This window comes from Hypanus sabinus, unplaced genomic scaffold, assembly GCF_030144855.1.
Source record: "Hypanus sabinus isolate sHypSab1 unplaced genomic scaffold, sHypSab1.hap1 scaffold_558, whole genome shotgun sequence".
Lineage (NCBI taxonomy): Eukaryota > Metazoa > Chordata > Chondrichthyes > Myliobatiformes > Dasyatidae > Hypanus > Hypanus sabinus.
Genome location: NW_026781419.1, coordinates 127,616 through 271,794, shown reverse-complemented (window position 1 = coordinate 271,794; position 144,179 = coordinate 127,616). Strand labels below are relative to the sequence as shown.

The 144,179-nt window shown below is 43.8% G+C and overlaps 3 protein-coding genes and 1 non-coding gene across 9 annotated transcripts; 2 read left to right on the top strand and 2 right to left on the bottom strand.

Moving 5' to 3' along the window:
- Positions 1–23,078: 23,078 nt before the first annotated feature.
- LOC132389404 (zinc finger protein 850-like) lies at positions 23,079–37,461 on the bottom strand. 3 transcript variants are annotated; one of them, XM_059961927.1, is made up of 3 exons: positions 37,403–37,461; positions 36,227–36,394; positions 23,079–25,458 (listed from the first exon to the last, which is right to left on the bottom strand). In XM_059961927.1, exon 3 carries the CDS (start codon positions 25,062–25,064, stop codon positions 23,079–23,081), a length of 1,986 nt encoding a protein of 661 aa, XP_059817910.1. In that variant the 5' UTR covers positions 25,065–25,458; positions 36,227–36,394; positions 37,403–37,461. The 3 variants fall into 3 exon arrangements, with proteins under 3 accessions (XP_059817910.1, XP_059817908.1, XP_059817909.1); XM_059961925.1 differs by lacking the exon at positions 37,403–37,461 and adding an exon at positions 36,829–36,967; XM_059961926.1 differs by lacking the exon at positions 37,403–37,461 and adding an exon at positions 36,829–36,967 and having other exon boundaries at positions 36,227–36,390.
- Positions 37,462–43,916: 6,455 nt separating this feature from the next.
- Positions 43,917–57,387, top strand: LOC132389408 (gastrula zinc finger protein XlCGF26.1-like). Of its 3 annotated transcripts, none has more exons than XM_059961932.1 (2): positions 43,917–43,960; positions 54,536–57,387. In XM_059961932.1, exon 2 carries the CDS (start codon positions 54,948–54,950, stop codon positions 56,676–56,678), a length of 1,731 nt encoding a protein of 576 aa, XP_059817915.1. In that variant the 5' UTR covers positions 43,917–43,960; positions 54,536–54,947; the 3' UTR covers positions 56,679–57,387. The 3 variants fall into 3 exon arrangements, with proteins under 3 accessions (XP_059817915.1, XP_059817913.1, XP_059817916.1); XM_059961930.1 differs by lacking the exon at positions 43,917–43,960 and adding an exon at positions 45,126–45,234; XM_059961933.1 differs by lacking the exon at positions 43,917–43,960 and adding an exon at positions 49,193–49,938.
- LOC132389407 (oocyte zinc finger protein XlCOF6-like) lies at positions 43,931–92,463 on the top strand. Of its 2 annotated transcripts, none has more exons than XM_059961929.1 (5): positions 43,931–43,960; positions 45,129–45,234; positions 70,034–70,203; positions 83,628–88,219; positions 90,264–92,463. In XM_059961929.1, the coding sequence occupies exon 4, from the start codon at positions 84,079–84,081 to the stop codon at positions 86,674–86,676; it is 2,598 nt and encodes an 865-aa protein (XP_059817912.1). In that variant the 5' UTR covers positions 43,931–43,960; positions 45,129–45,234; positions 70,034–70,203; positions 83,628–84,078; the 3' UTR covers positions 86,677–88,219; positions 90,264–92,463. The 2 variants fall into 2 exon arrangements, with proteins under 2 accessions (XP_059817912.1, XP_059817911.1); XM_059961928.1 differs by lacking the exon at positions 43,931–43,960 and adding an exon at positions 82,415–82,569 and having other exon boundaries at positions 45,126–45,234.
- A 9,023-nt stretch (positions 92,464–101,486) lies between these two features.
- Positions 101,487–101,600, bottom strand: trnal-caa (transfer RNA leucine (anticodon CAA)). The gene is made up of 2 exons: positions 101,563–101,600; positions 101,487–101,521 (listed from the first exon to the last, which is right to left on the bottom strand). It is a non-coding gene; the product is annotated as a tRNA-Leu (tRNA).
- Between the last annotated feature and the right edge of the window lie 42,579 nt (positions 101,601–144,179).

Sequence of the window (144,179 nt, the reverse complement as noted above, 5' to 3'; positions counted from 1 at the left end):
TAAATGGAGCTTATTGGGTTTGTGGGAATAGGGCCTACCCCTGGCTGCCGGGAGAAAGAACAGGGCAGCGGCATGGAACCACACCCTACCAGACAGGTTCTCGAAGGGGGACGAGAGTTGGAGTGGTTGTTGCTACTTGGCCGACTTTGTGCCACACTTGAGGATCCTGGCTCAGCCTCAGGATCACCCCCATTGGAATAGGCAATGAAGGGTTGCCTGATAAATTTGGTGGAATGCTTTGAGAAATAATAAGCAGGGTGGCCAAAGGAGAATTGGTAGATATTGTGTACGTGGATTTTCAGACCTTTGACAAAGTGCCACATGAGGCTTCTTAACGAGCTCTGAGCCTGGTTGGGCGGCGATGAGGAAGGAGCTGATCTCGGGTTTGTGTAAATCGAAGGGCGGTTGCAGTGGGAAAGGGCCTGGACCGAGCCAGGCGGCTGCACCGTCTGGGCCGGGAATGTAGGATCAGTTCGTTGTGGTTCCCCAAGTTGTGAGAGTGGATGTTGGTGACGAGGATCTGTCTACATGGATGGGTGTGGGGTAAATGGTGGGAATGTTGTGGGGCTACTGACGGGGTGAGGGAGGTTGGGGACGTGGGTTATCGGACACAGTGTGACCCGGGAGGATGCGTTCTAGGGCAGATTTAGTTGTAAGCAAGGACGGATCTGGTCCATTGCATCAGACAACTTTCAGGAAACAACAAATCTCTCTTTATATTAATCACTGTCTAATTTTGCTGCTACCATTGTGTTTGTCACAGAGCCCAGAGTCTGGGAACAGCTCGATGGTAGGAAGCAGATGGTGATGATGGGAGCAAACACAAGGAAATCTGCAGTTGCTGGAAATTCAAACAACACACACAATATGCTGGTGGAACACAGCAGGCCAGGCAGCATCTATAAGGGGAAGCACTGTCGACGTTTTGGGCCGAGACCCTTCGTCAGGACTAACTGAAAGGAAAGATACTAAGAGATTTGAAAGTAGTAGGGAGAATGCGAAATGATAGGAGTAGACCAGAGGGGGTGGGATAAAGCTAAGAGCTGGAAACATTATTGGCGAAAGTGATACGGAGCTGGAGAAGGGAGAGGATAATGGGACGGGAGGCCGAGGGAGAAAGAAAGGGGGAGGGGGGAAGCACCAGTGGTCGACAGTGTTTCTCCTTATAGATGCTGTCTGGCCTGCTGTGCTGTGTTCCACCAGCATTTTGTGTGTGTTGGTGATGATGGGAGGCTGTTTATTGGAGTCAAGGCCCGTGCCTCCTGGAGCTCCCCAGGGTGACACCCATTGCTACTTGTCATCTATGTCAATAATCTGGTTGAGAATGTACAGGGTATGGGCAGTGAGTCTGCAGCAGGTAATTGCAAACAATTACCTCCTTTTGCAGGATAGTAAATATAAACACCCCTCTTTCCCTCTCCACACTCAGAACTGACCAAAAGCTACTTCAGAAGATACAAGTTCTTCAAATGAGCAAACACTGAGGGAATGTGAGTGACTTAAAAGAGCTCGGACACTGACAGTACATTATTGCAACTGGGTCTGAGAGACTTAACTGATACATTCATTCTCACCTCAACTATTCCCTACTTTATTTTGTACAGATACCATAAATTCCAGTGTATAAGCCGAGAATTAGGCCCCAAATTTTGGTCCTAAAATTAGGAGGTCGGCTGTTACAGAGGGTGCCAACTTTGGAAAAACGAATACAGGGAAGACAGGTCGGATTTATTGGTTGTTTTTGAGTCAAATTCATTCCACTCTCAACTTTGGTTTGTTTAAAATCACATCTAGTGGCTGGCGCACGGAGATCAAACCACTGGGGATGACTGCAATCTCTGTGTTTTCAGCTTTCAGTGCTGCTTTTGTCTCACCTGACAAGTGCGCTTTGAACACGTCCCAGACAAGTAGCGACTTTTCCTTCCCAAAACCTTCCGAATGTCAACGCCACACCTCTTTAACCCACTTTGTCCATCCAGCAGCGATTTTGAACGTAAACAACAACACCTCGCAGGAATTTTCTGAGTAATCTTTGTTTTTTGTCTCAAGATCGAGTCTATTCATAAATCGGGTGCACCAAATTCGCGTAGCTTTGAAATTTTCACTGACCTCATGGTGTTTTTCGTCCCATTGAACTCGTATCATTTCTCTGGTAACAATGTATCCGGATGATCGCTGGTGATTCACCCACTCTAAGACATTTTCTTCCAGTTCTGGCCACTGGCGTGTTTTCCCGTGGTTTGCACATTTCATCTTTGGCATTTCCCTCAGCGTGTCCTCTGCCTTTCTCCACTCTCTCACTCTCTCTCGTTTACACTAAACTTCTTAGCAGCTGCAGAATTATTTGTTCCTTTGGCAAAATCAACAACCTTCAGCTTGAAGCCAGCACCATATCGCACTCGTTTTAATCTTTTGTACATGGCGGTCGCAAACTCAATACTGAATACATGTACTGATCCCGCCACCCCGTGTTATGTTTTAACGAGATTACGATCGGTGCAAAATGGTTTTGTGGGGGTAATATTTCAGAGGCTTCTTCACCATTGGTGACCTAATCCAAAAGTTTCCTCCCTGATTTATTTATTAAGAATTTGCTGATAACGCTCTTCACTGTGTAAGCCTGTTTTCTTAGCAGGTACCGGTTCACAAAAATTTCAGGTTCCGGATCCTGCAAAGCTGAGTACAGGCATTGTTTCTGGTTAAATCAAAAACCTTTATAAAAGGGGACAGCTTATACAAAGGTAACATGAAAAAGTCCCTTTTTTAACCTTGAAAATGGGGGTCGGCTTATACTCCGGAATATACGGCATGTGACGTCTAAAGGACCAGTGTTTGAGTAAATGAGACTCACCAGACTTGTTCCCGACTGAATCAATGGAAACCCTGAGTCAAAAGGGTTTCTCTCTAGTCGGTGCTCTCAGTCCTCGTGCTGGTTCGCTTGCTGCTGCTCCCTCATCTTCATTCTTGGTTTGCTTCCAGTTGTGGGTATTTCTTCCAATAAATCTCTCACCGCAGGTCTAACTTTAACACGAACGATAATGAAGCATGTTAACAATACAAATGAGAACAAAATATTTCTGCTTGCTGAAATCTAAACATTGAAGACAAATATAACGGTCTCAGTGAACAAATCTGTAATTGTCCCTGACACGTCACCGAACCTGATATGGGATAGGAAGGAGTCATTGTTCAGTCATGGTAAGATATGAGATGTCGGGACAGAATTAGATGATTCGATCTATCGAGTCTGCTCCACCACTCAACCATGGCGGAGATTTATTCCAACACCATATTCCTGCCTTCCTTCTGTAACCCTGAACCTACTTAGCAATCATCAATATATTAATCTCTGTCATAAATATACCCAAATAGCAGCCTCAACCAACCTCTATGACAACAAATTCCACAGATCAGTCATCTTTTGGCTGAAATTGTTTTTCTCATCACAGTTTTGAAGGGAAGTATCTTTATTCTGAGCCTGTGCTGTCAGATCACAGACTCTCTGTCTAATGGAAACATCCTTTCCATGTCCACTGTATCCAGGCTTTCCAGCATTCGGTAGGTTTACTTAACCACACATCCCTCCGCAACTCCCACCGTTCCTCTGAACTCCATTGAGCACAGGCCCAGAACCATCAAATGCTCCTCATACATAAAGCCCATCATCCCTGAGATTATTCACGTGTACCTTGTTAGCAACAACTGCACTGAACACAATCCCAATCATAACAGACAATCAGGAGATTTAAACCATTCCAGAGTGAAAGCAATAAAAAGAAACTGGATTCACCAAAATCCCTCAAAAGTAAGGAACTGCTGTGGGGATAGCAACAAATTTAAAGATTCAGGTTCACAATCATTTGTCAGAATGGATTCAAAATTTATCATTTTTGTGCAGATCTCCAGTAACCTGAGTGTCTGTTTGATTTCCACTGTCTGACAGACAGGTGACAGCAAGGAGGAATTTGCAAACACAGTTCAAACACTGAACCCCCCCCCCCCAGATCTATTTCCACTTGTTCAAACACAGAACAGCCCATTTACTCACAGCCTGTCCTTGTGAGGGATGGAATACAAACTCATTTTCTCCTCAGATTAGCTGCATTGCGTCCAAAGAAACTCCAGAAAAAAAACACTAGATCCCAGACCAGAAACACTCGCTCAACACCTCATAAACCGGGGCAGCTTGATCCCCGGGTCCAGTTTACTTGGATCTAAACAGGGGTGCAGTGCACCTCCGGACCTCACCGGAGCAACACTCCAGCACCTCTGTAAAAAACACTAGATCCCAGACCAGAAATACTCGCTCAACACCTCATAAACCCGGGCAGCTTGATCCCCGGGGCCATGTTACTTGGATCTAAACAGGGGTGCAGAGCACCTCCGGACCTCACCGGAGCACCACTCCAGCACCTCTGTAAAAAAACACTAGATCCCAGACCAGAAATACTCGCTCAACACCTCATAAACCCGGGCAGCTTGATCCCCGGGGCCATGTTACTTGGATCGAAACAGGGGTGCAGTGCTGCCGGAGCTCACCGGAGCACCACTCCAGCACCTCTGTAAAAAAAAGTCAAATTAAACAAGCGGGGAATTTAACAGCGGCCGCATATTAAATAGAGGGCATTTTACAGAAGTGGGGGTTGGGGACAGGGGTTGGTGGATGGGGGGGTGGGGAATGCCACTAATAACATTAAGATAAGATGTTCGATAGTTTTTGGTGAAATCCTGGAGCCGTGACTGTGGTGGTCCGTGGATTACTCGCTAATACAAAAGTAATTTTTTCTCACTTATAACCCTATGGCTTCTAAGCAAACGACGTTACTCCACTTGCTTGGTAATTATATTTTATGATTATTAGTGAATGCAACTGTGCAATACTTTGTCATATTATTAAATTAAGTGTTATTTGTTTTATTGTACCAGTTATATACTGAAATGCAGTGATTGGCTATAATCTTGTTAATGTCTTAACTATCACCGTATTTCTGTGGAGCTCTGGAATTCATATATATTTCTTTGTTTAGAGTTTGATATTATAAAAAGCCCAATTTGTGTACGTGCTCATCACATGAATGGTGCAAGGAAGTTACCCAGTACATGAAAGGAGCAGGTACACAAATTAGGTGTGACATACAAGGGGTGATTGATAAATTCGTGGCCCAGGCGGAAGGTCGATTTCAGAAAAACTAGCAATTTTCCATTATCTGAAACAGAAATACAACAAAAGTTACTGACTTCAAACTTTCTGTATAATCACTCAAAGAGTTAAACTGCAAGTGCATGTACCATGAGCTGTATAACTTTAGCCGTTCTAACAGAGGCCACAAACTAATCAATCACCGCTCGTACAGCTAAAAGATTGGCATTGCACCCCTGCTGCAGCCGTCCGGCAGAGCTCGGGTCCGGCCCTTTCCCAAAGCAAGTGGCCCCCAATGTACAGAAATCCGCCGAGGTCAGACCCCATTCACCCCCGCTCTAGTCGGAGAACTCCCAACAGCCGGAGTCGGCACTGCGCATGCGTTTAACGAGAGGTTTTCCGCAGCACCACCGGTGGCCGGAGGTCTACACATCGTCGCCAGTGGCCGGAGGTCCCTACAGCGCCTCCTGTGATCGGAGGCGGGAGGGACAACGGAGAGGCCAAGTCTGCAGATAATACACACAAAATGCTGGTGGGACACAGCAGGCCAGACAGCATCTATATGGAGAAGCACGGTCGACATTTCGGGCCGGGACCCTCCCTCTGGACTGAGAGTGGACGGGAAATGGTCAGAGAAAAGAGGTGAGGGTTGGGGATGGGGCATGAGCTGGGGAGTGAGAGGTGGATCCAGGTGAGGGGGGAGGTGGGAAGGTGGAAACAGTGACAGGGGGGGAGGTGAGTGTTTGGTGTAACACGGGGCTGCAGAAGATGGTAATTAATTCCACAGAGGATTAACAAAGAGGTTAGAGCGTATTTGTTATAGAGAGTGCAATGAAGATTCACCAGACTGATCCCTGGAGTGGTGGGTCATCATATGGAGAAAGACTAAATGTGATAATCCTTTCACTTAGAGAATCCAGGACTGAGGTGAACACTTTGAAATGCACAACATCATAACCAGTTGAACCAGGGATCCCAGTCATTGAAAAAGGGGATGGACTGTCCCAGACTGAGCGGAGGGGGAATGTCTCCACTTTGAGGGTGGTAAATGTCTGTAAATTCCCACCACAGAGGGCGGTGAAGACTCAGTGATCGTCCTCACATAAAACAGAGTCCGGCAGATGTGTGGGGATCGAAGGGATCGAGGAAATGAGGATCGGGCAGAAACATGTATCTGAGATGGCAGAGCAGCCGCCATCTTGTTGATGATTAGAGGGGCTGAATGGCCTCCTCCTGCTGTTTCTCACTTGATGTCTCAGTGTTCCTGTCCAGTGAGGCTGGAGGAATGTGAATAGACTGATTTAAATGAAACCTGCGCACTTCCTGTTTGGGTCTGATTTGTGTGTTGTACCGGGATGTGAATCGAGCCCATGACTTCGTGACCATAGCGGTGGAGGGAATGGGATGTTTCTGATGTAAATATTAAACAATGTGGGAAATGCGGCGGATGGGGCGGGCAGTATGTGAGGGTGAGGAGCGGAGACACTGGTTCAGGTGGGACACCCTCCACCCGTCACCTGATCCCGTTTCCTGTTCACGTTTCTCTGCAGATCTGCAGCATCAGCGGGTCACTGCTCTACATGTACGTGTAGCTTCATCTTTCACCCATTCAGCCAAGGCAGTGAGATCCGGATCTGTCGCTTCCTCTCGTTGTGGGTGGACAATGTTCTCTTCCTGCAATACGTTCAGCATGTTTCATCCCACTGTTTCACCTGCTGAAGTGCAGCCGATGTTTCTGGATATGTGACCCATTTATGTGAGAATTTCGCCTTTTGATTTATCTGAGCTTCTCATAAATGTGTACAGTTCAGCTAAGCTTCACTGCAGAATTTACAAAGCAACAACCCAGTCAGTCAAATAGTTCCACACAATTAAAAGTTTATTACATTCTTTGTACTACATATATAATTTATCTATTTAATATGAATCAGGTTCTACTGCTGCCGCAGAGGCAACAAATTTCATGACATATGCCGGTGCTATTAAACCTGATTCTGATATTGATATGGGAGACCCTCCACCCGTCACGATCCCAGTTACCGCAGATCGTAATGCGAGGTTGAAGCCTTTTTTATTTATTTGCATTCCTCAGAAAAGGCAACTGTTAAGTTTCCTTCTGTGGTTCCAAAGCAGAAGCTCACTCTGTCTAATGTTTCCACACAATTAAAATGGGGATATTGTTTATTATCATCACGTACTGAGCTACAGTGAAAATCTTGCCTGACGTACCATCCACACAGATCAATACATTATGACAGTACATTGAGTTGATATACGACAAGACAATAACTGTAACAAAGCATTATTGCTGCAGAGAAAGTGCAGTGCAGATAGACATATGGTGCAGTGTCACGTCGAGTCCATTTTATCATTCATTTGGCTTATAGCCACAGACAGGAAGCCGACCTTGAGCCTGGTGTTACGCACTTTAAGGCTTTTGTATAGCTTCCTTGAAGGGAGAGCAGGTTTGCAGCAAGAATGTCCAGGTTGTGAGGAACTTTGAGTTCATATCCTGCTTTTCTGAGGTAGGGGGAGTGTAGGAAGAGTCAATGGAGGGGAGGCATGTTTCTCTGATGTTCTCGGCTCTCCAAAGTTCTCTACAGTTCCTTGCAGTAAAGGGCAGAGCAGTAGCCATACCAAGGCGTGAAGTGTCGACAAGAAGCTCAGAGACCACAGCCTGCCTTGTGCAGCTGGATCCTGGTCTTCCTGTCAGATCGCCGGCAGGTGCTAAGAGTGGCCTCCCTCACTTCTGTCTCTCTGACCCTCAGCACACATACCCCACAGGGTTGTCTCCCTGGCCCCCTTCTTTACTCTCTGTGCACCCACGACTAGTGTCGCCACTCACAGCTCCAATCTGCAAATTAAACTTGTTGACGACACTACATTGATTGGCCTAATCTCAAATAATAATTTTCAATCAATCTCCTGACAAGACTTGGTCCAAACAAACTTGCCACCCTTCTTCAGGAGATCAGTCAGTGGAAGAGCGATACCAGCAAAGTTCTTACGGAACTTACAATAATATCCAACCATTCCCAGAAACCTTCCAAGAGCCTTGTTACCAGTTGGAATAGAAACTTCAGAAAATTGCCTGGACTTTTGCCTGAACAGGAACCAATTTGCTTTGACCTACAACATTGCCAAGATAGGTCACAATGGCATAGCCATATTCACTCTTAGGTGAGTTAACTGTAAGGTTGGCCTGGGAAAGCCTGTCAAACAGCTTTTCTACTGCAGAGATACGGTCATTCCAAGTGTCTCTCCCTGTGACAACGTCATTAGTACAAGTATCTGTGTGTTCCAACCCTCGAATTACAGAATCAATCATTCTCTGGAAAGTTCCTAGAGCATTTTTCATTCCAAACGGCAAAACATTGTATTCGTACAACCCAGAACGTGTCACAAACACGGAAATTTCTCTACCTCTGTCGGTCAATGGAACACACCGATACCCTTTCAACAGATCAATCTTTGTAAGAAATTTAGCCTTTCCAGCCTTATCAATGTAATCATCCAACCTAGGGATAGGATATGCATCTGTTTTTGTTACTGTATTTACCTTTCCATAATCAGTGCAAAATCTAGCAGTGTTATGCATATATAGGTGTAAAGATATATTTCACAAACTTAGCTGGTAAATGATACAGTCTTACGCTGGTGTGGTAAGGATATTCAGTTCACGGGATTGAAGTGAGTGAGAGATTTTGCATCCAAACAGGTGTTGTCGACCCTCTTCCAATGTCCTCCAAATCTTCCAAGTTAGCCAAACATGACCAACTTAAGAGCACCGTCTTCAAGTAACAATCTACCAACCCAGGCAAGGGTTTCTAGCAGATTTCACAGGGTTGCTCTTACATGCACTAATAGTCACAGACTGATTCCTCCTAACTTATCCTCAACCCCACCCCACCCCCCCCCGTGGGCATTTAAAACATCAGTGACAACTCTTCCCACTAGCCGTTGTGTGTCTGCGTGTCCTATGAAACAAACAGCAACACTCCTTTAAATACCATTGTGCTGAACACCAGCTGTCCATCATGCAGGCACTCCGCTCTATCTGTCTCTGTAACAAGCTGCTTGTTCTCGTCTCTCTCTCTCTCTCTTTTACAGACATGGTTCTTAGAGGCACAGTCCATAATCACAGGCCTAATAATACCATTGTTCAGCATATATTCAATTTCTTGCTCAGCCAATTTACACTTTTCTACCTTTGTGCAATATGGGTGTTGTTTAATCAGTTTGGCTGGACCGAAATCTACGTCGTGTACTGCGACCGTGGTTTGCTTGGGAGCATTGGGAAATAAACCTTTAAACTTCAGAATTAATTTCTTCAGCTGTTGTTGTTGTTTTGGCTGCAGATGAGCCAACTTGTTATCAATGCTTTCTTGAACAACCGAGTTCATTAGCCTAACTGGGACCACGTTTGGCGTGTGAAATGTCTCAGATGGGTCAATTGTTTCATTGTCAGGGTTGCCAGATTCATATGTTTTGATAACAACACCCACAGATGGTGTCTGCTTGTCAAAATAAGTCTGTATCATATTTATGTGTACCACCTGTGTTGGTTTGCATCGGTCGGGTGTCTCAATAACATAATTCACGTCATTAACTTGAGAGACTATTTCATACGGTCCATTGAGTTTCGCCTTAAGTGGATTCATCCACGTTGGAAATAAAGCAAGCACCTTACCCCCACCCCCCCCCCACCTGGTATTTTCTTTCACAAGCCTGTTTATGAAACCAAAACTTCATTTTGCTTTGAGAAATCTATACGTTTTGTCTTGCTAGGCTACAGGACTGGTGTAGTTTGTTTTTGAACTTCAAAACATAGTCTAACAAATTAACATGTACATCCCATCAATCCACTGTTCCTTTAACAAGGTCAAAGGTCCCTCACTCTCTGACCAAGTACAAGTTCAAATGGACTAAAGCCCATTAATTCCTGTACTGACTCTCTCACTGTGAACAAAAGCAATTATATTCCTTCATCTCATTATTTTCCATTTTCAACAAAGTATGTACTATTCATTGTTTTGAGGGTGGAATGAAATCTATCTAAAGCCCATTGTGATTCCGGATGGTACACAGATGATGTAATCCCTTTAGCTCCCAGTTCATAAACCACCTGCTGGAATAAACCAGATGTAAAATTACTTCCTTGATCAGACTGGATTGCTTTAGGCAAACCAAACAGAGTAAAAAAAAAACTTGGCAAGAGCCTTCGTCACAGTTTGAGCTTTAATATTCCTGAGAGGTAGTGCCTCTGGGAATCTGGATGAGGTACTCATAATAGTGAGCAAATACTGATGGCCAGCTTTAGTCTTTGGCAATGGGCCAACACAATCCACTATAACTGGAAAAGGGTTCACCGAATGCAGGTATAGGCTGGAGTGGGGTCATTGGTGTGACCTGATTAGGCTTATCCACAACTTGACAAGTATGATAGGTTCTGCAAAAGGTCATAACATCTTTCCTCAAATTAGGCCGTAAAATTCCTTCATAATCCTGTTTACAGTTTTATTCACTCCAAAATGGCCACCTAAGGGCATACTGTGGGCCAAAGTTAACATTTTTATCCTATGGACTTTATGAACTACAACTTGGTGAACAATTGCCCATTCCTCACTCACAGGTATAGCAGGTGGCACCACTTCCTGATTAACAGTCCATCCTTGAGATAATACCCTACTTGCATTTTCTTATTATCATCATCTGAGAGAGCGGTTTCTTTTAAAACTTCAATCTCAGGGTCTCGGTTCTGTTCTGCTATAAACTCCTTTCTAGACAGGGATAAGTCTTTCTCATCAGACTTACTACCTGAATCCTGTTGAAACACTGAAGGCAGAAAAGTCCGACAGGTCAGCATTACCTGAATCCCGATTTTGGCTATCATGGGTATCAGAATCATGCTGCACAGAACCGTCTGCGTCGGCAGACTTTTTAGCCATACTTGGGAGTTACTACACAGGAAGAATAAATGTTAAAATCCATCTGTCGGTCATCAGTGGTTGGCTTAGTTGTCAACTGCACTGCAGGAACAACTTTATCATCTGCCAGGTCATTCCCTAACAGCAAAGTAACATCTTCCACCGGTAAACTGGAGCATAATCCAATCTTAACAAGTCTGGAAACCAACCGTGACTGTAAAGTTACCTTGTGCAATGGCACAGAAGCCCCAATGCCTTTAATAAAATGCTGCTCCCAATGCCTTTAATACGATTTACCTCACCAGTGTTAGTCTCATCACCAAACGTTAGAACACTGTCTAATGTAAGTGACTGAGAAGCCCCAGTATCTCAAAGAATTTTCACTGGTACAGGGGTTGACCGTTCCTTTACTTCAGATACAAACCCATCTGACATAAAATGATCGAATCCGTTCTTAACTCGGTCAGACCTCTCAGTTCTTAACTGACCTTCAACAGAATGTTCAGAAGCCTGTCGGTTTATAGGTGCTTCAACATTTGGGACTGCCTCCTTTTTTCTTTTTCTTATTCAGGATAGAACAGTTAGCCACCATATGAGCAGCTTCTTACAATAGTAACAAGTAAGACCAGAATATTTCTCCTTCAGCTGCTTCCCTTCATCCTTACTCGTGTCACTAGTCCCAGCTTTAATTTCTGGTTTACCCTGGTGATCCCTGCTACTCTTTTGGAAACTCTTATTCTGGGTAAATTTAACATTATAAGTTAAAACAAACTCATCTGCTAATCTAGCAGACTCCTGCAATGTAGCAGCATCCTTTTCATCTACATATGTCTTTATGTCATCAGGGACACACCTTTTGAATTCTTCAATTACAACCAACTCTTTCAAGCGGTTAAAATCATCATTTATATTTTTATATGTGCACCAGCCAAAACACAAACTTCTCACAAGAAAATTCCATATAAGTCTGGTTCACAGATTTCCTTGAATTTCTAAATTTTTGCCTGTATGATTCTGGGGCCAACTCATAAGCTTTGAGCACAGCCTGTTTCACTAGGTCATAATCAGCTGCTTCATCAACTGTCAAGGCAGAATATGCTTGCTGAGCCTTCCCCTTAATTACACATTGTAAGAGAATAGGCCAACCCTTTTCTGGCCACTTTAAACTATGAGCAACCTTCTCAAAATGCTGAAAGTATTTATCAACCTCTGCCTCGTCAAGTGGAGGTACCAATTTAACTTCCCGACTGTGCTCAAACTTATCACCAGAGTCTAGCACCAGACCCCTTTGCTGTAATCTGTCTATCTTCTCCAGCCGAACACCCTCTGTCTTTATGCTTCCTCCCTGTTTTTCTGCCTCTCTAGCCTCAAACTGCCTCTGCCTTTCCGCAGCCTCCATCTTTAACTTTTCTAAGTTGTATTGGAGCTCAAGTTCACTCGGTTTACTTTCAGGAAACACCTCCAACTCCTCCACTTTAAACACACCTCAGATACATAATGTTCAGCTATAATCCTCTGCATCTGTGCCTTTCTCATTGTCAATTTCACCTTAGCAAGTTTAAACCTTTTCACAATACACAACAACACGATCCTTCTGGTGTCCTCTAATGCCTCAGAAGTTGGTGCTTCCAGACATTTATCAACATCCATTGCTGCTGTTTTTGCACGCACAAATAAATCAAAAGGGATTTCCCCAATGAAATCAATAATTAATTAATCAACACGCCCTCAAATTTGTTCATATCCCAGATGCAGGCCCCAATTTTGTTATGAACAAAAATTTAGAATCTAAAGCTTTAGAAATGAACCAGCAGCAATAGACTACTCCTGGAGTCTAGTTTTGATGTTAAAACCACTATCTTTATTAGTATCTACTTATAATAAAGTAATTTAAGCAAGATAAACAAAAGTTAACATTGTTATGTGTATATATGTGTGTAAATTGTTACGTACCCCGTAACAGGGTCACTTACCAGCAAAGATAGAGGTCCGTTGAAGTCTGATGGTACCATTTTTAACAGTATTTATTGATAAAAATACAGAAAAATAATATCAATGCAAACATACAGATAATATACGTCATCAATACTAAATCTAAAAGCGCGGGTATAATAATAATCAATAAGAAATAACTCTATTGTTGTGTAGGGGATAATGTATTGTCCGATACAAATGTAAAACTTATTCAAATTCATGCAGGCTGCAGCCTTTTGTTGGAGTCAGGAGAGAGAGAGAGATGTTTTAAACCTGCCGGCTTTCCTTTTTATGATGTCGATCCTTCGAGAGTTCCGTTTTTGAAGTCGGTCCTTTAGCTAAGCCGTTCCGTGGAAAACTCGTCATCCGGGCAAGGATGGACACACACACACACACACGAGTCACCACCGGCTGTCACTATTAAACGCTGTCACGGGATTTCTATCGTTTCTCCTGGTGCGTCTAAAGGGGTTGTTCCCCAGACCCTCTTTTATCCTTACTCACGGGGTCTCAGATGTCAATCAGGTTGGGATGATGCAATCCCTCAGCCAGCCCCCTCGGCTCATTCCCTGAGGGCTTCAAATAAATAGTACGGTACTGAATACACAGTTAGGTCTCCAAGAGACAATGGCCGTTTCCCGGGGCCAGGACATTCCAAACCCCATGTGGATTCTGCGTGTCTTTCTCTCATATCCTGGGTCTCCTGACATGAATTAATAGCGATCCTGCGATTCTCAAAAAGGAGGGGGCTACTTTGTACACTTCTGCTGCTCAGAGTTGGGGCACAGGCGTAACACCCTCTTGTTTCAAACCGTTTTAGTAATACAGAGTCTTACAGGATTTTAGAATCTAACAAAGCTTTTTTTTGCATTACAGAGTAATAAGGTTATACATTCAATTCAGCATCTAAACTGTTAACGATTACATTTTCACTTCCTTTAATAACTCAAAGTCTTATAACTTACTAAAGTCTTGTAGCATCAGACTTCAATTTAATAACCACCTGTGCTGTCTATATTTAGTTTATAGTATTTTCGCTAGTAATTCATTCGATAGTATTTTCTAGTTAGAATTAGAAGTGTTTAATATATATTCATAGCATGTAAAATATATCGGCATGCGATGACGTCACATCCGGTTTCGCCGCGACTTGTGGGAGAGTACCGGTTTGAAATTAACGCGAGGGTGGGTGCTCACCACAAGGCACACCTGAGCAGAAGTTGTTTTGCAGGCATTAGAAATCACAGTGAGAGCAACGCCTTTTCACCATATGTTAATGTGAAGAGTGAACAGTAAATGGTTAATCTTACTTCAAACTGGTTTCATTGACTGTGGTTTATCTCGACGTTGAATTCGGCGTTCCGTTACACCCGAAGGAGAACGTTACAGTGAAAAAGCGGCATTATCAGGTGTTTCAAGTGCTGCAATGTCAGCTCGATCCAGCATCAAGTCGATGGCGCCCAGCGACAAGGACAGTAGAGCGGCATCAAGTAAGTCCACCCAGGCAAGAGCCAAGGCAGAAGCCACCAGGATGCGACTGCGTTACGCCAGACAAGAAGCAGTTTTGAAAATGGAACAGGCCACCAGAGAAGCCGAAATCCAGAAGTAAAAGGCTGCCAGAGAAGCCAAAATCCAGAAGGAAAGGGCCGCCAGACAAAGTGAAGCGGCCGCCAGAGAAGCCGAAATCCGGAAGGAAAAGGCTGCCGGAGAAGCCGAAATCCGGAAGGAAAAGGCTGCCGGAGAAGCCGAAATCCAAAAGGAAAGGGCCGCCAGAGAAGCCGAAATCCAGAAGGAAAGGGCCGCCAGAGAAGCCGAAATCCGGAAGGAAATGGCTGCCGGAGAAGCCGAAATCCAGAAGGAAAGGGCCGCCAGAGAAGCCGAAACCCAGTTGGAAATGGCAAAAATATCGACAGAGTTGCAAGTGCTGCAGCTAGAAAGAGAAGAAGAAGCTGCCAAGGCGGAAGCAGAGTACATAGAAGAAGCTGAAGGGACGCATGATCTGACCGAAGTAAGATCTACTTTAGAAAGGACCAGATTGGAACGCACAAGCGACTACGTACAATATCAAACAGACTGGCAGGCTCGTCTCCCCTCTCCATACGTATTCGATAACTTCCCCAGCTACGAGGAACCTCAGAGAGTCACGATTGCATCACATCCATACGAGGAAGACAATTTACCCTCGCGACTCCGTGATGAAGTCAAGAATGAAAGAGCTGACAACCAATACTTCTCGACACCAAACTTACAAGGTTTGATGCGAAGAGATGCAGAGGTCGAATCCAGGACGGCAAATTCCATAAGAAACGTACGCTCTCAGTCATATAGGCACAACATACTTCTCCAGCCCGCATGCCGCTTACAGCTGATCCCACGATGCAGTATTTAGCACGACGGGATCTCGTCACTTCGGGACTGTACCAGTTTGACGATAAACCTGAAAATTACCGTGCATGGTACTCCACATTCACCAACGCGATCAACGGAGTCCAGCTCAGTGTAACCCAAAAGTTGGACCTTATGGGGAAATGGCTGGGGAAAGAATCACGCGACCAGGTGAGACGCATACGTTCAGTGTACATCAACAAACCCGAGCTAGCCTTAAGCGAAGCGTGGGAGAGACTTCAGGAGAGATATGGGGCCCCCCGAAATTATTGAAGCGGCGCTATATCGACGTCTGGAAAACTTTCCTAAGGTGTCAGCCAAAGATCACTTTAAGTTAAGAGAATTCGGAGATTTACTCATGGAGGTCCAAGGCGCCAAAGAAGATGGCTACTCAGCTGGTCTAGTATACCTAGATACTCCATCCGGGATTAGACAAATCGTGGACAAACTTCCATTTGGGCTGCAGGACAGGTGGCTGACTGTTGCCTTAGAGTACAAGGAAGGCCACGGTGGTCGATTTCCTCCCTTTAGGCACCTCACTGAGTTTGTGTGCAAGGAGGCGAAGATGCGAAACGACCCTAGCCTCGTGGGTCCAGGAAGCAGTTCGATTTACACCAAGCCAGGTAGATCCTCTTCGAATGTTTTCAACATTGATAAACCCGTGTCAGTGCTCAAGTCTGAAGCCCTTACAACTAACAACGACCCTAGCAAGGATTGTCCACCGCAAACCGACGACGTTCTTTCACCCCCACAACAGGACGGCGGGGAGGGAGAGGCTCACTCCAGGACAACAATTGTCAGCTCGAACTGTACAGAAGTTTGCGGTCAAGCTCAGTCAAGCCGTTCTTGTTCCAAGATCTGCCTCACGAAGGTGTACCCTAAAGGAGCCAAAGACAAGGCCATCAAAGCCTATGTGATTCTGGACGATCAGAGCAATCGCTCACGAGTCAGTCCAGATTTCTTTAAATTGTTTAACATTGAGAGTGAACAGTTCCCATACTGCCTCAAAACTTGCTCAGGCAACATGGAAACCCAAGGAAGGAAGGCAGAAGGCATCCAGATCGAGTCCCTGGATGGTAAAGTCGTCATCTGTCTCCCTCCGCTCTTAGAGTGCGATGGAATCATGAATAACCGCACTGAGATCCCGACACCAAGTGCGGCGCTACACCAGCCACATCTCCACCACATCGCCAAACACATCCCAGAACTGGATCCAAAAGCGGAAATACTCCTGCTATTAGGAACAGATGTAATCCGGGTACACAAGGTTAGGCAGCTGGTCAATGGACCACACGACGCCCCCTTTGCACAACGCCTGGATCTAGGCTGGGTGGTGATAGGAGGGGTGTGCCCTGAAGACGTACACAAACCGATGGTTAACACACTCAAGACCAATGTGCTAGAGGGTGGCCGCCATTCAATCTTTCAACCCTGCCCGAGTGTCCCGTGCATTAAGGAAGCACAACAAGACGTTAACAAGCGTAAAGTAACTGACGAGACGCTAGGTCAGTCAGTTTTTGTTCAAACCGAGCACGGAAATAAACTTGCACAATCAGCTCAAGATGCCATTTCTTTAAAAACAAAGGACACCAAGGTCTTCAGAGATGAAGCAAATAATGGGGTTGCCCCATTGCCTTTCAGAGAACCACGCCAGCGCTCACCAGATAACAAAGAGCAGGCAGTCAAACGGTTCACGTCCTTACGGAAAACCCGGAAAGGGAAACCTGAGATGCAGCAACGCACCCGATTGACCCACGAGGTACTGTGCACCCTAATGGCAGAGGTCACAGCCATTATAAACGCACGACCACTCCAGCCTGTGTCCTCTGACCCAGAAAACCCCTTCATACTTTCGCCATCAATGCTCCTTACACAGAAGGCAGGAGCACCTCCTCCACCAGGAGACTTCTCAGACAAGGATTTGTACACAAAGCAATGGAGACAAGTCCAGGCTCTGGCAAATCAGTTCTGGTCTCGCTGGAGACAGGAATATCTACCTTTGTTGCAACAGAGACAAAAGTGGACAGAACCCCGCAGGAATCTTCAAGTTGGAGACTTAGTCCTGCTCAGGGACAAGCAAATCGCCCGCAACCGCTGGCCAATGGCCAGAATCACTGCCAGATTCCCTCGCGGGGATGGACATGTCAGGAAGATCGAATTGAAGACTACCGACCAAGGCGATGTGAAAATTTACCAAAGGCCAGTTACAGAAGTTATTCTACTTCTACCCAATGACTGATTAAGAGACTAAGTTTTGTACTCTGTTCATTATGACCTTACGAAGGTCAAGCGGGGAGTGTGCTGTCTTTACGACAGTTATTTAGTTTATAGTATTTTCGCTTAGTAATTCATTCGATAGTGTTTTCTAGTTAGAATTAGAAGTGTTTAAAGTATATTCATTGCATGTAAAATATATCGGCATGCGCTGACGTCACATCCGGTTTCGCCGCTTCTTGTGGGAAAGTACCGGTTTGAAATTAACGCGAGGGTGGGGGCTCACCACGAGGCACACCTGAGCAGAAGTTGTTTTGCAGGCATTAGAAATCACAGTGAGAGCAACGCTTTTTCACCATATGTTAATATGAAGAGTGAACTGTAAATGGTTAATCTTACTGCAAACTGGTTTCATTGACTGTGGTTTATCTCGACGTTGAATTCGGCGTTCCGTTACACCCGAAGGAGAACGTTACACCACCTATTTTTATTTATTTCCTTCAGCAAACAAAACTAAAGAGTTGTGATCTTAGCTTATGTGTGTACTACAAAAGTTCATGCAAAATACTAATCTTTATGTTACTATCAAAATTAACAGTCAAGCTTCCATGGGGGTTGTCTTTATTATTCACATACTTTGGCGAAATCCCTTAAAACCGGCTTCTGCTATTTAAAAATGGTGTCCCCATTAACCCTCGCCTCTTCTCCGGTTAATTTCCTCGTGGTGATCTTGGGCACCCTGGTGAAATAGGCTTTCGCCCGCTCCTTTCATAGGAGTTATTTTATCAACAATGTGTTCCAAACTTAGACCATCTTCCGAATTTCCACCCAATGCCTTAATTTTACGCAAGTTGCTAGTTTCCTCTTCAGGACCCTTCAGGCTATTAGTTTTCAGTTTAAACTCTTTGTTCAAACAACATTTCAATTTCTGCCTTTTCACACCACACTCTGGAATAACAATAGCGTGTGGGGCTCCTTTACCTTCCAACTCAACCTGTAATTGATTCACAGGCTTTGTGGTACCAAGCCATTGTCTCTTAGCTTGGTTGCTGCTTCTGATATCAGTACAGCCTTTAAATTCTCTTCATTCAATATGGGAACTACACATTTCCCTTTACCTTCAATAATAATATTCAACTCACCAGCTTTGATCTCCTCATTAACTTGAAACACACCTTCGAGCACAAACACCTGGGAACTCTCACTTCCCACTATTATCAAGGTTAACCCTTTATTCACTGAACTAAGCCCATCTGACCCACAAGAACTGCATTCCTTTTCAACTGAATCAAATACCTCAGACTTTATCTGATCTCCATTACTAGGTTCAGTACCAGGTGCATCCACATCTTGGACACACAGAAACGAGACATTTGCCTCTTCCAGGCTTTCAATATGCGTACCCGGTCCAAATTCTAAATTCCCCTGTTCCTCCCAGCTACTCTCTGGGCAATTCCCTTCCGGAATAAACTCAACCCCATGGGTTGAAACAACCTCATCTGCCAACTCAGCAGACTCCTTCAAGGTAAGGGTACCCTTTTCATCTAGGACTGCCCTCATTTCATCATCCGGAACACCGTTAGAATTTTCCACTTCTTCAAACAGTTCTGCCAAACCAGACAGATCATCCATGTCCAACCCTAGACATTTTAACAGCTCTGTCTGTTTCTCATCTTTATTTCGTGCCTCTAGAACTTTTCTCCTCGCTAAGGGCAGGTCTACCTCCTCTCTCTTACTCTCTTTCACTTTACTACTCTTAGTTTTACCACCCTCTAAACCCTCGTGGTACAGGGTTGGGAATAACGTCTCGGCCAACTCGATACTGGCTGGATTTAAAGTGCTCTCGTTCTCAGCTGCCTTTCTCGACATGCTGCGAGTGATCGCGTATGCGGGATAGATCTTGGAATCTGGGGCGGGGCCTCCACCGGCTGTCTCGTCAGCTTCATTGCTGACCAAACCCTACCATCGGCGAAATCATTACCCAGAAGGGCGTCCGCGTCAGTTCTCGGGAATTCTGATCGCACACCCATTTCAACTGGTCCAGAGACTAGCTCACAATTCATAATGAACCTATGCAAGGGCACCACTTCCTTCCCTTTTCCTATTCCTTTCACAGCTACCATTCCCATCTTGCGACTAAAATCCAGTACCTTATGGCTAATCAATGACAGTTCAGCCCCCGTCTCTCTCCAGATTCGCACGGGAACTGGTGGGTGTCCCTCTCTCACAGACCCGGTTCCATTTGACATACAAGTCTCAGACCCTTCTCGTACTCTGTCTACCCAGGGCTCTCTTGTCGATTTACTGATTATCACGGCACATCCAATAGGGACTGCTGCTTTCCCCTTTCCTATCTCCTTCCTCGGAGCAAAGCAGCTAGATGCAATATGTCCCCCCTTTCCATAATTAAAATAGGTCAAGCCTGGAAATCTCTGGCTGTCTTGCCTCTCCTCCCCAATCTTACCAGTAACTGCCGGAGGGACCTCTGCCTCAGCCAGCGGGCTTTCTGTATCTTTCCCACGATCTCTCTGGGAACTTTTATTCGAGGTAAACTTTGTCTTGTGGGTTAGGGCATATTCATCTGCGAACCTAGCAAATTTGGAGATGGACGTAATAGGCTTCTCATTCAAATACATCCGGATATCCTCCGAAAAACCACTTTTAAATTCTTCAATCAGAATTACCTCCCCGAGACGCCAAAAATCCTCTTCCACTATTTCTGCTGTACACCAACAATCCAAGAGCACACCCTTCTCATAGGTAAACTCGGTATACATCTGATTCCACCCTTCCTTTAGATTTCTGAACTTTTGTCTATACGCTTCAGGTACCAATTCGTAAGTACGGAGAATGGCCGCTTTTACTTAGTCATAATTCTCCGCCTCGTCCTCCTCCATAGACAACGCCACATATGCCCGTTGTGCTTTCCCTTTTAACACACTTTGTAACAACGCCACCCACTGCTCTTTGGGCCAATTCTGATACACTGCCACCTTTTCAAAAAGCAAGAAATAACTTTCAACATCCCTTTCCTCGAATGAAGGTACTAACCTCAACTCCCGACTAACATTAAACCGCTCCTCTCGGTCTGACCCTTGAGCTCTTCGCTCTTGCCTTAACTTTTCCATATCCAAGTCATTTTGCCTCTTTCTCTGCCTCCTCATTCTCTCTCTCCTTCTCGGCTCTCTCCTTTTCCTTTTTAGCTGCCTCCAGCTGTTTTAACTGAATTTCATGCTCTCTTTGCTTCTCAGCTCTGTCCTGCACTTTTTTCACCTCTAACCCCTTTAGCTGGAGCTCATGCTCCCGTTTCACCTCTAACTCCTTTAGCTGGAGCGCATGCTCCCTTTGTTTGTCGGCTCTTTCTTTCTCCTTCTCAGCTCTGCCTTTCTCCTTCTCAGCTGCTTCCAGCTGCTTTAATTTAATTTCATATTCCAACCTTAATTTCTCAAACTATAATTGAGCCGTCCCACTAGCTGGTACCTTTTCAGGGATATTTTCCAATACCTCAACTGTAAACACATTCTTCACAATACAATACTGAGTTATGGCCATTCGCACCTCTGGCTTTTTCATTGACAACCTCACCTCTGCGAGATTTAGCCCCTTCGCCATATTTATCAAGTCCAATTTGGTGGCCGCCTCTAGCGGTTCCAGAGTCGGGTTTTCTATAAATTCATCCACATCCATCTTTGCTGGTTTCCCGTCTGGCTACCCGTGTACCAGATGCAAGTTTGGACTCCTTTTCCCGATTCACTGGCCTCCCAATTTGATGTCAAATCTCAAGACGAGAACCCCAAGTTGTTACGTACCCCATAACTGGGTTACTTACCAGCAAAGATAGAGAGGTCCGTTGAAGTCTGATGGTACCATTTTTAACAGTATTTATTGAAAAATATACACAAAAATAATTTCAATGCAAACATACAGATAATATACGTCGTCAATACTAATTCTAAAAGCGCGGGTATAATAATAATCAATAAGAAAAAATTCTATCGTTGTCTAGGAGATAATGTATTGTCCGATGGAAATATAAAAGTCACTCAAGTTTGTGCAGGCTGCAGCCTTTTGTTGGAGTCAAGAGAGAGAGATGTTTTAAACTTGCCGGCTTTCCTTTTTATGATGTCAATCCTTCGAGAGTTCTGTTTTTGTAGTCGGTCCTTTAGCTAAGCCGTTCCGTGGAAAACTCGTCATCCGGGCAAGGATGGACAGACGGGATTTCTATCGTTTCCCTGGTGCGTCTAAAGGGGTTGTTCCCCAGACCCTCTTTTATCGTTACTCACAGGTTCTCAGATGTCAATCAGGTTGGAATGATGCAATCTTTCAGCCAGCCCCTCGGCTCATTCCCTGAGGGCTTCAACTAAATAGTACGGAACTCAATACACTATTCCATCTCCAAGTGACAATGACCATTTCCCGTGGCTTTGTATCGCTGAGGGGCTGGGACATTAAAAACCCCATGTGGATTCTGCGTGTCTTTCTCTCATTTCCTGGGTCTCCTGACCTGAATTCATAGCGATCTTGCGATTCTCAAAAAGGAGGGGGCTACGTTGTACCCTTCGGCCCCTCAGAGGTTGGGGCGTAACAAAATATAACTCCCAAACAAGGCTTGAGAGTCTTGAGATGGTAAAGTATGGAAGTTCAGTTCATCCACGGAATAGGTAACGAGAGAGAGATATTTGTAATCCAGGGTAAATGTCGAGAGAAGGCAATTACGTCGAATTCCAAAGGTTCCATTGTAGTAAAATGAGAGAACAGTTGCTGTAGATTTTATGCTTCATTGTTCCAAATCCACATACGAATTATCACCGAAAGTGACTTGTCACAAGGGGTATCATCTTCAAGTGTATTATCACACCACACCCCGCCAAGCGTTAACACAAAAGTAGTCTTCACAGGATACCTTAAATCTGATCCACACCTATGGATCAAACAAGGTGACAACCACACATTCGATGCATGGTGAATCAATACTTAACCCACACTTGTGGGCATAGGAAAGCTCTAAACAGTGACTCTTGGCCACTAGTTCCCTGGTTTCGATACTTCCATTTTCCCTCCTTTATCTCCGTCTGACTCTGAGTGTCTGATTCCTCGGTTAAAACTAAACAAGCTGTGAGTGATGTAAACAAGCTGCAAGCCAGACTGATTTGCCTTCTTAATCACTCTCTCTCTTAAAATGAATGTCCTCAGCAAGCAAAAGCAAGGGATTAATAACAATGTGAACTGACTGGTGTGCCAGTAGTTGGGATGACTGAATGAATCCTTTCCAACATTCTGAGCAGGTGAATAGCTCAGAATGTGTGAACTGACTGGTGTTTCTGTAGGGTGGAGGACTGAGTGAATCCCTTCCCACAGACTGAGCAGGTGAATGGCTTCTTCCCAGTGTGAACTTTCTGGTGTCTCTGTAGGGTGGATGAATCAGTGAATCTCTTCCCTCATTCTGAGCAGATGAATGGCTTCTCCCTAGTGTGAACTCGCTGATGTCTCAGTAGGTGCGATGACCGAGTGAATGCCTTCCCGCATTCTGAGCAGGTGAATGGCTTCACCCCAGTGTGAACTCGCTGATGACTCTGCAGGTTGGATATCCGAGTGAAACCCTTCCCGCAGTCTAAGCAGGTGAACGACTTCTCCCCAGTGTGAACTCGCTGATGTCTCAGTAGGTGGGATGACAGTGTGAATCCCTGCCCACAGTCTGAGCAGGTGAACGGCTTCTCCCCAGTGTGAACTCGCTGATGACTCTGTAGGCTGGATGACCGACTGAATCCCTTCCCACATTCTGAGCAGGTGAATGGCTTCTCCCCAGTGTGAACTCGCTGATGTACCTTCAGTTGGGATGAGCAAGTGAATCCCTTCCCACAGTCTGAGCAGATGAACGGCTTCTCCCCAGTGTGAACTCGCTGGTGAATCAGTAGGTGAGATGACATAGTGAATCCCTTCCCACAGTCTGAGCAGATGAACGGCTTCTCCCCAGTGTGAACTCGCTGGTGTATCAGTAGGTGAGATGACATAGTGAATCCCTTACCACATTCTGAGCAAGTGAATGGCTTCTCCCCAGTGTGAACTCGCTGGTGACTCCGCAGGTTACTTGACTGAGCGAATCCCTTCCCACAGACTGAGCAAGTGAACGGCTTCTTCCCAGTGTGAACTCGCTGGTGTTTCACTAGAGTCAATTCCAAAGTGAATCCCTTCCCACAGTCCGAGCAGGTGAATGGACACTCCTTGGTGTGAAATCGCTGGTGAGCCTTTAGGTCAGATGACTGAGTGAATCTCTTCCCACAGTCTGAGCAGGTGAATGGCTTCTCCCCAGTGTGAACTCGCTGGTGACACTGTAGGGTGAATAACCGTGCGAATCTCATCCCACAGTTCGAGCAAGTGAACGGCCGCTCCCCGGTGTGAACTCGCTGGTGTGTCATCAGGTTAGATGAGGAAGTGAATCCCTTCCCACAGTCTGAGCAGGTAAACGGCCTCTCCCCAGTGTGAACTCGCTGATGAACCTTCAGTTCAGCTGACTTAATGAATCCCTTCCCACAGTCTGAGCAGGTGAATGGACACTCCTTGGTGTGAAATCGCTGGTGAGCCTTTAGGTCAGATGACTGAGTGAATCTCTTCCCACAGTCTGAGCAGGTGAATGGCTTCTCTCCAGTGTGAACTCGCTGATGAACTATCAGTTCAGTTGAGTTAATGAATCCCTTCCCACAGACTGAACAGGTGAACGGCCACTCCCCAGTGTGAACCACCTGATGTACCTTCAGGTTAGATGAGAAAGTGAATCTCTTCCCACAGTCTGAGCAGGTGAACGGTTTCTCCCTGGTGTGAACTCGCTGGTGTACCTTAAGTGTCGATGAGAAAGTGAATCCCTTCCCGCATTCTGAGCAGGTGAATGGCTTCTCTCCAGTGTGAACTCGCTGATGACTCTGCAGGTTGGATAACTGAGTGAATTCCTTCCCACAGACTGAGCAGGTGAACGACTTCTCTCCAGTGTGAGATTGCTGGTGTCTCTGTAGGCTGGATGAATGAGTGAATCCCTTCCCACATTCTGAGCAGGTGAACGGTTTCTCTCCAGTGTGAACTCGCTGATGACTCAGCAGGCTGGATGACGAAGTGAATTTCTTCCCACATTCTAAGCAGATGAATGGCTTCTCCCCAGTGTGAACTCGCTGATGACTCCGCAGGCTGGATGACGAAGTGAATTTCTTCCCGCATTCTAGGCAGATGAATGGCTTCTCCCCAGTGTGAACTTGCTTATGATTCTGCAGGTAGGATGACCGAGTGAATCCCTTCCCACAGACTGAGCAGGTGAATGGCTTCTCCCCAGTGTGAACTCGCTGATGTACCTTTAGGTCAGATGACCGAGTAAATCCCTTACCGCAGTCTGAGCAGGTGAATGGCTTCTCCCTTGTGTGAACTGACTGGTGAGCCATTAGGTCAGATGACTGAGTGAATCCTTCCCCAGAAATTTAGCAGATTACCAGCTTCTGACTGGTGGGTCCACAGGTGGGATGACAGACTAAATATTTTTTTTACACACAGAACAGGTGAATGACCTTGCCCAATGTGAACTTACTGATGTACCTTCAGTTGAGATGACTGACTGAATCCATTCCCACAGCCTGAGCAGAAGAATGGGCTCTCCCCTGTGTAAAATAATGGAGGTGCCAGTTGGTCAAATGACTGAGTGAATCCTGCCCCGTAGTCTGATCAGATAGGAAGGTTGATTGAATCCCTTGCTTCACCTCTTAAATATCTAGACAGAGACAGCAAAACTGGTGTGCCATGTTTGAGCTTCTGGGAGACAAATTCCTTCTCGTTTTTAACCTGTAAAAAGATTTACAAAATGCATCAACGGGAGTAGGACAACACTTCAGATGAGATTACTTGAGTTGCCAAGGTTTGATCCAGCATCACACTGTTATAGTGAGGTTCCACCCAAGTTGGACAGAGAAATCAACTTCTAACTGGGCACAGTGCTGGTATCTGGAATAACCATCAATTCCCTGATGCTCTTCTTGTTTCTATAGGAATAGGGCATTTCTGCCATCTCAAATCTGTGACCTGGCTCAGTTTGGCTCTCTCCATTGGTATTATTCCCTGTTCCTGCTGAGCTGCATGGGTGCCTGGCCACACAGTAACTGAAACATTCTCACACAAATAGTCTTTCTTAATGGGCAGCTGGAATTTTCCCATATGTATTATTAACTTAAAGTGCCACAGTTTTAATGCCTTATAAAAATTTCCTGCTGAGATGAATAGTTGGTCCACACAGCTGTTCAATGGACACAGAGTGAATCTTTGAATTATTTCAGGCCCTTGCAGAAAAGTACCAACACAGAAACAGGCCCTTTGGACAATCTAGTTTGTGCTAAACTATTTAAACTGCCCACTCCCACAACCCTACCATTCAGGTACCTACACAAACCTCCTTAAATTCAGCTCGAATTCTCCACTTGTGTTGGCTGCTCATTCCACACCCAGATAACCATCTGTGTGAAGAAGTTTCCCCTCACATTTCCCCTTAACATTTCACCTTTCACCCTTAACCCATGGCTTCTGGTTGTAGTCGCACACCATCTCCGTGGTAAAAGCCAGCTTGCATTTAGTCTATCTATGCCCCTCTATCACAATCAAATCTCCCCTCAATCTTCTACATTCCAAGGAATAAAATCCTATCCTGTTCAATCTTTCCTTGTTACCAAAGTCGCCCAGACCTGGCAACATCCTTGTGAATTTTCTCTGAACTCTCAGAACCTCTTTTACAACTTTCATGTAGGTAGGTGACCAACACTGCACAAAATATTCCAAATTAGGCCTCACCAATACCTTCTACAAGTCAACATAACATCTACCTACTGTTGATAGTGCTTTGGTTCATGAAGGCCGATGGGCCGAAATCTTTCTTTCCATCTCTATCTAACTGTGGCACCACTTTCAGTGAATTACGGACTTGTATTCCCAGGTCCCTTTCTTCTACAACACTCCTCAGTGCCCAACCAGTCAAATACAACACCTCACTCTTGTCTGCATTGAATTTCATTTTCCATTTCTCAAACCATTTTTCCAGCTGGTCCAGGTCGCACTATAAGCCATGATCATCTTCTTTGCTGTCCACTACACCCCAATCTTGTTGTCATCAACAAATTTACTGATGCAGTTAACCACAGTAATCCAGATTACTGATAAAGATGACAAACAACATCAGATCCAGCACTGATCCCTATGACACACCACTGGTCAAAGGGTTCCAGTCAGAGAGGTAACCATCAGCTACCATACTCTGGCTTCTCCCAAAGACAGTGTCTCGTCCAATTTACTATCTCATCTTGAATGTTGAGTGACTGAACCTTCTTGACCAACCTCCCATATAAGACTTTGTCAAGTGCCTTGCCGAAGTCCATGTAGACAACATCCACTGCCTTGCCTTCATCCACTTCCCTGATAACTTCCTCGAGACTCTATAAGATTGGTTAGACATGACCTACCATGCACAAAGCTATGCTATCCATCCTTAATCAGTCCACATCGATCCAAATACTTATATATCCAGTTCCTGCACATATGTTAGAATAACTTTCCCCCTACTGATGTCAAGCTTACCAAGGTACAATTTCTTAGTTTATTTTTCGAGCCTTTCTTGAACAGCAGAACAACATTGGCTGTCCTCCAATCTTCCAGTACCTCACCTGTCACTAAGGATGATTTAAATATTTGTGCTTGGGCCCCTACAACTTCTGCACTTGTCTTCCACAGGGTCCGAGGGAACAATTTGTCAGGCACTGGGGATATATTCCTGGTAATTTTCCTTCATACGGCAACAAGATTACCTCTGTAATCTGTACAGTGTCCATGAAGCTGATGCTACTTTGCCTCACATCTACAGACTCTGTGTCAATCTCCTGAGTAAATACGAATGCAGAAAAAATCTCCCCAATCTATTTTGTCTCCTCATATGGATTACCATTCTGATCTTGCAAAGGATTAATTTTTTCCCTTGCAATTTTTTGCACTTAACATATCTGCAGAATCCATGCCTTCTTTCATCAGTGTTCACTTGAATTTCCTGTATCTCATAAGTAGCCCATTTGTTCCTATCTGCCTGTATGCACCTCCTTTTTATTGATCTGGGAGTGATCAAAACACTATCAAAACAAAGGGATGATACAGCTGCATGTTGGGGGGTGGGGGTAAGTGGGGTTAAACTAAATTTGCAGGGGGAATGGATGCCTGAATAACAGAACAGATAGTGGAGGGGTTTTGAAGACAGGTGTTGTTCAGAACTCAGACAAAGTCAGGAATGAAAAACATTGAGCATGATGCAGTGAATATGCTGAGCCCTGTATATCTCAATGCAAGGTGCATGATAGGAAAGGTGGATGTGTTCAGGGAATGGATCAACACCTGGAATTAAGACACTAGGATCTGGCAACTGTGGACTGGGACAGGCTGCTTTATGGCAAAGGTGTGCTTGGTCAGTGGGAGGCCTTCAAAGTGAAATTTTGAAAGTACAAAGTTGGTATGTGTTTGTCAGAATAAAAGGTAAAGATAGAAACTGCAGGGAACCTTGGATTTCAAGATATATTGAGACACTGGTGAAGCACAAAATGGAGTTGCATAACAGGGATCGGCAGGCAGGTTCTTTTGAAGTGTAAAAAATACAAGAGAACACATAAGAGATAAATCAGGATGGCTAAGAGAAGACATGAGGTTGCCCTTGCAGAAAAGATTAATCATCAAGGACTCCAGGGATAGATTAAGAGCAAAAGGATTGTAAGGCACAAAGTTGGTTCACTGTAAGACCAGAATGGCAATCCACGTATGGAACCAAAGCAGATGGGGGAGATCTTAAATATGTTTTCATCTCTATTTACTCAGGAGATAGACAAAGGTTCTATTGGAGTGTGAAAAAGCCACATTAAAATCATGGACACTGTACAGATTAAAGAAGAGATGTTATTTCACTGTTCAACATAGAACATTGAGCATTGAAATCTACATCATATTCCAGGCCATTCAGCCTACAACATTGTGCCAACCACGTAACTTACTCTAGAAACTGCCTAGAATTTCCCTAGCAAATAGCCCTCTATTTTTCTAAGCTCCATGTGCCTATCTAAGAGGCTGTTAAAACACCCTATTGTATCTGCCTCGACCACTGCTGCTGGCAGTGGATTACACGCACGCACTATTTTCTAGGTAAAAAACTTACCCTTGCCATCCCCTCGGTAGCTATTTCCAAGCACCTTAAAACTATGCCCTCTCGTGTTAGCCATTTCAACCTTGGGGGAAAAACCTCTGACTATCCACACGATCAATGCCCTTCATCACTTTATAAACCTAAAAAAGGCTCTGAGCATTAGAAAGTAAGTTTGCTTTGAGGATCTGTTAGAATTATGAGGGTATAGATAGGGTAAATGCAAACAGCTTTTTTCGCTGAGGTTGGGTAGGATGACAACCAGAGGTCATGGGTAAGTGGGGAAGGTGAAAATTTAACGGTACCATTTGGGAAAGCTCTCTAATGAAATGGTCGTGAGAGTGTGGAATGAGACGCCAGCAAAAGTGGTGAATATAAGCCCGGTTTCAACAATAAGAGAAGTTTGATAGGTACTTGGATGGTAGGGGCATGAAGGGTGATTGTCCCAGTGCAGGTAGTTGAATTAGACAGCTTAAATGTGTTCTCGGCATTGACTAGGTGGGCCAAATAGCCTGCTTCTCTACTGAACTTCTCCATGTTTCTATGTCAGAGAAGCTGGCCAAACTTGTAAGGGGAAAGGTAGCAGTGACAACAGAGCAGCAATGGCTGGAGTTTCTGGGAGCAATTCGGCAGCTGAGTGATCGATGCAGCCCAATGAAGTGGAAGCATAGGAAAGGCAGGAGAACAAAACCATGGCTAAAATGAGAAGCCAAAGCAACATAAAAACCAAAGAGAGAGCAAACAACCAAGAGCAAAAACTATTGGGAAGCTTTTAGAAACCAACAGAAGATGACTAAAAAAAAAGTCAGATGAGCTCGCATGGATTTATGATTTGTAGTCATTAATGAGTCTTGGTAGCACCCAACAGTCTGAGGCATTCAGAAGAATAAAATATCCGGGGCCTCAAAATCTCTTGAAAACCAAGGTTCCCTGCATCAGTTACCTTTCAACTGTTATTTTGATAGACACATACAAACTCAACTCCCTCAAAATTTCACTTCTGAAGGCCTCACACTTACCAAGTACTCCTTTGCCAGAAAACAGCCAGTCGCAAACCACACTTATCAGATCCTTTCAGATGCCATCAAAATTGACCTTTCTCCAATTTAGAATATCAATCCATGTTCCAGACCTCTCTTTTTCCATATTTACTTTTGAATCTCATGGCATTACGATCACTAATTTCTGTCATCAGCCCTGGATCATTTCCTAACAGCTTATTGCACACTTCTACATTGGGAATCCTACGCACTGATTAATGGCACATTTGACAAACTTTACCCCATCTAGTCCTTTTACATTATGGGAGTCCTAGTCAATATATGGAAAGTTAAAATCACTTACTGCATCAACCTTTGTTTCTTGGCATGGTCTGCAATCTCTCTAAAAACTTGTTCCTCTAAATCCCTCAGACTATTGGGTGCAACAAAGTCCCAGTCATGGCTACAATATCATAATGCCCTGTCCTCAGCTCATCTGGTTTTCCTACGATGCTTCTTGCATTGTGATATACACAGCTCAGCACATTCATCGCACCATGCTCAGCCATTTGATTGCTGATTCCATCTGAGGACTGAACAACTTCTGACCAAGCCTTTAAAGGCGGGAATCTGTCCCCCCAGTTTAACTCCCTACTGCTCCAATACTTACCAACTAAGTTAGCCAACATGATTAAAACAAATAACATGGATGGCCTGACAATGACAAAAATCGAATGTGATGAGCTTTAACATATTGTTGGGACCTGACTTTCAAATCCCAAACAACCCTGAAGGGAACTAATATTAAAGGTGAAGATGTTCAGTGGGAAGAAGGACACAAGAGGGCAATATCTGGGGATCAGAAATGGGAAGAAAAACCTACCAAGAGACAGGTGGGGACAACAACCCGTATTCAAATTAACAAGCTAGGATGCTTCCTGCCGTGAGTACCATCCCTCAGGAAGAGCCCAACGGAACATTGCAAGTTGCTGGAATTCCAATTCTGTTTATGATTGATATGCCGGCAACCACAGCCACTCTCAATCAGGAAGTAATATCGGAAAATGGATTCCAGCTATGAAACACTACAATCACTCTGTCTGGGTTCGAAGGCACGGAACGCACGTATTCACATACACAGCCACTGCAGGTGGAATTCCAGGGGGATTGAGTAAAGCCAGTATTATGCACCCCTCTAGGGACAAAGCTCCCAGTCACATTAGAGTGGATAAAGGAAGAGAGAACAGTGCATTACTGGCCGAAGTTCCGGATTTCCTTTGGTGACAAACAGGACAGGTGGTTCCCCATACCGTGAGGGTTTGCCTTGGGTTCAAGCCAAAGAGCCTAGGGATCCTTGCCTACACCCTGATGAAACAAGCCTCCAGCACCGAGGGAGGCTGGCCAGACTTGGCCGCATGCCAACTCTGATACTGGAAGGACTCAGGTGAAGACAGGACATCTGGTAAGACACTCTTTTAATATTGACCGAACACAAGAGGCTGTACCCCATCTCTGCGCAATTTCAGGCCATGAAATTGGCCTTGCTTGTTAATATCTAAAACTGCCCCCCATCTGGATCACCATGAAAAGAGGACAGAGATTCCCATCCATTCTGCTATATCCCCTCAAGCCCGAGGCAATGTTTTATGAGAATGGAAGCCCTTTTGTGGATCCAGCAGGGAAACAATAATCTGGTGATGCGATAGTAACTGACAGTGAAGTAATTGAGCAGGACTCTTTTGAAGCAGCTGTCTCGTCCAGAAGGATGAGCTGTTTGCTCTGACTTGTGCCTGTATCCTAGCAACAGATAAAAGTGAGAACAATTACACGGACTCCCGTTATGCATTTGGAGTTGTACATGACTACCGGGCTCTCTGGGAACATGGGGATTCCTGACTTCCTCTGGCCACCCCATTAGTAATGTCACCTTTGTAAACAACTTACTCACTGCTCCACAGCTACCTTGAGTTCTGGCCATTATTAATGTGCGGCCCACACCCGCATGTCCAAACAGGTCACTAAACCCAATGCTTTAGCAGATTAGACAGCGAAAAGTGCTGCACAATCCTCGATAGTTGTAGTCCTCTCAGGTTCCCGTCAAGCAATCCTCTATGACTCAAGCAGAACGGGTTTGCCAGACATGTGGGAGGAGCGTACTTTTCAGGGGGACGCCTCTGAGGAGCAGTGCAAGCTGTGGTTCCAGATGGGGTGCCAGAAAGTCCCCAACCTAGGTTTTTAGATCACCACAGCGGGACAGGTTTGTGTCCCTACACAGTTTTTACCTATATTGGTCAATTATGTACACACCTGGAAAAGGAGGAAATGGTTGTTAACCTGCACCCTGCACACCGCGTACGACTCCCTTGACCATTTTCGTGTCTACAAGTTGATGTTACTGAATTGCCTAGAGTACATTGCTATAGATACTGCTTAGTTAATATAGATGAATATAATAGATGGATTGAAGCTATTCCAACTACCAATAATACTGTTATGACTGTTGTGAAGGTATTATTATGGGATATAATTCCCAGGTACGGCCTGCCAGAGATGCTGAGCTCTGACAATGGCCCACACTTTGTGGTGAAAGCAAGCGAAGGGGTATGTAACAAACTAGCTATCAGGCAATAATTCTACCGTACACCACCCACGGGTTGCTGCCATAGTGGAAAGTGTCAATGGCACTCTGAAGAGTAAATTGGCCAAACTAACAGCGGAGACTGGACTCACTTGCTTGAAGGTCCTACTGTTAGACCTATTCCACATGAGGGTCACCCCACAGGGGAAAACAGTGTTGACACCAACTGAAATCATTTATGGATGGCCCATGAGGACACCATGTGGACCAAGAACTGGGATTGAGGGAAACTCAGACCTCGGTGGAGAGGACCATATCAGGTGTTACTGACCACTCCACAGCTCTGAGACTGAAGGGGCAATCTCGATGGATACATCGAACAGATTATAAACGTGTTACTGAAGGAACTGCGTAGAAGGACTCTCTTGGACTAAAGGAAAAAGAATTGGTTGATAGTGGTGTGACGAACCTCTAGGTTTCTTGCCATGGACTGTCATTTTAAGAGACAGTGCCTGAGTGACATCAGCCACCAGCTTTCTTGACTCTTGTTTGATTCTTACTGAGAGAGAGGGAGGGGTGGAACTATTTCACTCTGCAGCGTGTTTACACTTGCTCACAGCTTGTGTTTACATAGCTCGCAGTTTGCTTTATTTAAGCAAGGACAGTCAGACGGAGAGAAAGAAAGAGGATGGAAGGTTCGAAACAAAGGACCTAGTGGCCGAAGTTCGCTGTTTGAACTCTCCTGTGCCCACAGAACAATACTGAATGTGTGATTGTCACTTTGTTTGATCCACGGGAGTGGATCTTTATGTTTGGCAGTGTCCTGTGAAGACCACTTGTGCCAACCCTTGCCTGGGGGTGGTAACTCACTTGTACAGGGTACCCCGTGACAAATCACTGTTGGTGATAATTCCTATAATCCGTATGGGGATTTTGATGGAGTATCCCGTGGCTACCACTTTTGTTAACCCTTAACTGGATTTGGGTGCGTTATCTGGTGACCACTTGTGGGAAAGGTATTCTGTGGAAATCACTGTCGGTAATACTTTGTGTGTTGGATCTGGATTGAGAGTACCTTGTGGAATCTACCTGTGTGTTAACCCTTGCCTGGGTGGTAGTTCCCTTTGAAGACGGTACCCCTGTTATCAGCTAGTTTTGGTGATAATTCATATGTGGATTTGGAACGAAGACGGATAAGATCTTCGGCGACTGTTATCCTGTTTTACCACCGTGGAATTTGTGGGATTGGAAGCAATTGCCTACTCTCGACATTCACCTTGGATTACAAATATCTCTCTTTCATCATTTATTCGGGGGATGAGCTGAACTTTCACACTTTACCATCTTCAGACTCTAAGCTTGGTATTCCCTGAGCTCAATGGTTTGGGAGTTATATTTACACATATGTATACACATAACACTGTTAACCATAGAACACTACAGCACAGTACAGGCCCTTCAGCTCTTCATGTTGTGCCGACCCATATAACCCTTAAAAAATATACTAAATCCACACTACCACATAACCCTCTATTTTTCTTTCATCCATGTGCCTGTCCAAGAGGCTCTTAATTAGCCCTAATGTTATAGCCTCCAACACCATCCCTGGCAAGTCATTCCAGGCACCCACAAACCTCTGTGTAAAAAAAACTTACCACTGATGTCTCCCCTAGACTTCCCTCCCTTAATTTTGTGCATATGCCCTCTGGTGTTTGCTATTGCTGCCCTGGGAAACAGAGACTGACTATCCACCCTGTCTATGCTTCTCATAATCTTGTAGACCTCTATCAAGTCCCCTCTCATTCTTCTACTCTCCAAAGTGAAAAGTCCCAGCTCTGCTAACCTTGACTCATATGACTTGTTCTCCAAACCAGCCAACATCCTGGTAAATCTCCTCTGCACCCTCTCCATAGCGTCCACCTCCTTCCAATAATGAGGTGACCAGAACTGAACGTAATACTCTTAAAGTGCAGTCTCACCAGAGATTTGTAGAGTTGCAACATGACCTCTCTACTCTTGAACTCAATCCCCCTGTTAATGAAGCCTAGCATACCATAGGTCTTCTTAACCACCGTATCAACCTGTGCAGCAACCTTGAGGGATGTATGGATTTGAACCCAAAGGTCCCTTTTGATTGTTTTGATTAAGTTGTTATAGTATAAGTAGATACAAATAAAGATAGTGGTGTTAATATCAAAACCAGACTCCATGTCTGGTCTATAGCTGCTGGTTCAATTAAATTGTTACAGGTATGTAACACTGGTATTCGTGTTTATGTCTTTGAGAGGGATCACCCCAGCATCCAGGGTCCCCATGTTAACACATTTCTGTATCTCTGTCACACCGATGCCGAACAGGTAGTACTAGGGGCCTGCTGGGTTTGTGCCGAAATTCTGCAGCATAGTAAAACTATGACTCCAATGTCAGTAATCCTGCTCAACCAGAGTGAGGAACGCTCAGCCTGGGTTTTCACAAATAACGCCAGGGGAAGAGAGATGAGGAACTGGGGTCCAGTCAGAGATGACTGTGGCTGTCAGTATTCTGAGGGATGGGATCTCAGGCTCCCACCAAACACAACTTCCTAGACTGGGAAACATGCATCCTGACCATACTTGCAGGTGCCCAGCAGTGGAGAGGAACAACTGAGACTGAGTGATTTTGGATGATCCCTTTTCTCTCCTATGGAGCAGCCAGGAATCCACCTGGCTACAGCACTTGAGGAGCTGGCCACAATACTGCAGGGGCTCTGACAGAAACACAGGCCCAAGAAAACAGACAATTCCACTGAAACGAGTGCAATCCAGCAAACAGTCGTACAGAATCATTTGGCTTTAGATTTTATCCTCACTGAGAAAGGGGGAACCTGTGCTATTAGTGACATAGAATGCTGCACCTATATCCCTGATGAGTCTACCAACATTACATCCCTTTCCGAGCACACTGCCAGGGAGATTGATTGCATCAAGAAAGTAGGGCAGGATTTACACAGGTTCACCGAAGGGTCGAAATGTTAGTATTTGAAGGCCTGGTTGGTAATATGTGAGGCATGATATTGCATTATGGCTTAATAGTTGTGCACATCATTGTTATATTTACTGTTGTGCACTGTTTTTATCCATTGATAAGTCAATGTTGTACACGGTTGCTTTCTCTGTGAAAAAATTACTGCTTGATCATGTAATGATCAAAAGGAGGGAGTGGTGAACTATGTAAAAGTGTTAACACTTCCTTAAACAATAGCCGCCTGTTCTTCTGAAAGAAATTGCTGATGATCAGCCAATGTACCAAGCCATGCTGAGCCATATTTCTTCTTGAGGGTAGCTAGCTAGGGTTTCTGGATGTTTATCTGAATTGTGCACTCATGCGCAGAGATAGGACAGCTTCAATCTGTCTTGTGTGTGTAAGCCGTTATGACTATTTTGTAATTTATCTTAAGGGGCTGTAATATAGTAAATAACCTGCCTGCCTTCTGTGGTGGGTATCTGGGTACCTGTGGTGTAAGGGGAATTGTTAGTCAGTTAGTGGATTGGGCGGGAACAGTCATAGATGTTCCTGTTTGAGCAACTAACTGAGTAAGTCCCAGGTGCTTGGAGTAAAGAGTTTGTATTTATATGGTCTTTGAGTGACTTATTCCAGATTCGACTTCCACAGAATGGCAGTGGTTTTAAAGGGCTGGGCTGCTGGAAGCACATTACCAGACCTGGAGTGATTGCAACTGGATCTGACAGAGGCATAACTGGTTCTTCTGGGCACATTCAGTCTCCCTCCAACTATTTCTCACCTTCCTTTGTACAGGTATGTAATGTCTAAAGGACCAGTGTTTGAGTAAATGAGTCTCACCAAACTTTCTCCTGACTGAATCACTGGAATCTCCGAGTCAGATGGATTCTCTTCAGTTGATGCTCTCAATCCTCGGGCTGGTTCACTTGTTGATGTTCCCTCATCTTCAGTCGTGGTTTGCTTCCAGTTGGGTTTTTTATTCCAATAAATCTCTCACCGCAGGTCTAACTTTAACATGAAAAATAATGAAGCACATTGACAATAGTAAGGAGAACCAAACATTTCTGCTTAATGCTACTAAGAGCAAAACTCATTGAAATTTAAATGTTGAATATAATGATCTCAGTGAACAATCTTTTATTGTCCCTCACACTTCACAAAAAGATATGGGAGAAGAAGGAGCCATCATTCAGTCATGGTAAGACACAAGACACAGGAACAAAATTAGTTGATTCGATCAATCTGGTTTGCCCACCATTCAACCATGGCTGATTTTCATTCCAACACCATATTCCTGCCTTCCTCCTGTAACCCTGAAGCTACTTAGCAATCATCAATATATTAATCTCTGTCATAAACATAACCAAATGGCAGCCTCAACTACCCTCTGCAGCAACAAATTCCACAGATCAGACATCCTTTGGCTGAAGAAATTTTCTCACCTCAATTTTAAAGGGAAGCGTCTTTATTCTGAGCCTATGCTGTCAGATCACAGACTCTCCGTCTAATGGAAACATCCTCTCCATGTCCACTGTATCCAGGCTTTCCAGCATTCGGTAGGTTTACTTAACCATACATCCCTCCACCAACCCCACCGTCCCTCTGAACTCCATTGAGCACAGGTCCAGAACCATCAAATGCTCCTCAAACATAAAGCCGATCATTCCTGAGATTATTCTTGTAAACCTTGTTCGCAACACACCACGTGATCGTGCGTCACAAAGCGGAGGGCGGGGCCGATCTGCGGCGCACAGTCTCACGTGACCTGTTGGCGGGACTCCCCTTTCAGTGCTGAGAAAATAGACAGCCTGGGCTCCTGGTTTGGATCGCTTAATGCAGATTCCGTGAAGCCGATACATTTCTGACGAGCCCAGATAACTGGGTACTAAATGAGTAATAGGCCCTCATTTCGGGGCTCAAGGCCAACATCGGATCTCACCGCCCGGGATCGGTCTCAATACTCACCGATTCTTCAGCCCGCAGACAGTGATCCCGAATCCGCAGAACGCAACCCACCTGGAGACTGTGAGCATGTGCAAAGATATAGGCGCATCATCCGGAGGGCGGGGCATCGGAAGCGACGCAGAGTTGCAGCTCATCTGTGGTTAAATGGGAGGGGCAAATCGGATCACGTGACTCCTCCTCGCGCGCGCGCGCGCGCTCTCTCTCTCTCTCTCTCCACCCACCCCCCCACCCCCTTCCCGGGGCAGTGACTCCAGCTGTCCATTACTCTTTGGAAAGAAGCAAACATGCCACTCACATCTCCTCTCACCCTAAATGTATTAGACATTTCACCCCCAGGAAAACTATATCGTCTGTCCACTCTATTTATTCCTCTCGTAATCTTATAAATGTCCAGTCTCACCCCAGCCTGCGCCGCTCTGGAGTAAACAACACAAGTTTGTGCAACCTCTCGTTACAGCTCATGCCCTCTAATCCAGGCAATATCCTGGTAACCCGCTTCTGCGCCCTCTCCAAAGCCCCGACATCCTTGTGAGAATGGGGGCGACCAGAACTGTATGAAATACTTCAGATGTGGTCTTAAAACTGTGTTACGAACTGTTACGTTTTAGAGACGAACCAGCAGCAATAGAATTCACACTGGAGTCTGGTTTTGATGTTTAAACCACTCTCTTTATTAGTATCTACTTATAGTAACAACGAAATAAAGGAAAGGTAACAGTGTTATGTGTGTATATGTGTAACTATAACTCTAAACTATCGAGCCTGAGGGAACAAAGCTTAGAGTCTTGAGATGGTAAAGTAGGAAAGTTCAGTCATCCCCGGAATAAATGATGGCAGAGAGATATTTGTGTTCCACGGTGAAACGTAGAGAAAAGGCCGTTACTTCGACATAACCGTCATCGAACATTTTATCCGTTGAATCTGTCCATATACGAGTTATCAGCGAAAGTGACCTGTCACAGGAATACCGTCTACCAGGGGTTACCGTACAACATACCCAAGCAAGGGTTAACACAAGGGACAACCATACACGTTCGTTGTGGTTCTGTGCACCAATGATCAACCCACTCTTCTGGGCATAGGAGAGTTCCAAGCCACAGCTGCAACAAACTGAAGCTATCAGCTTTTCCAGTCTCTCCTTCTCTCTTTAGACTGGCCGACTGCCTGTCTGCAGATCTCTCTCTCTCTCTCTCTCTCTCTCTCTCTCTCTCTCTCTCTCATGGTTAATCCACAGTCAGCGCCGTCAGCCTGTGACTGACGACATAGTCCCGCCTCCTCACGCTGGCGCTCTTAAAGAAACAGTTACGACCGCAGGCTCGTAACGGCTGCAACACAACTTCCCGACTTTTGAACTCAATGCTTCAACTAATGACAACCACGCCATTTGCCTTCTGAACCACCCGATCAATCTGTGCAGTCTCTTTCAGGGAGCGTTGAACTTGGAGTCTGAGATCCCTCTGATCATCAACAGAGTTCAGGATTTTGCATTTAACAGTGTACTCATTGTCTCATACATTCCACCTACCGAGCTTCCGAGATTATCATCACTAATCAAATCTCACTGAGATTTCTCAGGTCCTGTTGAATTTATTGCCAAGTGCACAAATACGGGAAGGTACAGGTAGAGAATCACTGACTTGTGGCAGCATCACAGGCAAGTACATTCAGATAACACACGGAACAAACAATGATACGATTCTCTGTCAGTAACAATCTATTATCTATAAATATGTCATTATGCGTATTTTAAATACAATACGTTCTGTCATATTCAATATTAAAATGTGCAATAACAGACTTGGAAATGTTGAATTTGGTCCCTGTTTCCATTCCTCCTGTAATCCACCACCAGCTCCTTTGTTTTTGTCACAATGAGGGAGAGATTGTTATCTTGACACCACTGTGTCGGGGTGATGACTTCTTCTCTGTGGGCTGTCTCGTTATTATTTGAGATTAGGCCAGTCAGTGCAGTGTCCTCACATATTTAATAAACTGATTGGAGCTGTGGGTGGCGACACAAGTCATGGATATACAGAGAGTAAAGGAGGGGGCAAGGAGACACCCCTGTGGGGTATGTGTGCTGAGGGTCAGAGAGACAGAGGTGAGGGAGCCCATTCTCGCGATCTGACAGGAAGTCCAGGATCCAGCTGCACAAGACAGGGTGAAGGGCGAGGTCTCTGAGCTTCTTGTCGATACGTCACGCCTTCGTATGGCTACTGCTCTGCCCATGACTGCAAGGAACTGCAGAGAACTTTGGTGCGCAGAGAACATCAGAGAAACAAGCCTCCCCTCAATGGACTCTTCCTACACTTCCCCAGCCTCGGAAAAGCAGGCCATGTACTCAATGATCCTCACAACCTGGACATTCTTGCTGCAAACCCGCTCCCCCATCGGGGAAGAGACACAAAAGCCTTAAAGCGTGTACCACCAGGCTCAATGTCGGCTTCCTGTCTGTGGTTATAATCCAAATGAATGGTCTTCAGTCCGATAAAATGGACTTAACCTCACAATGTAACTCGACGTGACCCTGCATCAGATGCCGATCTACACTGCACTTTCTCTGCAGCCATAATGCTTTGTTACAGTTATTGTTTTGTCGTATATCAGCTCAATGTACTGTCGTAATATATTGATCTGTGTGGATGGTACGGCAGGCAAGATTTTCACAGTAGCTCGGTACGTGATAAGAAAAAAACGAATTCCCCATTTTAACTGTGTGGAAATATTAGACAGACTGAGCGTCTGCTTTGGAACCTCGGGAGGAAACTTAACTGAACTGTTGTCATTTCTGAGGAATGCAAATAAATAGAAAAGGCTTCAATCTCGCATTACGATCTGCGGTAACTGGGATCAGGTGACCGGTGATCAGTTTACCACCGACAGATGCCGGGGGGGGGGGTGGGGGGGACATAATAATCAGAAAGTCCCTAGTCGCAGCCGTATAAATAAAATGTGATATCAGTAGGTGTGTGGTGCATGACAATACACAACAGGTGCCGGAGTAGGCCATTCGGCCCTTCGAGCCTGCACCGCCAGTCAATGTGACCATGGCTGATTATCCACAATCAGTACCCCGTTCATACCTTATCCCCGTATCCCTTAACTCCGCCTTCTTTAAAAGCTCTACTTAACTCTTTCTTGAAGGCATCCAGGGAATTGGCCTTCACTTCCTTCTGCAGCAGAGTATTCCATAGATCCACATCCCTGTGGGTGAAAATTTCCTGAACTCCATTCTAAATAGCCTACCGCTTATTCTTAAACTGTGGCCTTTGGTTCCGGACTCCCCCAACATTGGGAACATGTTTCCTGCCTCCAGTGTGTCCAATCCGTAAATAATTTTATCTGTTCCAATCAGATCCCTTCTCATCCTTCTAAGAATGTGAAGAAGATAGACAACCTGAGCAAAGTCACAGACTGATGAAGGGGAGGAATGGTCCATTTTGATACAGAGGGAAGCGGAGAGTTTGATATTGTTCCTGATGCCGGAACTGTAGCCAGTTAGAAGATGAAATCTTGTTCCTCCAAATTGTTTTGAGCTGTGACAGAGTTTTTTTTTATCAGAAGACACCATGGAGACTAAAATTATCTGAGTTGAAATGCCCTTCACCCACTGACGTGCTTTGTAACGTTTTAACAGTGTAGAGAAGTCAAAGGATTTGTGTATGGGAATCTCAAACACAACAGCACGTTAGTTCCGCTGTATCTGTCAGTTCGCCAGTACTTGAATGCCACCGATCCTTGAATGTGGAGGCAGAGATGTTGGGGACGACAGCGCCCCACTCGCTGCAAGGAGAGCCCGAACACGTGTCCATGTCCGTGATCTGATTTGATACATTGCCATGACTTGATAGCAGTGTGACGTCATTCACTGACGAAAGGTCTCGGCCCGAACGTTGACTGTTCGTTTCAACGGATGCTGCCCGACCTGCTGAGTTCATCCAGCTTGTTTGTACGTGTTGATGTCATTCACTGGCTCTCATTTTGGAAGGGATTCAGTCGGCCATCGCAGATACACCAGCAGCTTCGCACTGGGAAGCGGCCGTTCACCTGCTCCGTGTGTGTGAAGAGACTCATTCAGTTAACCCACCTTGTCATGCTCCGGTGAGTTCACAATAAATAGAAGCCACATTTCTGTCCGGAGTGAGCAAAGAGTTTTACTCAATCATCCCGGCTGCTGCAACGCCAACAACTTCACATAGGGAGGAAGTTCAAATCAGCTCCGTGTTAAATGTTTAACCATCACGGTGACAGAAGGCAGCTGCAGGTTCATGAGGGACTGTTACTGTCAGATTCTGCAGTTCTTGCGACTGCTCATCGCACCCAGGACTGAACCCTGGTCACTGAGCATTGGAGGTTTCTGTTCTGCTGATGTTAGCCTTGAACTAGACTGGTGTTTAATATTGTGGATCCGTGAAAGATAAATCAGTTCTGTATTCACTCCACTGTCTCAGGTAGTTACTGTCTTTACCACACTCACAATGTACGCTAGAAAGGCCACTCGGCCTATCTTACCCCTGCCCATGTTTCTGTTCCATATCAGTACATCAAAACCTATCCGTGCCATTCCCCTATCACTCTCCCTGAGATGATAGGTTCCAACTAGTCACACACAGTGGGATAGGAGATTTCCGTTGAATTTCATAGAATCATAGAAGTCTACAGCATATTACAGCTGTGCCGACCATGTAAATTACTCTGGTAACTGTCTAGAATTTCCCTACCGCATAGACAGCTATTTTCCTGAGTTCCATTTACCTCTCTAAGAGTCTCTTAAAATACCCTATTGTATCCGCCTCTACCACCGGCGCTGGCAGTGCATTCCACACAGGCACCACTCTTTGTTTAAAAAAACTTAGCTCTGGCATCTCCTCTGCAGGTACTTCCAAGCAGCTTAAACCTATTCCCCCTCGCGTTAGCCGTTTCAGCCCTGGGAAAAAGCCTCTGGCTATCCACACGACCAATGCCTCTCATCATCTCATACACCTGCATGAATCTCCTGCATGATTTTCTCCGGGCTGAACAAGACGATGAGCTCAATGTGGTTTTGACGTTCTTCAGGGCTCCGGACGAAGTTGGTTAAACTCCTTCTTCCCCGCTCTTTTCAACGTTTTGGGTCATTTTCACCAATTTTAAAGGACTGTGCCTCAGACAGCTGGGTTGTTGCAATTGTTACGTACCAGCAGCAATAGATCACTAATGGAGTCTGGTTTCGATGTTAAATCCACTATCTTTATCAGTATCTACTCCAAATATAAAAGATTAAAAGAAATAAACAGAAGTTAACAGCGTTATCGTATATATATATATATATGTACGTAGAGCTTCCAAACTATCAAGCTTGGGAAACAATGCTTAAAGTCCTAAAATGGTAAGGTAGAAAAGTTCAGTAATCCACGGAATACGTGAGAGAGGGGAGAGATTTATAAATCCACCCGAACATGTAGAGAGAGGGCAATTACGAAGAATTCCACACACATTCCACGCTGGGTAAACGAAATAACAGTAGCCAAAGATCTTATCCGTTGATTCGTTCCGAAATCCACTTCGAACTATCACCAGGTGACAGTGACAGGAATACCGTCTTCAAGTAGAACACCCCGATACCAGGTAAGGGCCAACAAAAGTGATACCACAGTATACTCCAGCAAATTCACAAATATGGATTATACGAAGTGACAGTCACACATCCGTTGTGCACGGCGTGCCGATCATGAACCCGATTTTCTGGGCATTGCAACGCATAGCAGTGACAAGCTGAAGTTCCAACAGCTTCCCTCTCTCTCTCTCCCTCCCTCTCTCTCTGCCGCAGCTTGTGTCTGACGTCACAGTCCCGCCTCACTCAGACATTTAAAGCGACACTCACAGTAAACGAACCTGCGGTCTCGCAACACAATGCATCTCTAAAGTCTGATAGTAGACTAGCTAGTGAATCTTCCATGGTGCAGTCGGAAACCAAAGAGTTGCCAGCCTTAGTCAGGGCTTTGGGGCTCCAGAGAGAGATGGGGCCTGGAGTTCACGAGGAGGAGGTGGAATCAAACCAGCAGTCTGTGGCTACAAAAGAAAGATCGGAAACATTTGGAAACAGGTTGCCCGAAAAAAAAAGGTGGTTAATTTCTGGAAAATAGTAGTGGAAATTAACAGATCAGGCAATAAATGTGGAGAGGAATAAATAGACAACGTTTAGGCGGAGCCCCTTCAGCTCGATTGTGTGTTCCGCTAATTAGTTGCTCCCTGAATTGCAGAGTTCCTTCTGCATTTTGTGTGTGTGCGTCTCTGTATTTCCAAAATGCAGAATCTCCTGCGTTTCAGATCTGCATTTTACTTTGGCATGAGATACACGTTGATACTGAGTATATTGTTTATCGGAGCCGCTTTCTGCGTTAAAACAGCTGCAGATTTTTCTATACACACGAAAAAAAATGAGGTACGGACATTAAACCAGTGCTTGCAGAAATGTTTAATGGCACCGTGACTACCCATAAGCCCCTGCGTTATAGTTTTTGGCCGGCATTGAAGCACAGATGAAATGCGCAGGCGTCAGGGTTGTGGCGTCTCTGAGTATGATGCATGCGCACAGTACTCAGAAGGCCTTTGAAATATCGTGTGCAGGTAAGAGCGATTTTCTGTCTCTATACCTTAAACACCGATTTCGGGGCAATTCCTGTGACCCGCAACCCCAGGAGAGTCCTGCTCTCTTCCCTCTCTCTCAGCCCCCGATCCGTACACGGGCCCCAGGGAATGGGAACCGATGGTTCTCAGACAGAGCTGAGCTCCAGCTTGGACACTCAGAGAAAGGGCACAAAATCTTTTACATCACCAGTTGAGAAAATCACCTTTGGTCTACCTCCAGTCGCAAGCAAGAGAAAATCTGCAGATGCTGGAAATGTAAGCAACGCACACAAAATGCCGGCGGAATTCAACATTAGTACTTTTTTCCATAGATTCTGCCTGGCTTGCTGAGTTCCTCCTCCCTTTTGTGTGTGTTGCTTGTTCTAACTCCTCTTGCTCTGGACTTTTCTACCAGTGAGAACATGTTTTATCTCATTCTGTCTGGGTACATAATGATATCAAACACCTTTGCCCTGGCAACAAGTAGCGTTCACATCTCAGATGTGCCAGACTACAATGAGACAGACTACTGCCCTTCCCTTCATATTCATTGGCATTGCCATCACTGAGTTCACCACTGTCAGTCATTTGGGGGTGGGTTCAGGGGAAATATTTATGTCCAATATAGAAACTGTTGTTACCTGTGTGGATTGTGGTGATGCAAAAGTTGCTGGAGAATTTGCAAGTGGGAAGAAGTGGAGTGATATTTGGAAATCTGACTTTTTAAAGTGTAATTTAGCAAGCAAACCACATATGAACAAAGTGCAAAAGCTCTGGTGAGAAAATCCTTCATTACCCTGTTACGTACCCCGTAACTGGGTGTCTTACCAGCAAAAATAGAAGTATCCGTTTATTTTCAAAACAGTGTTTATTAGTAAAATATACAAATCAATATCAACAATGCAAATATACAGATAATACACGTTAGCAATACTAAACTTAAAAGTGTGGGTATAATAATAATCAATAATAAACAAGCTATCGTTGTCTAGGGGATAATGAATTGTCATATGTGAGTATAAAGTTCAGTTCATACAGGCTGAGGTAGTTGTTGGTTGATGTGTTGTAATTGTTGGAGAGAGAGAGAGTGAGCAAACAGTAACAGCTATTGTCTTGCAAACCTTCCTTTACGATCTTGATCTATTGATGTGTTGTTGTGGCCATTCAGGTATGACCCCTCTCACCTTTAGCTAGACCGTTCTTCCATGGTGGACTCGTCACCCAGGCAAGGGTGGACACACCCACAAGCCCCCACCGGCCTCGCTATAAACACTGTGAGTTAAAATTCTTCATTCGGTCTCTGATGTCACCAACTTTTCTCGTGGGTTCCAACACTTAAACAGTGCTCACTAGTGTGTCGCTTGGTGCGTCTGAGAGGTGTATCCCCAGACCTCACTTTTATCCCTACTCACAGGCTCTCAGGTGTCAATCAGTTTTCAATGGCTGAGCCCATCAAACCAGCCCACTCGGGCTGTCCACTGAGGAATTTTTATGAACAGAATAGTACCAAGTAAACAGCCCTCTCCGGAGCCGTGAGTCTTACAGGAGTCATAATCTGGTCTCTCTCCCCCGGTGTTATCTAGCCCCTGTCTGAAGCAAATGTTCCATTCCAATATGTTTTGCTCCATCTCTTTCTCTCTCATTAACAGGCTGGCAACAGTAACGGTTTGTAATTCTCCCAGGGGAGGGGGACATGGGCAACCCTGCACCCTTCTGCCCATCAGAGCTGTTCATCCTTTGTAACAACCTGTTCCAGGCCTGTTAAACCAGTTGCGTGAGAGTGCAGATGAACTCGATTGAACCCAGAGGAGATCAAAGTTCCTATCGACAGTGATTTGCTAGCTATTAAAATGAATGCCTCTCCATATAAAATTCACTGTGCACATCTTGTCACTGGCTAAAAATGCACAGTACAAGATTTATGTGCACACTGGTCATTACAAATTAGGGGGGACATTGGTGGGTAGGTGAGGAGACCTCCAGTGTCCTTGAGGCCCTCACCTACAAGATGTGCATCCAGCTGCAGCTTGTAACCCTGCACTTGAAGGAGTTGGAACTTGAAATGGATGAATTCTGGATCATCCAGCAGTTGGAGGGCGTGATAGATATTACATGAAGAAAGGTGAGTTACACAGAAGGTGCAGGACACAGGAAATTGGGTGAGAGTCAGGAAGGGAAATGAGGTTAAATAGCCATCGCAGAGTACTCTTGTGGCCATCCCCCATAACAACAGGTGGACCACTTTAGAAACTGTTGAGGGGAGTTGCCTGGCAGAGGAAAGTCAAAGGGGTGAGAGGGGATTGGTGAGTTAGGGGAGCAGAACAGGAAGGGGTCTAATATTCTAGCAGTGAGGCTTGCTAGAGCTAGTGTGGGGGAGGGTGATGTAAATTGTAAGGGGAATAGGAGGCAGAATGACAGAACAGATAGTGGAGAGATTGAATTGAATTGACTTTATTATGCGCATCCTTCATATACATGAACAGTAGAAACCTTTATATTACATCTCCATCTAAATGTGCAATGTGTAATTTATAGTAATTAATAATAAATAGGACTGTCAATACAACATGAAAGTGCAATTGTATCAGCATGAATTAATCAGTCTGATGACCTGGTGGAAGATGATGATCAGAGCCTGTTGCTCCTTTTGCTTTGGTACTGTTTCCTGGATGGTAGCAGCAGGAACAGTTGGTGTTTGTGGTGAATTGGGTCCCCAAAATCCTTTGGGCCCCTTTTACACAGCTGGCTTTGTAAATGTCCTGAATAGTGGGAAGTTCACATCTGCAGATATGCCGGGCTGTCCACACCACTCTCTGTAGGTTCCTGCGATTAAAGGAAGTACAGTTCCCATAACAGGCAGTGATGCAGCTGGTCAGGATGCTTTCAATTGTGTCCCTGCAGAAAGATATTAGGATTTGGGGCCCCATCGCAAACTTCTTCAGCCGTCTGAAGTGAAAGAGGTGCTGTTTTGCTTTTCTCACAACATAGCCAGTATGTGCAGACAAAGTGAAATCTTGGTGATTTTTATACCAAAGAACTTAAAGCTGTTCACCCTCTGAACCCCAGATCCATTGGTGTCAATGTAGGTTAGTCTGTCTCCATTCCTCCTGTCGTCTACAATCAGCTCCTTTGTTTTTGTGATAATGAGGGAGAGTTTGTTTTCTGACATCAGTCAGATGTTGTTCAGACCTCAGACAGAGTCAGCAATCAAATGGCTGAGCATGGTGCGATGAATGTGCTGAGCTGTGTATATCACAATGCACGAAGCATCGTAGGAAAGCCAGATGAGCTCAGGACAGGGAATTATGATATTGAATCAATTACTAGGACTTGTTTCTACCCAACAATCTGTGGTGTTTGGAGGAACAGATTTGTCGGGAGATCACAATAGACAATAGGTGCAGAAGTAGACCATTCGACCCCTCGAGCCTGCACCACCATTCTGAGATCATGGCTGATCAACTACTATCAATACCCGGTCCCTGCCTTGTCCCCATATCCCTTGATTCCCCTATCCATAAGATACTTATCTAGCTCCTTCTTGAAAGCATCCAGAGAATTGGCCTCCACAACCTTCCATGACAGTGCATTCCAGGCCCCCACAACTCTCCTTAACTCCTTAGTTTTTCCTTAACTCTGTCCAAAATGACCAACCCCTTATTCTCAAACCATACCCTCTGGTACTGGACTCTGGAACATATTTCCTGCCTTTATCTTGTCCAATCCCTTAATGATCTTATATGTTTCAATCAGATCCCCTCTCAATCTCCTTAATTCCAGCGTGTAAAAGCCCAGTCTCTATAACCGCTCTGCGTAAGACAGTCCAGACATCCCAGGAATTAAACTCGTGAATCTACGCTGCACTTTCTCGACAGCCAGTATGTCATTCCTTAACCCTGGAGACCAAAACTGTACACAATACTCCAGGTGTAGTCTCACTAGGGCTCTGTACAAATGCAAGAGGATTTCCTTGCGCTTGTACTGAAATTCCCTTTGTAATAAAGGCCAATATTCCATTAGCCTTCTTCACTGCCTGCTGCATTTGCTCATTCACATTCAGTGACTGATGAACAAGGACTCCTAGATCTCTTACCTAACTCTACACCATTCAGATAATAGTCTGCCTTCCTGTTCTTACTCCCAAAGTGGATAACCTTACACTTATTCACATTAAACGTCATCTGCCAAGTATCTGCCCACTCACCCAGCCTATCCAAGTCACCCTGAATTCTCCTAACATCCTCATCACATGTCACCCAACATACCACCCAACTTAGTATCATCAGCAAATTTGCTGATGTTATTTTCAATGCCTTCATCCAAATCGTTGACATAAATTGTAAACAGCTGTGGTCCCAATACCGAGCCCTGTGGCACCCCACTAGTCACCACCTACCATTCCGAGAAACACCCATTCACCACTACCCTTTACTTTCTATCTGCCAGCCAGTTTTCTATCCATGTCAATGCCTTCCCCCCGATGCCATGAGCTTTGATTTTACCCACCAATCTCCTATGTGGGACCTTATCAAATGCCTTCTGAAAATCGAGGTACACTATATCCACTAGATCTCCCCCGTCTAACTTCCTGGTTACATCCTCGAAAAACTCCAACAGATTAGTCAAGCATGATTTACCCTTGGTAAATCCATGCTGGCTCGGCCCAATCCTATCACTGCTATCGAGATATGCCACTATTTCATCCTTAATAATGGACTCTAGCATCTTCCCCACCACCGATGTCAGGCTGACAGGTCGATAGTTCTCTGTTTTCTCCCTCCCTACTTTCTTAAAAAGAAAGATAACATTAGCCATTCTCCAATCCTCAGGAACTGATCCTGAATCTAAGGAACATTGGAAAATGATTACCAATGCATCCGCAATTTCCAGGGCCTCCTCCTTTAATACCCTCGGATGCAGACCATCTGGACCTGGGGATTTGTCAGCCTTCAGTCCCATCAGTCTTCTCAACACCATTTCCTTCCTAATGTTAATGTGTTTCATTTCCTCTGTCACCCTATGTCCTTGGGTATCACAGACCATGCCAAGAAACAAAGGTTGATTCAATAACTGATTTTAACTTTCCATATTTTGACTAGGACTCCCATAATGTAAAAGGACTAGATGGGGTAGAGTTTGTCAAATGTGCCCTTATTCAGTACGTAGAAAGTGTGCAATAAGCTGTTAGGAAATGATCCAGGGCTGGTGACAGACATTAGTGATCATAATGCCATGAGATTCAAAGTAAATATGGAAAAAGATAGGTCTGGACCACGGGTTGAGATTCTAAATTGGAGAAAGGTCAATTTGGATGGTATCAGAAAGGATCTGACGTGTGGTTTGGGACAGGCTGTTTTCTGGCAATGGTAAGTGGGAGGCCTTCAGAAATGAAATTTTGAGCGTGTGGAGTTTGAATGTGCCTGCCGAAATAAAAGCTGAAAGGTACCTGGTGCAGGGAGCTGTGCTTTTCAGGAGATATTGAGGCCCGGATCATTTTGTTCCTCTGAATGCCTCAGACTGTTGGGTGCTACCAAGACTCATTAATGACTACAAATCATAATTCCAAGCCTTGAGCTCATCTGACTTTTTTTTTTACTCATTATCTGTTAGTTTCCAAAAGCTTCCCAATAGTTTTTGCTCTTTTGTTTGCCCTCACTTTGGCTTTTATGTTGGCTTTGGCTTCTCATTTCAGCCAAAGTTGTGTCCTCCTGCCTTTCCAATACTTCCACTTCTTTGGGATGTATCAATCACTCGGCTCCCGAATTGTTCCCAGAAACTCTAGCCATTGCAGCTCCATTGTCCCTCCTACCTTTTCCCTTCCAAACAAGTTTGGACAACTTCTCTGCCATAGAAATATGGAGAAGTTCAGTACAGAAACAGTCTATTTGGCCCATCTAGTCAATGCCGAAAAAACATTTAAGCTGTCTAATACAACTACCTGCTCCGGGATCATCACCCTCCATAACCCTACAATCCAGGTACCTATCAAACTTCTCTTAATCGTGAATTTGAGGTCATATTCACCACTTGCGCTGGCATCTCATTCCACACTCTCCCAACCATTTCAGTAAAGAGCTTTTCCACACTATCCCATTAAATGGTCACCTTCCACTTACCCATGACCTCTGGTTATCATCCCACCCAACCTCAGTGGAAAAAGCTGTCTGCATTTACCTGATCCATACCCTCATAATTTTCTATACTTCTCACAAATCCTCAAAGCAAGGTTTAATTTCCTTGTTTATATTTAGAGCCTTTTTTAGGTGTATAAAATGATGAGGGGTATTGATCGTGTGGATAGCCAGAGGTTTTTTTCTCAGGGTTGAAATGGCTAACTTGAGGGGGCATAGTTTCAAGGTGCTTGGAAATAGCTACCATGGGGATGTCAGCCATAAGTTTTTTATACACAGAGAGTTGTGGGTGATGGTAGCGGTGGTCGAGGCAGGTACAGTAGGGTCTTTTAACAGCCTCTTAGATAGGTACATGGAGCTTAGGAAAATAGAGGGCTATGCGCTGGGGAAATTCTGGGCAGTTACCAGAGTAAGTTACATGGTTGGCACATTTTAGGCTGAAAAATCTGGAATATGCTGTAGACTTCTATGTTTGAAGCTGAACAGCAAAGTAACTTCTCTTCTTTAAACTGTACATGTCTAGGATTTTAATGCCACTTTTCCACACTCCCATAGACCCTTTGTCCATCTCCTGAGTAAATAGAGATGAAAAATTATTTAAGATCTCGGCCATCTGCTTTGGTTCCACACGTGGGTTGCACTCTCTCTTGGAGGCTGCTTCGAGGGTCTCTCTCTCCTGAAGCAAATACAGTTCTCTTTATATCATGCAGTCATGTACACAGATACCTGTGGGTTCACCCCCCTTAGTTTCTCTACAGATGGGTATTGTTAACTTTATCAGTCATAAATTGTTTGTATAACAGTTTTATTTGCTACTATGTGTGGATGCAGACAGACACAGGCCCACCACCCAAAGTCTGCTGCCCTTGTAAATAGTCACTCGCTCTAATTGCTTATCTTGCAGGAGCCATGAGAAACACAAGGCACAATGTGCTTCTCACACCAAGGCTGCTCACCCGCTCAGCTTATCTCATGGGAAAGCAATTGTGCCTTTATACTCTTATTCTCAAGCTCATGGATGCTATGACCTTTAAAAAAAATAGCCAGGGTCACAAGCGGCCTACGAGATGCTAACTTCTTAATATTACAGTGATATCTTAATTCCAGGTGTTGATCCACGCCCTTAACACATCCACCTGTCCTACACTGTTACTTGTATTGAAATATACCGGGCTCAGCATATTCACAGCACAATGCTCAACTTTTTCATTCCTGACTTTGAGGACAGAACAACATCTGTCTCCACCACCCCTCCAATATCTGTTCTGTTATTCAGGCTCCCATTCCCCCTGCAACTTTAGATTAAGCCCCCGCCCCCCCTTACCCCCACCTCCCACCATGCAGGTCTATCAGCCCTTTGGCTTTCCTCTCCCAGATCTATAAAAAGGAGGTGCATACCAGCTACAGGTAAATAGGAAGAAATGGGGTACAAGAAATTCAAGTGAATACTTATGAAAGAAATAAAAGAAGGCATGAGGTTGTCCCAGCAGACAAGGTGAAGGGAAATCCTCAGAGATTCTGCAGATGCGTTGAGAGCAAAAAGATTGCAAGCGAAAAAAAAAAATCATCTGAAAGATCAGAATATGAGGAGACAAAATAGATGGGGGAGATATTTTTCTGCTTCCGTATTTACACAGAAGATGGACACAGTATATAGAAGTGAGGCAAAGCAGCATCAACTCCATGGACCCTGTACAGATTACAGAGGTGGAGGTGTTTGCTGTCTTAAGGGAAATTACCATGGATAAGTTCCCAGGGCCTGTCAAGTTGTTCCCTTGGACCCTGTGGACGACAAGTGCAGAAATTGTTGGGGTCAAAGCACAGATACTTAAATCCCCGTTAGTGACAGGTGAGGAACTGGAGGATTGGAGGACAGCCAGTGTTGTTCCACTGTTCAAGAAAGACTCTAAAAATAAACTAGGAAATTATACATTGGTGAGCCTGATATCACTAGTGGGAAAGTTATTGGAAAGTGTGTGCAGGTTGCAGATATTTCATTTTAAAATCTTTTTTTAAATAAATTATTATTGATGATTAACAAAAAAGATACATTAAGTCGATATGTCATTATGTACAATAAAAAATTAAATTAGCAAATAACTGATTAACAAAGCTAAGCAATATATCAGTAATAATAAGAAAAAATAAATTTATAAGAATATTTTTTGAATGAAAAAGAAGCAAAAAAATACCCTGTTAACTAAAAAAAAACCTGAAAGAAAAAAACAAAAAAATGCATTAGCAGCAGAACCCCGGAGCTATACATCATACACGCTTGCATAAAAAATAAACATCAATCCACTAACTCAAATCCATTTAAAGAAAAATCAGAATGAAACCATATTAATTAACTCAAATCAGATGATAGAGGTGGGCAAATGAACTCCACCTTTTCTCAAAATCAAATCGAGAATCAAAAGTTTGACTTCTGATTTTCGCCAAACTAAGACATAACATCACCTGAGAAAACCATTGTATCAACGTAGGAGCAGAAGCATCTTTCCATTTCAACAAAATAGCCCTTCTGGCCGATAATGTGACAAATGCAATTACATGTTGGTCTGATGGAGAAATACCATGAAAATATTGAGGGATTATGCGAAATAAAACAGTCAATTTATTAGGTTGTAAATTAATTTTTAAAACTTTAGAAATTGTAGAGAAAATAAACTTCCAAAAATGTTTCAGTACAGAACATGACCAAAACATATAGGAGCTGGATATACAAGTATTTGGATCAATGTGGACTGATTCAGGATAGGCAGCATGGCTTGGTCCTGTCTAACCGATCTTACAGAGTCTCTCGAAGAAGTTATCAGGAAAGTGGTTGAAGATAAGGCAGAGGATATCTACGTGGACTTCAGCAAGGCATTTGACGAAGTCTCATATGGGATGTTGGTCAAGAAGGTTCAGTCACTCAACATTCAGGATGAGATAGTAAATTGGATGAGTAAATTGGGAAAAGCCAGAGTGTGGTAGCAGATGGTTGCCTCTCTGACCGGAGGCCTGCGCCTAGTGGTGTGCCACAGGGATCACTGTTGGATCTGTTGGTGTTTGTCATCTATATCAGTAATCTGGATGTTAACATGGTTCGCTGGATCAGCAACTCTGTGGATGAAACCAAGATTTGGGTGTAGTGAACAGCAAGGAAGACTATCACGGCTTGCAGTGTGATCTGGACCCGCTGGAAAAATGGGTTATGTAATGCAAAATGGAATTTAATTGAGACAAGTTGCATTTTGGTAGGACCTAGGTCTTACACAGTGAATGGGAGGGCACTGAGGAACACTGTTGAAGAAAGGGATCTGGGAATACAGATTCACTGGGAATTCACTGCAAGTGGTGTCACAGTTTGATAGGGACGGAAAGAAAGATTTCGTCACATTGGCCTTAATAAACCAAAGTACTGAGTACAGGAGATGGATGTTATGTTGACTTTGTACAAGACATTGGTGAGGCCTAATTTGGAGTATTGTGTGCAGTTTTGGTCACCTACCTACATGAAAGATGTAAAAGAGGTTGAAAGAGTTCATTGAAAATTCACAAGGATGTTGCCAGGTCTGGAGCACTTGGGTTATAAGGGAAGATTGTACAGGTCAGGATTTTATTCCTTGGAACATAAAAGACTGAGGGGAGATTTGATTGTGATAGAGGGGCATAGCTCGGGTAAATGCAAGCTGGCTTTTACCACTGAGATGGGGTGGGACTACAACCAGCGACCATGGGTTAAGGGTGAAAGGTGAAACGTTAAGGGAAACATGAGGGGAAACTTCTTCACACAGACGGTCATCTGGGTGTGGAATGAGCAGCCAGCACAAGTGGTGCAATTTCAGCTTTTAAGATCTTTGTATAGGTACCTAAATGGTAAGGGTATGGGAGTGTGCAGTTGAAGTAGTTCAGCACTAACTAGATGGCCAAAATGGCCTGTTTCTGTGTTGTAATTTTCTATTACTGTAACAAGAACCTGAAATAATACAAAAATTCATTCTAAATCCTTTTAACAGCTGTGAAGACCAACCATTCATCTCAGCAGGAATTTTTTTTTATATATGGCATTAAAACTGTGGCACGTTAAGTTAAGGAAAATCCCAGTTGCACATCAAGAAAGACTATTTGCATGAGACTGTTTCAGTTACTGTGGGGCCAGGCACCAATGCTGCTCAGCAGGAACCGGGAATAATACCAATGCATAGAGTCAAACTGAGCCAAGGTACAAATTGGAGATGGCAGAAATGCCCATTCCTATAGAGACACAAGAGCATGAGGAAATTGATGGTCATTCCAGATACCAGCAATGTGCCCAGTCAGGAGATAATTTCTCTCTCCAACTTGGGTTGAACCTCACTGTAACAGTGTGATACCAGTTCAAACCTTGGCAACTCAAGTGATCTCATCTGAAATGTTGTCCTACACCCATTGATGGATTTTGTAAATCTTGTTACAGGTTGAGAATGAGAAGGAATTTATCTCCAAGACTCTCAAACACGGCACACCAGTTTTGCAGTCTCTGACTAGATACTTAAGAAGTGGAGCAAGAGATTCAATAGACCATCTGTCCTTCACAGACTGTGGGGAGGGATTCAATCGGTCCTTTGGCCAACTAGCATGTCTGTCTTTTTACGCAGGGGAAAGGCTGTTCACCTGCTCAGACAGTGGGAATGGATTGACGCGGTTATCTCGATTGAAGGTACATCAGCAAGTTCACACTGGGTAAGGCCATTCACCTATTCCGTGTGTGGGAAGGGATTCAGTCAGTCTTCCCACCTGTGCACACACCAGTCAGTTCATAACACACCAGGCAGAGGCTGGTCATCTGCTGAACTTCTGGGAAAGGATCCACTCAGTCATCTGACCTAATGGCTCATCAGCGAGTTCACACAGGGGATAAGCCGTTCACCTGCTCAGATTGTGGGAAGAGATTCATTCATTCATCCAGCCTACAGAGACATCAGCGAGTTCACACTGGGGAGAAGCCGTTCATCTGCTCAGAATGTGGGAAGAGATTCACTCAGTCATCCACCCTACAGAATCACCAGCGAGTTCACACTGGGGAGAAGCCATTCACCTGCACAATCTGTGGGAAGAGATTCACCCAGTCATCCACCCTACTGAGTCACCAGCGAGTTCATACTGGAGAGAGGCCATTCACCTGCTTAGACTGTGGGAAGAGATTCACTCATTCATCCACCCTACTGAGTCACAAGCAAGTTCACACGGGGGAGAGGCCGTTTACCTGCTCAGAATGTGGGAAGGGATTCATTGATTCATCCAGCCTGCAGAGACACCAGCGAATTCACACTGGGGAGAAGCCGTTCACCTGCTCAGAATGTGGGAAGGGATTCATTGATTCATCCAGCCTACGGAGACATCAGCGAGTTCACACTGGAAAGAGGCCATTCGCCTGCTCAGAATGTGGGAAGGGATTCATTCAGTTATTCCACCTACAGAATCATCAGCGAGTTCACACTAGTGTGAGGCCGTTCACCTGCACAATCTGTGGGAAGAGATTCACCCAGTCATCCACCCTACTGAGTCATCAGCGAGTTCACACTGGAGAGAGGCCATTCACCTGCTCAGACTGTGGGAAGAGATTCACTCATTCATCCACCCTACTGAGTCACCAGCGAGTTCACACTGGGGAGAGGCCGTTTACCTGCTCAGAATGTGGGAAGGGATTCATTGATTCATCCAGCCTACAGAGACATCAGCGAGTTCACACTGGGGAGAGGCCATTCACCTGCTCAGAATGTGGGAAGGGATTCACTCAGTTATCCAACCTACTGAGTCATCAGCGAGTTCACACTGGAGAGAGGCCATTCGCCTGCTCAGACTGTGGGAAGAGATTCACTCATTCGTCCACCGTACTGAGTCATCAGCGAGTTCACACTGGGGAGAGGCCGTTCAGCTGCTCAGTCTGTGGGAAGAGATTCACTCGGTCATCCGACCTACAGAGTCACCAACGAGTTCACATTAGGGAGAAGCCGTTCACTTGTTCATTCTGTGGGAAGGGATTCACTGAGTCATCCACACTACAGAGTCACCAGCGAGTTCACACTGGAGAGAGGCCATTCACCTACTCAGTCTGTGGGAAGAGATTCACTCAGTCATCCAACCTACAGACTCATCAGCGAGATCACACTGGGGAGAAGCCGTTTACCTGCTCAGATTGTGGGAAAAGATTCATTCATTCATCCAGCCTGCAGAGACATCAGCGAGTTCACACTGGGGAGAAGCCATTCATCTGCTCAGAATGTGGGAAGGGATTCACTGATTCATCCAGCCTACAGAGACATCAGCGAGTTCACACTGGGGAGAAGCCGTTCACCTGCTCAGAATGTGGGAAGAGATTCACTCAGTCATCCACCCTACAGAATCACCAGCGAGTTCACACTGGGGAGAAGCCATTCACCTGCACGATCTGTGGGAAGAGATTCACCCAGTCATCCACCCTACTGAGTCATCGGCGAGTTCACACTGGAGAGAGGCCATTCACCTGCTCAGACTGTGGGAAGAGATTCACTCATTCATCCACCCTACAGAGACACCAGCGAGTTCACACCGGGGAGAAGCCATTCATCTGTTCATAATTTGGGAAAGGATTCACTCAGTCATCCCAACTACTGGCACACCAGTCAGTTCACAATGGGGAGTGGCCGTTATTATGAATCCCTAGGTTTTGTTTGCTGTGGACTGTCATTTTAAGAGAGAGAGACAGAAATTAGGATGGTGAGTCAGTCTGACTTGCAGGTTGTTTAATTTGCTCACAGCTTGTTTAGTTTTAACTGAGGACAGAGACACTCAGATGGAGAGGAAGGAGGAAAAGTGGAAGGATTGGAACCGGGGAACTAGTGGCTGAGGGTCACTGTTTGGAACTTTCCTGTGACCACAAGGGTGGGTTAATTATCGATTCACCGTATATCGAATGTGTGGTTATCACCTCGTTTGATCCATGGGTGTGGATCGGATTTGGCGTATCCTGTGAAGACCACTTATGTGTTAACCCTTGTCTGGGTTTGATGTGATAATTCACTTGAAGATGATACCCCTTGTGACAAGTCACTTTCAGTGATAATTTGTATGTGGATTCGGAACGATGAAGCATAAAATCTACAGCGACTGTTGTCTCGTTTTACCACGGTGGAGCCTGTGGAATTCGACATAATTGCCTTCTCTCGCCATTTACCCTGGATTACAAATATCGCTCTCATCATCTATTCTGTGGTTGTACTGAACTTTCATACTCTAACACATCAAGACTTGAAGCCTTGTTTCCCCCAAGCTTAATAGTTTGGAAATTATATTTATACACATATATACACATAACTTATGATTATCTTGCTTAAGTTACTGTATTATAACTAGATTCTAATAAAGATCCTTTTATTATCAAAAACTATCTTCAGGTGTCGTCTATTGCTGCTGGTTCGTTTCTAAAGCGTTACGATTCATAACAAAATTGGGGGTTTGTCCTGGATATGAACAGATTTGGGAGCATATTGATTGATTAATTATTGATTTCATTGGGGAAATCCCTTTTGATTTATTTGTGTGTGGAATATCAGCATCAACAGATGTTGATAGATTTCCGGAAGCCTCAACCTCTGAGGCATGAGAGGATGCCAGTAGGATTGAGTTGTTGAGTATTGGTAAAAGGTGAAATTGACAATGAAGAGAGCACATATGAAGAGGATAATAGCAGAACATTATTTATCTGAGGGTGTGTTTAAAGTGGAGGAGTTGGAGGTGTTTTCTGAAAGCAATCTTAGCGAGCTGGAGGTCCAGTACAAGATAGAAAAATTAAAGATGGAGGCTGCAGAAAGGCAGAGGCAGTTTGAGGCTAGAGAGGCAGAAAAACAGAGGGAGGAAGCAGAAAGACAGAGGGTGTTAGAGCTGGAAAATATAGAGAGATTGCAGCAAAGGGGTCTGGCATTAGACTCTGGTGATAAGTTTGAGGCCAGTCAGTAAGTTAAATTGGTAGAACAAACATGAGGAAAGTGGTTCGACAGTGGTTCTCCCTATAGATGCTGCCTGGACTGCTGTGTTCCTCCAGCATTTTGTGTGTGTTAGTTAAATTGGTACCTCCTTTTTACGAGGCAGAGTTTGATGAATACTTTCAGCTGTTTGAGAAGGTTGCTCAGAGTTTAAAGTGGCCAAAAGAGGACTGGCATATTCTCTTACAAAGTGTAATTAAGGGGAAGGCTCAGCAAGCATATTCTGTTTTGACAGTTGATGAAGCAGCTGATTTTGACATAGTGAAACAGGGTGTGCTCTAAGCTTATGGGTTGGTCCCTGAAGCATACAGGCAAAAGTTTAGACATTTGGAAATCTGTGAGGCAGACTTATATGGAATTTGCTTATGAGAAGTATGTGTGTTTTGACCACTGGTGCACATATAAGAATATAAGTGATGATCTTAACAGCTTGAAAGAGTTGGTTTTAATTGAACAATTTGAAAGATGCGTCTCTGATGACATAAAGGCATATTTAGATGAAAAGGATGCTGCCACTTTGCAGGAGTCTGCTAGATCAGCAGATGAGTTTGCTTTAACTCATATTGTTAAAGTTACCCAGAATAAGAGTTTCCAAAAGAGTAGCAGGGATTACCAGGGTAAACCAGAAATTAAAGCTGGGACTAGTGACACGAGTAAGGATGAAGGGAAGCAGCTGAAGGAGAAATATTCTGGTCTTACTTGTTACTATTGTAAGAAAGCTGCTCATATGATGACCAATTGTTTAATTTGAACTTGCATTTGGTCAGAGAGTGAGGGAGCTTTGACCTTGTTACAGGAACAGTGGATTGATGGGGATGTACATGTTAACTTGTGAGACTATGTTTTGAAGTTCAAAAACAAACTACAGCAGTCCTGTAGTCTAGCAAAACATCTGAAGAAGAAAAAGAAAAAGGAACCAGTCCCGAATGCCTGTGTTCAGTATGTTGAAGCACCGATAACCCCATAGGGTTCTGAACATTCTGTTGAGACTCAGTTAAGGACTGAGAGGTCTGACTGAGTTAAGAAGGGATTTGATTATTATATATCTGATGGGTTTGTATTAGTACAGGAAGGGTCTGCGAAGGTACCAGTGAAAATTCTTCAAGATGCTGTGGCTTCTCAGTCACTTATATGAGACAGCGTTCTAAAGTTTGGTGATGACACTGACACTGGTGAGGTAAATCTTATTAAAGGCATTGGGGGCGGCGTGGTTTCTGTGCCATTGCACAAGGGACCTTTACAGTCAGGGTTGATTTCGGGACCTGCTAAGATCAGATTATGCTCCAGTTTACTGGTGGAAGATATTACTTTGCTGTTAGAGAATGACCTGGCAGATGGTAAAGTTGTTCCTGCAGTGCAGTTGACAACTAAGCCAACCACTGTCGACCCACAGATGGATTTTAACATTTATCCTTCCTGCGCAGTAACTCACAGTATGGCTAAAAAGTCTGCCGACGCAGACATTTCTGTGCAGCATGATTCTGATACCCATGACAGCCAAAATCGGGATTCAGATTATGCTGACTTGTCAGGGACTTTTCTGCCTTCAGTGTTTAAACAGTATTCATGTAGACAGTCTGATGAGAAAGATTTATCCCTGTCTAGGAAGTAGTTTATAGCAGAACAGAACTGGGACCCTGAGATTGAAGCTTTAAAAGAAACAGCTCTTTCTGATGATGAGATTAAGAAAGTGCCAGTAGGGTATTATCTCAAGGATGGAGTGTTAATGAGGAAGTGGATGCCGCCTGCTATACCTGCAAGTGAGGAATGGGCAATTGTTCACCAAGTTGTAGTTCCTAAAGTTTACAGGACTGAAAATTTAACTTTGGCCCACAGTATGTACTTTGGTGGCCATTTTGGAGTGAATTATACTGTAAAAAGGATTATGAAGGAATTTTACTACCTAATTTGAGGAAAGATGTTGTGATCTTTTGCAGAACCTGTCACACTTGTCAAGTTGTGGGTAAACCTGATCAGGTCATACCAATGGGCCCACTCCAGCCTATACCTGCATTCGGTGAACCCTTTTCCAAAGTTATAGTGGGTTGTTTTGGCCTATTGCCAAAGACTAAAGGAAGCCATCGGTATTTGCTAACTATTATGAATACCTCATCCAGATTCCCAGAGGCACTACCTCTCAGGAATATGAAAGCTCAAACTGTGACGAAGGCTCTTACCAAGTTTTTTACTTTATTTGGTTTGCCCAAAGAAATCCAATCTGATCAAGGAAGTAATTTTACATCTGGATTATTCCAGCAGGTAGTTTGTGAACTGGGAGCTAAACGAATTACATCGTCTGTGTACCATCCAGAATCACAAGGGGTTTAGAAAGATTTCATTCTACCCTCAAAACAATGATTAAGACATACTGTGTTGAAAATGGAAAAGACTGCGATGAAGGAATACATTTGCTTTTGTTCGCAGTAAGAGAGTCAGTACAGGAATCACTGGGCTTTAGTCTATTTGAACTTGTGTTTGGTCAGAGAGTGAGGGACCTTTGACCTTGTTACAGGAACAGTGGATTGATGGGATGTACATGTTAACTTGTCAGACTATGTTTTGAAATTCAAAATCAAACTACACCAGTCCTGTAGTCTAGCAAGACAAAATTTAAAGATTTCTCGAAACACAATGAAGTTTTGGTTTGATTAGTGGGCTTGCGAAAGAAAATACCAGGTGGGGGATAAGGTGCTTGCTTTATTTCCAATGTGGGTGAATCCACTTAAGGCGAAACTCAATGGACCGCATGAAATAATCTCTCGTTAACTATGTGAATTATGTTATTAAAAGACCTGACCAACGTAAACCAACACAGGTGGTACACATAAATAAGATAAAGCCTTATGTTGACAAGCAGGCACCATCTGTGAGTGTTGTCAAAACATTTGAATCTGGCAACCCTGAGAATGAAACAATTGACTCGTCCGAGACTTTTCACAAGCCAAACACTGTCCCAGTTAAGCTAATGAACTCGGTTGTTCAAGAAATCATTGATAACAAGTTGGCTCATCTGCAGCCAAAGCAACAACAACAGCTGAAGGAATTAATTCTGAAGTATAAAGATTTATTTCCCATCGTTCCCAAGCAAACTCCGGTCACAGTATATGACGTAGATATTGGTCAAGCCAACCCAATTAAACAATATTGTATTGTATGAATATATTGTATATTGTAACAATGAATATTGTATGAATGTAGAAGAGTGTAAATTGGCTGAGCAAGAAATTGAATATATGCTGAACAATGGTATTATTAGGCCTGTGATTATGGACTGTGCCTCTAAGAACCATGTCTGTAAAAGAGAGAGAGAGACAAGCACAAGCAGCTTGTTACAGAGACAGATAGAGCGGAGGGCCTGCATGAAGGACAGCTGGTGTTCAGCACAATGGTATTTAAAGGAGCATTGCTGTTTTTTTCATAGGACAGGCAGACACACAAAGGCTAGTGGGAAGAGTTGTCAGTGAAGTTTTAAATGCTCTCGCGTGTGGGGTTGAGGATCAGTTATGAGAAATCGGTCTGTGACTATTAGTGCATGTGAGAGCAACCCTGTGAAATCTGCTGAAACCCTTGCCTGGGTTGGTAGATTTCACTTGAAGAAGAAGCTCTTTAGTTGCTCGCATTTGACTACATTGGAAGATTCGGAGAACATCGACACCTGTTTACTTGGATGCCAAATCTCTCACTCACTTCAATCCCGTGAACTGAACTGAATATCCTTACCACACCAGCGTAAGATTGTATCATTTACCACCTAAGTTTGGGACATATATATTTAAAACTATATATGCATAACTCTGCTAAATTTTGCACTGATTATGGAAAGGTAAATGCAGTAACAATAACAGATGCCTATCCTATCCCTCAGTTGAATGATTGCATCGTAAGGTTGGAAAAGCTATATTTCTAACAAAGATTGATCTGTTGAGAGATTATCGGTGTGTTCCGTTGACGGACGGAGGTAGAGAAATTTCTGTGTTTCTGACACCATCTGGGTTGTACGATTACAATGTTTTGCCGTTTGGAATGAAAAATGCCCCAGGAACATTCCAGAGAATGATTGATTCTGTAATTCGAGGGTTGGAACACACAGATACCTGTTCTAATGACGTAGTCACTGGGAGTGACACTTGGGAAGAGCATATCTCTGCAGTAGAAAAACTGTTTGACAGGCTTTCCCAGGCCAGCCTTACAGTTAACTTAGCTAAGAGTGAACTTGGCCATGCCACTGTGACCTATGATGGCTATGTTGTAGGTCAAGTCAAGTTGGCTTCTGTTCAGGCAAAAGTCCAGGTAATTTTCTGAAGTTTCTATTCCGACTGGTAACAAGGCTCTTGGAAGGTTTCTGGGAATGGTTGGATATTATCGTAAGAACTTTGTAAGAGCTTTGCTGGTATCGCTCTTCCGCTGACTAATCTCCTGAAGAAGGGTGACAAGTTTGTTTGGACCAAGTCTTGTCAGGAGATTGATTGAAAATTATTATTTGAGATTAGGCCTATCAATGTAGTGTCGTCAACAAATTAAATTCACAGATTGGAGCTGTGAGTGGCGACACAAGTTGTGAGTGCACAGAGAGTAAAGGAGGGGGCCAGGGAGACAACCATGTGGGGTATATGTGCTGAGGGTCAGAGAGACAGAGTGAGGGAGCCCACTCTCGCAATCTGACAGGAAGTCCAGGATCCAGCTGCACAAGACAGGGTGAAGGCCGAGGTCTCTGAGCTTCTTGTCGATACGTCACGCCTTCGTATGGCTACTGCTCTGCCCATGACCGCAAGGAACTGCAGAGAACTTTGGTGTGCAGAGAACATCAGAGAAACAAGCCTCCCCTCAATGGACTCTTCCTACACTTCCCCTGCCTCGGAAAAGCAGGCCATGTACTCAATGATCCTCACAACCTGGACATTCTTGCTGCAAATCCGCTCTCTCTTCAAGTAAGCGATACAAAGGCGCTAAAGCGCGTACCACCCGGCTCAAGGTCGACTTCCTGTCTGCGGTTATAAGCAAAATGAATGATAAAATGGACTCGGCCTCACAATGTAACTCGACGTGACACTGCACCATATGTCTATCTGCACTGCACTTTCTCTGCAGCCATAATGCTTTGTTACAGTTATTGTCTTGTTGTATATCAACTGAATGTACTGTCATAATGTATTGATCTGTGTGGATGGTACGTCAGGCAAGAGTTTCACTGTAGCTCAGTACATGATGATAATAAACAATATCCCCATTTTAATTGTCGGGAAATATTAGACAGACAGAGCTTCCGCTTTGGAACCACAGAAGGAAACTTAACTGTTGCCTTTTCTGAGGAATACCAATAAATAGAAAAGGCTTCAATCTCACATTACGGTAACTGGGATCAGGTGACCGGTGGTGGGTCTCCCATATCAATATCAGAATCAAGTTTAATTGCACCAGCATATGTCATGAAATTTGTTGTCTCTGCGGCAGCGGTAGAACCTAACTCATAACAATAGATTTTAACAGCTATGAGTTAAGAAAATATACACATTCTATAGTTAAATTAAATAAGTAGTACAAAATTTAAAATAATACAAATGTAATAAACTATTTTAATTGTGTGGAATTATTTGACTGACTGGGTTGTTGCTTTGGAAATTCTGGAGTGAAGCTTAGCTGAACTGTACACATTTATGAGAAGCTCAGATAAATCAAAAGGCTAAATTCTCACATAAAGGGGTCACACATCCAGAAACATTGGCTGCACTTCAGCAGGTAAAAACATTTCAATGAAATATGCTGAAAATATTGCAGGAAGAGAACATTGTCCACCCACAATGAGAGGAAGCGACAGATCCGGATCTCACTGCCTTGACTGAATGGGTGAAAGGTGAAGCTACACGTACATGTAGAGCAGTGACCCGCTGATGCTGCAGATCTGCAGAGAAACGTGAACAGGAAACGGGATCAGGTGACGGGTGGAGAGTCTCACACCTGAACCAGTGTCTCTGCTCCTCACACTTCACACGCTGCCCGACCCATCTGTTGCATTCCTCACATTATTCCATACTTACACCAGATACATGTTTAGTTTTGCTCTCCATATCTTCCCTGTCCCTTTCCCTCCAACCCCAGGTCACAGAGTCTTGGGCTCAATTCCCATCCCAATACAACACACAATTCAGACGCAAACAGGAAATGTTCAGTGTTCATTTAAATCAGTCTATGTTTATAAACACTAATTTCTATTCATATTCCTCCGGCCTCACTGGACAGGAACACTGAAACATCAAGTGAGAGACAACAAGAGGAGGCCATTCAGCCCCTCTAACCATCAATAAAATGGCGGCTGCTCTCTCATCTCACATGTTTCTGCACGATGCACATTTCCTCGATCCCTTCGGTCTCCACATTTCTGCCGGCCTCTGTTTTATGTGAGGACGATCACAGAGTCTTCACTGCCCACTGTGGTGTGTTTTTAGGGATATTCCCCACCCTCAGAGTGGAGACATTTCCCCTCATCTCAGTCCGGAACAGTCCATCCCCTTTTTCATAGACTGGGATCCCTGGTTCAACTGGTAATGATGTTGTGCATATCAATGTGTTCACCTCTCAGTCCTAAATGAAAGGGTTATCGCATTTGATCTTTCTCCATATGATGACCTCACCACTCCAGGGATCAGTCTGGTGAATCTTCATTGCACTCTCTATAACAAATACTCTCTAACCTCTTTGTTAATCCTCTACGGAATTATTTTCCATCTTCTGCAGCCCCGTGTTGCCCCAACCACTCAACTCCCACCCCTGTCACTATTTCCACCTTCCCACCTCGCCCCTCACCTGAATCCACCTCTCACTCCCCAGCTCTTGCCCCATCCCCATCCCTCACCTCCTTTCTCTGACTATTTCCCAACCACTCTCAGTCCAGAGCGAGGGTCTCGGCCGGAAATGTTGACGGTCCATTTCCCTCCACAGATGCTGCCCGACCCACTGAGTTCCTCCGGCAGTTTCTTCTTTGGTCTGTATAACCCGTGTTAGTATGGGGAGCGGGATTTTACACCATATTCCAGGTACAGTCTCAACAAAACCCAAATAACTGTCACTTTGCGCAGACCATTGGCTCCAATTGCAGGGCAACTGTGTGCCGGTGTTTGCCCCCCAATGTGGTGAATCCGTCTGCTCGCCACCACCGTGGGTTCAGTCATTTCCACAGATGAGCCCCTCCTGTCCCCACCGGGACAAACATCCTGTCCGCCCCCCTCACACCATCTTCATCCTTTCAGTAAAATCATCCTCCTCTATCCCGGAATCGCCGATGGGCCGAGCGGTCTCCTCCTACCTCTCAGTGATACATCAGACTCCGGCCTCAGGAGATGCTTCACAAACGCCCCAACTTCCCTTGGACGGAAATGGAAATAAATCAGAAAGCGGACATTTACTTTGGGATTTGTTCCGCCCTGACGGGAGATTGACACTTTAGTGGGAAAGTTTCCGCGAGGCAATGTCCACTTGGCTTGTCTGCCTCCATTACTGGTTGTAACCAGTGATTGACATTGCTTCGCATCAACGGGAGTAGCGCAGCCCCTGAAGCTTTGGTTTACAGCGGTGGGGGTGGGGACGGTCACGCGATTGGTGGCTCAGCCGTTAAACCGATAAAGCTCGAGCTCACCAGCGGGTGGGTGATGTAAGACACCACGCACGCGAGGGCAGGTCCTGGTGTGGGCAGCCCATGTGTGACGTCAGGCGCGTGAATTCGCGTGTGTGACGTCACCTGTGTGGGAGCGCTTGTAATTAAAACACCTGAATGGACGTTTCTGATCATTCCAGTGGGACAACAACATTAATCTCGGGTTTCATCACTGAATCCAGTGTTGTGAGATGTAAAGTCCCCTGATATGTGTCCGGCTGTGCCGTGTTGTTGGTGGAGTGGGCAGCGTGGTGTTTGTCTCGATTCGGGTCACAACACCAGAATTGCCAGCGGGGTCCACACACAGTGTATTAGTCAACAGAAAACCTCTCGTCCCTGCAGTCTTTGTCTCCTGGTAAACTCAACACCCTGACACTGTGGACCATAAACACCCCTTCCTCTCAGAGTCAGGGAATCATTCAGAGAGCTGATCGCTGGGAGGAATTATATTTATTGGTCATTAAAGTTCGCCCAGATTCGTTTGGACGGATTTGATGTGGAGTTCGGGGTGTCACAGTGAAAGGGCCGGACGGCCGATCTCTCTCCGTTGTACAAACATCTTTCCAGGTGAGGCGACACTTCACCTGTGAATCTTCCGGGGACGCCCGTTGTGTCCGCTGCTCCCGATGCGGCCGCCTCTACACTGGTGACACCAGCTCCTCCGCAGTTGTGCGGGGTAGGGTTGTTTTTTTGGGGGGCGGATCGATGTTATTGTTCCGTTTTGTGCGGGAGGGGTGGGTTTTGGGGGTTGATGATCGGGATGCCGTTCTTGTTGATGTGGGGGGTGGGGTGGGAGTTTGATTTTTCTCCCTGAAAGACTTTCATGCTCTTTCGTTGTTTTGTGGTTCTCTGGAGAAAAAATAAAACGCGAGTTGTTTATGGATACCTGCTTTGATAATAAACTGACCTTTGAACTATCCGCTCCCGGCGGGACTTCCCAGTGTCCAAACATTTTCATTCTCATTCCCATTCCCATTCCCGTTCCGACGTGTCAACCCATTGCCTCCTCTTGTGCCAAGTTAAGGCCACCCTCAGGGTCCAGGATCTGCACCTTATATTCCGTCTGGGTAGCTCCTCCCCCTAACCTGATGGCATGAATATCAATTTCTCCTTCCAGTGAACACTCCCCCTCTTCCTCTCTGATTTTTCACGTCCTCTCACGTGCTTATCACTTCCCTCTGGATTCTATTTTCTTCAGCTCTTGAGCTTTCCCATCCACCTGGCTTCAACCTATCACCATCCCGGCAGGCATTTTCTCGCCCGCCCCGATTTTATTTAGATATTTCCCCCATTCCATCTCAATCTTGAAGGAGGGTTCAGCTGGAAACGTCGACTGTCGACCCTTTTCGATCGATGCTGCCGGGTCTGCTGAGTTCCACCAGCCTTTTGTTTGTGCTGAGCTGGATTTCCTGCATGTGCAGACTTTGTCACGTTTGTGATTTGCCGCTCCGTTGTCCCACACGCCTCCGAGCACTGGGGGCGCTGTATGGACCTCCGACCACTGGTGGCCATGTGTACCTCCGACCGCTGGTGGTGCTGCGGAGAACATCCTGATAAACGCATGCGCACTGCCGAAAGCAGCTGTCGTTGGGGTGAGTGGAGTTTGATCCCGGCGGGTTTGTGTAAATCCGGGCCGGTTGCATTGGGAAAGGGCCGGGCCCGAGCTCTGCTGGACGGCTGGAGCAGGGGTGCAGTGCCAGTCTTTTAGCTGTCAGAGCTGTACGAGGGGTAATTGATAAGTTCGTGGCCTAATGTAATACAGCTCTTGGTACCTGCACTCTTTGAGTCATTTTGCAGAAAGTTTGAAGTTAATCAGTTTTGTGCTGTTTCCGTTGCAGATAACTGAAAATTGCTAGGTTTTGTAAAATTGACTCCTTTCATCTTAGGCCATGAACTTATCAGTCACCCCTAGTATGTCACACCCAATTTGTGTACCTGCTCCTTTCGTGTATTGGGCAACTTCCTTGTCCCATTCATTTGATGAGCAGGTACCCAAATTGGGGGTGTGTATATGTGTATATATATGTGTGTGTGTGTGCGTGTGGAAAGCTGCCGGAGCTGTACGAGGGATGATTGATAAGTTTATGGCCTATGTTAGGAGGTCTAGTTATACAGATCTCGGTACATGTATGTGATGTTCAACTATTTGAGTGATTATGAAAGTTTGAAATTAATCACTTTTGCCATATTTCTGTTTCAGATAATTGAAAATTGCAAGGTTTTCTAAAATCGACTCGTTCCACCTTAGGCCACGAACCTGTCAGTCACCCCTCTATGTCACACCCAATTTGTGTACCTGCTCATTTCATATACTGGGCAACTTCCCTGTCCCATTCATGTGATGAGCAGTTACACAAATTGGGGGGGGGGGGTGCTTGTGTGTGTGTGTGTGTGTGTGTGTGTGTGTGTATATGAATTGAGCTTTTTATAATGTCAAACTCTAAACCAAGGTGAAAGAAATATATATGATTTCCAGAGCTCCACAGAAATACAGTGATAAATAAAACATTAACATGCTTATAACCAATCACTGCATTTCAGTATGTAACTGGTACAATAAAGCATATAACACTTAATTTAATAATAATACAAATATTGCACAGTTGCATTCACTAATTATCATAAAATATAATGATCAACCAAGTGAAATAAGGTTGTTTGCTTAGAAGCCATAAGGTTGTTAGTGAGAAAAATTTACTTTTGTATTAGTGAGTAATCCACGGACCACCACAGTCACAGCTCCAGGAGTTCACCAAAAGCTATCAAATATCTTATCTTAATGTTATTGGTAGTATTTTCCTCACCAGCCACCAACCCCTCTCCCTAACCCCAGTTTCCTTAAAATTCCCTCTATTTAATATGCGGCCGCTGTTAAATTCCCTGCTTGTTTATTTTTTTACTTATTTTCTAACGGAAGTGCTGGAGTGGTGCTCCGGTGAGGTCCGGAGGTGCTCTGCACCCCTGTTTAGATCCAAGTAAACTGGACCCGGGGATCAAGCTGCCCCGGTTTATGAGGTGTTGAGCGAGTATTTCTGGTCTGGGATCTAGTGTTTTTTACAGAGGTGCTGGAGTGGTGCTCCGGTGAGCTCCGGAAGTGCTCTGCACCCCTGTTTAGATCCAAGTAAAATGGACCCAGAGATCAAGCTGCCCGGGTTCATGAGGTGTTGAGTGAGTATTTCTGGTCTGGGATCAAATGTTTGCTTCTGGAGTTCCTTTGGAAGCAATGCTGCTAATCTGAGGAGAGAATGAGTTTGTATTCCATCCCTCACAAGGACAGGCTGTGAGTAAATGAGCTGTTCTGTGTTTGAACCAGTAGAAATAGACCTGGGGGGTTCAGTGTTCGAACTGTGTTTGGGAATTCCTCCTCGCTGTTACCTGTCTGTCAGACAGTAGGAATCAAACAGGAACTCATGTTGCTGGAAATCTGCACTAAAAATGAAAAGTTCTGAATCCATTCTGACAAAAGATTGTGAACCTGAATCGTTAAATTTGTTGCTCTCCCCACAGCAGTTCCTTACCTTTTGAGCGATTCTGGTGATTCCGGTTTCTTTTAATTCCATTCACTCGGGAATGGTTTAAATTTCCTGATGGTCTGTTATACTTGGGAATGTGTTCAGTGCAGTTGTTACTAACAAGATTCACCTGAATAATCTCAGGGATGATCGGCTTTATGTTTGAGGAGCATTTGATGGTTGTGGACCTGTGCTCAATGGGGTTCAGAGGAACGGTGGGGTTGGTGGAGGGATGTATGGTTAAGTAAACCTACCGAATGCTGGAAAGCCTGGATACAGTGGACATGGAGAGGATGTTTCCATTAGACAGAGAATCTGTGCCCTGACAGCACAGGCTCAGAATAAAGATGCTTACCTTTAAAATTGAGTTGAGAAAAATTTCTTCATCCAAAAGATGACTGAACTGTGGAATTTGTTGCTGCAGAGGTTGGTTGAGGCTGCCATTTGGGTATATTTATGGCAGAGATTAATATACTCATGATTGCTAAGTAGCTTCAGGGTTACAGCAGGAAGTCAGGGATATGGTGTTGGAATAAATCTCAGCCATGGTTGAGTGGTGGAGCAGATTTGATGGATGGAATCACCTAATTCTGTTCCTGCATCTTACATCTTACCATGACAGAACGATGACTCCTTCCTATCCCACATCAGGTTTTGTGACGTGTCAGGGACAATTACAGATTTGTTCACTGAGTTCATTATATTTGTCTTCAATATTTAGAGTTCAGTGAGCAGAAATATTTTGTTGTCCTTTGTATTGTTAACATGCTTCATTATCTTTCATGTTAAAGTTAGACCTGCGGTGAGAGATTTATTGGAAGAAAAACCCACAACTGGAAGCAAACCACGACTGAAGATGAGGGAACAGCAGCAAGTGAACCAGCCCGAGGACTGAGAGCACTGACTGGAGAGAAACCCTTCTGACTCAGGATTTCCATTGATTCAGTCAGGAGCAAGTCTGGTGAGTCTCATTTACTCAAACACTGGTCCTTTAGACATTACATACTTATAAAAGGAAGGTAGGGAATAGTTGGAGTGAGCTGAATGTGACCAGAAATACTATCAGACCAGTTGCAATCATTCCAGGTCTGGTAATGTGCTATCAGTATCCCAGCTCTTTAAAGTCTCTCACATTCCCTCAGTGTTTGCTCATTTGAAGAACTTGTATCTTCTGAAGTAGCTTTTGGTCGGTTCTGAGTGTGGGGAGGGAAAGAGGGGTGTTTATATTTACTATCCTGCAAAAGGAGGTAATTGTTTACAATTACCTGCTGCAGACTCACTGCCCATACCCTGTACATTCTCAACCAGATTATTGACATCGATGACAAGTAGCAATGGGTGTCACCCTGGGGAGCTCCAGGAGGCACGGGCCTTGACTCCAATAAACAGCCTCCCATCATCACCATCTGCTTCCTACCATCGAGCTGTTCCCAGACTCTGGGCTCTGTGACAAACACAATGTTAGTAGAAAGATTAGACTGTGAGTAATATAAAGAGATATTTGTTGCTTCCTGAAAGCTGTCTGATGCAATGGACCTGATCCTCCTTTTCTCACAACATGATCTGCCCTAGGACTCTTCCTCCCGGGTCACACTGTGTCCGATAACCCACATCGCCAACCTCCCTCCACCCTGCCAGTAACCCCACAACTTTCCCACCATTTACCCCACACCCATACACGTAAACAGATCCTCGTTACCGACATCCACTCTCACTGCTTGGGGAACCAGAACTAACTGATCCTACATTCCTGGCCCAGACTGTCCAGCCGTCTGGGTGGGTCCCGGCCCTTTCCCACTGCAATCGCCTTTCGATTTATACAAACTTGAAATCAGATCCTTCCTCATCGCTGCCCAACCAGGCTCAGAACTTGTTAAGGAGCCTCATGTGTGGCACCTTGTCAAAGGTCTGAAAATCCAAGTACACAACATCAACCAATTCTCCTTTGTCTACTCTGCTTATTATTTCTCAAAGCATTCCAACAAATTCATCAGGCAAGATTTTCCCTTGCAGAAACAATGTTCAGTCCAGCGTATTTTATCTTGTGCCTCCAAGTCTCCCAAACTCACATCCTTAACAACATCGACTCCAACATCTTTCTTACCACTCTCAGACTAAGTAGCCTATAGTTTCCTTTCTTCTGCCTCTCTCCCTTCTTGAAGAGTGGAGTGACATTTCTGAAATCTTTATGGGTTGAGCTAAGAAATCGCAGGGGTAAAAGGACCATGATGGCAGTTATCTACAGGCCTCTAAACAGCTGCAGTGATGTGGACTGCAAATTACAACAGGAAATCGGCTGTACCGGATTGGGTATTGTGTAATGAACCAGAGGTGATTTGAGAGATGGAAGTGAAGGTAGTGATAACAACATGATTGAGTTCACTGTGAAATTTGAGAAAGAGAAGCCAAAATCCGATGTGTCGGTATTTCAGTGGAGTAAAGGAAATTACAGTGGCATTGGACAGGAACTGGCCAAGGTTGATTGGAAAGAGACACTAGCGGGAAGGACGGCAGAGTAGCAGTGGCTGGAGTTTATGCGAGAAGTGAGGAAGGTGCAAGACAGATATTTTGCAAAGAAGAAGACATTTTTGAATGGAAAAAGGATGCGTCAGTGGCTGACAAGAGAAGTCAAAGCCAAAGTAAAAGCAAAGCAGAGGGCATATGGTTATGGGGTTCTGCTTCTACAACATGATACAAAACATGGCCAAAGGCTCTGTAGGACACAGACAATAATCAAAATTAATACAATCAGACTTCCGAAATGCAAAAACAACCTCCAGAAGCCCTCGAATATGTTGAAGGGCCAGGGCCACCCCCCTGCCTTACTGGTCCCAAAATTATGTAGCTTACTGCCAACATCTTGAATTTTCTGAATCTCTTGGGTTATGTGTTTAGACAAGTCAGTAATATTGGAAGATCTATCATGGATTTAAGTACAGCATTCATTACCTGTGATAGCACAGGTCCCTCCTTTTTCTGCTAATATAAAGTCATGGACCACCCGATTCTGTCGCACTGTTTGGCAAATTTGGGTGTGGTTCCATGCCGCTGCCCTGTTCTTTCTCCCGGCAGCCAGGGGTAGGCCCTATTTCCACAAAGCCAATAAGTTCCATTTAGTGGTTCAGGGGTATCATTAGTTTGACTCTTGGTACAGTTACTACTTCCCACTTGATAGGGTGAACTCTCATTCTGGTTACACCAGCAAGTTGTACTAGTGTTACGTATTCAGGCAACAATAAATATATGAGTTTGGCAAGGGTTTCTTATAACAAACAACTCGTTTATTAAGCACAGAAAACAAACCCCCCCAAAAGTAAACAAACACTACCGTAACCGGAAACAGCTGCTGTGCGGCAGCCCAAACAGTTCTTAAAGTGATATTGCAAAAACAGTTCTTTAAAGTGGTATTGCCAAAAGTTCGATATGCTCACAGTCCATTTAAAAGGAGAGACTTTATAAGACGATTTAAATTCTCTTTCACGTCGCTTGGCTTCGATCCCCGACGTCGAACTTCCCATGAAGAATTTACGAAACGAAACGGCTTAAAGGCACTGACCTTTCCTTCTTCACTACCTTCAATCCTTTCTGGTAAAACCCAGGGATTAACACGAAGATAGTCAACAAAATCCTTCCGTATAAGGATCAAACAAACGTTGAAACCCGTTTCACCGTAGAAAGCGATTCTCCTCGACCTTTAACTCTCGAACTTCGATCTTCACTCTCCACTGTCTCTAGCAGAATCGTAAAGAACCTGTTGGCAATGACCTTTTAAACTTTAGGCATTAGATAAAAGCTTCATCCTTCAACTAAACTGCGTCATCACCTAAAACACGCAGTGGCATGAAGTCAACTTGGCAAATCCAGCCACGAACTGCCCCTCCTCACAGGGTGGGGTCTTCCTTTTATAACCTGTAAAAAAAAAAAAAACCTGTCACATGATCTCTACTGGCGGGAAAATTATGTCATTCCACCATCACAAGACCATACCTCAAGTCCAGTATAGCTTCAACCCCAGTCATGTGACAAGTGTACCACTGTCATGTGTCACAAGCACTTAACACTAGCCACTGCTGGAGACGTAACTCCTACCCCCGGCCATAGCTTGGAGGGGTCTTGTGGAGGAGGTCTACGACTCCAACACTCAAAGCAACACCATCCCCAGTCTCGCCTTCCAGACCTGGATATGGTGCAATTGACAATGCTACCATTACGGCTATCAGAAAACACCAGAATTGAATTGACTGCGCTAGTATTCAGGGGCACCACTGACATAGTCTTACCCTGTTGGAGAATTCTGGCACATACCCAACATGCTCCCCGCTCAACTTGCTTAGCAAAGGTGTGGTAGAGGGACAGGAAACTGTTAAACTGGGGGCCTCCCAAGACAGGGGCAGGTTCCCTTAGGGTCATTAAAATCAGCATTAACCAGTACATTATTCAGTCTTATCAGTTCTGCCAGTAACTTGTTTACAGTCCGTTCGATGTATCCGCCGGAGCTGCCCTTCCACCATCACTGCAGGAGGTGTTGTCAGTAGCACTTGGTACAGTCCTCTCCAGTTCAGTCCCAACTTCTTATCATCCCAGTTCTTGAGCAGGACAATTCTCTAGGCTGGATGGTGGAGTAGTCACCTGTAGTTTGGGGTTCATCCTCTCGATAGGCTTGTCGTACCTGTGAATGCAAGCTTTGGAGAGTGTTAGTTACTTTGCATAAATATTTTCCCATCTCCTCCCCCAAGGTATGCATATCCAATGTTGCAGGTAAGCTCTCAGGGAGGAGCGGCAGACAAGGTCGGGGTCCCCATGGGGTTCTCATGGGCTTCCTGTAGATAATTTCTGCCAGTGATAGCCCTGTCTAACTTGATGGCGTGATTCTCATCTGGAATAGGACTAAGGGTAAAACCTTCAATCAGGTCAATCCAGTTTCTTGTGTAAGTTTTGCCAACTTATCTTTCAAAGTACCATTGGTTCGTTCCAATGTCGCTGCGTTCAGATGATGGGTGCAGTGGAACTGCTGTTTTATAGCAAGTTCTTTACAGATTTCCTCATTTATTTTGGCCCATTGTCCGAACTTATCATTTCTGAAAGTCCATAGTGTTACGTATTCAGGCAACAATATATATATGAGTTCAGCAAGGGATTATATAACAAACAAAACTTTTATTAAACACTGAAAACAAACCCCCCAAAAGTAAACAAACTTGATGAGTTTGTATCTCCTTAGGTAATCCAAAATAAGTGAAGAATTTTATAATTCTTATAATTTATATTTTTCAATTTGTCATTGTTTTAGCTTTTATATTGGTAAGTGGTACTAACTTAAGTGGCTAAGTGGCTAAGTGGTGTGGCTAAGTGGCTTATATTGGCTAAGTGGCTTATATTGGCTAAGTGGCTTATATTGGCTAAGTGGTACTGCCTCTGGAAACCTAGACAAAGTACACATAATAGTCAACAAATACTGATAACCAGTTTTTGTCTTTGGTAATGGACCAACACAATCTATAATAACTTAAGAAAATGGTTCACCAAGTGCTGGAATAGGTTGTAATGGAGCTACTGGTGTAACCTGATTTGGTTTACCCACAATTTGACAAGTATGGCACATTTTGCAAAACATCGCCACATCTTTTCTTAGACCAGGCCAGTAAAAATGTTTTAAAATGTTGTCCACAGTTTTCCTTACCCCTTGATGTCCACCGAAAGGCACACTATGAGCTAAAGTCAAAATCTCATTTCAATAATCTTTGGGTACAACTACCTGGTAAACAACATTCCAATCCTCACTTGCAGGAATTGTAGGCGATCTCCACTTCCTCATCAACCCCCCTTTTTCCAAGTAATATCCTAATGGCACCTTCTCAATTTCACTACCTAGTAAAGCTTGCTCTCTTAGTTTTATAATCTCAGAGTGTCTATTCTGCTCTGCTATCATCTCCTTCCGAGACAGAGATAAATCTTCATAGTCAGATTTCCCCCAAGAATCTTGATCAATCAACGAAGATAAGAAAGTCTCTGACACATCCGCAAAACTCGAATCCTAAGTTGAACAGTCCTGAGTAACAACCTCATTTTGCACGTCAATCTTTTTAGCCATAGCTCTAGTCACAATACAGGAAGAATCTGTGTTAGAATTCAACTCTGGTTCCTCTGACTCCATTGTCAAATGCACTTCAGGAAAAACTTGTCCACCTGCCAAGTCATTACCTAACAATAAAGAAATACCCTTCACAGGTAAGCTATGCTGTAATCGTACTTTAACAAATCCTGTAACGAACCCTGACTTTAAATTTACTTTATTTAATTTACCTCACGAGTATCAGACTCTTTAAACTTAAACACACTGTCTAACATCAGTGATTGAGAAGCTCCAGTATCCCTAAGGATTCTTATTGGCACCAGAGTAGATCCTTCTTTCAAAGATACAAAAGCTTCAGTTATAAAATGATCATATCCCTTCCTAACTTGTTCAGCCTGTAACAAAACCTCATTTGTGTTTATCAAACCCTGTAACTTTACAGGTGCTTCAGTATGTTGCACACAAGCATCTGGAACTGCTTCCTTCTCTTTCTTTTTCAAGCTGAAACAGTTAGCTATGACATGGCCAGGCTTCTTACACTAGTTACAATTAAAACCAAACTGACTTTCTGGTGTTCCAGAAACAAACTGGTTTTCCTTCCTCCTTACCTTTCTCATTAACTTCTGATTTAATTTCTGATTTACCTTGAGTCTCCATGTTATTTTTCCTCTTAAAAATTAAGCCCTGAGGAAATTTATTCGTATGGATTAAAACATACTCATCAGCTAATCTAGTACAGTCTTGCAATTTATCAGTATCCCTCTCATTTAAGTAGGTCCTTACTTCAACGGGAATGCTTCTTTTAAATTCCTCCATTAAAAACAGCTCTCTCAATTTATCATAGTCCCCATTTACATTTATAGAAGAAACCCATCTCTCAAAACACATAGCTTTATCGTAGGCAAATTCCACATAGGTTTTATCCCCAGACTTTTTCAGAGTTCTGAATCTTTCCCTATAAGCTTCTGGGACTAATTCATATGCTTTTAGAATATGCATTTTCACAATATCATAATCAAGTTCTTGTGCAGCAGTTAAAGCTGTGTAAACTTGTTGTGCTTTGCCTTTAATTACACTCTGTAACAACACTGACCGTTTATCTCTCGGCCACTCTGACATCCGAGCAATAGTTTCAAAATGTTGAAAATATCTTTCCACTTCTGTTTCACTAAATGGAGGGACCAATTTAATTTCTTGACTAGCAACAAATGGTTTTCTAGAAGCAGAAGACTGTTTCCCAGACCTTAATTCCTCCATTGCATATGCAAATGCTCTCTGCTTTTGTTCAGCCTCTAATTTACAACGCTCTAACATCATTTGTTCGATTTGTAACTGCATCTCCAGAGCACTTATTGGAAACGACTCTAAAATAGATACATTAAAAACACCCGAATCCACATAGTGTGACGCGATTTTTCTCTGTATGACAGCCATAGATGTAGTCGTCAAAATACTTTTAAGTTGCAATCTACGAGCTATCTCAGAGACCTCAGTTTTTTTTGCCTTCACTAAGAACCCCGCGACTGGCGAAACCAGAAACTCATCAATATTCATTGTTGCCGAATACCACTCACAAGCCAATCAAACAAAAGAATCTAGTATTCTCCTTTTCCAAAACACCGATTCAAAAGTTAGCAACCATCTAAACTCGAACGATCCAATTCGGACGCAGCCCCCATATTTATGTTACGTATTCAGGCAACAATAAATATATGAGTTAGGCAACGGATTATATAACAAACAACACTTTTATTAAACACTGTAAACAAACCCCCCAAAAGTAAACAAACACTAACGTAACCGGAAACAGCTGCTGTGCGGCAGCTTAAACAGTTCTTAAAGCGATTTTGCAAAAACAGTTCTTTAAAGTAGTATTGCCAAAAGTTCAGAAATGCTCACAGTCCAATTAAAAGGAGAGACTTTATAAGACGATTTAAATTCTCTTTCACGTTGTTCTGCTTCGATCCCCGACGTCAAACTTTTCCCACAAAGAGTTTACGAAATGAAACGGCTTAAAGGCACTGACCTTTCCTTTATCACAATCTTCTGCTATCTCGCAGAGATTAACACGAGAACAGTCAATGAATTCCTTCCAAATAAGGATTAAATACGGTCGAACCTGTTTCACCGTCGAAATAGATTCTCCTCGATCTTTAACTCCCGAACTCCGATCCTCACTCTCCACTGATTCTCAACTAGTAGTATTGTAAAGAAACAGCTGGCAATGACCTTTTAAACTTTAGGCATTAGATAAAAACTTCATCCTTCAACTAAACTGCGTCATCACATTAAATCACGCAGTGGCATGAAGTCAACTTGGCAAATCCAGCCACGAACTGCCCCTCCTCACAGGGTGGGGTCTTCCTTTTATAACCTGTTAATAAAAAAAAACCTGTCACATGATCTCTACTGGCGGGAAAATGACATCACTCCACCGTCACAAGACCATTACCTCCAGTATAGCTTCAACCCCAGTCACGTGACAAGGGTACCACTGTCATGGCACAAGTATATAACAATAGCGAGGAGTTATTTCTTTTAGCAATATGTTCACAACAGTCATAGTGGTATCATTAGTTGTAGGAACAGCTTCAATCCATCTGCTAAATGCATCTACTATCACTGAGCAACACCTATAACAATGTACTCAGGTGATTCTATAAACTGAAGTTACAAGCAAGGAAAAGGTCCACCAGGCAAGGGGTAGTTCCCGAACCACAAGGCATCCCCTTCCCAGCATCTGTTTTTTTTTACAATTTAAGCATGCTTTGGCTGGTTTTTCAGCTGCTCTCTGGAAGTCAAGATTGTAATAATGTATTAACCATTCCCTCCTTGCACAAGTGTGTACAATTATGTATATAATCTATCAAAATAGGTAAGAACACAGAGGGAACACAGAGCTGTCCCGCAGGGGTCACCCATAAATTGGTCTGAGGTTCCAGGTGGAAACCCATTTGGGACCATAGTTTGCGCTCTCCTTCAGGGGGGTCCCCCTGTTAGTTACGTATTTCCCCCATGTCTGGCATACCCGTGCTTAGATTTTGACTAATAGGAGCTTGCTGGGTTCCCCAGGGGACTAAAAGTGTGAGATTCAAGGCTGTCTGTTTGGCCGCTGCATCAGCCCTAACGTTACCCTGGAACATCTCATCAAACTCCCCAGTATGGGCTGCACATTTAATAATAGTGAAAACTCGAGGTAGCTGTCGAGCGGTGAGTAAGTTGTTTACAAAGTTAGCATTACTAATGGGGTGGCCAGAGGAAGTCAGGAATCCCTAAAGCCCCGTAGTCAGTTCCTAACGGGAGTCCATGTAAAAGTCCACACTTTAGTTTGTTGCTAGGACACAGGCAGGAGGCAGAGCAAACAGCTCAGCCTTCTGGGTAGAGACAGCTGATTTAAAAGAGGCCTGCTCAATTACAATGGCATGCAAAAGCTTGGGTACCCCGTTCAAAATTTCTGCTACTGTTAAACAAGTAAAAGTTGAACTGATTTCCAAAAGACATAAGTTAAAGATCACACATTTCTGTAATATTTTAAGCAAGGAAACTTTTTTTTTTAATTTCCATCTTTTACAGTTCCAAAATAACAAAAAAGGCAAAGGGCCTGAAGCAAAAGTTTGGGCACCCTCCATTATCAACACCTAGTAACACCCCCTTTGGCAAGTATCACAGCTTGTAAATGCTTTTTGTAGCCAGCTAAGGGTCTTTCAATTCTTGTTTGGGGGAGTTTTGCCCATTCTTCCTTGCAAAAGGCTTCTAGTTCTGTGAGACTCTTGAGCCATCTTGCATGCACTGCTCTTTTGAGGTCTATCCGATTCTCAATGATGCTTAGGCCGGGGAACTCTGAGGGCCTTGGTAAAACCTTCAGCTTGCACCTCTTGAGGTCGTCCATTGTGGATTTTGAGGTGTTTTTAGGATCATTATCCTGTTGTAGAAGCCATCCTCTTTTCATTTTTTGGCTTTTTTACAGACAGTGTGATGTTTGCTTCCAGAATTTGCTGGTATTTAATTGAATTCATTATTCCCTCTACCAGTAAAAGTCCCTGTGCCACTGGCTGCAACACAAGCCAAAAGCATGATCGATCCACCCCCGTGCTTAACAGTTGGAGAGGTGATCTTCTCATGAAATTCTACACCCTTTTTTCTCCAAAGATATCTTTGCTCATTGCAGTCAAAAAGTTCTATTGTAACTTCATCAGTCCACAGGACTTGTTTCCAAAATGCATCAGGCTTGTTTAGATGTTCCTTTGAACCTTCTGAATTGAACTCTGGGCTCTTTGGCTTTCACCCAGGGCAAACCCAGACAGTGATATGGGGAAGCACCAGTTCTGTCTGTCGCCAAAGGAAATCCGGAACTTCAGGCAGTAATGCGCTGACCTCTTTTCCTTTAACCTCTCCAATCACCGTGACTGGGAACTTCTGTCCCTCGAGGGGTGCATAATATTGGCTTTCCTCAGTTCAGCACCTCGGAGGGTCAAAGCACAGAGTCACATGAGGGTCGGCCGCTGGCAGAAGGGGTTCAAACGCAGATAAAGTGCCCAGCACTGGGGGGAGGGGGGGGGGGTGTCAGTAACTGGGGAAGATGTCCTTGTTCACTAGTCCCAGGGTGATATCCTCGTCCACGCAGAGAATCTCGATTTCCAACGGACAGAACAAGTCTCTCTCTGCTAGATTACACCCCGACTGGTGGTGACTGTAAATGAAGCCTCACACTGGGTGCCCTGGAATTCCACCTGCAGTGGCTGGGTACATGAATACATACGTGCCCTGCCTTTGAACCCAGACAGTCCATTTTTCTGATAGCTGTTTTCCATTTTCTGAAACCATTTCCTGATTGAGAGTGGATGTGGTTGCCCCCATATCAATAATAAATGGAATTCCAGCCACTTGCAATATTACATTGGGCTCTTCCTGAGGGGTGATACTCATGGTTGGAAGCATCCTTGTTTGTCAATTTCTAAACGGGCTGTTGCCCCCACCGGTTCCTTGGTATGTTTTTGTTCCCATTTCTGTTCCCCAGATATAGCCCGCTCATGTCCTTCGTCCCGCTGAGCCTATTTACCTGTTATATTAGTTCCCTTCGGGGTCGATCGGGATTCGAAAGTCGGGTCAAAGCTTGTCACGTTCCATTTCAGTCTTTGTCAGGCCAATCCATATCATTTGTTTTAATCATGTTGGCTAACTTAGTTGGTAAGCATTGGAGCAGTTAGGCATTAAACGGGAGGGACGGATTCCCATCTTTAAAGACTCGGTCTCCTGTGAAAGTGCTCAGCAGGCCATAAATCGCTCCCAATAGACTGGTCCCGATTCTCCAGGCTTAGGTTTTCTTTGACGTACTTTAGTGATGTTTGCAGGTTGCTGGAGAGCCCTTTCCAAGGCTTGAATGATCCGGTCTGTCTGTTCATTCTCATCATGGATTCCTGTCTGTAACTCCGGATAGGTTTGGTATCTCAGTTCTGCCTTCCGTTTCCACCCCTCATCAGCTGAGAGAATCATGCAGCAGAGCGAATAAATCTTGCGGAGTCGCATTATGCACTCAGCATCACAGTCACTGTCCTCAAACAGGGTCGGTATGCCAGACATGGGTTCGGGATCCCTTGTTTCACTTATCACTTAGAACTTCAAACTGATGTTCTTGCCCTGCTCTCCTATCCAGGCCGGCCTTGATTTGCTTACGTTGTTTTCCATACTCTCGTTTTCGGCGCCCATCCACCCATTCATGCTCCGCTTTCAACCTCTCCCAACCATTGGCTTTCCTTCGGCAGTGCATACCTCTAATGCTTTGTCACATGCATTATTCCACCAACTTGCTAATACTATACTGTTCCACTTTGCATCGGCCTTATCCTTCCATTCCCTTTTCAGTAATTTCCACTTCTTTCCACTGTTCTTTTTCCATATCAAGTTTACTGCTTGTTCTCACGAGGTAATATCCCAGGCTCCCCCCCAGTGGCCAGATTTTGTTCCCCAATTTCTTACTCAGCGCTGCACTCAACATTCACAAATCTTTTCCCTTGTCTGGAAAACTCTCACACATATTGTGTTTGGCTGCTCTTGTCCCACTCATATCACTCGACTGCAATTGACCTCTGTTCTTTACCCGGCACAAAGCCTTCTGCTCAATTAACAATCAGATAAATTTACACGGCTGGCAACTCCTGTGAAATTGATAAATTTACCTGGGACCACCTCCTGCCCACTTACTAAAATTTACCCGGCCCATCTGCCTCCTCAGTAAAATTTTGCCCACCTTATATGAGTCTCCCAACAGATTCTTTCCCAGTCCCGTCAAGGTATGTGATCAGCTTGGGAGAGGGACCGTACCTCGAAAGGAACTTAACGGAGAATGACAAAATACCTATTGGGCGCCTGGTCGGTCTCCGCAGTCCCCAGAGTGGTCCAGCCACTTACTCAGCCCGTCTGCATGGCACTCCCTATATTGGGATCCTGTTCGTGACACCAAATGTTAAAGTTGAATCTGAATAAAACACGAGAGACCAGCTATTGTCACCACAGTTTATTGCGCATTCTCCTGTAGGAGTTTGAGACCCAGTTGTCAAAGGGAAGGCACGTAAGCAGTCTGGTTACAGTCGTGTATTTATACATACTAAGCCCCATACATTACTATTTGCAAGATGTTATTTGAACTGGTATGCTCACCAAGTCTGTTGGTGCAAAACTTAATTACTTAGATAAGAGAGTTCATAAAATGAAGGTTTTAATTGCAGATGCACGTGCTGTTCTGTCCTTATCAGTTATTCCCTTTGCAAGGCCCTGACTTAGTTACAGACAGATGTTCATTCCTGTCCTTTTCAGCGGGTCCTCCTCCCTTTACTCAAATATGGGTACAATGTATAATGTTATCAACTAACGAGGATATAATGTATAATGTTATCAACTAATAAGGGTACAATGTATAATGTTATCAGTTCTCAGTGTGTCTCTCTGCAAGCCAGAGAGAACTGGGAATGTGCCTGTCTTAGTTAACCGCTGAAAACAGAGTTTACTTAAGTTCCAAAATTCCTATTCAGTCCCAATTATTCTTTTAGCCAGAGGTTACAAAGGTTCAAAATGATTTTGTTATATATCCTCAATTCCTCAGGAGTGCTCAGGGGAAATACTCATGTTACCTGTGGTTATTGTGGCGATGCAGAAGTTGCTGGAGAATTTACAAGTGCGAAGTGATATTTGGAAATCTGACATTTTAAAGTGTAATTTAGCAAGCAAATCGCATATGGACAAAGTGCAAAAGCTCTGGTGAGAAAAGTTTTCATTACCCGTTACAAGCCTGCTACATAGGTTGTGTGAGAGTGCAGATGAACTTGATCTAACTCAGAGATCAAAGTTCTTATGGACAATGCTTTGCTAGCTGTTAAAATAAATACCTCTCTATATAAAATACACTGTGCACATGTTATCACTGGGTAAAGAAATGCACATTATGAGATTTATGTGCCCACTGGTCATTGCAAGTTAGAGGGGACATTGGTGGGAAGGTGGGGAGTCCTCCAGTGTCCTTGATGCCCTCACCTACAAGGTGTGCATCCAGCTGCAGCCTGTAATCCTGCACTTTAAGGAGTTGGAACTTGAAACGGATGAATTCTGGATCATCCAGGAGTTGGAGGGGGAGATAGATATGACGTGAAGTGAGATGAGTTACACTCAAGGTACAAGACACCTTCCCCACTGACCCACTACCTCTGGTTGTCATCCCACCTAACCTCAGTGGAAAGAGCTGCTGGCATTTAACCTATGGTTTTCCTCATAGTTTTGTAGACTTCTAATAAATCCTCAAAGCAATGTGTAATTTCCTTGTTTATGTTTAGAGCATTTTTTTAGGTGGATAAGATGATGAGGGGCATTGATCGTGTGGATAGTCAGAGGTTTCTTTCCCAGGGCTGAAATGGCTAACACAAGGGGGCATAGTTTTAAGGTGCTTTGAAATAGATACCGAGGGGATGTCGGGGGTAAGTTTTTTTTACAGAGTGTTTCAGTTCCTGTGGGACCAGGCAATGAGTACCGATGCGGCTCATTGGGAACAGGGAATAAAACCAATGGAGAGAGACAACTGAGCCCGATCACAGGTTGGAGATGGCAGAACTGCCCCTATGTTATAGATTCAGGAAGAGCATCAGAGAGTGTGATGGTCATTCCAGATACCAGCACTGTGCCCAGTTAGAAGATGATTCCTCTCTCCAACTTGGATTGAACTTTACTGTAACAGTGTGATGTCAGCTCACACCTTGCCAACTCAACTGATCTCATCTGAAATGTTGTCCCACACCCATTGATCGATTTTGTATATGTTTTTACAGGTTAAATATGACAAGGAATTTGTCTATGGGAATCTCGAACACAACACGCCAGTTTTGCTGTCTCTGTCCAGATATTTAAGAAGAGGAGCAAGGGATTCACTCAGTCATTTCAACTGAAGGTACATCAGCAAGTTCACACTGGACAAGGCCATTCACCTGTTGTAAGTGTGAGAAGGGATCCAGTCAGTTATCCCACTTGTGGACACACCAGTCAGGTCACACTGGGCAGAGGCTGGTCATTTGCTGAATTTGTGGGGAATGGTTCACTCGATCATCTAACCGAATGGCACACCAGCATGTTCACACTGGAGAAATGCCGTTCACCTGCTCAGACTGTGGGAAGGGATTCACAAAATCATCTCAACTACTGAGACACCAGTCAGTTCACACTGGGCTGAGGCTGGTCATTTGCTGAATTTGTGGGGAATGATTCACTCGATCATCTAACCAAATGGCACACCAGCAAGTTCACACTGGCGAGCGGCCGTTCACCTGCTCTGACTGTGGGAAGGCATTCACTATATCATCTCACCTACTGAGACACCAGTCAGTTCACACTGGCGAGCGGCCGTTCACCTGCTCAGACTGTGGGAAGGCATTCACTATATCATCTCACCTACTGAGACACCAGTCAGTTCACACTGGCGAATGGCCGTTCACCTGCTCAGACTGTGGGAAGGGATTCACTTGCTCATCTAACCTGAAGGAACGTCAGAGAGTTCACACTGGAGAGAGGCCATTCACCTGCTCAGACTGTGGGAAGGGATTCACTTCTTTGTCCCAACTGAAGGTACATCAGCGAGTTCACAGTGGAGAGAGGCCGTTCACCTGCTCAGACTGTGGGAAGGGATTCACTTCTTCGTCCCATCTGAAGGTACATCAGCGAGTTCACACTGGAGAGAGGCCGTTCACCTGCTCAGACTGTGGGAAGGGATTCACTTGCTCATCTAACCTGAAGGAACATCAGCGAGTTCACACTGGAGAGAGGCCATTCACCTGCTCAGACTGTGGGAAGGGATTCACTTCTTCGTCCCATCTGAAGGTACATCAGCGAGTTCACACTGGAGAGAGGCTGTTCACTTGCTCAGACTGTGGGAAGGGATTCACTTCTTCGTCCCAACTGAAGGTACACCAGCGAGTTCACACTGGGGAGAGGCCGTTCACCTGCTCAGAATGTGGGAAGGGATTCACTTGCTCATCTAAACTGAAGGTACATCAGAGAGTTCACACCGGGGACTGGCCGTTCACCTGCTCAGACTGTGGGAGGGGATTCACTTCTTCGTCCCAACTGAAGGTACATCAGCGAGTTCACACTGGGGAGAGGCCGTTCACCTGCTCGGACTGTGGGAAGGGATTCACTTACTCGTCCCAACTGAAGGTACATCAGCGAGTTCACACTGGAGACAGGCCATTCACCTGCTCAGTCTGTGGGAAGGGATTCACTCGGTCATCCACCCTAATGGCACACCAGCGGGTTCACACAGGGGAGCAGCCGTTCACCTGCTCAGAATGTGGGAAGGGATTCACTTGCTCATCTAAACTGAATGAACATCAGCGAGTTCACACTGGAGAGAGGCCATTCACCTGCTCAGACTGTGGGAAGGGATTCAGTAAATCATCTGACCTACTGAGCCACCAGTCAGTTCACACTGGCGAGCGGCCGTTCACCTGCTCAGACTGTGGGAAGGGATTCACTTGCTCATCTGAACTGAAGGTTCATCACCGAGCTCACACTGGGGAGAGGCCGTTCACCTGCTCAGACTGTGGGAAGGGATTCACTCGACCATCCCACCTACAGTTGCACAGGTCTGTTCACACTGGGGAGTGGCCGTTTACCTGCTCAGTCTGTGGGAAGGGATTCACTTGCTCATCTAAACTGAAGGAACACCAGAGAGTTCACACTGGAGAGAGGCCATTCACCTGCTCAGACTGTGGGAAGGGATTCACTTCTTTGCCCCAACTGAAGATACATCAGCGAGTTCACACTGGAGAGAGGCCATTCACCTGCTCAGAGTGTGGGAAGGGATTCACTAAATCATCCTACCTACTGATCCACCAGTCAGTTCACAATGGCGAGTGGCCGTTCACCTGCTCAGACTGTGGGAAGGGATTCACTCAGTCATCTAAACTGAAGTTACATCAGCGAGTTCACACTGGGGAGTGGCCATTCACCTGCTCTGAATGTGGGAAGGGATTCATTAAATCATCCCACCTACAGTTGCACAGGTCTGTTCACACCGGGGAGAGGCCGTTCACCTGCTCAGACTGTGGGAAGGGATTCACTTGCTCATCTAAACTGAAGATACATCAGCGTGTTCACACCGGGGAGAGGCCATTCACCTGCTCAGTGTGTGGGAAGGGATTCACTCGGTCATCTGAACTGAAGGTACATCGGCGAGTTCACACTGGGGAGAGGCCGTTCACCTGCTCAGACTGTGGGAAGGGATTCACTAAATCATCTCACGTACTGAGACACCAGTCACTTCACAGTGGCGAGCGGCTGTTCACCTGCTCAGACTGTGGGAAGGGATTCACTTGCTCATCTCAAATGAAGGTACATCAGCGAGTTCACACTGGAGAGAGGCCATTCACCTGCTCAGACTGTGGGAAGGGATTCACTTGCTCATCTAAACTGAAGGAACATCAGAGAGTTCACACCGGGGTCTGGCCGTTCACCTGTTCAGACTGTGGGAAGGGATTCACTTGCTCATCTAAACTGAAGGTACATCAGAGAGTTCACACCGGGGTGTGGCATTTCACCTGCTCAGACTGTGGGAAAGGATTCACTTCTTCGTCCCAACTGAAGGTACATCAGCGAGTTCACACTGGAGAGAGGCCATTCACCTGCTCAGACTTAGGGAAGGGATTCACTTGCTCATCTGAACTGAAGGTACATCAGCGAGTTCACACTGGGGAGAGGCCGTTCACGTGCTCAGAGTGTGGGAAGGGATTCACTAAATCATCTAACCTCCTGAGCCACCAGTCAGTTCACACTGGCGAGCGGCCTGCTCAGACTGTGGGAAGGGATTCAGTTGCTCATCCCAACTGAAGGTACATCAGCGAGTTCACACTGGGAGAGGCCGTTCACCTGCTCAGTGTGTGGGAAGGTATTGACTCAGTCATCTCATCTACAGACACACAGGCGAGTTCACACAGGAGAGAGGCCGATCAGCTGCTGAGACTTTGGGAAGTAATTCTATCAGCAAAATCAACCAAATGTGCATCATTGAGTTCACAGTGGGGAGAGGCCGTTCACCTGCTGTGAATGTGGGGAGCGATTCACTCAGGTCATTTAACCTTATGTAACTCTTGCTTCAGCTAGCAACTTAATATAGGGGGTGATAGCCCCTGAGCTTGGCCAAACCTAAGAAATCTCGTTTGTGTGAATGCTGCATGATGTGTCCCCTGTTACAAATCAGTACCCCAAAAATAACAAATGGTACACAATATGCGATTAAACAATTGAGCTATTTAATTCTTACTTTGACTATGGGATTAGTAAAGGAAACAAATAAAGGTAAAAGGGCCCTTTCTCTCCATTTGTGTCTTCTCATCTCTCCCTGGCAAAAGACCGTGAAAATCTACCTTCCAGACTCACAGGAAAGGACAATATCTTTATCATTGGATAGCTAGGCACTCCAAAACCCTGTTATTTCTAGTCATAAGCTAAACATTGCTGCTGCAGAGAAATCATTAGCTCAGCAGTGAAATATAACACAGACACCATTACATTAGCAGTGAAATCTCACAGCCTGTTACATTTGTGACACACTACCAGCTTCACACAGTGGAAAAAGTTTCAATAAGTTGCATGCTGGATATTTGTCCATCACTGTTGCTAAAGCTATTTTGAGAGTGACTATCAATGCTGAACTCTGCAATTATTGCTGCTGCTCACTGCATTCAGTTCTGGGCACAGGAGGAGTTTCTTCTACTGCATATTCACCTTTAATGGGACTGGAGTTTAATATTGACGGGGGTGGCGTGTGGCCAGTAAAGAAGTGGAGCTTTGAGGCTTTGGCTCAAGTAGTTTTGGCAGATGGATTGTGCAATCAAGTCAATCAAGATGTGAATAGCTCCTGGAGGCTACGCCTGTCTGTGAATGGAGTAACATCAGTTTCTGAGCTGCTAGTTTTGTCCCTTTCCCCCTAGTTTAAACCAAATTTAATATCTTGAGTTGCTGATTTTTGAAGGGGAACAATATGTCTTTGAGGAGTGGGAAATACTTGTCTGAACCTAGTGATAAAGGCAACGGGAAAGGAAAGATGCAAAAGGAAGGATCTGATGAAATGCCATTGTGGGCTGAAGATATGGCTTTGAAACAGTTCATTTAAAGACTAACTTAAAAAGAATAGTAATGAAATGATGTCATTTCTGGGAAAACTTAAGGATCTGGAAGCTCAAGTCACTACACAGAAAGAGGAATTGAAGATAATTAAGCAAAAATTGCTTGAAAGTAAAATGAAGTAAAACTCGTTTGGAAAGATATCTAAATAATATTATAGACCTCGAAACTACGTCTTGCCGAAGGAATATACAAATTGTTGGGCTGCAGGAAGGCGTTGAAAATGGAGATTTAACTGCTTACATTGGTAAGCTTTCTCATACCCTTATTTCCTTCTGTATTATCACAGCCGCCTACTATAGAAAGAGCAGACAGAACTTTTACTTTGAGATCTCAAGATCCAGATAAAGCAAGGGCTTTTCTGGTTTGTTTTCATTATTTTAAGATTAAAGGTCAAATAATGTGACAGGCAAGAAAACAAGAGTTTTTAGATTTGAGACATCTGAGCTTGGTTTTTATGAAGATTATTCAAAGGAGGTAATGGAACAAAGATCAAAATTTGCTTTGGTAATGAAACAGGCATATGATAAGAAATTGTTTCCTTCCTTGCGTCACCCAACAAGAATTAAAGTTTTTCCTCCTGATTCTCCTCCTCGTATATTTTGTGATCAGAAAGTTGCACTGGCGTTTGTTTAAACTATATCTGCTGCGACTGCCGATTGAACTGTCTGGCATATTATCTGCATAATAGCATTTTGGAAAGAAGATTTATGAAGACTACTTGGACATTTCATTGAGAGACTATTAAAAGAAGATTAGGGGACATTTATTATTGCATATCATTTTTTTTTGGTAAGAGGATTGATGGTTCAAGTATGACTGTTTAAATGGTTATTTGGACATTCAACGGAGGAAAAGAACATAAAAGGACTTGTTCCTTTAACCTAATATCTGGTTTGATTTTTTTTTGTGTTTTTTTCTTAATTAAATAACTGGCAGTTTTTCCTTCTAATGGGGCAATTTCCTTCTCTTATATATACTTAGCGGAGGTTTCAATTACTTGCATAATATTATTAGTTTTCAAGATTGTGTTGATCTGTTATTAAACACTATGCTTGGTTTCTCTAGGTAATATGTTTTAGATTTTAATAACTGCTTATTTTTAAAATTCTTTTCAACATATTAATATGTTTTTTATATAATGAATATTATTGCATCTTATAACTGAATTTAAAGCCTTTTTAGGGGATTTAATGTTAAGTTTAAGAAGGAGCTGTTTTTTTCTTTTTAAGAGATAACAATTTTTTGGTTTCCTCTTTGTTTTAAAAAAAGACTAAATATAAACATGGGATAGTTTGTAGATGCTGGAATGTAAACATTTTCCTTTGTTGAGACTGTCATTCAAAGGGATAGAGAACCTTTTTTAATCTTTTTTTTCAGACAGACAGAGCAGTCTTGGTTGCGTTTTCTATCATAGGGTGCCTCATTTTTCTGGGCTGTGGGGGGAGTGGGATGGGGTTAGAATTAGGGTTTTTGTCCCATTGGGTGGTTCCGGAGCATGTGTGTTTTCTGTGTGGTTGTACTGTCCATCGCCACCATTTTTGATCATCCCTTATTGGTATGTGCTCGGCACATGTGTAAAGTAGAATAAAATTATAGTTTGGAATCTAAACTCATTAATGTAATACGTTGGAATGTATGTGGTTGGAATCATCCTATCAAATGAAAAAAGACTTTTAAAATCATCAATCGATTTCAACCTGGTACAATTTTTTGCCTAGGAGACGCATATAAAGGCGGGAGATCAAAATAGGTTTTTTGGATCGTGGAAGAGTTTGCAATTTCACTCCACTTCTCAAAGTAAAACTAAGGGAGTGTCTATTTTTATTAAATCCAATATTTTGTTCATTCAAGAGGACATTAAGTCAGATTTTTTTGTCGATTTTTAATTGTTAAAGGAATAATTTGTAACAGAAAAGCTGTTTTGGCCAATTTGTATGGTCCTAACTTAGATGATATTTTTTTAAAAAATGTATTTGCTTTACTGCCTCATTTAAATGAATATATGTTAATAATGGGCGGGGATTTTAACTGTTGTTTAAATCCTTTGACAAGAGCTGAACCAACCAGCAACTTCCAAATCACTCCGCATTACTTATTAATTCCTTTTTGACCGATTTTTGGATTGATTGAATTATGCAGATATTTACAGCCTGATGACAGAGAATATTCTTTTTTGTCACATGTTTATAGAAAATATTCAAGGATCGATTATATTACAGTTGACCCTTACTTCTTGCCTACTGTTAAGAATTGTGAATATGACACTCTCGCTGTTTCTGCTCATGCAGCTTTCAGTTTGTCTTTCGAATTCGATGATGCCATCCTAGCCCACCCACCTTGGCACCTGTCTCAGACATCATTGCAGAATTCAGACTTTGTTAGTTTCATTGAGAAACAGGTAAAATATTTTTTTTTCTTTTTGATGTTTTAGGGGGTACATCTAAATTAATCATATGGGATACATTTAGAGCATTTTAAGGTGGTCAGATCATTTCTTATTCTAACCTGAAAAAAACAGACTAAATTAGAATTAGATATGATTACAAAACAAGTTAAAGTCCGATAATACTTATGCAATTTCCCGTAATATTGACTTATTTAAACAAAGGATGGAACTTAAATCACAATATAATTTATTATTAACTCATCCTATTGAAGGCTATTTGCTTAAGCTAAAAAGTCAATATTATATGTTTGAGATAAAAATAATAAACTGCGTGTCAATTAAAAACGGCCAGAGCCAAAAGGCAAATTTTGAAAATCTGTAAGGAAGTTTGTACCCTTGCTTGGGAATATGAAGACATTAATAAGATTTTTATACTGAACTTTATAAATCTAAATTTCCTGTCGATTCTTCTAAAATGAATTTTTTTTTACGAAAGATTGTTTTTCCTCGAATTTCTGTTAAGAATCAAAAACCTCTTGATGCCCAAATTACCAAAGCCAAAATTCATAAAGCTATTTTTTCAATGTCATCTGGTAAGGCCCCTGGACTTGATTCGTATCCTGTAGAACTTTATTAAAAAATTGGAAAATTGCTCTCTCCGTATATGTAGGAAATGTTTAAGGACTCTTTTGTGAAAGGCGATTTACACTTTGTTTTTTATGACACTTCTATTGCTTTAATTCTTAGAAAGGATAAAGGTCCTTCTGATTGTGCCTCATATAGACCTATTTCATTATTGAATGTTGACGCTCAGATCCTGTCAAAGATAATGGCCAATTGGTTGGAAACTTTTAGGGTAAAGTTATTTTTAAAGATCAAACAGGCTTTATAAACGGCCGTTATATCTTTTCAATGTTTGGAGATTATTTAACATTAGATACCCATCTTCTGTTAAAACTCAGTAATGTGTCATCTCTTTCGATGCTGAAAAAGCATTCAATCGAGTTGCATGGAAATATTTATTTAATGTTTTCGAGAAATTTGGTTTTGGTGTTAATTTAAATAATTGGATTAGAATGATATATAAAACTCCTATTGCCTCTGTTATTACTAATAATTGTAGATCTCTTTTTTCAACTTTCACGGAGGACAAGACAAGGTTGTCTATTAAGTCCTTTGTTATTTAATTTAAAATTAGAATCCCTTGGTATCACTCTTCGTGAAGCTAAAGATATTCATGGGATTCTTGTGAAGGAGATTTCTGTTTACGCTGACGATTTTCTGGTTTATGTATCTAATCCAGAGGAATCTCCCTGCCTTGCTAAATTTATTTCATGAATTTGGAGATTTTTCAGGATATAAAATAAATTTTAATAAAAATGAACTATTTCCTTAATGAATCTGTTTCTGAATATGATAATACTCCTTTCAACATTATGGATTTTTTTAGATATTTATGTGTTATAATCTCTAAAAAAAATAAGGATCTTTACAAAGCTAATTTTGTTCCCTGAGTAGATTCTATGAAGTATTTATTTAGTGGATGGAACCCACTTACATTTCCACTTGTTGGTCACATCCTTATAGTCAAAATGCTGATTTTACCAAAATTTTTATATTTTCTGAATATCCCTGTTTTTTTGATGATGTGTTTTTGATCGGATTGATTCTATTATCTCATCTTTTATATGAAATGATAACAGAACAAGAATTAGTAAATGTTACTTACAAAAATTGAAAAAGGATGGAGGTCTTACTTGGCCTTATTTAAGAATGTATTACTGGGCTGTTAATGTGCAATGTATGTCCTTTTGGTTACACTGGGTTGATAAGAATGAACGGCCAATTTGGGTTGATCTGGAATTGAAAGCTGTGAAACTGTTTTATTTAACCTCGGTATTGGGAGCTGCTTTACAATTGGCTAAAGTTGCTAATTAAAATTTAGACCCTCTGATTAAGTATTCTTTACAAATTTGTCTCCAGTTCTGTAATTTTTTAATCTAAAAAAAATTATACTTTATAGTTTAATTTATTATAATTTTTTAAAGCATTCTTTGAGTGATCCAATTTTTTTACTTTGGAAAATAAAGGTATTAATTCTTTTTTGGATCTATTTAAAGAAGATAGACTGATGCCTTTTGAACAATTAGTTGATAACTGTTCTCTTTCGTACTCACACTTTTTACAATAACTTCAAGTTAGACATTTCTTACAAAAACATTTAACTAATTTTCCTTACATATTGAATGCCGGCTTGTTAGGTACTATTACGAGTATGAAGCCTTTGATGAAGGTTTCCATTGGAAGAATTTATAAATTACTATCACAATGGGATAAGTGTCCTTTATTTAAGATTAAACAAAACTGGAACTTAATTTGACTTTTATGACGGAGGACTGGACACGGATTCTGAAGTTGGTTAACTCTTTTTCGATTTGTGCTAGTAATGCACTGATTCAATTTAAAGTTGTACATCATTACTATTTGACGAAGGAGAGATTGTCTGAAATGTTTCCTGATGTTGATAGTTATTGTGATAGATGTAAAACTGAGACAGCTACACTGACACACATGTTTTGGTCTTGTTCTACACTGGAACAGTTCTGGAAGTCAGTTTTTTTCTACAATTTCTAAAGTACTTGAAATTAGTTTACAACCTAACAAATTAATTGTACTTTTTGGAATAATTCCTCAAAATCTCCAAGCTATTTTTTTTGTCTGACCAACATGTTATTGTGCTTGTTACACTGATAGCTAGGAGGGCCATTCTGTTGAAGAGGAAAGATATGTCGGCTCCCACTCTGTTACAATGGTTCTTCCAAGTGATGCTATATCTTAGTTTGGAGAAAATTAGAAGTTGAACCTTTGAACCTGTGTTTGAATTTGAGAAAAGGAGTTCATTTTCTCGTTATTACCATTTGAGTTAATTGATAATTTTCTCCATGATCTAATTGTATTTTTTTTTCTTGCTGGCGGTTTGCTGGTTATCTTTAGAAGCATTTTTTTATAACGCATGGCTCCGGGGTTGAGTTCTTAGTATTTTTTTCCTCACTTTTCTTTGCTTTAGTGTTTTTTTTTTCTTTCCTTTTTTTGTGTCACCATATTTTTCAATCTTTAAAACAATGTTTTTTTTTTTCCTTGACGCATTGTAAGTGTTATTTACTTTGATGTACGCTTGTTATTTTGGACAATAATAATGAAAAGATTTGAGTAGTTCAGACTCAGCAGAAAGCAGCTGATTGGGCAATCGAGGTCATGTGACCAAGCAGTCTGATTGGGTAATCGTAAATTGAATAGCTCAACAAACAAATAAAAAGAGGGGTAGATCAACTGGAGCGGCCAGTGAATGAGTGGGGCCTGAGCAGCAGTGGAGCTTTGAGGCTTTGACCCGAGAGGTTTTGGCGAGCAGAGGCGGAGGACGAACTTGCTCCCAGTGGGTTTATTAATTTAATTTAATTAAGTTAATTTAATTAACTTAGGAGTTGGTGATGGAGGCAGAAGATAGGGTAGTCCAGTGCTCCGATTGTAGGATGCAGGAGTCAGGGACAGCACAATTGTCTCTGATGACTACACCAGCAACAGAAGCATCCAGCTTCAGCTCTTGTCAAACTGAGTTAGGGAACTGGAGCTGGATGAACTTCGGATCATTCGGGAGGCAGAGGCAGTAATAGATCGAAGTTTCGGGGAGACAGTCTCCCCTAAAAGTCAGGAGACAGGTAACTAACTGGGTGACTATCCGGAGAGGGAGGGGGAATAGACAGAGAGAGCAGAGCACCCCTGTGGCCGTTCCCATCAACATTAAGTTTTATGTTTTGGAGATTGTTGGTGGGGATGACCTACCAGGGACAAGTTGTAGTGGTCGTGTCTCCGGCACAGTGACTGGCCCCTTTGCTGAGAAAGGAAGGAGGGAAAAGAGGAGAGCAGTAGTGATTGGGGATTCGATAGTTAGGGGGACTGATAGAAGGTTCTGTGGGAAAGATCGAGAATCCTGGATGGTGTGTTGCCTCCCTGGTGCCAGGGTCGTGATATCTTGGATCGAGTTCTCGGTATTCTCAGGAAAGAGGGTGAGCAGTCAGCTGTGGTCCGAGTGGGGACCAATGACATAGATAGGAGTAAGGATGAGGTCCTGAAGAAGGAATATAGAGAGTTAGTATAAAAGGTAAAAAGCAAGGGGGGTAATCTCAGGCAGAGAGAGTAGGAACTGGAAGTCATGGCAGTTGAATGGGTGGCTGAAGAGTTGGTACAGGGGACAGGGGTTCAGACTTCTGGAACATTGGGATCTCTTCTGGGAAAGGTCTGACCTGTACAAAGTGGACCGGCTGCACATGAAAAGGAAAGGGACCAATATCCTGGCGGCCAGGTTTGTTAGAGCTGTTGGAGAGGGTTTAACCTAGTTTGGCAGGGGGTGGGAATCAGAATGTGAGTGCAGAGATTAGGGTACAAGGACAAGGGCATGAAACTATGTGTTCTGATTTGGTGAGGAAGGACAGGCAGGCGATAAAACATAAATGTAGCCACAGAGGGGTTGAAATGTGTCTATTTCAATGCTTAGAGTGTTAGGAATAAAGTGGATGAATTTAGAGCATGGATCAGTATGTGGAGTTATGACACTGGCCGTTACTGAAACCTGGATGAAGGAAGGACAGCATTGGCTGATGGAGGTACCGAGGTTGAGGTGTTTTAAAAGGAATAAGGTGGGAGGTAGAAAGGGCGGGGGGGGGAGTAGCAGTACTGGTCAGGGATAGTTGCACATCTATAGAAAAGGGAGGACGCTGCAGAGGGAGTGTCCACTGAGTCGGTGTGGGTGGCAGTCAGAAATAGGAAGGGGACAATCACGTGTGCTGGGAGTAGTCTATCTGCCCCCAACTAGCCCTTCGGACACCGAGGAGCAGATAAGCAGGCAGATTTTAGAATGGTGCAGGAAATACAGGGTTGTACTTATGGGTGATTTCAACTTCCCTCATACTGACTGACACCACCTGACTGCACGGGGGATAGATGGGGCTGAATTTGTCAGGTGTGTTCAAGAAGGATTCCTGATACAGTATGTGGACCGGCTGATGAGAGGAGAAACCATACTGGATCTAGTTACAGGTAATGAACCTGATCAGGTGGCAGAGCATTTTGGTGAGAGTGACCTCAACTCCCTTAGCTTCAGAATTGCTATGGAAAAGGATAAACAGCCAATGGGAAAGTGCTTAACTGTGGAATGGCTAACTGAAGGGATGAGGCAGGAACTAGTGGGAGTAAATTGGAAACAGATGTTCAAAGGTGAAAGCACAGAAGTAATGTGAAGGAAGTTTAGGGAACACTTGGGCTGGGTTCAGGATAGGTTTGTCCCACTGAGGCAAGGAAAAAGTGGTAGAAAAAGGGAACCATGTCTGACAAAACGAGGCAACTCGTCAAGAGAAAGAAGAAAGCATATGTTCGATATAAGAAGCAGGAAGCAGGAGAGGCTCATGAGAAATATTGGGTAGCCAGGAAGGAGCTTAAGAAAGGATTTAGGAGAGCTTGAAGGGGGCATACGAAGGCCTTGGCGTCTAGGATTAAGGTAAACCCCAAGGTGTTCTATGCGTATGTGAAGAGCAACGATGACAAGAATGAAGATGGGCCCGCAATAGGATAAAGAGGTCAACATGTGCCTGGAGGCGCAGGAGGTTGGACAGTTACTAAATGGATACTTTGCTTCAGTATTCATAAGTGAAAAGGATCTTGATCAGGGTGAGGTCGAAATAGAACAGGCCTATATGCTGGAGAATGTGGAGATTAAGGAAGAAGAAGTGTTGGATCTTTTTAAAAACCACAAATCCCCAGGTCCGGACGAGATATACCCCAGGTTGCTGTGGCATTGAGAGAAGAGATCGCTGGAGCAGTAGGATCTTTGAATCCTCTTTGGCTGCAGGGGAGGTGTCGGAGGATTGGAAAACGGCTAATGTAGTTTCCTTGTTAAAAAAGGTAACAGAGAAACCTAGTGAGACCTGGTATAGACAAGTGAGTCTTACGTCGGTGGTCTGCAAACCATTGGTAAGGATTCTTAAGGATAGGATCTACGAGCATTTGGAGAAGTACAGACTCCTCAAGTATAGTCGACCTGGCTTTATGAAGGGAAGATCGTGCCTCACGGGCCCAATTGAGTTTTTTGAAGAGGTAACAAAATAAATTGATGAGGGTAGGGCGGTAGATGTCGTCGACATCGATTTTAACAAGGCATTTGACAAGGTACTCCGCGAGAGACTCATCCAGAAATTCATGAGGCATGGGATCAGTGGATCCTTGCTGTTTGGATTAAAAAATGGTTACTGGAGTTGTGGAAGGAAAGTATTCCGCCTGGAGGTCGGTGACTAGTGGAGTGCTGCAAGGATCAGTCCTGGGACCCCTGCTCTTTGTGATGTTTATAAATGACCTGGATGAAGACGCAGGAGGATGGGTGTGTAAGTTTGCGGATGACACGAAGTTTGGAGGAGTTGTGGATGGAGATGTAGATTGTCGAAGGTTACAAGAGGGTATGTACAGGAAGCAGAGTTGGCCAGAATAGTGGCAGATGGAGTTCAATCCGATTAAGTGTGCGATGATGCATTTTAGAAGGACAAACCAGAAGGCTGAGCACAGGGTTAATGGTCGGTTACTTTAGAGTGTGTATGAACAGAGGATCATTGGGGTTCAAATCTATTCATCCCTCACGGTCGCTGCACAGATTAATAGAATAGTTAAGAAGGCCTGTGGGATGCTAGGCTTCTTTAATAGGGGGATTAAGTTCAAGAGTAGAGAGGTCATGTTGCAACTCTACTAAACTTTGGTGAGACTACACTTAGGGTATTGTATTCCATTCTGGTCACCTCATTATAGGAAGGATGTGGAAGCTATGGAGAGGGTGCAGAGGAGATTTACAGAGAAATTGGCTGGATTGGAAAACAAGTGTTATGAGGCATGATTAGCAGAGCTGGGACTTTTTTCTTTGGAGCATAGAAGGATGAGAGGGGTCTTTATAGAGGTCTACATGATTATGAGAGGCATAGATAAGGTGCTAGCCAGTACCTGTTTCCCAGGGCACGAATAGCAAACACCAGAGGGCATGTATACACAGTTAATTTAAGGGCTAGAAGTTTATGGAGACATTTTTTTACACAGACGGTTGTGAGTGCCTGGAATGACTTGCCAGGGATTGTGGTGGAGTCTAAAACATTAGGGGTATTTAAGAGCCTCTTGCACAGGCAAATGGATGAAATACATTTATGGGTTGGCTCAAAATCGAGCGCCGAAGGGTCTGTATTGTGCTGTCATATCCTGTTGTCTAGTGTCTTCTAGTGTCATTTTCAAACCGTGTCCACTGGTGCCTGTTAGTGCCCGTGGAATTCTGGGGCTTAGTACTGATAAATACCCATACAATGGCTACTTTTCGTTGAAGCTGGCATTTATGGAAGCAGATGTTGGAGTAACTGAGACTATGGAAACGGATGGAACTTTTTTATTCTTGTGAGAAGGTTCCAAGGAGCAAGCAAAGAGAGAAGTAGAGAGAACTTTTTGAGCACTTTGTCCATTCACCATGTGTTCAGAGCTGCTTTTAAGGAGGTTCAAGTTCCTGCTAAGTAGGATTATGAGCGGAAAGGAGAAACTGTGAGGTGCATCCCGTCGAAACCTGTCATGTTACATTCTGGGAGCAGCTAGAGCGACCGGAAAACCTAAATTTGCTGAAATGTTCGAGGAATGGAAATGGAGATTAACTGATAACGTGTTGGAACGTGAAGACGCCTTTTCCACTTGCAGTTCTGAGTTTGATTTCTCCAAGAGTACTTGCCACAGTATTAGAGGAACCGAGGGCATCTATTTCCGAGAGAGGTCTCGCTGATTGGTTCCAGCGGGGGTTCCTGACATTCATCCGCAGCTGATGAAACAGAGGGAAGCTAAGTTTAGTCATGGAGCAGGAGCGCCTAAGCCGCCGGGAGACACAAGTGACAGACACCGGGAGAGACGGTCCAGTAGTCAGCTGGGTGACACGAGTAATAGAGGCTCTCCAAGGGGTGATTTGATGCGCGAACCACTCACTCTCCGGAATTCCCCTGAGTAGAGACCCAGAACCAGCACATGCATGACAAAGCTTTCAACCCTGGAATAACTTTCTAAACCACCTCTGAACCGTCTCCAGTGACAGCACAACCTCTCTCAGACAAGGGGCTCCAGACTGCTCACAATACTCGAGGTAAGGCCTCAACAGTGCATTTTAAAACCTGAAAATTCCATCGCTGCATCCATACCCCATTCCTCTGGAAATGATCGCGAACATCGCATTGGCCTTCCTCACCACTTTCGCAACCTGCATGTTCACCTTCAGGGAATGCTGGACGAACAACGTTGAGTCCTTTTGCACCTCAGATTTTCCAATTTTCTCTGCGATGAGAAAATAGCCTTCCATTTTATTTCTTCTGCTCAAGTGCAGCACCATACATTTTGTGGCAGTGTTTTATGTCTGCCACTTCATTGCCCATTCTCCTCATCTTCCTCTGTCCTTTTGTAGACTTTCTACTTCCTCCAGATTTCCTACACCTCCACCTATCTTCATCTAGACCACAAACCTATCCGTATGATCATCAATTCCAGCATCCAAGTCATTAACACATAAAATAAGAGTATTCATCCATCGGTTGTACTGTATCCTGCAGTTCCGTTATATATTATGCAACCTCAAATGCAACTCTCTTTATGTTTAATCTAATACGCTTATTTTGTCCAGATTTTGTTTTTATAGCTTTTGAAATCATATTTACTATATGTATTGTGTTTCAGCTTTACGTGAATAATTTCAAATCGTGCATATTCGATCCTCTGTCAATGTGTAATTCATCTGGTTGTCTTTGAGAGAGGTTAAATCTAAACAAACTCCAGTGAGCTTCATAGTCGCCCTGGATTATTACGTAAAATAACAATTAATATTGCTATTACCATTATTCTATCACTTGACTTTGCACAAATTGCTGTGTTGTACTCATTGAGTGTTTTGACCGTCCTGTTAGTGCGGTCCTTCATGGATTTTATTGTGTTTCTTGGATGCCCGCAGGAATGTCAATCTCATTGCTGCAAATGGTGATATATGCATACAGGTATGCTGTGATGCAAAATTTACTTTCGGCTTTGAACTTTGAACCAATTGGGCCGAAGGCTATTTTCCATGCTGTACGACTTAAAATATCTGCATTGCAAAACAGGGAAGAGTGGCCTGTTAAACAATGGAAAGTGAATATAATCCAGTCCAGAATGATCAATCCGATATTCCCAAATCCAGAAAGTTGTTAAGCGCACGCTACGGAGCTCCGCGGCAGATGCACGTTTGAGAACGTCGATGTAAAATGCCTTTTCAATATAGAGACCAGCAACGTGTCTGAATGGCCCCGATGTCACTCTGTCCAATAAACAGCCGCGGTTGAGAAGGTGATGCAGACACTCTCAAACAGGCCTCTTTCTCATCAAACACCGCAGCCCGAATCCCATGTAACCTGTTGTTCTGCTCTCTGTTGTGACTAAAACAAAATCTTTAGTTAATTGTGTCTTTCTCATACTCCCAAACATACCACGCTTTGATCGCTGCAGTAAAATTACAGTGATTACATTATAAAAAACAGCACATGGAAAACAGAGTATTTGTCGTGAGTGGGATTGGAACCCACGCCTCCAGTTGGAGATCAGAACACTCGCGTTTAATAGGAAGCGACTTACTCGCCTTAAGTCTGGCGCCTTAGACCACTCGGCCACCCTGACCGCTCTGCAGTACTCTCTCCACATGCCATATAAACAGCTGAATTTCGGAATAGTCTGAATGACTGCTTTGATGAGAGGGTATACATACAAACACTCCATATCCTGGGATTCTAAATGAATATGGACGTGATGCATTTTCTCAGGTTGCGAGCATGTGCGGAATCAGAGCGTACAGCATCACAACACTGGGATTGTGCTGCACCCCGTTCAGGCCATCCTCCAGAGAAAGGATGACGAGGATTCGGAGAGTGTGCGGAAGAGCATCACCAAGATGCTACCTGAAATAGATGGTTTGTGCAATCACGAGAGTTTAGTCAATCTTGTTCTTTTTCTCTGGACCATCGGAGGTGAGGGGGAATCCGACAGACGTTTCTTAGATTTTCAGGCAAAGATATTGGTAGTGCATGCAAAAGTTATCTCCATTCCAGGGTTTACAAGTCTTTAAACGATCCTCTCTTAGGGCATACATTTCAACTAAGAGGGGATCGTTTCAAACACGATGTGCCAACAACCCATAACTTTATGTCGGCAAAACCAAGGACTGATTGTTGTCTTCAGCAGAGGGAAAATCAGAGGTTTTTGAGCCAGTTCTCCTTGAAGGATCAGAGGCGGGGCGCGTCTGGAACTCTACATTGTTGGAATGACTTTATCCTTTGCTTTCTTAGGAGACTGCGGAGATTCAGCATGAGATCAAAAACCTTGATGAGCTTCTATAGATGTTTCGTAGAGAGTATATTGTCTGTCTGCATTGAGACGTGGTACGGAAATACCGTACCTTTGAAGGAAAATCTTTAAAAAGTTTATTGAATTCTGCCCAGTCCATCACGGGAAAAGCACTGCCAAACATTAGGCACATCCACATAAAACGCTGTCATAGAAAAACAGCATCCAATGTCAGAGGTCGTCACCATCCTGCCATGCTCTTTTTTCGCTGCTGCCATTGGGTAGATGGTACAAGAGCCTCGGGACTCGCACCACCACGTTCAAGAACAGTTACTACCCATCCGACACCGGACTTTTGATCAAAAGGTGATAGTGTACACTACATGCCCACCCATTGAATATTCCGACGACCAATCATTTCACTTTAGAAACTATATTGATCAGCTGAGTATGCCAGGAGGAGCTCAGCAGACCAGGCTGCATCTATGGACAGACGTAAGCAGTCGGCGTTTCGGGACGAGATCCTTCACCGTGAAATTGTTTCTGAATAAATCACTTACCCACAGTTCGGTGTACGGTGATCTATTGTAATACGATGAACAGTGTCAAGAACATAATCTTATCTTCCAACAGTTTTTCTAATCCACCTCAACAACCCAGGGTTTGTTTGCAGAAATAACATCGCCTCGATTGAATGCTTAAAGACAAATTATGTCAGGAGTGGGATTCGAACCCACGACCCCAGATGGAGACCAGAACACTCCCGTTTGTCTGAAAGACTTTCATTCCTTGAGTCTAGCGCATTAAACCACTCGGCCAACCTGACAACTTTTGATGTGTGTTTGTGAACGGAATGAATGCCTGGCTTGTAAGCAAAGTTATATACACACAATCACACATATCGTCCTGCCAATCGGAAATGAAAGCGAGAGTGTTACAATTTTCTCAGTTTAGGCAACTTCTGTGGAAAGTGAAGCTGTAAAACAATTCCAAATCGAAGACTCGTGAGACGCGTCTCGGCAAGAATTTGTGAAGGATGTTTGCTGAGATGGATGAGAATGCTTGGAAGACTCAATAATTTTACATTTAGGGAAGCAGAGAAACAAACGTTAATAATCAGGACTGAATCTGCAAACTGGGTGGGAGTTGATCGCAACAATGTCAACAGAAACTGATTACAGGTTCTTCAATGATACCGAGCAGCGCTGCTTTACAGATGGAATCTGGTATGTAGACGACAAGTCCCAATAATCTGATGCTTGTGGAAGAAAGCGAAGATGTGACAAGTTTCGCAAGAACATAAGACATCGTGCAGAAAGGCCGTTTGATCTCCTGTGTCTGTTTCATCATTCCGTCATGGATGAATTATTACAGTCAGAATGTTGTTCAGGCTTGTAGAACAATGTTTAATCTGTCGGAGAGGAAACAGAAACAATGTGTTTTGGACGACAGAGCAGCGGCCTTTCTGAGAGATGAGACGCTTTAGAGAACGTAATTCGCTCAGGTTCTCTGATCCAGTGTTAACGGTACTGAACACATTAAAATAAGGCAGGGACAGGCTCTGGATGCCATCGACTCAATAAAAGGCTCCTCGCGGGATGTGGAAGACGGGGAGGCCTCCAGAGTTCCTGATGACGACACCTGCGGGAAGTGCTCACAGCTGCAGCGTGTAACAATCCGCCCTGGGGTGCTGGTGTTGAAGCTGGATGAACTCCGGTTCATTCAGAGCCTCGGACGTGATGGACCGGAACATATAGAGTGATAGGACAGCCAGGGTGCAGGACACAGAAAACTGGGTGACAATCAAGAGGAAAAAGGTTTTACAGACCCAGTGCAGACTATCTCTATGGCCATCACCGTCAGCAACACCTGGATGCCGTTTCTGGTTGGATGACCTGGACGGGGAAACACATAGAGGTCGGATCTCTGGCACTGAGTATGGTCTGTGACTCAGACTGGTAAGGGAAGAACAGATTCCTGGATGGTATGTTGCCCTCCGTGTGCCAGGGTCAGGGACAATTTCGATTAAGTCTTGAACATTCTCCAGTAGGAGCGTGAGTCGGCAGGGGTTGGCTCCAGCTCGGTGCCAATGACATCGGTAGGAACAGTGACGAATTTCTGCAATGGAAATTCAGAGATTTAGGTGCTGAGATGTAGGGCAGGATCTTCGGGGTTCTGACAGCGACTCGTGCCGCGTCCTTATCAGACCAGTACAGGAAATATGATGCAGATTAACACGTGGCTAATGGTCTGGTGCAGGAGGGAGGCCATACGATTTTTCGATCATTGATCTCTCTTCCAGGGAATCTGAGACCCATAGATAAAGATGATTTGCACGTGAACTAGAAATGATAATATCCTGCCAAAGGTTAGCTAGCGCTGCATGATTAAGTTTAAACAACATTTGTAGGGAGGTGGGAACGAGCGTGCCAGAACAGTTAGCGGAGAGATTGTACCGACATTTTGATAAGATCTCACACAACGGCAGGAAGGTACGACTAGTGCTCTGCACTGCGTATACTTCAGTCGCAGAAGTATCGGAGAATAAGTCGATGAACTCTGGGCTAGGATCAAAACCTGGAATCATGGTAACTTAGCCGTTAATGAGACTTGGTTGCAGAAGAGTCCGGTCTGGCATTTCAGTATCACTGAGTTTCTTTGTTTCAGAGTGATAGAGCGGGATGGACTAAAGCAGGAAAAGTAGCGTCAATAGTCAGCGAAAATGTCACGGCTGACTTCAGTCAGGACAGATGCAGAATTAAACTATTGTGGTTTTATGAGTGAAACTGAAAAAGAGGAAAGGTAAGATCACGTTAATGGTGATAGTTTACTACCCACCCAATAGTCAATAGTATTTAGACGGCCAATGTTGAGGAGATATCGCTGTTTATTGCAAATCATTACGGTTGTTAGAGTAGGTGTTTTTTAACATTCCGCACGTTGATTGTTAATTCCACACTTTTAAAGGACTATATGACAATAGACAATAGACAATAAGTGCAGAAGTAGACCATTCGGCCCCGCGTTAGGAGATCGTCCAATGTGTTCAGGATTTTTTAAAAAATGTGCATTTACTCGCTGCCGAGAGCGTTTGCAATACTTGATATACTATTATGAAATTAATGAGTCGGGGCAAGAGATAAAAGCTTGATCTAACGAACTCGTAACTGGTGATCACAATGCCATTGGTTTCAATGTAAATATGTAAACGAGCTTTTTGCTCGTTGATGTTCGTGCGTTGAGAATTTTCATTGGACAATGGTCAATTTTGACGGTATCAAAAACACTTAACAAGTGTCGATTGGAGACGGACGTTTTCTGGTAAGTGGGACGCGTTCAGAAATGAGCCAAATACCTGTACATGTACTCAGTGAATGACCACTCTCCTTCGGCTTGCACTGTTCCAAATCGACATTCTTTTACAAACACTAATACACAAAATTCATGCAAACATACAATAGTTTTATTTGAGCAGCAGCCCAATGGCGTATATTATGGAGCTTGGTCCACACTCCATAATCGGGAAAAATGAAGTTCTATACAATTGATAAATGATTACAAATATTGAATAAAACATGAATGTTCAAGTGAAAACCAGGCTAAAGGCGTTACTGTGTGTGCTAATTATGTTAACAATTATTCCTTATCGCCTACCTAAACACGAGTCTCAGTGTCGACTTATATTCCCATCCTTTGCCAAGACGCTCGCTGATGGGTTGACGTTCAGAGTGAGAATTCACCATCGGGAACACTAGAAGTGGAGGATAGTACGAAGCTTCGGGAAAGCCCAAACAGAAGATTTTTGGCACAGTGTTTGATGTGACCACTGGAATTGCTTCTTACTTTGAGTTCCTATTGACATTAATGGATCTGTTGTTGAGCGGATGAACTGCTTCGAATTCCTCGGCATAAAGATCACCGAGGATCTCGAGTCGTCTGTACACGCCAGCTCTGTGCTGAAAAAGGCACAACAGCGCCTCCTTCACCTGAGACGTTTGAAAACGTTTGGTATGGGTTTCCACGTTCTAAGGTCTTTCCATAGTGGAACGATTGAGAGCATCCTGACTGGCTGCATCACTGCCTGGTATGCACACTGTACTTCGCTCCATCGCAATACTCTAACATCCAGGCTCATCTGTACATATGGAATTCCCACTATACCGGACGTAAACAAAGACAGGTGTGTATATAGGTTTCTAAGGATCATAAGAGACCCGGGTCACGCTAACCACAAACTGTTCCAGCTGCTACCATCCGGGAAACTGTACCACATTTTAAATGCCGCAAACGAAAGCTAAGGGATGTCTTCCACCAGGCCATCAGGCGGTTTAATTAATGCTGACGCAACTGTATTTCTATGTTATAACGATTATCCTGGCGTACATAATTCTGCTTAGAAAATACAACAATTGCAAGTTGCTCATTTATACGAAGACGTATTCAAAAACGTTTTACCGTCATGTATATGAATGATGTCACTAATCAAGTCAATTTATTTCAAATAAACAATACAAAATAAAGAGGGAGTTAAAATAAAAGTGGACTTGTAATATTAATCATGGACTATAGCATTTGATGGGATTTGCCTGAGGATAGAGAGGCTGAGATGAGATTGCTCGGTCTTAACCAATGTATCAATGCCCCGGATTGCCAAGGACACTGTGGGACAGGGGAATAGCTATGTTGCTCCATCTTGCAGAAGGGAAATCTGGATAAAGCGAGTAACCACAGAGTGTGCGTTAATCGGCAGAGCCATAGAAGTCATAGGATTTTTCAATTGTTCCAACAAAACCACCATTTCCATCGCTAAATGAATGACATTTAACGCAAAAAAGAATAGACCCCAACAGAGTCCCCTGTGAAACACTACTGGACAACGCCTACCAGTCAGAAAACGCTCTAGTTACCCCACCCCCAGTCATCAGCCACTGCTTTGTCCATGCTAGAACCTTCACTGTATTACCATGTAGCTTGTCAAGCAGCCTCATGTGTGGCACTTTCTCAAAAGCATTCGGAAGATCTCATCTGTCTGGTTTGTTCCCCCTTGAAAGAATTCCGTTAGACTTCTCAGGCAAGATTTTCCCTGGATGAAGCCATGTTGACTCCGGCCTAGTTTATCATGTGTCTCCAAGTACACTGAGACATCATCAGTAATAATTAACTCGGACATCTTCCCAACCCCTGTGGTCAAACAAAATGGCTTAGAGTTTCCTTTCTTCTGTCTCTCCCTGCTTGAAGAGTGAAGTGAGATTTACAATATTCAAGTCTTCCGGAAACATTGCAGACCGAATGGTTGTTGCAAGATCATTTATAATACTTCAACCATGTCTTCAGCCAACTCTTTCACAACTATGGCGTGTACACCGTATGGTCCATCTGATCTACCTTCAGATATTTGAGTTACTCACTAACCTACTCTCCCGTCATGGTAACTTCACACACCTCATACCCATGACACCTGAAATTTCCAACACACTGCTAGTGTCTTCCACAGCAAAGACTGATGCAAGATATCTTTTTAGTTCTTCCGGTATTTGATGGTCCCACAGTGCTACATCTCTAGCATCGTTGTTCAGCGATCTGATGTCCAGTCTTGCTATTTTACTTACTTTTTATATATGAAGAAGAGATTGATGTCCTTACTAATATTATTCGCTATCATACTTTCGTACTCGATCTTTCCCTTCATAATCACTTTCCAGTGCTCCAACTTCCCACTAATCTTGCTCAATTGTTCACCCTCTCTTTTGCTTTTTATTTTCATTTTGAAATCCATTATTACGACCAGATAGCCATAAGATATAAGTGAAAGTATTCCATTCGGCCTGTTGAGTCTGCTATACCAGTCAATCATGTGTTGATTCAAATCTTCCAGTCATCCTCACTTCCCTGTCTCTTCACCACATACTCTTTGATGACCTAGTTAATCAAGAACCTATCTATTCCTGAATTAAATACATCCAATGCCCTGGCCTCTGCAGACGCTCCTGGCAACAATTTCCACTGATTTACCACCCTCTGACTAAGCTAATTTGTCCTCATCTCAAATCCAAATGGACATTCATCAATCCTGAAGTCGTGCCCTCTTGGCCAACCTATGCTTCCCTGGCTTCACCAACTTCCCTGTAATTCCATGGGCTCTTATCTTGTTAAGCAGCCTCACGTATAGCACCTTGTCAAAGGGTTTCTGAAAATCCAAGTACACCACTTCTACTGCATCTCCTTTGACTACCCTGCTTGTAATTTCCTAATGAAATCGCAACAGGTTTGTCAGGCAGGATTTTCCTTTCAGGCTTTAGCCTACCTTGCTATGTGCCTCTAGATACTCAGTAATCTCATTCCTTTCAATCGATTCCAACAACTTTCCAAACACAGATATCAGGCTAACTGGTTTCTAGTTTCCGTTCTGCTGCCTCCCACCATTCTTAAATAGGGAAGTAACATTTGCAATTTGAAATTTTCCAGTCTTCCGGTACAATGCCAGAATTCATAAATTCTTGGAAGATCATCGTTAATATCTCTGCAATCTCTCCAGCTACTCCCTTCAGATCCCGAGGGTGACCATCTGGTCAGGAGATTTATCCACCCACAGACGAGGAAGCCTCCTGAGCACCTTCTCAGTCGTAATTTTCCCTGCACAAATTTCACTTCCAGGACACTTTTGAATGTCCAGTTTACTGTAGAGGTCTTCCACTGTGAAGACTGATGCAAAATTCGCATTCAGATCCTCTGCCGTGGCGTTAGCAATGGTTGTGTCATCATTTCTTTAAAACAATTTTCTTTCTCTTTGAGATGTATATATCTTGTGCCTTCCAGATTGTTTCCGTGTATTCCAGACTTTGCAGTTCAGCTGTCATCCCTGCCAGTGTTTTTCTTTTCTTTCTCAATCAGTTCTGGCCAGCTCCTCACTCAGCCGCTGTAATTCCGATTACTCCACTGATATACTGATACATTTGTCTTGAGCTTCTTCTCAAATTTAAGGGGGAATTCGATCATGTTATGATCACTTTCTCCTAAGGATTCTGATAGCTGGAGCTCTCTGAACAATTTTGGTTCATTGTGCTTCACCCAGTCCAGAAAAGCCGATCCATTGAGCTCAAACACGCGGGGCTCTGATAAGCCATCTAGTAGATATTCTAGAAACTATGGATCCCGTAATGAAGCACCCACCTGATATCCACCAAACTACATGCATATTGAAATTCTCCATGACAATTGAAACATGGCCTTTCCAGAATGCATCTTCTACCTCCCGTTGTAATTTGTAGGCCACATCATTACTGCTGTTTCGGGGTCTGTACACAATTCCCAGCAGTGTTTTGTTTTTAACCTTGTGGTTCTTTCGCCCTATCACAAATAAAGTAACCTTCTGGTATTCGGCAGATCCACTGCGGGGAATAGTCATCTACGCTGACTATTATCGCTATAATCTTATTGTCCTCGATCGAACTCCGACCCAAGATCCTTCTGCATATCAATACTCTCCCAGCCTTTCTCATTGTTGTGTTTGTACTTCATCTCTCAAAGGTTAAGGTTTCGTATTTGAGCAGCATAAATGTTATCTATCATTTCTGCGCCTATATGTTCTGTTGAGTCTGTAATATTTCATTATTAGAGTGTATTGTAAATATGTAGTTTTATTATACTTTATTTCTCATTTACACAGTAGATTAAGTGTATTTTAAAGTAATTGGCTTTGGATTATTTTCCCGTGATTAGACCATCAACAGCAGCCACTCTAGTACTTAGCGCATGCCTTCATATTCCTAACAAAACAGCATCTTTTTTTGTACTTTTTCCTGTTTCATTAACTTAATCAACTTAGACCATGCGAAAAATTCTAACGGAGCAAAATTAGGTCATTTGGCTCACCGATTTTGTTCCGTGTTTAGATCATGCATGGTCTATTTTCCCTCTCAGCCTCGATCTTCTGCCTTCTCCCCATAAATCTCTGCCTTAGGTACGCATAGAGAATTGACCTCCACAGCTTATTGAGGCAATGAATTCCACAGATTGACCATCCTCTTGTTAAAGATATTGCTCCTTATCTTCGTTCTAAAAGGACGCCCTCATTTCTGATGCTTTGCACTCTGGTTCTAAACTCCTCCGTGGTCAGCAGTAAGTTAAGTGGATGTACAGTACAGGGCAGGGGGTGGTCTCAATAAGAATGACTGCAAAAACCTCTCCCCGGCTGTACACCGTTCCGAACTGTCCAGTCGATCGTTGACCCCACCGCTGAAAGGGCCCAGCTGATTTGTATTCACTGAACATTCTGACTGGGGGTGAGTGCCCTTTCTCAGTCTACCACGCCATCACAGTCTTGTCACCGGATATCTGCTGTAACTTGGATCGCTCTCCTTCTACTTTCCACAATATGTTTTAATTTCTACTCTACGCTCTACAACTGGTCATCAGCCTTCAATATAGAAAGCCGTTACCAATATACTTTAGCATGCTATTCACGGCTTTCTGTCACGCTCTCGGAGTATTCAGCATATATGAGGAGGAATAGACTCGACGTCTGATACTACAGGAAGGATGTGGAAACCATTGAAAGGGTGCAGAGGAGATTTACAAGCATTTTACCTCGATTTGGACATGCCTTATGAAATCAGATTGCGTGAATTCGGCCAGTTCCCTTTGGAGTGACGGAGGATGAGAGGTGACCTGATAGGAGTATAAGATGATGAGAGGCATTGATCGTGTGTATAGTCAGAGGTTCCCCACTCCCACCCCAGGTCTGAAATGGTTGCCACAAGAGGACACAGTTTTTAAGTGCTGGGGAATAGGTACAGTGGAGTTGTCAGCTGTAAGTTTTTTACACAGAGGATGGAGAGTGTGAGGAATGAGTTGCCGGCAACGGTGGTGGAGGCGGATATACTAGAGTCTTTAAAAAAAACTTTTAGATAGGTACATGGAGCTTAGAGTAGGGACGTGTTAGGCAAAACCTTGTGGGCGAAAGAGCTATATTGTGCTGTGGGTTTTCAATGTTCCTATGAGACACATCCATCACAGAATTAGCACTGACCCTTCGGGGCTTGGGTCAAAGCCTGGTGTCATGATATGGATCTATGAGTGCGAACATATTTCGGGGTTATCGTTGATCTGGTGTGTCTAACGAATTGGAGGTGAAAGTTGCTTCATTTATAGATACGCCAATAATAATTTTAACTTGAATTATGATCTCTCTCCTTGTGTTTTGCAACACTGCAGAGTCCGCACTTTCCCCGAGAAAGGAATCAATAAGTGTAAACACACCAGGAAGCGTTTTCTTAAAGCATTTGTCGTCAAATATGCATCATAATTTGGAGATGCGAAACGATTTAAGGGTCTGTATGCCAAACAGGGTACGTCCGAGTTTTGGGGTGTGCACAGATTTGCGTTTCTCTTGTAGAATATTTTGGTGGACTGGGATTAGGTGTGCGCACAGATTCGGGCGTGTCGCCGGGTTTAAGGCAGCGCACGGATTTCAGCGAGTCGGTCGACCTGCGGGTGTGTTAAATCCCAACACTCTTTGAAGTTTGAACTTTGCTCTTGCTATTCTTTAAAATGGAGTCACCAATTTTTCGAACTGTTCTTGCTCTGGGATAATCTAATATGCAAGTGGCGGACCAGCAGATTTCGGCTTGTGAACAGATATCGGGATGTGCACAGATTAGGATGTGCCTCGGCGAATATGGGGTTGCACGTGAATTTTGGGATGTGCTCAGATTTGCGTCTGCCGGAGAATATTGGGGGCGCACACAGATTGGCTGGTGTTCGTGTATTAGGAGACGCATGCTACTTTCCGCATTGCATGTATACTGTGTGGGGTACATGGATTTGGGGCAGCAGACATGATATCTGGCTGCGTGTGGATTTGGCAATGTACGCAGATTTCAGGGTGTTGTGGTGAAAATGGGTTCAAACGTAAAGAATATATCGGTTATTTTGGAGCTGTGACAATCTCAAGCATGTTTCATTTATAGATACCTTTATAATAAATGCATTTGAATGATGAACTCTATTTTCACTATACATTTTCATGTGGATCCAGCTATTTTCTCATCTGTTTGAAAGATTTGAACTGGTATAATCAATTATGCATGTGGTGAGTTTGATGCTGTGTAAAGATTTTGTGGGCACATAGATTTGTGAGTGTGTGCAGGATTGGGTACAGATTTAGGGGTGTATGGATGCACATGGATTTGTTGATGTCGGCAGATTTGGGCGTGCGACTGATTTCAATTTTTTTCATTTTGTTTGTTCTTGCAACTTTTTCAGGTGGAGGCGATTATTTGGTGAGCTGTTTAAATATATTTTCGCTGGGATAATCATATGTGCATATGGGGGTTTGAGCAGGGATGCATGCTGATTTAGGGTGTATCGTCGAATAGGTGTCTGCGCACGGTCTTGCAGACTGTCCGTGCATTTGGGTACGTGACGAAACTCAAGATTGCCTCATTTAATTGAGGGCTGATTGATATGTTCGTGGCCTGAGTTAGAAGCAGATGAATTGTACAGCTCTCGTTACCTGCATGTCAACTCTTTGAGTGATTATGCACAACGTTTGTAGTTAATAATTCATCTCCTATCATTAATGGGATTCCTAGCACACAAAAAGTTAAGATCAAATGATGTATTGATCTTACACAAGAATATCAGTGCAACACTAGCTGTTGGGGAAGAACGCTCACTGTGTTTTATCATTGTCATTACATCAGACTGTGGTTGCACTCCAAGCAGAGCGGGGAAAGGGAGTGTTTATTGCACAGAGCTACACATCCGTAAAATGAATTTGTTGAAATTATACCGAAGAAATTCATGATTTATACGCTCAAATCTAAATCTGATCCCTCTCCAGATGATCAGCAGATGAAAAAAATCACATGTGCAGCGTGTATTCAGTGGCTGGAAGTAATGGTGACAACCGAATAATCTAATACTATCTTTACTTCGACACCTACTGTAGAAAAACTGTGCTTGCCTGATGTTTTGTCTGACGAAGAAATCTGTTTTATTGTAACCTGTTAATGAAACCGTCTCCAGGTTTGAACACATTTCTGTCAAATGACCAATGTGAATAAACAGGTCCTCTCTGCTGTTTCTACATTTCTAAGCTTTAAGAGAAGCTCATTGCAAACCACAGCAGAGATTAATAACAGTCAGGAAGAGACGTGCTTCTTAGTTCTCGTTCGGCCTTTGAAGTCTTACAAATATGCCATGTTATTATTCAGGGGGAAAGGAAAATAGCACCCGTTTCCAAAGATTTGCAAATAATATATGAAGGTGGATACTGTTCAAAAACACGAAACATTCCAAGACGGCACACAAAGGGGGAAAAAGGCATAGTAAAATAATCTGAATAACTGATTAGGAGCACTGGTGGCTGCTGGTTTTTGTGAGAGCTTCAATCGAGGCCAAATTGTACAAACGTAGAGCATCACCAATAAATACAAAGTCACTTCATAAGAAGGTGATGATGCCCCTGGATTAAAGCGTTTTCTATCATATCGACTGTTTACATCCAGCGGAAAAGCATCAGCTGCCGTACAGTGGTAATGTCTATATGACTGCGGCCTGGCCTCCTGTGTGGGATACGGGTACGGGTATGGACAGTAAGAGGACCATTTTTCCTTGTTTCTTTCTGATTTAACAGCATGAGGATTTGCAGTAAAGTGAGACAGAGTGCACATGTTGAATATTATTAAGCTACTATTATATCAGGATGACATGAGAAATACCAAACAGCCACTTGTGAAGGCACAAGTGCAAGGACTGCGTGCGAAGAGTACTTATCGACCACTCAGTGATATGATCTACATTGTGCCAGACGGAACCCTGCTGCCGACAGTTAATTCCATCATTCTTTGTCTCTCATTCTGCCTTTCTCTCTCACACCTCCTGCCTTCCTCTCCTCCGCATGTCTGACGTTCTTGCCTCGTCGCTACTCCCGGCTACCAAGATAACTCCTTTTTCGAGAAAGGCTGATAGTCTTTCTCTCTTATAAAATTGACATATCCTGAGCTAATGCCGCTGTTTCAGAACCGCTGTTTGCATTTCTCATTTTACACACATCACGAAAGAATCAAATGTGATTTTTGACTAATTTACCTCATTCCTTTCACGGGATTTTAAAAGTAAATACATACATTTGTTTATTATTTAAGGACCATTTTTCTACTTTATATTCAGTTAAGTCGACCGAAATCTTTTTAGTTATTTTTTAATTAATTTGGTAATTCCTGTATATGTAATAGACGTATAGCAGCTACTCGGTAAACCAAGGGTTAACTCTTTCTGTCATTTCATGGAAAATAAATAACATCTTTTCAAGTTATGCGGTTGACGTCACCGGAGGGTTTCTCTCTCTTATTAATAAGAGTCCCTTTCTCTCAGTTCCCCACTTTCAGTGGGAGCAGCCTCTCCTGCCAGGGACAGAGATCCGGAGCTGCACAAAGAGGGAAAGTAACGACAGACTAGCTAGTTCTGTCATGGATCAGAATTCTGGAAGGACAGCTTGGAATATAACAGGAAATGGGAAAAATATCTTCTGGATGGTTCCATATGTTTTTGCAGATGATGAACGGATAACGGCAGATGTTCGAGTCATGAATGCATTAATCGCCATTCAGGTGATTTTCTACCCAGTCCTCGCTATCATTGCTCTTCCCGGTGAGTCCCTTCTAAAGATAATTTATAAAACAATAGTTAACCACACATTTTCCTTCTGACGTGTATCTCTCATAATAATAATTAATGCTGCTGTCACGCATCCCATTTGATAATTAAGCAAATCTTTGCTGCATGCGCTTTGATAACTTACTGAATCCAGGACTCCTGTCTAAGGAAATACGTGCTGACAGTTGCGATGATCCAGAGCGGGTTTACCACAACAGTATATCTTATTATCTGTCTCCTCGTAGGAAAAGAAACCTCATCGTGAACACTCCTCCTCCATTTCTCCCTGTTCGTTTGAACCAACATCGGTCGGAATACTAACTGAATAAATTCGTTTATAACTTTCCAGCTTTCATGTCAGCCTGCGTTTCCACTGAAGCAAAGGAAGCATTCTCTCCGCGAATGTCATCACGAGTTCCCTCTTCTTCATCTGACCATCTTCCTCCCCACTGTGTTCTTAAAACTACATTTTCTAATTGGGATCCTAAAAATTATAAAATGCGAAGATCATTACTGTATACTTTCACACCAGTTGCATTTGACGGTTTTTAAAGCCCAAGTAACAGATGATAGACCACTGGAATTTCTTGAAATATTGATGATGACGTATTGTTATGGTGACAAATCGACTTCATTGTTGCGGAGAAAGTAAAGTCTAACTGAGACTGTAACAAATACCACACGAATATAAGGGCAAACATACAAGAGAGACGGGGAGGCTCGCGGTATAATTTGAAGGAAATGTTCAGTTCCAAAAGGGTAGGCAGGACACTGGAAGTTAGGTGCAATAATTGGGTTTTGGGTTGCTACTCCATTTGCCAATGCCGGTGCCCTGGGTGACGCGCAGTGACGGGAAGCTGCTTTTTATCTAATGGGACACTTAGTTCACGACAGTTGAGATGCCGCAGATTTAATGCGCCATTCAGTGCTTTTGCCTCAAGAAGTACGAAATCCACCAATCGCCAGACATTATTATCTGAAATCTCCGCTCTCTGTTTCTTTACTGATAGTCGGTCCAACAGACGGCATTGAGTGCACACAGATTTGCAAAACTGTTTAATTTTACTTGAATGGTAGACGCGACGATTGTATTATTCTGTCGGATACGTACTGTTCTGGCTTTGTCAATTACTGAAAAGTGGATTACTTTATATGCTTGTTTGAAGAAAACGCTTCCTGATGTGTTTACCCTGATTGATTCCTTTCTTCGCAGTAAACACGGTGACCATATTCATCCTGTCTCGGGGAAAGTGCGGCCTCTCCAGAGTTGCCACTTGCTACCTGGTTGCCATGGCAGCGGCGGATCTTCTGGTTCTTATCATGGACCTGATATTGAGCAAGATTCCACTTATGTACATGCCATTCGACGTTTTCATCCGATCAATGAATAAGGGGTGTAATATCCACTCTGTTCTCCTTTACACTGCAACCGACTGCTCGGTCTGGTTCACCGTCACGTTCACCTTTGATCGGTTTATCGCCATTTGTTGCCAGAAGCTGAAATCAAAATATTGCAGAGAGAAAACCGCGGCCGTGGTTTTCGGGACAGTGAGTGCCATTGGTTTTTTAAAGAATATTTACTGGTATTTTAGGCTCTCGGGGTACTACGCGTGGATACCTGTTCCATTTATTTGTAGGGTAAGAGGGCATTATTTGAATATCGCGACACCAATTGAACTATTTTATTACTTCCTTACCCCTGTATTCCCATTTGTGCTGGTTCTGCTGACGAACGGCCTCACCGTCAGGCATATCTTAGTCATCAGCAGAGCTCGCAGGAGACTCAGGGTTACCGGCAACAGACCGAGTTCCGGAGACCCGGAGATGGAGAAACGCAGGAAATCCCTGGTTTTATTACTGATCGTCTCCGGCAATTTCATCGTGCTGTGGGCACCTTTCACTGTGTACTCTGTGTGGCATCGGCTATATGCTTTTGGCACATATGTGCGTCCACCTAATTCGCTGCGAGAGCTGGGAGTCATTCTACAGCTCCTGAGCTGTCGTACAAACACTGCCCTTTACGCCATTACACAGACCAAGTTCAGGGAACAGTTGAAAAATGTGGTGAAATCTCCACTCGGTCCGATGTTTGTGAAGAACTCGTGACATTGCGGCGTCACCCGACCTGAAACCACTGAAGTTTTATCCACTACGATCAATTTTTGTCCATTTGGGCCCTGCGATAACCTTGTTCCACTCACACCTCCCAAACGGTAATTACATGAAAGTGTCCATTATACAGCTGCAGTGCTCGTCCCTCATTCGCCGGCCTATCTTCTCATCTCTACGCGTACAGCCCCTACAGTCACGACTGAATTGGTGCTGCCAGTCCACTGACGACTGAATTGTGCTGCTTCCTGCACCCACGCTGAGCCCGTCAATTTTATCTAGAGATTGCCACACCGCCCTCAGATCAACTTGGTCCCATTCTGGCACCACTCTTGTCTCTCTGACCCCGACACCATAGATCTATTAGAATTCCGAATTCTATAACTATCCCTTTATTGGGCTACACACCCCTAAATCAAAGAGCGTTCCCGAATCGGCGTGCATCTCTACATTGGTAGGCACAGCACTAAATCTGCGCAAAGCTGAAATAGGTGCACATCACAAACACGCTGACACCCCATAATAGATCATTCCAGAGCAGGAATCATTTCAAAATATTCCCAAAATGGGGGCAGTTCGAGATTAATGATCCGTACGCACCCCAAAACTGTAGGTAACTCCAAATCTGTGCACAGCCAGATATTTGATAACAGGCTTTATATCTGCGCACATCGCCAAATCCGCGAGTACCCCTTTGGCAGAGCGCACGCCTAAATCTGCACGCATGCTGAAATCCATGTGCAGCCCTCAAAACTCTGTGCATCCCATATATGCCGACTTTACCTTAACATTGTGCAATCCCCAATTGAGTGCGGATCCCAAACACACTACCACCTCCGAACATGATCTGAACGGTATCCGGGAGGAAGAATAATTTGAAACCGTTCACAAACTGTCTGCCTCCACCATAACGTAACAGGAATACTGTTGAAACGTCAAAGTACATTGATTCTGAAAGTATCTATAAATTAAACAAAATTCATATACGACAAGCTACAAATCCGCAGGCAGCACATCTCTGTGAGAAACAGTTCACAAAATAGCTGTGTCCGCTTTCAAACGACCTTGAAGAAGAAGAAGAAAGCCCTTAACTCCGAGTGCAGTCATCACGACGCCGTCATGACGGTGTTTTCTTTTAGCAGGCTTTCTTGTTTTTACGAGGCCGTGTTGCGAGCTCGATGCTGAACCCAGCACGGATGGGAGCCGGGTGGATTCGAACTGGAGAGCCATCGCTCCCAAGTCCGGCGCTGATACCACTCCTCCCCGACCTTGAGAAATCCCCAAATCCGTGAGTACTGAAACTTGCCGTGCAAATCTCCAAATCTTTGTTCACCTTGAAAACCGAGTGCGGACCTGACAGAACAATTGCTTATCCCAGAGCGAGAATCATTTTAATCCTATTTCTTTCACGAGAAGGCTTAATCCGCATTGAAAATAGCAAGAGCAAAGTTCACTGTTAAATTATTAAAGTATCTCTAAACAAAGCAACCTTGATATTTGTCATTCCCCCAAATCCAGCAACACCCACAAGTACTTGTGGACACCCATATCGCAGCGCACTTTGATCCCGCTAACACCCTCCAGATAAACAATAACCTATCCGAGAGGAGGAATAATTTCAGATAATTCACGAAGTAGCAATCACCAAATTAAAAATCAGAGTAAAAGAAGAATAGAAAATTAAATAAGCATTCATTAATGAAGTGCTTATCATGATACAACCTTGACATTCCTCACCGCTGACACGTCCAAATCCGTGAGCACCCTCAGACCGTGTGCACCACCAATCCAGCTGGCACCCATGTATGCACATTTGATTTTCAAAGATGAATTCTTTTTAAAAGTTCACAAAATAACAGCATTCGGCTGACATAATTAGTGAGAACAAAGTTCAATGCTTAAAGTGCGTTTTTTAAAGACCTTAAAAATGAAACTACTTTGAGATGTGACACAACCACAAATCGATCGCCACGCAGAAATCCATGGACACGCAAAAGTACCGAAACAAGCCTAAACCTGCGCACGCGCTCAAATCCGAACACACTGCCCAACCTGCGCACAAGCACACATCCGAACACAATACCAAACCTGCGCACATGCTCACATCCGAACGCACAACCAAACCTGCACTCACGCTCAAATCCGAACACAGTACCAAACCCGCGCACACTCTCAAACCCGATCACACTACCCCACCTGCGCACATTCTCACATCCGAACGCACAACCAAACCTGCACACATGCTCAAATCCGAACACACAACCAAACCTGCACACATGCTCAAATCCGAACACACTACCCAACCTGCGCACATGCTCAAATCCAAACACACTACCAAACCTGCGCACACGCTCAAATCTAAACACTCTACCAAACCCGCGCACACTCTCAAATCCGAACACAACCAAACCTGCGCACACGCTCAAATCCGAACACACTACCCAACCTGCGCACATGCTCACATCCAAACGCAAACCAAATTTGTACACATGCTCAAATCCGAACAAACTACCCAACCTGCGCATATGCTCAAATCCGAACACACTACCCAACCTGAGCACACGTTCAAATCTGAACACACTACCAAACCCGCGCACACTCTCAAATCCGAAAACACTATCCAACCTGCGCACAAACTCAAACCCGAACACAGTACGAAACCTGTTCACATGCTCAAATCCGAACACACTACCCAACCTGTGCCATGCTCAAATCCGAACACACTATCCAACCGGCGCTCATGCTCAAAGCCGAACACACTGCCCAACCTGGGCATACTATCAAATCCGAACACACTACACAACCTTTGCACATGCACAAATCCGAACACACTACACAACCTACGCACATGCTCAAATCTGAACACACTATCCAACCTGCGCACATGCTCAAATCCGAACACACTACCCAACTTGCGCATATGCTCAAATCCGATCACACTACCCAACCTGCGCACATGATGAAATCCGAACACACTACCAAACCCGCGCACACTACCATATCCGAAGACACTACACAACCTGCGCACAAGCTCAAATCCGAAAACACTACGAAACCTGTGCACATGCTCAGATCCGAACACACTACCCAATCTGCGCCCATGATCAAATCCGAACACACTATCCAACCTGCGCTCATGCTCAAATCCGAACACACTGCCCAACCTGCGCATACTCTCAAATCCGAACACACTACACAACCTTTGCCCATGCACAAATCCGCACACACTACACAACCTACGCACATGCTCAAATCTGAACACACTATCCAACCTGCGTACTTGCTCAAATCTGAACACACTACCAAATCCGTGTGTGGCACCAAATCCCTTTTGCGCACATACTAGGCGACACTCTCATCAATCTGCGCGCATCACCAAATCCGTATGCATCCTTAAATATGCTGACACAACCACATTAACATTAGATTATCCCAGAGCAAGAACCATTTCCAGCAGTTCCCAAAATCGACTTTAAATAATCAAGAAAGAACAAAATACAAGATTGAACGTGCGTTTATTAATAAATTATCGCAAAACATCAACCGACACGTCAAATTCCCATTCTATTTGAGTAGGCCGTTGGCGAGAGTACAAGAGTTAGCCTTTGTCTCAAAGGGGCTTTCGCACTGAGGACGCGTCGGCTCTGTGTAAAGCGTCTGTTAAGGTTTCATTTTTGTTTCCTATCTCTCTTACTATACCATTTAAAGTACTGTGGGGTGCTGTTCATGCCGCAAGTTGGTGAGCTGAGAGTCCCTGTGTCTCCCGGGGAAATTCATCTGCGTGAAGTGCATTTGGCAGCAGCTCCCTAAAGATCTATTAGCGATCTGGAGCAAAAATTGGATTACCTTCGGCTTTCAATGGCTTTCAGATCTCTTACTATCTTTCCCTTCAGTTAGTCCTGACGAAGGGTCTCGGCCCGAAACGTCGACATCGCTTCTCCCTATAGATGCTGCCTAGCCTGCTGTGATCTACCAGCATTTTGTGTGTGTTGTTGTTTGAATTTCCTGCATCTGCAGATTTCTTCGTGTTGGACCTTCGGCTTGTATCGAGAGCGAGTATATAACTGATCAAAGATACAGGGCAGTAGTCACTCCGAAATAGCATGAGTCGGGTGGCCGTCAGGAAAAATGGAAATAGGCAGTTACGGCAGAATACACCTGTGGCCATTCCGGAACACAATGAGGTCCTGAAAATAAAATTTAGAGAACTCGATCGAATAATGCGAAATGTTTCTGCCAAAAATGAGAAGGTGCCAGGCATGTGTATTCCAAAAATGAATAAATGCCGAAATTGTAAAATAGTACAACCAAGACGGACAAAGGAAGTCAAAGCTATTGTAAAAGCTAAAGAAAGGGCATACAACAATGCAAACATTAGTGGGAATATAGAGGATCAGAAAGTTTATGAAAGCATACAGAGAGCAACTATAAAACCATTAAAAGGGGAAAGATGAAATATGAAAGCAATCCAGCATGTAGTATCAAAGAGGATAGTAATTTTTTTCAAGTACAGTATGTTAAAAATAAAAGAAAAATGAGACACTGACAAATGAGTGGCTAAGACATAATAACGGGGTAAGGAGATGGCTCATGAACTGGCAAATATTTTACCTGAGTCTTCACAGTGGAAGACACTAGCAGTTTGCCTGACGTTGTACTGTGTGAAGGGAGAGAAATGGGTGCAGTTAGTTCTACAAGAGAGAAAAGTTGCACAAAAAGCAGTAAAAAGCCATAAAAGCACATAGGTAACCTGTACCAGAGGAACTTCAATCTACGGTTCTGAAAGAGGTAGCATTTGAGATTGTGGTGGCTTAGAAATTTTTTTGTCAAAAACTATTGGATTCTAGCATGCTGCCAGAGTGCTGGAATATTAAAAAAAAAATATTACAGCACTCTTTAAAAAAGGAGGAAGGCAGCAGGAAGGAAATTATAGGCCAGTTAGTCTGACCTCGGAGGTTAGAAAGATGCTGGAGTCAATTTTTTAAGAATAAGGTGATGGAGTACTTGGTTACACACAGGCCATGTAGCGCAAAGTCAGCAAGGTTTCCTTCAGGGCAAATCCGGCCTGAAAAAGCTGTTGGAATTCTTTGAGGAGTTGACAAGTAGGATAGATAAAGGGGATGCATTGAATGTTCTATCTTTCGACTTTTAGAAGGCCTTTGACAAGGCACCACACAAGAGGCTGCTTACAAAGTTAAGAACACTTGGTATTACAGGAAAGATAATAACGTGGTTGCCCGCCAGTGACTAGTGCTATTCCGCAGTGGTCGATGTTGGGACCAGTTCTTCTAATGCTGTAAATAAATATTTTTGATGATGGAATAGATGGCTTTGTTGCCACGTTTACAGATGATATGAAGATTGGTAGAGGGGTTCGTAACGTTACGGAAACGGATAGGCTGCAGAAGGACATACAGATTAGGGGAATTGACAAGAAAGTTGCAAATGAAATACAATGTTGGGAATTTGCGAATTAGAAATAAATGTGCGGACTGTTTTCTAAACAGGAATAAAATCTATGATCTGAGATGCAGAGGGAGTTGAGAGTCCTTGTGCTGAACATCCTCAATGAAAGCTTGCAGATTGAATCGGTGATAAGGAAGAGAAATGCCATGTTAGTATCCATTTCAAGAGGTTAGAAATATAAGAACAAGAGTGAGATGTTGTGGCTTTGTAAGTCACTGGTGAGGCTTCTCCTTAAGCATTGTGAACCGCGTTGTTCTCCTCGTCTTAGAGAAGATGTGCTGGCATTGGAGAGCGTCAAAGAAGATTCACAAAGATGATTACAAGAATGAAAGTGTTATCGTGCAAGGAATATTTGTGCGCTCTGGGTGTTAAATCGCAGGACTTTAGTCGGATAAGAGGGGCATCTCATTGAAAGTTTGGAATTTTGGAAATTCCTGGACAGAGTAGATACTGTAAATACTGTGTTTTATTTGTGCTGCTTTAGAATGCAATCACTGTAATTTTACTATCTCAATCAAAGCATGGTCTGCTGGAGAGGATGAGAAAGACGCAAGAAAGATAAATATTTTGTTTCAGTCACAACAGAAAGCAGTACAACGGGTCACATTACATCGGATTCAGGCTGCAGAGTTCGTTGAGAAAGAGCCTTCGTGAAGAGTGTCTATGTCACTTTCTCAGCCGTGGCTGTTCGTTGGACAGAATGATATCGGGGCCATTCAGACACCTTGTTGGTCGCCATATCGAAACAGCATTTTACTTCGTCGTTCTTAAGCACACATCTGCAGCGGAGCTCAGTAATGTGCATTTAATACCTGTCTGCATCTGGGAATATCGGATTGATCATTGCGGACTGGATTATATTCACCTTCTGCGGTTTAATGGGTATTCTTCCTTCTTTTGCAATGCAGATGTTGTAAGTGGTACAACACGCCCAACTTGTTGAAAGATCAGTGCTGAAAGTAAATTTTGCATCACAGCATATCTATATACATATATCACAAGGAACAATGAGATTCAATTACGGCGCGCATCCAAGATACACAAGAAACTCAATGAAGGACCGCAATGTGTAAAACACAACAAACAGTGCAATGCCAAGAGAAATAATAAGGATAAGCACACTAACGCACACACACACACACACACACACACACACACACACACACACACGCACTCTCTGTCTCTCTCTCTCTCTCTCTCTCTCTCACACACACGCGCACACACACACTCTCTCTCTCACACACACGCGCACACACACAGACTCTCTCTCTCACACACACACACACACTCTCTCTCTCTCTCTCACACACACACACACACTCTCACACACACACACACTCACACACACACACTCTCTCTCTCACACACACACACTCTCTCTCTTTCACACACACACACACTCTCTCTCTCTCACACACACACACTCTCTCTCACACACACACTCTCACACACACACACGCACACACACACACTCACACACATACACATACACACACACACACACACACACACACACACACACACCCTACCGAAATGTTTCGGCCCGAATACATTTTCTGTGGATGATGTTCTGCGGAGTTCCTCCTGCGCTTTTTGCGCATTGCTTGAAAATTACAAAATTGGTGTTTCCAGTTGATCATGACGGAATAATTAGCCTCAGCATTACAGGGAAATCCCTTTTGCAGTTGAATTGTCATCACGATTAAACTGTTACACTTGCTTCTCAGTTCTGATAGAACTGCCTAATATTGGAGTATGTTTTCTGTCGGGAAGCGGCCTGGACGAGGGAGGTGCCTGGTGTGAAAAGTGCTCGTCTTTGGCTCAAGAGATTCAAGTATATTTTCAAGCAAAAACTGGCAGTTTTGACAGTTGGAATGTGCAATCAAGAATTGATTAGCAGTTGAATGGCAATCAAGACTTGAATAGCTCTGAATTAGCAGAAAACAGCTGATTGGGCAATTGAGGTCAGGTGACCAAGAAGCTTGCAAAACTCAAGCAAATAAAAAGAGGGACAGCTCCCGCAGAGCGGCCAGTCGGGAAGTGTCTGGTGTGAAAAGTGCTAGTCTTTGGCTCGAGCGTCTTCGGCCAGGACGCTCAGGGAGGAGACTGAGACACAATTGGAGAGGGTGAAGACATGACCGCTGAGCTGATTCAGTGTTCTACGTGCATGATGTGGGAGGTCAGGGACACTGATGGTGCCCCCGGCTCCTACCGTTGTGGAACCTGTGTCCAGATTCAGCTTCTGAAGGAGCATGTTGCTGCACTGAAGAAAGAAGTAGATGACCTCAGGTTCATCCGGGAAAACGGGAGATTTCTGGACAGGGCCTACAGTGAGGTCGTTACACGGAGGATACCGGAAGAGAGAAGCGGTCGACGATGAGGAAGGAAAATATGCTTGAAGTGCAGGAGACCCCGGGGAATGTACCTCTCGCAAACTGGTTGACCCTTTTGGAAGCTGTCAGGACAGAAGATACGGCAGTCTGAGAGGCGGACAGGTCTGCGAGCCGAAAATTAGTGCAGAAGCAGAGCCGAGGAGTCAGGCATCAGGAAGAGCCGTGGTAGTAGGGGGACTCCATAGTGAGAGGTACTGAAAGAGGTTTCTGCAGCAACTGGCGAGATTTAAGGATGGTGTGTTGCCTCTCTGGTGCTAGGATCCAGGATATCACGGACCTGTTTCAGGGAATCCTTAAGGGTGAAGTTGAACAGCCGGAAGTGGTGGTACATGTCGGCACAAATGACATCGGGAAGAATAGGAAGGAGATTCAGCAGCTGGACTTCAGAGTACTCGGAAGATGGCTGAAAAGCTGGACCTCCAGGGTGGTTATCTTTGGTTTACTTCCACTCCTCTTGCTGGAGAGGGCAGGAACAGGGAGATAATGGAGTGTGTGGCGGAGGAACTGGTGCAGGAAGCAAGGATCTACATTCTTGGACCACTGGGATATGTTTTGGGGTAAGGATAAATTGTACAAAACGAACCAGTTGCACTGTAATAGGCGGGGAAACAGTACTCTGGCAGGCAGGTTTGCCACTGCAACACAGATGTTTTTAAACTAAGTAGTGTGTGGGGGGTGGGGCAGAGGATGAGCTGGAAATATAAAGATGGAATTAGAGGGCAAGTGAAAATAGGAAAAGTTAAAAAGGACAACAGAATCAATGGAGCAGAAAGCTCAGGAAGAGATCATACAGTATGGCCAAGTGAAATGAGAATTGATATGAAAGGTGAGGGGACTAACGAATTACAAGTATTATATATGAATGCACAAAATATAAGGAATAAAATAGATGAGCTTGAGGCTCAGTTGGAGATTGGCATGAACAATGTTGTGTGAATAACAGAGATGGCTTTAAGCAGACAGGGCATGGGAAATGAATATTCAAGGATATACGTCTTATCAAAAGGACAGACTGTCGGGCAGATGGGGTGGGGTGGCTCTGTTGGTGACGATTGATATTCAGTCCCTTGCGAGGGGGAACATAAAGTCAGCCGATGTAGGGTCAATATGGATAGAAATGAAAAATTCTGAGGGTAGAAAGTCCCTTATAGGTGTTATCTACAGGCCCCCAAACTGTAGTCTGGAAGTAGGGTGTAAGTTGAATGAAGAGTTAAAATTGGCATGTCGCAAAGGTAATGTTACAGTTGTCATGGGGGATTTCAAAATGCATTAAGACTGGTAGAATCAGCATGGCACTGGACCACAAGGAAGTGAGTTTGTGGAGTGCCTCAGAGATGGATTCTTAGAACAGCTTGTACTGAAGACTACCAGGGAAAGGCAATACTAGATTTGGTGTTGTGCAATGAATCGGATTTTATCAGAGACCTCGAGGTAAAGGAGCCATTGGGAGGTAGTGACCATAATATGTTTTAACCTACAATATGTGAAAGAGAAGGGAACATCGGATGTGTTAGTATTAGTTGAACAACGTGAACTGTGGAGCTATGATGGAGGAGCTGGCAAAAGTTTAATGGAACAATACCCTAGCAGGGAAGACAGTGGAACAACAAAGGCAGGTATTTCTGGGAATAATGCAGAAGGTGCAGGATCAGTTCATTTCAAAGCGGAAGAAAGATCCTAAGTGGAGTAAAAGGCGGCTATGGCTGACGAGGGAATTAAAGGACAGTATAAAAAAGAAAAGAGAAGTATAATATAGTAAAGATGACCGGGAAACCGGAGAACTGGGAAGCTTTTAAAGATCTATGGGAGATAACAAAAAAGGAAATACGCCAAGAAAAACTGAGGTACGAAGGTAAACTAGCCAAGAATATAAAGGAGGATAGTAAAAGCTTCTTTAGGTATGTGAATAGCAAAAAAAATAGTTAAGACCAAAATTGGGCCTTTGAAGACCGAAACGGGCGAATTTATTATGGGGAACAAGGGAATGGCAGATGAGTTGAACAGGTACTTTGGATCTGTCTTCACTAGGGAAGAGACAAACAATCTTGCAGATGTAATAGTGGCCAAAGGAACAAGGGTAATGTATATACTGAAGGAAATTTATCTGAGGAAAGAAGATGTGTTGGATAGACTGAGTCTGAAGGCTGAAAAGTCCCCGGGACCTGATGGTCTGCATCCCAAGGTAATTAAAGAGGGGGCTCTAGAAATTGTGGACGCATTGGTAACCATTTCCCAATGTTCTATAGATTCAGGAACAGTTCCTGCTGACTGGAGCCTGGCTAACGTTGTCCCACTTTTCAAGAAATGATGGAAAGTGAAAACAGGGAATTATAGACCGCTTAACCTGACGTCAGTGGTGGGAAAGATGCTGGAGTAAATTATAAAAGAGGAAATTACAACACATTTGGAGAGCAGTAGAAGGATCAGTCCAAGTCAGCATGGGTTTACGAAGGGAAAATATTGAATAATCTTCTGGAGTTTTGAGGATGTATGCAAATTGATAAGGGAGAGCCAGTGGATGTAGTGTACCTGGACTTTCAGAAAGCTTTTGATAAAGTCCCACATAGGAGTTAGTGGGCAAAATTAGGGCACATGGTATTGGGGGCAGAGTACTGACATGGATTGAAAATTGGCTGGCTGACAGGAAACAAAGAGAAGCGACTAACGGGTCCCTTTCGGTTTGGCAGGCTGTAACCAGTGGGCTACTGCAAGGTGCGGTGCTAAGACCGCAGCTGTTTACAATATAAATTAATGATTTAGATGAAGGCATTGAAAGTAACATTAGCAAATTTGCCGATGACACAAAGCTGGCTGGCAATGTGAAAAGTCAGGAAGATGTTATGAGAATGCAGGGTGACTTGGACACGCTAGGTGAGTGGGCAAATGTATGGCCGATGCAGTTTAATGTGGATAAGTGTAAGGTTATTCACTTTGGTGGAAAGAACAAGAAGGCAGATTACTATCTAAATGGAGTCTAGTTAGAAAATGGGGAAGTACAACAAGTTCTAGGTGTTCTTGTGCATCAGTCAATGAAAGAAAGCATACAGGTACAGCAGGCAGTGAAGACAGATAATGGCTTTTTGGCCTTCAGAACAAGGGGAGTTGAGTATAGGAGTAAAGAGGTTTTTCTACAGCTGTAAGGGGCCCTGGTGAGACCCCACCTGGAGTATTGTGTGCAGTTCTGGTCTCCAAATTTGAGGAAGGACATTCTTGCTCTTGAGTGAGTGCAGCGTAGGTTCACAAGGTTAATTCCCGGAATGGCAGGACTGGCATATGTTGAAAGATTGGAGCAATTGGGCTTATATACACTGGAATTTAGAAGAATGAGAGGGGATCTGATTGAAACATATACGATTATTAAGGGATTGGACATGCTGGAGGCAGGAAGCATGTTCCCGTTGATGGGTGAGTACAGAACTAAAGGCCGCAGTTTAAGAATAAGAGGTAGGCCATTTAGAACAGAGATGCGGAAAAACTTTTATCATGCCGAGAGTGGTGGATATGTGGAATGCTTTGCCCCAGAAGGCAGTGGAGGCGTAGTCTCTGGATGCATTCTAGAGAGAATTAGATAGAGCTGTTATAGATAGTGGGGTCAAGAGATATGGGGAGAGGACAAGAACGGGGTACTGATTGTAAATGATCAGCCATGATCACAGTGAATGGCGGTGCTGGCTGGAATGGCCGAATGTCCTACTCCTGCACCTATTGTCTATTGCTTATTTTTTTTTTAATCTTGGATGGTTTTCACCCATCTGAACGATAAAGGCAGCAATGTTATTTTATTTCTCCGTGCTTTTACACCATAACGCCTGTTTTACGAGGTGTAAGCACACAGAAATGCAGGTGGATACTCCACTAGTGTCCCCTATTACTGACCACATGTTCTGAATGCCACAGAATGTGAGGTTACAGAGCTGCTTTTCAAACACACAGGCACCTCGGTGCACAGTCCAGTCCCCATTCCTGTTCACCAAATACCTCGGACTTCCTAATGCAACTTGGAGTCCTGCCAAACACAGATTCGTCCGCTGAGGGCTGTATCAGACAGGGTAAGAGGGTGAGGACGGAAGAGTGGTGCTGTGTGCTGAATCACCTGTTGCTCAACATCATGAACACGAAAGAGTTGGTGTTGGAGCTGAGGAAGGCGAAGACGCCCTGCATTCCCATCTGCATCAGGCAATAGATGTGAAAGTCGTCTGGCACTACACAGACTTGGGAAATCTCCTGGGACTGCACTGGACTAAAACTACAGAGGCCCTGTGCTTCTTTGGAAGTTCTTGCAGTTTACATGATAACAGCTACTCTTTCTGCTCCTGTTATAATCCGTCCGTTTCTTCGCCCTCTTTCTTTCTTTTACATCGGTTGTCCTTCTCTCTGCTACATCCATGGAAGTTATTCACCACGTGCCTCAGTATTGACTCCGATTTGCCCTTCACTGATCATCTGACAAACTGAGCAATTTCACCCCATAACTGACGACCCACTGTCGTATTTCTGCACTGAGTATCTCGACATCACGAAAGGGCCTTCTTGTGAGCGCTTCGGTTCAGCGCATGCGTACATCTCTGTGCATGTCAGGGGAAAATAAACCCGGAATCTAAATGTTGTGTCTTATTTACAGTGGAAATGCAGTTCAGATAATAAAAAGTGTAAAGGCAACCTCACTATCAACATTTCTACCAATGGTCATTGTTGGTAGAAAGATAATAAAGACAGATGATCTGTCGGTTTATACGCGGGTCATGCCTAGAACTGTTGTATTACTTTGCTTCATACCAGAGCGAACTTCCATGGGGCCTAGTTTGCTGTGAGGTACTACCTCAATCTGACGCACATACAAAATGCAGGCAGAACACAGTCGGTCAGGAAGCATGTGTTGAAATGAATAAACAGTTGATGTTTCGCGCCCGGACCCTTCAACTGCCTTGGAAAAAGTTAGACGATGCCTGTTTAAAGAGGTGTGGGAATGGGGGAGGCGGACAACCTTGAAGGTGGTAGGTGTTTCTGGAAGGTGAAACTCGATGGTGCAGGTTGGGGCACGAGGTAAGTGCTGGAATATGATGTGGAAAAGGCAATGGCCTGGAGAAGGAATCTGATCGGGGTCGAGAGCGTATGGTGAGAGAAAGGGAAGGAAATTGTGCAGCCGCGGGAGGTGATAGGCAGCAGGAGAGAAGCATAGGAAGCCAGAGCGGGGAAATGAAGAAGAGGGAAAGTGGAGTGGAAATACTGGAAGACGGAGATATCCATCTTCATGCAGTGAGATTGGAGGTAACCCGAACGGAATATAAGGTGTTAGACCTCCAGCCTGAGAGGGCATCATCATGGCAGAATAGGAGGAAGTGTTCCGAAATGCCGGATCGGGAATGGGGATACACACTGAAGTGGTTGGCCACTGAGAACTCCCGCTTTTTGTTGACGGAGCTGAGGTACTCGATGAAGTGTTAATTCATTTGAAGGAGGGTCTCGGCCATAAAAGCCAACTGTTCGTTCAATTCCATCGATGCTGCCTGACCAATGGTGTTCCTTCAGCACTTTATGTGTGTTGCAGTTAATTACATTCGCAGTTTCCGTGCGTTCAGTACCTCAATGCAATAGAGCATTCCAATGAGAGTAGAAGGTTGATCAATGATTACAAAATCTGTGCAGTTGAACAAGATCTACCATAACAATCATGGAACCCGGGGTGAGCCGGGGAGTGGTTCACAGCGGTATTCACTGAATTCGTAAATCGTCATTCCTTCGTCTTTGTAATTTTACAATTTCGTGTTAGGCTATCCATACCTCATCACACTTGGGATTTGACTTGAATTACATCATGTTTATTTTTACCCCAGCTGTTGGAAGACAAGTCAGCCTTGTGTAGTATTGAATATTCAGCGTGCTGGAGCGACTATAAATGAATGACTGTGGAGATTGATCAGCACAGAGTTTCTTCAGCGAGATCGTGAGCAGCTGGAAGACAGGCTGAATCTCACTCAGCATGTTTGAAACAATTTACCGTGTGAGAAACATATATTACTTGATCATTGCCGTCATCGGTGTTTTTGGTAAGATCAGAAGTGAGCTAGCTTTTGCAGTTCTGTGTGCGCGGTCTTTGATGACCGACAGCGTTGTGATGCCGGTGTATAAACGAGTGCGGTACATGCTCTGGGAAGAAATTCTGCCTTCGTTCGAACGTTCCCTCGCAGTTTAAACCGTGGCCTCGGATGAAAGTAAACCGGCCGTTGTAACAGATGCAGTATGGATGATCAGCGAAGTGGTTTCATTCTGTAAATTCATAGCAGACAGTTTTGATTTAATAATGCAAAGCCGCTTTCAAAATAAACTCCCGTCATTCCCTGCGCTCCACACCTTTACTGGCCTCTTTATCCGAATCAATGGCGCAGTATGTTTTGATATCAACTTAAAGATGTTGCTCTGTATTTAAAGAAACTGCTGCAAATTTGAGGGAAATGCGGAAACGTATACAAGTTAAATGTCAGGGTATCGCGGTACACATCACTTCTGAGTCAGACACCAAACGATTGGGAGTTTCGAAAATTGGAAACTGGTCTGTGTGCGTTTTAGTGTACCAAGGTTGCTTCCACGCCCTATTGTATGTGAAATGAAAAGGCAGTTAAGAGCCAACCCAGCGCAGTTAGATGTCAGACAGGGCAAGGATCATGCGAAATTCCGCTCTGGAGCAATGAGCATTCAAGCGTTGGTAATAGTGCTGTAATAATTTGGAAGTATTGCTGAAAGAGGCCGATATTTGAACCACTTATGTTGTCTTTCTTTTGCAAATTGAATGGATTAAACACTAACGTGCAAAAAAATCGGAAAATTCCAAGGGCGAGCCAATATATTTAAAAGCAAAAAATGAAACTTTCAGATAGGATTTATTGACATAGGGTTTATTTATATAGGAAAATGTACAGCAGCAGAGTATCAAAGAAGTGAGACTAAGACATGCAAAACGAGAGAACAAGCAACACACTCAAGTGCTCGTGGAGCACAGCAGGCCAGGCTGCATCTATAGGAGAAGCACTGTCGGCGTTTCGGGCCGGGACCCTTCGTCAGGACGTCAGAACGGGAGAAACTAATTTTCTTTCAACTTTGATTTTGTTGGAAGTGAACCGAAACGGAGGGAGTGCGTCTGAGCTGAATGGAGATTGTCAGAACATTGGTGACGGGAATGTGGCGGAAGTTGCCGAGGCATCCTGGCTTTAAACATCAGTCGCAAACTTGCAGGTGGTGGAGTTATATTTATTTTCCCAGAGCGCCCTAGTTTATACGTTTACAACACCTCCTCCCACAAACAGTGCCCCTCCGCCGGTAACGAGTACCGTAACCTTTCAACCAGCATGCACTCGCTTGAAGCAATCTGTTACTCCCACTTTACGCTTTTAATCATCCAATAATTGAACGTTGAGAAAAGTTTTGTCGTTCACAATTTCAGACTTATCTCCGCCCCGAGACCAAAGGAGAGGCGAGACAATAATTCACTCATTCTTCTCGTTGTTCCCGCAGTGAATTTAGTGGCGATTGTGATTCTGTTCGGGGGAAAATGTGGCCTCTCCACCTGCACCACTCGCTACGTGGTGGCCATGGCAGCAGCGGATCTACAAACCATCATCTTTGAGGTCCTACTGTGGCGGGTCAGTTATTATTACTTCCCCGGATCTTTCCTGGACATCACCCCGGTGTGTAGTGTCATTTCTTCCCTGGGTGAAACAGCCACAGACTGTTCTGTCTGGTTCACTGTCGCTTTCACGTTTGATCGGTTTGTCACCATCTGTTGTCTGAATCTGAAAGCAAAGTATTGCACCGGGAACACAGCGGCTGTGCTTTTGGCAACCACCGGCGTTGTGCTCTGTTTTAAAAATGTGCCCAACTTCTTTGTGTATAGTCCTGTGAAACTGATTGGCAATATACCCTGGGACTGCATTCCAAAGCCGGGCTACTATACGTATCCCGGATGGGTGGGATATAGATGGGTCTCTACCGTTCTAACCCCGTTACTCCCATTCGTGTTAATACTACTGTTAAATGTTCTGACAGTCAGACATATTATAGTTACTAGTCGCGTCCGTAAGGGGCTGAGAGGTAACGATAAGGCGGAGAACCGCAGTGACCCGGAGATGGAGAGCAGGAGGAGGTCTGTAATCTTACTTCTCACCATCTCCGGAAGCTTCATCATCCTGTGGTCGGTGAATGTTGCCGAGTTTCTTTATAACACAATTGCTGGATTGGATCAAAATTATTACAACGATTCGGAGTACATATTTCAACAATCCGGATACATGCTGGTGATATTAAGTTGCTGTACAAACACATTTATTTATGGGGTAACTCAGTCCAAGTTCAGAGAGCAGTTCATCAGCGCAGCGAAATATCTGCTCACGTCAACTATTCAACTAATTCATAAATAAAATATTTAAGTTTTTTTAGAGGCGGTCGCAGTGTTTTCCACCTTGACACCGCAGAACTGGCGCTCCTCGGAGAACGTGGCAGGGGTGGGGGTGAATCAAGCCGGTTTAGAGCCCGAGCGGGACATAGAACACTAACAGACCCTTCGGCATCTGCAGCCCGCGACGTCCCCCTCCTAGCAAATATTAAACCCCCGCTACCTTTTACTTGTTTACACTAATTTTCCGCTTCTGTCGCCGCCACACCCCTTTTGACGATGAAACCTGAACCCCATCCTAATACTCATCGGTCAAATGACCTACAAAGCCGTTGCTTCGCGGCGACGGAGAGGAAGCAGAGCACCTGACAGAAATATTGGCGTCACAAGGAGACCGAGGCGGAATTTACACGGAACGGGCGGCAGATCAGATCGGACCTGGTCCATACTCATAGTGAGGAAACAGAGCTGCAAAGGCATTCAGAATATTATGTACATCTTCTGCACGTCCTCCAACTCGCTATAAGCAGTCTGCATCCTCGTATACAAATACCTTAACTTCAACTGTGAGTTTACCTGCATCGAGTGAGTTTGTATCAACTTTGTGATGTATTCATCTGCACAGGGAATAGCTCAACATGCCACAACTATCATCTGCAAAAAGTTTATTTCTGAAGTTTTCTTGCATGAAACTGTGAGGAAGGAGCACTTATTACTAATTTCCTTGAGTGTTTTTAGGAAGTAGCACAGAATTTCAACGTAGAATCTGTCAATAGGCACTTGAGAAAGGATTTTAGCGAAAGGTAATTCAGACGGTCAAATTGCACGGTAAAGACCATTACACCACTGGGTGTAGAAGCAGAATTGAGCTATATTTTCCATCGAGGTCTTCCACGTTTCGTCCTTGGGTGGATCTTCCTCAACCCAATCTCTTTCCATCGCCCAGAAACACTTAGACCTATAAAAAACTTCGTTTCCTCACTGCATCTAATGTCTCTACAATTTATTTGTCATCAAATTAGAATCTGCTTGAAATAAATTCCAGCACTGCATTTGTCCTCGTTAATGCCGAAATAACCTGCAAGGTAGCTATCAGGAAATCAGGAGCAAGGAAATAACTCCATATGCATCTCTTATTTCGGACATTTCTCCCCAGTTAAAACTTGCTACACAGAAGACTTTCGTTCCAAAATGCTTCCTCCACACCTTCATACGCAGTATTTCACATGTCACTTATTTCCCCACGATTTCAAAGTGACTGCTCTGTCGGCGACATTAATTGTATCTGCGGGCAAACCCGCCCAGCTGAATCCCATCCAATAGCTGACTCCGCACCGTTGAAAGACTCGTCTACCCTGGCGTATCACTGCTTCCTCCATGTAATGGCACATCTTTAGATATCTCTCGGACTTTCGAAACATTAACGTTTGATGAGGAGGGCACGATGTTCTCTGCAGATGTCACAATGATCTCTGATCTTGTTTCCTATAATATCCCGGGATACTGATGGCCAGGATCCGAGGATATTCATGAAGAACTTCAACACTTCGTCCATTATAATGTTGATATGGCACCGATAGAACAGTCCCCAAAGTGACTCACAAACCTATGTCAGTCCCACGAATAAATGTCGATGTGATATATTCATTTAACACTACCATCATTCTCTTCACATAGATCACCCCTGAGGCTAGCGGTGTCTATTTCACAGCCGCACCCTACACCCAAACATGTATTTACCCATTTACCTCCCAGATGCAGTATATAAATGTGCAGGACGGTGCCAAATTCATTGTTGTTCGTTTTCACGTCTAGATGCGCATTGGTCGACATTTTGCCGTTTCCGCAGCAATTTCGGATTGCAATGCATTTCCTCCTTTCCAAAACTGACGGATTGCAACCTGGAATATCCATACAACTCGATTTATTTTCTTTATGCTCAGCATTAATAGGAACAGGTAACTGCAGAACAAACCCCCTTCTTTCCTAGTTCATTTGCAAAGGTTCCCGCCTCGACAAGCGTTCTTGTCATCCGAGAAGTGTGTTTATTAAAGAAGCATTTGATTAACTTTGCACCAGATTAGCAATCTTCATAAGCCTGGTCCAACAACATTATACATTTCTTAGAGGATTTATGAATTGAGCAGAGCTTACGGTATCGTAAATGTAAGCCGTTAATTACCTGACGCTTTTCGTATCCAAATACACTCTACAATTATACTATTATTTCCATGATTCTAATCTCCAGCTCAATGCTGTATCTACCAACCAGTTACTTGTTTTACTATCTCAATACTCACCGTCGGAACTGGGACAAGAGACAGCGGTGCCATATTCAAATGCAGAGAATGAGGGTGTGTTGAAGGCAAACGCGGCTTGGGTATTGATTCAGATAATTCAAAGTAGCGTTTACTTAGTCATTCGTTCCGGGTACTCTCCTACCGGCGTGGACTCAGCACAAGTGTTCCTCATACCGATCACAGAAGCTGCCTTTGGTTTCCCTAACGTATGTATACTGAGAGTGCAGCGGAGCAAATGGCCTCCCGCGGTCCGAAACATCCATCTCCCACTTTTATCTACACCAAGTTCCCGTTCTCGTCACCGCCACATCCCTTTGGATAACAACTCAGCGGCTCAGGATCTGAGGATATTGGAGACCAAATCGGCAGAAATGCAACTCACTCGTCACTTCAGTCATTTTGCAGAAGACGGAAATGAAGTCTACCGAAACCTGCAGTAAATCTTGCGCAAGTCCTTCGCTTTGGAGAAGCATTTAACACTGCAGACCTCGGGAATTCTGATAATCGTCTTTGCGAATTTCTATGGAGAACCTCAGTGCGTTATCTCCTTCTGGGAAAGAATGTCATCTCGCCTCCTGATTTCTAATAAATTTCCATCCGAGGAAACTGCATGTGGAATCTCCTCTGCATTCACTCCGGTACAATCGCATATTTATTATTATGTATTTAAATCAGTAAAGCCTGAGCTGTCGAGATTGACAAGCACACTCTTACTCAATCGCCAGGAACTTGCGGACTATTCCAGTCGTGTTAAGTATTGTGGCTTTCGGGAAATTTACACAGACGTTGCCGCAGAACGAATTGTTCACTGTTATTGTGCAGTGACATTCGGATGGAACCAGTTGTAGATATTAAAATCGGGAAAATGTATACACTGTCCGTGTACCATAGACTTTCAATTCCCTGTTTTATTTCAGCATTTTTCGAGTTTTTCTCCTTTTTCATTTCTGTACTTCTGTATTCAAATCGATATATTCATGAAATATATTGTTTTTCTTTTGCTTCGATATCCTGTAATATTATATCCAGACGTTTATCATGTATTACCCTATATGTAATAATGGATCAGTTGCAATATACTTGTAAGGCTGTGATTATAAAACTGGAGCAGGATTGTCTTTTTGCAATGAAACATGTCATTATGAGTGAATTTTGGTGACTGTTCTGTACCACTTTATTTTACCTGTGTAATTCACATGGAATTAAACTGTTGCAGGCTGATGGAAAGTGTTGGATAGTTTCCAGTTTCTCTTTGCATTTTATTATCTATTTGTTTCTTTGTTTCTTTGTTTATTTATTTTTTTATTTACTTTTGTAATTGCAGTTATTTTTCTTCTGAACGCTGGATGTGTACCGCTGTTTGTATCGTCTTTCATTGATTCTACAATGGTTACCATATTTACGGAATATGTCAGCCGGAAAGCGTTCTACAGATATACTAACTAATAGGTACTTTGATCATAAATTGACTTTGAAAGTCAATTGGGTGTATGGTCAGCTCTGCTTAAATTCATCCGGGAAAATTAGCTTGTTATATTCTCAATAACTTTTGTATATCCTCACTATGAACTACTGTAAATTTCTCCACAATCAGGAGTGAATGTTTTCTCTTCACCTAATTTAATCTTTTACAACGTATTCATATTCCAGAAGCCCGAGATGCCAACCGTATGCATTCATTAGCCACATCTCCACAGTCAAGTAACGGTAATAGTTATAATTCGCAAACAAGTCATTTCAGGAGATTCACTGGTCAAACTGTCTCAGTGATAAAGACGTTAAGTCAGTAGTGTTAGCAATACCGCTAAAAGCCAGTAAGTGCAATAATATTTAGGAAATACAATGACAAATCATGGCTTTGTCTTAGAATACACATTACCAGAACATAGAATTTAGAAAAAAGAAATTATAATTTCTATAATGTTTCTATACGGCCACAACGTTGTGCCGACCAAGTAGCCTGCTCTAGAAATTGTCTGGAATTTCCGTAGTGAATAGCCCTCTATAATTCTCAGCTCTTTGTACCTATCTAAGAGGCTCTTAAAAGACTCTATTGCACCCGCTTCCACCACTGCGGACGGCAGAGCATTCCACGCACACATCATTCTCTGCGTGAAAAAAAAATCCCCCTGACGTCAGGTTTAAAAAGAAGACCGTCATATCCAGCGGGCAGCGGAGATAGAGAGAAGAAGAGTGATAGGGCTTTGGGTCAAAAAGGCTTACCCGGTCACGGGACGAGGTGAGGTAGTTTTACCTGTGTTAATTGCGGAAACGAAATATGTGTGTGAAGCCGGTGTTCTATGCTCGGTGTCAGATGTGGGAAGTCCTGGAGTCTCCCATCCTCCCGGACGGCCATAACTGCACCGGATGTGTCGAGCTGCAGCATCTTAAGAAGCCGATGCAGCTCAATGAACTTCGCCCGGTTACGGAGACCCTGGAGGTGACAGAAAGGAGTTATTGGCAGTTAGTCACACCGGGCCACAGGAGACAGAAAAATCGGTAATAGTCATGAGAGGGAAGGGGAAGTGTCAGGTACTAGGGAGTACCCCTGTGGCTGTCCCGCTTTACAATAAGTACTCCTGTCTAAGTACTGCTGGAGGGGACAGACTACCGAGGGGAAGTAACAGTGGTAGTGTCTCTAGACCAGAGTTTGGCCCTGTTGCTTAGAAGGGTAGGGAAAGGAAGGGAAAGGCAGTTGTAATAGGGGACTATAGTTAGCGGGTTAGCCAGACGATTCTGTGGACGCAGGAGAGAAACAGCGTGGTTTCTCTGAGTGGTAGTTCGACTCACAGATGCCAGGGTCCAAGATATCCAGCAGTGGGAGGGAATATAGCCAGAGGTCGTGGTACATATTGGTACCAATGGCATAAAAGAAAAGGGAAGAGCTCCTAAAAACAGACGATAGGGAGCTGGGAAGGAAGTTGAGAAGCAAGACCCCAAAGGTAGTAATCTCGGGATTACTGCCTGTACTACGCGACAGTGATAATAGGAATAGAATGAGGTGGAGGATAAATGCATGTTTGACTGATTGGAGCAGGGGGCAGGGATTCACATTTCAGGATCATTAGGACCTCTTTTCCGGCAGGTTGACCTTTATAAAATGGACGTGTTGGACTTGAATCCCAGGAGGACCTGTGTCCTGGCAGGGCGGTTTGATAAGGCTACCGGCGAGAGTTTAGACTAGAATTGTTGGTCGGTGGGAACCGAACTGAAGAGACTACGGAAGAGGCAGATGGCTCACAAGTAGAGAAAACTTGGAGACAGTGTGTGAGGGAGGATAGACAGGTGATAGAAAAGGGACGCGCTCAGGTCGACGGTTTGAGATGTGTCTATTTTAACGCAACGAGTATTGTGAACAAAGCAGATGAGCTTAGAGCGTGTATCAGTACTTGAAGCTAAGATTTTGTGGAGATAATAGAGACTTAGATGGTTCAGGGGCAGGATTGATGGTTTCAAGTGCCGGGTTTTAGATGTTTGAGAAAGGACAGGGAGTAAGGCAGTAAAGGTGGAGGCGTGGCACTGCTGATAAGAAATAGTGTCACGGCTGCAGACAAGGTGGACGACATGAAGGAATTGTCGACTGAGTTTCTGTGGATGGAGGTTAGTAACAGGAAGGGGTCAATAACTCTGCTAGGTGTCCTTGTATAGGCGCCAAATAGTAACAGGGATATCGAGAAGCAGATAGGGAAATAGATCCTGGAAATTTGTAATAATAAGAGTTGTCGTGGTGGGAGATTTTAATTTCCCAAATATCGATTGGCTTATCCCCAGAGCAAGGGGAGTAGATGGGATGGAGTTTGTAAGGTGTGTTCAGGAAGATCTTTTGACTCAATATGTATATCAGCCTATAAGAGGAGAGAATGTACTTGATTTGGTATTGGGAAATCAATCTGGTCAGCTGTCAGATCTCTCATTAGGAGAGCGTTTTGGATATAGTGATCATAACTCAAGTCAAGTCTGTTTTTATTGTCATTTCGACCATAACTGCTGGTACACTACATAGTTAAAAACGGGACTAAGTTTTCAGGACCATGGTTCTAGATGAAACAATACAAAAACTACTCTGAGCTACGTAAAACAACACAGAAATACTACAGTAGACTACAGACCTACCCAGGACTGCATGAAGTGCACAAAACTGTACAGGCACTACGATGAATAATAAACAAGACAATAGGGACAGTAGCGGGCAGTAAGTTGGTGTCAGTCCAGACTCTGGGTATTGAGGAGTCTGATGGCTTGGGTGAAGAAACTGTTACAAATTCTGGTCGTGAGCTATACTATCTCCTTTACAATAGCTTGATAGGAAGAGATAGGAATTGACAAGTTAGTAAAGCATTTTATTGGAGTAAGGGGAATTATGAGGCTCAGGCAGGAACGTGGAAGCTGAAATTAGGAACAGATAGGGAAAGGTACGGAAGAAATGTGTCAAATATTCAGGGGATATTTGAGTGGAATTCTGCATAGGTACGTTCCAATGAGACAGCGTAGTAATGGTAGGGTACTGGAACCGTGGTGTAGAAAAGCCGTAGTAAATCTAGTCAAGAAGAAAAGAAAAGCTTAAGAAAAGTTCAGAGAGCTTCGTAATCATAGAGATCTAGAAGATTATAAGGCTAAAAGGAAGGAGCTTAAGTAAGAAATTAGGAGAGGCAGAAGGGTCCATGAGAAGGCCTCGGCGGGCAGGATTAGGAAAACCTCTAAGGCATTTTACAAGTATGTGAATAGCAAGAGGATTAGATGTGAAAGTATAGGACTCATCAAATGTGACAGTGGGAAAGTGTGTATGGAACCGGAAGAAATAACAGAGGTACTTAATGAATAATTTACTTCAATATTCACTGTTGAAGAGCATCTTGGTGATTGTAGTGATGACGTGCAGCAGACTGAAAAGCTTGAGAATGCAAATATTAGCCAAGAGGATATGCTGGGGCTTTTGGAAAGCATCAACTTGGCTAAGTCGTCGGGGCGGAGAAACCAGGAATGGTACAAGAGTGTATGTTTATCCATGAGAACTCGCGTGTGTTACCTTGTTCACTCTAATGAATGCAGACCTTTCTGTGCACACTGAGGTGCGGTGGCTGGGGTCGACAGGTCTGCAACTAAATCGTTGCATCAAATCGTTATATCAAAAAAACGAAGAACGTCCTATCTCTTCCTATCAAGCTATTGTAAAGGAGATAGTGTAGCTCACGACCAGAAATACGGTAATTTACTCTAAACGTTACACATCCATGAAGCGTATTTCCTTCGCACTTGATTCGCCTGACATGGAAAATTTGCTTCAATACTGAACAAATGTATGCCACTGATAACTTTTAAACTAATGTACGATTCACCTTTCCCTCCTTCAGTTCAGTGAGAGAATGACAAATCATCCGCTGCTATCTGAAAAGTTCCATGTTCGGCAACTTCATGGTGAAAGCATCGGCTCCACTGTAATCACACGCATTACCTATGTGGATCAGAATCAGTACCAAACTCTAATCGAACCATTATTATCGATGAGTCCATCATGACCTTTCCCATCAGTGGAGGCAGGTATTCGGACTGTATTGTACACCATATTATTAATCCGCATCGCCACCATCATTGATGTTTGAAATTCAATTTCCTTGTCCGTCTCTACGTCAGCACTCTCGAGAATTCCGTCCCTCTGTGAATATCCCAGCCCAGCTCACGCATGGAAGGTAATCATCTCGTACCTCAATACTGACCCCTGTCTATCCTTCGGTAACTATCTGACAAAATGACCAATTGAATCCCATAAGCAATAACGCATTGTGGTACGACGGCATGGAGCCTCTAGACACAGTGAATGGTTCTACTTATGACCATTTAAATACATAAACACATCGAAGTAACACGTCAGCGCAAAAGAAAAGACAGAAAATATAACGTTGCGTTATATATACAGTGAAAGTGCAGCTCAGATTGTCAAATACGTTATTACGACTCTCTGACAACAAGGCTAACAATTTTGTTCATCTGCCGAACTATAGTCATTATTGGTACAAGTGTAATGAACACAGATGCTCTGTCGGATTAAGCATTTGCAACAATCCGAGGGTCCTGTACACGGTGATTGAAGTACATTGCTTCATGCCCGTGTGAACATTGACGGCCACTGGTCTAGTACGTGAAAGAATGCATGTGTATCATTTGAATGCACATACAAACACCATTGGGGTTCTCAGCAGGTCCGGCAGCATTTACAGAAATGAATAAATAGAAGATGTTTCGGGCCAGGACCCTTCGTCGGGGGTGAAAAGGAAGGAGGAAGATATTAGAAGAAGTACCTTGGGGGAGGGGAGCAGCACAAGCTAGAAGTGGATAGGTGAAGTCTCATGAGTGGGGAAGGGGGTTAAATAACAGGCTGGGTGGAGGTAAGTCAAATAAAAGCAAGGGTCCGCAGAAGAAGGAATCTGATAGGAGAGGAGTGTGGATCCTGGAAGAATGGGAAGGAGGAAGTGCAGTACATGAAGGTCACAGACTGGTCAGGAAAAGTGATGATATGCCAGTGCAGGGAAACGAACAAGGGGAAACTATCGGTAGTCGGAGAAATCAATGTTCCTGCCATCAGATTGGAGGACACCTAGACGGAATTTGAGGAGTAGCTCATCCAGTCTGAGGGTAGCCTCTTCGTGGCACACGGGAAGACCATTGACCGACAGTCCGACCGGGAATGGGAATAGAAACTGAGATGATTGGCTACTGAGAAATTACGCTTCAATCGATGGAGCTGAGATGCTCGACACAGAATTAATTACTTTGATGAAGGGTCTGGTCCGGAGTGGTCGACAGATTAATCACGTTCAAAGATGTTGCCTGAACTGTTGAGTTCGTCCAGAAATTTGCGGTTGTTGCAGTTAAACTGATTAACGGTTTGCATGCGTTCAGTATCTGCGTAACCCTGGCTGCGATATTAGTTTAAGGCTCTTCACTAAATTACAGGAGCGTGATAATAACATATTCGTCTTTATATTTCTTTTGCAAGATCTATAACAGAGACAATTCCCAGAATGAAACAGAGCAGCCGAATGGCGTTGTCTCATTGGTCTATCATTACAAAGTCTATGGATTCTCGGAATTGACAAAACCATGAATAATAATTCTGAAACCGGGAGGTGAGCCTAAGAATATTTAGTAACAACATTCACTGAATTCTCAAATCATCATTTCTTCTTATTTGAGATTTTGCAACTTTTTGTCAACCTTCCGCATCACAACTGGGATTATATTTCAGTGACGTCATGGTTATTTCTTTACCCCAGCTGTTGGAAGGCACGTCAGCCTTGTGCAGTATTGGATATTCAGCGTGCTGGGTCGAGTATAAATGAATGACCGTGGAAGTTCAGCTGCTTAGAGTTTCTTCGTCAGGATTATATGCAGCTGGAAGTCAGGCAGGATCTCACACAGAATGTTTGAAGCATTGTACCTTGTGGGAAAGATATATTACTTGACCATTGCCATTATTGGTGTTCCTGGTAAGAACAGAGACGAACTAACAACTGTTTTTCTGTGAGAGCGGTATTTGGACTCACTCAGTTACCGACAGTGTTATGATGGGGTTGTATCAGTGAGAGTGGAGCCGGCATTGTGATAAAACCGAGCAACACACACAAGATGCCAGTGGAACGCAGCAGGCAGCATCTATAACTGACGAAGGGTCTCGGCCCGAAACGTCGGGAGTGCTTCTTCCGATAAATGCTGCCTGGCCTGCTGAGCTCCACTAGCATTTTGTGTGTCTTGCTTGTATTTCTAGCATCTGCAGATACCACGTGTTTGTCGTGACAAAACCGAGTTGGCTGAAAATACCCCGGCAGGTGAAAGTGATGAAGAGTAGAAGATCCGGGAGATGGACTCATGGCAGGCAGTTGTGATTTAACAATGCCCGGTCGCTTGTCGAAGAAAACACCAATAATCCAGCGCACTCGTCACCTTTACGGGCTACTTGGAGTTGCACCAATAACGCGACAGGCTTTACATTCAGATTTCAAGATATCGCTGCAAATTTGAAGGGAAAGCATGACACGAATGGACTCGTCCGAGATATTCAACACAATATTAGAACGTTTTTGACATTAACAGGCATTTCGGCCTAGTAGCGTTCACCAAAGTCTTCTTTATAGTGTATCGAAATAACTATCGCGTTTAGATCTGAAAGTCTGTCAGATAATGCTCTGAACTACTCAGTTAGCTAGTTTGCTCCATGTCTCCAAGGGTTAGGAGGCAACCCGGCGGTGTCCATTAAAAGTCAGACGGAGTAAGGCTCATGAAATACGCCCGCTCTCGGACCACGAACGTCGAAGCATTTGGAATAATGATGCAGTAATTTGCAGCAAACCCTAAAAAAGTCAGATGTTTTCAAGTACCGGTATTGTCTTTTCTTTGGTCGTTGGGTGGGATAAGCAAGAACGTGCAAGATCCCTGAAACATTCAGCGGGTCAGGCTAAACGATTAAAAGTGAAAATTGGAAACGTCTGATCGGACACTTTGACATTTTGTGAAATAACCCCGATCAACAGAAGTTGCAGAATATAAAATAAAAGAGGCAAAAGGGGCTTCTGTGGGCGCGTGACAAACGGGGAATCGAGGCGGAGACAAAGACATGCGAATGGGGGAAAATAATTTGACTTCAACTTTCAATTCTGTGAACGGGCAGAGCTGGAGGGAGCAGAGCTTCGCCGTACGGATAGTCCCAGAAGAAAGGTAACTGAACGAGGCAGTCAACATCGTTAAGAAAGATGCCAAAGTGCTCAGACTACTCATCGGTGGGTGGGTGGGAGTTGGGAACAAACAAACTAATGCTGGGAGATTTAAATTGAATTCTCCAAAGAGCCCTCGATGATCCATTGAAAATGTTCCTTCCCAAACGTTACTCCTCTTCCGGTACCGAGTACAGTACCCGTTCACCAAGTATGAACTCGTTTGAGGCATCTGTCACACCCAATTTCATCTGTTTAAACTTCCAGAAATGAGCTGATGTATACTTAAAGTTCGATTGTTATGGATTTCCAGTTAAGCCTTGAAACACAGATAACGGCGAGACAGCAATTCACGCATTATTTTTTTTTCTTCTCCCAGTGAGTTTCGTGGCGATTGTGATCTTGTCCCGCGGAAAGTGCGGCCTCTCCATCTGTACCACTCACAACCTGGTTGCCATGGCGATGGCTGATCTGCATCTATCGTCTTTGAGATCATTCTGTGGCGGGTCAGTTATTACTACTTTCCAGGGACTTTCCTGGACATTACTCTAGTATGAAGTGTGATCTTTCTCCTGAAAAAGACAGCCGCAGAAATGTCTGTCTGGGTCACTGTCACTTTCACGTTTGGTTGTTTTGCAGTCATTTGTTGCCAGAAGCTGAAGGCAAAACATTGCACCGGGAAAACTACGGCTGTGGTTCTGACAACTACCGGTGTTCTGCTTTTTTGTAAAAATATGCCCTGCTTCTTTGTAAGTAAGCCTGCGAAAGTGATAGACAATATACCCTGGGACTGTATTCCAAAACCGGGCTCCTATACTGACACCGCCGTTTTCCGCCGTTATGCTGGCATTTGTTTTAATACTACTGTTTAACGCTCTGACGGTCAGACACATTACAGTGAATAGTCGCGGCCGTAAGATGTTGAAGGGTCAGAGCAAGACAGAGAAACGCAGTGATCCGGAAATGGAGAGCAGAAGCAGGTCTGTGATCTTACTTCACACCATCTCTGGAAGTTTTATCATCCGGTGGTCGGTGATTGTTGATGAATTCCTTTATTACACCATTGCCGGGCTAGATCAAAATAATTACAACGACTCGGAATACATATTTCAACACACCGGATACATGCTGACGATATTAAGTTGCTACATAATCACGTTCTTTTATGGGGTAACTCAGTCCAAGTTCAGAGCGCAGTTCATCAGCGCAGCGAAATATCCGCTGTCGTCAATAATTCAACTAATTAATAAACACAATATCTAATTCTATCCAGACGAGGTATTAGTATTTTCTGTCTTCACACAGCAGAACTGGCCGTTTTATGAGAACGTGAAAGCGGCGAGAATAAAACAGGTTTAGAGCCCGAGAGAGACACCGCACAGGAAT

Bases quoted from the DNA above. Each gene is read 5' to 3' on its own strand.
- LOC132389404 (XM_059961927.1), bottom strand. From the start codon at position 25,064: ATGGCTCACCAGTCAGTTCACACAAGGGAGAAGCCATTCACCTGCTCA.
- LOC132389408 (XM_059961932.1), top strand. From the start codon at position 54,948: ATGGCTCATCAGCGAGTTCACACAGGGGATAAGCCGTTCACCTGCTCA.
- LOC132389407 (XM_059961929.1), top strand. From the start codon at position 84,079: ATGGCACACCAGCAAGTTCACACTGGCGAGCGGCCGTTCACCTGCTCT.